This window comes from Rhamphochromis longiceps, linkage group LG20, assembly GCF_057381845.1.
Source record: "Rhamphochromis longiceps isolate RC_006_pf linkage group LG20, R_longiceps_female_GT1.1, whole genome shotgun sequence".
Classification (NCBI taxonomy): domain Eukaryota; kingdom Metazoa; phylum Chordata; class Actinopteri; order Cichliformes; family Cichlidae; genus Rhamphochromis; species Rhamphochromis longiceps.
The window spans coordinates 25,877,435-26,002,200 of NC_140576.1; the positions used below are offsets into that span (position 1 = coordinate 25,877,435).

At 41.5% G+C, this 124,766-nt stretch overlaps 5 protein-coding genes across 10 annotated transcripts; 3 read left to right on the top strand and 2 right to left on the bottom strand.

The window, feature by feature from the left end:
- Positions 1 to 7,161: 7,161 nt before the first annotated feature.
- Positions 7,162 to 15,088, bottom strand: LOC146645435 (protein Wnt-7a). Its single transcript, XM_085392813.1, has 4 exons — positions 14,573 to 15,088; positions 13,746 to 13,972; positions 10,971 to 11,242; positions 7,162 to 9,099 (listed from the first exon to the last, which is right to left on the bottom strand). Exons 1-4 carry the CDS (start codon positions 14,641 to 14,643, stop codon positions 8,617 to 8,619), a joined length of 1,053 nt encoding a protein of 350 aa, XP_085248939.1. The 5' UTR covers positions 14,644 to 15,088; the 3' UTR covers positions 7,162 to 8,616.
- A 454-nt stretch (positions 15,089 to 15,542) lies between these two features.
- Positions 15,543 to 20,482, top strand: fbxw12 (F-box and WD repeat domain containing 12). The gene is made up of 10 exons (XM_085392812.1): positions 15,543 to 15,805; positions 15,887 to 15,924; positions 16,031 to 16,197; positions 17,320 to 17,444; positions 17,870 to 18,076; positions 18,162 to 18,326; positions 18,495 to 18,705; positions 19,192 to 19,373; positions 19,513 to 19,643; positions 19,787 to 20,482. The coding sequence occupies exons 1-10, from the start codon at positions 15,707 to 15,709 to the stop codon at positions 19,884 to 19,886; spliced, it is 1,425 nt and encodes a 474-aa protein (XP_085248938.1). The 5' UTR covers positions 15,543 to 15,706; the 3' UTR covers positions 19,887 to 20,482.
- On the bottom strand, positions 20,336 to 24,341 carry ptpdc1b (protein tyrosine phosphatase domain containing 1b). The gene is made up of 10 exons (XM_085392811.1): positions 24,061 to 24,341; positions 23,609 to 23,704; positions 23,008 to 23,173; positions 22,781 to 22,861; positions 22,549 to 22,667; positions 22,335 to 22,472; positions 21,230 to 22,233; positions 20,783 to 20,965; positions 20,577 to 20,687; positions 20,336 to 20,467 (listed from the first exon to the last, which is right to left on the bottom strand). Exons 2-10 carry the CDS (start codon positions 23,652 to 23,654, stop codon positions 20,336 to 20,338), a joined length of 1,980 nt encoding a protein of 659 aa, XP_085248937.1. The 5' UTR covers positions 23,655 to 23,704; positions 24,061 to 24,341.
- A 3,250-nt stretch (positions 24,342 to 27,591) lies between these two features.
- On the top strand, positions 27,592 to 67,448 carry LOC146645438 (protein bicaudal D homolog 2-like). 5 transcript variants are annotated; one of them, XM_085392886.1, is made up of 12 exons: positions 27,592 to 28,127; positions 43,893 to 44,105; positions 51,780 to 51,932; positions 52,772 to 52,986; positions 53,069 to 53,315; positions 55,050 to 55,307; positions 55,449 to 55,652; positions 55,781 to 56,329; positions 56,806 to 56,957; positions 61,442 to 61,694; positions 63,351 to 63,419; positions 65,132 to 67,448. In XM_085392886.1, the coding sequence occupies exons 1-11, from the start codon at positions 27,888 to 27,890 to the stop codon at positions 63,396 to 63,398; spliced, it is 2,532 nt and encodes an 843-aa protein (XP_085249012.1). In that variant the 5' UTR covers positions 27,592 to 27,887; the 3' UTR covers positions 63,399 to 63,419; positions 65,132 to 67,448. The 5 variants fall into 5 exon arrangements, 4 of the variants coding, with proteins under 4 accessions (XP_085249012.1, XP_085249011.1, XP_085249013.1 ...); XR_014908990.1 differs by having other exon boundaries at positions 61,442 to 63,419; XM_085392885.1 differs by having other exon boundaries at positions 63,351 to 67,448.
- Positions 67,449 to 72,088: 4,640 nt separating this feature from the next.
- fgd (faciogenital dysplasia) lies at positions 72,089 to 124,356 on the top strand. 2 transcript variants are annotated; one of them, XM_085393660.1, is made up of 19 exons: positions 72,089 to 72,441; positions 105,309 to 105,479; positions 106,910 to 107,111; positions 107,380 to 107,992; positions 110,924 to 111,013; positions 112,941 to 113,077; positions 113,879 to 114,035; positions 114,237 to 114,375; positions 116,115 to 116,173; positions 116,679 to 116,825; positions 116,923 to 117,015; positions 117,123 to 117,202; positions 118,385 to 118,415; positions 119,023 to 119,124; positions 119,602 to 119,655; positions 120,396 to 120,497; positions 120,622 to 120,747; positions 121,563 to 121,703; positions 122,790 to 124,356. In XM_085393660.1, the coding sequence occupies exons 1-19, from the start codon at positions 72,420 to 72,422 to the stop codon at positions 123,033 to 123,035; spliced, it is 2,712 nt and encodes a 903-aa protein (XP_085249786.1). In that variant the 5' UTR covers positions 72,089 to 72,419; the 3' UTR covers positions 123,036 to 124,356. The 2 variants fall into 2 exon arrangements, with proteins under 2 accessions (XP_085249786.1, XP_085249787.1); XM_085393661.1 differs by having other exon boundaries at positions 120,399 to 120,497.
- Positions 124,357 to 124,766: the final 410 nt, after the last annotated feature.

Below are 124,766 nucleotides of genomic sequence, written 5' to 3' on the forward strand. Positions count from 1 at the left end.
CTAATTACAGAAAACCTGCATGACTGGCTTTGAGGCAGCTTGTGAAAAGAGGGACGTAGTCTTTTCTTACACTGCACATACATCTAACCTGCAATCTTTAGCAAAGGTTTATTTCACTTTCAGTCACCGGTTCATGTTTGTTGCCACTTCTTTTGGTGGTTGAAATACGTTGACCTCAAATATCACTCACCTTCCCAAACGCTTCTCCTGTATAGAGCCTTAAAGCTAAACAGTTGATCCAGGAATTAACTAATAATCCAGCAAGCAGTTTAACCTAAGCACTTTGTTTTCTATATCTAAAACACCTTGTCTAGTCCCCATCTAAATCCTGCATGTCTTTCAGACTTACTGTTCATGCATGAGTTCACAATAGTGGTATTTTTCCATCATTGAAGCACACAAATATATCATCCTATGACCCAAGAGTGACAACTACAGTCTGCTTCAGAGGGGGACAGTACTAGAAAGGAATTTCCCCCCGGGACAGATCAGAACAGACTCGGTGAACTGACGCTGTCTTTGCGGGTGTGCAGCAAGTCTGCAGCAGCACTGGAAGAGGCAGCTCTGAGGTAATGTTTGTCTGCCTCTCTTGAAGATAAACCTGTCATTTGTGCACTGACAAACCTGACACATCCTTATCTTTTGCTTTTTATTTCTTCTTGGGAAAATGGAACCTAACTTGATGAGATTAGGTTGGTTTCATCTACTGGGTCAAAGAACATGTCCTGGCCGTGGAGCTCATAAAAAACATCTCCTCTTACTTAAATAATGGTAATTTAATAACTTAAATGGACAAAAAATGTGCTTTTATTACATACATTACAACTTAGAACATCTTGTTCAGATATATGATATGAGACATATTATCCTCTAACGTTAAGACTATCAAAATAGCTTCTGCAATTTTTATGTATAACTCCATCAAGAGCTGCTCTTCTCTGCCTTACGTGTAGCTGTTTTAGCTTGTTTGTTCCCCTGGGTTGTCTGTACATTGCCTTTAATAGTTTTTATGCTTCGCAGCACAACTGAGAAACATTTTATTTGCTGTTCGGACCTGTCTGGACCTCACTGTCCCAGTGGCTGATCATAAATTTACAACTAGCAGCATTCAGCTTTACTGCTGCAGCACAGTGGGTTGACATCATATTATCCTATGTAGCCCATGCCACCAGTGAGGACTCTATTGCAGATGCCACTGAGCCACTGGTGGAGTACACACTAGACAGGTTGCCAGCCAATCACTGGGCCAACACAGAAACACAGACAAACACAACTCTCACATTAATTAAGCATCTAACCAACATGCAGGCTGGAGCAGGCACGGAGGGAATATACAAATTCCACACAGAAAGATCCTGGCCAACCAGCAGGTCTGAACTCAGAGCCACTGCATTACAGTGATATCCTTTCATAATCACTTTAATGTTATCAGTGGGACAGTTTTGCTGTGGTTAGCAGCACTGGTCCTGGGTTTAAGGTCCTAGGCCTTTCTCTCTGGAGTTTGCATGTTCTCTTTTTAGGCCTGCACGTGTTCTCTCACAGTCCAAAGACATGCTTTTTAATGGTGATTGCTGAACTGGTGAATAGTTGTCTGTCCTTAATTGTGATCCTGCAGTAGACTGGCGATCTATGCAGGTTGTACCTGATTTCTTTGCTCTATGACATCCCTGTGAATCTCTTTTTCAGATCATTGTTTTAGTTTTACAAAATAGAGCCTTAAGGTTTTGTGTCATACTGCATAGAATAGCTTTATATCACTAAATTAAACTGTTGAAGCAAAATGAATAAATAAAAAATAAATAAATGTCTGGTGACTATTACATTTAAATTCATCAGCTTACTGCTCCAATAAGGTCCATAATATGGGAGGGGCTTTGAAGCAGCTGCTAGTTAGTTTGCCATCTAAAAAAGTGGTGTTGTCAGTGTTTACTGCTTGTTTTTGCTGCCCCCAAGTGCCTAATAAAATCTGTTATTGTGGTCCATTTTGGCATTTAGCCATTACTTCATGGCAGTTTTAACTCTTCAGTTTAAAAAGCAAGAAATTTTAAATAATAATAATAAGATACAAATATTACAAATAAAGTAATTTTGACCCTGTATAATAGGTTAAGTTTTTGTGTTGTTGTTGTACATGTAAACATCATATGACACCAATTAACATTTTTTCTGTTGACTCTCATCTTGAATTTTCAAAATGATCAAAGAAAACTTGTGCACTTTTCTTTTTCAGCACCTCCTAAGATCAGCCTGCATTTCACATCATTTTTAAATAACAACATTTTTCCAAATGCATCCTGATTCTCAGAGTCTGCTCTGGATCTGGAGAGAAAACATCATCTCAAGCACCATGAAGGACTACTTCCACCGCTTTGTTCAGACGTCTCACTTTGTCACCAGACACCTAGCCTTTTGAAAAGCAGTGATTTATGATGGAACTGATCGCTGCGGCATCTGTGCCAGCTGACAATGCTTTTGTTCCCTCTTCAGGAGTCACAAGTGACATCAGATCATAGTCCAGATCCTGCTTTTATTCTTCCCCTTGTGGCAACTGTAGGAGATTTTAAAAAAAGGAGGAGACTCTACACAGAGCAGTTCTATCTCTGCATGTCTTACTAATATCAATGTCAGTGCATGACAAGGTCGTTTCTTTGCCTGCAAAAGAGCAAAAAGTCTAAAGACTTCCTGCCAAGAACCCTTCAGGGTGTCATTGTCTAGCACAGTATCATGACTCACTGTCCATCAGGCTTTCATTCGGGATTTAACTAGGCCAGGAGGAGACACTCGCTAATGAATGAAGCATCCAAGAAATGCCATTTGTACTGCTTGACCTCAGTACTGCAACAACAACAAGACCTAATATAACATTACAATAACCATAAATCAATGCACTGCAGGTATAAAGCCTCTTTAAAGTCATTAAAGGAGGGTGAAAGTGAGATTCGCTCCCCTTCGTTGCTCTCTTTATCCCCTGTCCCTTTTGTTCTATTCTTTATCTCATTACCATCACTGAAGCTGACCTCGGAGCATCCATCCCTGCCCTGCAGACAAACCTCTAACCCTGCGCTGAACTGTAGGATCATCCACCACTGTCACTGAGAAACCTCCACAACTCTGGGGTCATTTGGTTCACATTACCCCCGTTTTTCAATGAAAATTTTGGATTTGGACTGTAATCATGAATGTCCCGGCATTGTAATGGAAAATGTGATGAATGAACAAACTGACCTGAGATACCACCTGTCAGACATCAGGCCTTTACCTTGTTTACAGCCAACACTGGCTATTATTTACAGGGAGCCACACAGACATAAAACTCTCATACAAGTGGTTATTACAGTTCATGGCACTGTGTGCACAGTTAACCACATGCTATGGCCAGCTAGGGTCCTGTAGACACAGAGGTGGGACTCGAAAGGTTGGAGCAATGTTGAAAAATACCTTTCAAAGACTTCTCTGGAGCATGCATGTCAATCCAGCGGCGGGTAATGAAATAAAGATAACATGATTGAAAGGGTCTGTGGCACTGACTTCAAAACACTTTTGTCACCAGCATTGAGGGATACATATCAAAAGAAGTACTTTCAGGTATCTCTTTACCTCTTTTGGGTTGAAGGTGAGGGAGTTTCCATTTCTTGGCAAAGCATGAGTGGAGAGAGGGAGAAGATTAATGATATAATAGCTCTGACCACACGGTTTAGTTATTTAAACTGGCAGCATCAGCTCAAATTGTTTCATGGCTTTCTGCAATGATACATTTAGGAGCGTGTCTGGACAGGTTGCAATATGCTAGAGGAGAGAATTCATTGCAACTCTCTCTGAACTCAGCCAAGAGAGAGGAGCTTGGAAGCTATGACACCATTGCTAAAGTACACGCAGGATGTTTACGTCCCAGCAGCTTGTTTGCACACCTTTCTTTTCTTGTGACAGAAATTTTGAATTGAAATGTCAGGATCTAATTAAATGATTGCCTCGCTCCGTTACAAATTGATTTAAAAGCCGAGGACAAATGTTTCCTCAGATGTGACTACAGGTGAGCTGCACTGTGAAACCAAGAAGAGAGAATTCAGTCAAAGTGAGGAGATAGCGTCTTCTCTTTGGAAGGGCAAAGAAAGGCTGTCAGGTGCTACCAGACTGGCTGACTGTCATGACGCTGGATGATGATCCGTGATATTTCCTAAGCGTCTCTGAGTCTTACGGGGTTGTAGTGAGTTTGGTGTTTTTGTTCAAAACAACCCAGGTCAGGATGCTTGAGACGTGGGAGGATTACTGTAAGCTCAGCTCAGGTGATGTCTTCTGTTGGGGGGGGGCAGGCATGAGGGTCCTCTATAGCCCTGTTCCAAACCACTCCAAAACCAGGGGAAAAGTATCATATGGGGTTCTCAGATCATTTGGAGACACACCATTACACACCTTCAAAGACAGCTTTTGACATACTCCCTCAAAATTCTTATTACCCCGCGTCTCAGATGCACTTCTGTTCCATGATTAAATATTTCAAAAGCTTTGAAGGGCAGGTTAAGCGGGCTGGTATGTTCATTCATATCATTGTAAATGGGTGTCTCAAAATCCCCCAGGAGAGCTTAACCAGCCTGTATTCTTACCTTAATGCCACCGACAATACCCTGAAGCTATTTGAACACTGTGTTTACTTGTACAATCAGATAGACCATGGGAAGTCAGATAGACCCTGCGAGGGCCAGGATCTCTCTTGTGGGGAGTGGATTGTCGGCTATCTCGAGCTTCCATCTCAGAGTCTCAAACAGAGTTAAGAGAGTGCACGAGTGAGCTCGGCAACCATGCAGTATCTCTGGAATCACATAAAGACAACCTTGTGCTCTGCAATTTAGTGTGCAGCGCTCAGGTGCTTGTGCATGTCTCAACCAGAGGAAAAACAAAAGTATGACTGACATAATCATGTGTCAGAAGATTTATGGTCAGAGAGAGCAGAGGGGAGAGAAAAACTGGGAAGCGCATTTTCTTTCCCCACCTCCTCCTCCACCTTCAAATTATTGTCTTTAGTGCCGTCCACTTGTTTGAGTGAAATGTTGGAAACTGTTGAAACAGAATTGACTCTCTGAGCCGCGAGTTAATGAAAGCCTTGATTGAACTGCTCTTTATCTGTGAAATTGAATAATTTCCTTATTCATTGGTGGTATATTTTCACTAGTCATGCATCTTCTTTGTTTAGTGCGTAACCTGCTACAGACACGAAGACATACAGACAATCTAATCACTTTGTAAGCTGTGGGTTTGGGTTCATTATGCGAATTGGAGCAAAATCCTCAATTCAAGCGCCAGTTTCAACACATTTCTGTATCATCAAACAGATTTAAATTTTAGCCATAAATCTGATCACTGCTGTAGTCAAGCTTGATCTAATGATAAAACATAGAGCAGGATGGGTCTTGCTTAGATATATTTTAAAGGCTCGTTGCTGGCTTTGACGCTAATTGCTGGCTGGAGCTCAGTGCCGTGCTGCCCTGATCTATCGGGTCATGGGAGCAGATAGGGAAGCTGTGGCAGACCGCCAGCAATAACAAAGGGAGTGAGCCAGACTACTAACCATAAATCTGCAGCTACCACCAATTTCCAGCTCCCGCAGGTGATGGGTGAGCGTGTGTGTTTGTGTGTCTATGTGTGCGTGTTTATAAACAAAACTCCAAAGGGTAACACTACCCCACTTCAGAGCAACATGGATATTACACCTCTGAATATCTTGGCATGGGCCCGGTCCTGTTTATGGAGAAACACGGCTAAGAGTATAATTAGCAATTCAGTGATCCTGCAGGGTGTCTGACTTATCAAAGAAGGTGGTATTTTGTTCTTGTGACTCAACGAGTCTGAAGTGACTGTGGCCTCTGTGTGGTGGGGTTTTGCACCTGACTGGAAAACACTGCAGGTGGATTACCTGGAACAGTAGCTAAACTACACTGTTTGTTTTTAAAAAGGCGTGTTTTGATGTAAATAATAGCATCAAAGGCTTCACGGTGTAAATCTTCAAAATCCGCATTAGCAGAACCAAAGGGCACCTTGTAACTTTAGAGCGCCACATTCAAAGTATCCACACAAAGCTGGGATTTTTGCCCCTGTCATTCATGTTCGATCGCTCCAAGTGAAAGTAAATGGGGGACGCGTATAAAAAGGTCTCGGAGACGCAACTGTTTTGTTCCTGAGATAGTGGGATGTGCGTCTTGCACACAAAACCCCTAGTTTAGTTTTAACCAGAGCCTTCTGAGCAGCTGCCTTTTCTTATGCGTGAGTCTTTTGTATCAATATTATGAAAGCTGAAAGCCTTTGTCAGACAGAGACAAGCCCCTGTTATTATCCCTTCACGCCCTTTTCCCTTTATTCTAGGTAGATTATCACTGGCAATGACACATGATATGGCTAATCTACTGTAAATTAAACCTGAATTCTCATGTGTCTCCGTTTTTTTTTTTTTTCACAAAGGAGGTAGGGGAAAGAAAAAAAAGTTTTTTCACAGAGAACATGCCCATTTGGACAGTCTCTAATTTACAGCACCGCTGAAAATTTTGTCATTCAGTCCTTGGAGGGTACTGGGAGCAGGTTTTCCATCAACACCTTCGGGGCCACCTCCTCACTCCACTTCCAGGCCAATAAGAGTGGAATCTGGAACGACTGTGGGCTTTTGCATCGTTAACATTTCCCTGACACGCTGGCCGGCCTCTCTTGGAGACTACCCTGCATTTTCTCTGCAGCGCTGGAGTTGTTGTAGCAACTGGTGGCCCAGAAGTGAATGAAGCAGATGTGCGAGTCATCTATCACCTGACAGCTCCCACTCCCCCGACTGAGCAAGTCATCACTGTGACAGTCCGCCCAAGCAGTCTCATCAATTACCCCTGTACCCTACCATTAGCGGACAAACACTTTTCTTCTGAGGCACATTCAGCTCCTTCCCAGTGTGCGAGATGGGCCCTCAATTGAGCCTGAATAACTTTCCCCTCTCAAAGAACATCTCTGTTTCTGCTGAGCATCGCACACATTGTGCTAATCCTTGATTTATCGCCATGGTAACTGCGTGATATTAACAAACATATTTATTTTGTGATAATTATGTCAAACTGTTATGTTTATCTGGATGAAGTAAAAGCACTACCAGTTAAGGGATTCTTTTTTTTATGAGCAATTAAAGTAATTAGAGCCATAAATGTTCAACGGCTTCACTGCATCACTTTTTATGGCAACAATATGACAGCTAGGCTTCCTTTTCTTTAATTTACAGTTACTGATAAATTCACTAAGACATGCTGACTCATTCTGAGACATATCACAACTGTTCAAGTGTGTTTTATCCACATAAAGCTATTTCAGAACATTTCTTTATGGCATAATCGATAAAAAACCGATGTGTGAACAAGAAATAAGGGAACTCGTGTCTTGTAAGTGTTATTCTTTTCCTGTATTCCATCAGTAGTAGTCATGAAATGCAGTAAACACAGACATTTGAACACTTATAAACAGTCTCTATCTCTTACAATATACAACTATGGCAGCGACAACAGGGGCCAACTTACATATATCAGCTTCTTTTTTTCACGGGGGTATTAAAACAGACGTCGGGGTCAGAATGCGACCTTGAATATGCAAAATATATAAATAAAACATTCATATAAAAATAGGCTTTTACAAAATATACTCTATTAACCAATGCTTACCAAACATGGAAAGTGTGCCTGTGGTTTTTGTTTGTTTGTTTGTTTGTTTTTGATCAATGATTCCAGTTAAGCTAAATCAGCTTGAAGTGAGGTGGAGGTGCCGCTGAAGACGGTCAGTACAGCATACAAGTGCAGCCTTCTACCTCACGTTTCTAGACTAGCAGCAAACAGAGGGAAGACGAACTCATGAGAAGGTCAGAAGGTCAATTTGAGCAGCCTACAGCATTTTCATCTGGAACAACATTAGTCTACAGCAATACGGATTATTCCAGACAGATTCAATTCCAGTGTCTTAACCATGAACAAGGTTGGATTTCTTTATTAAACTCATGACATTTAGTTTTTGTTTTTTGTGTCCATATCGGACAAAATCAGTAGTTCTTTATAGAATAAATTAATATTAATTACTTTTCATTCTCTAAATACAAGTATGTTAAATATTCCAAATTGCTGCTTAATTTCATCTGTGCACAGGTGGCATTGGAACGACAGCAGTGTGTGCTGCCTGGCATAACGTCCACCATAATTTATCTGCATTGGCAAAGTCCAAGCAGTCAGCATGTCGGTACACGTCCATGTAGCTTAAAGTCTTGACATTTAATTTTAGAGACTCCCTTTGTGGTCACCCACTCGCATATGTCGGGCTACATTTTTTTTCCCCCTTTAACAGTGGTTGTCACAATGCTTTGCCACTACATCCCAACGAGCAGTCCAAGAAGAGGGGTGAAGAGCTTTTGTGCAAAAGAATCATGGTGCCTCATTTTTAGCTTACTGTATATGCAGTACAGTAGTTCCTCATGATGTGTGTAAAGACTGTAAAAGCAGCCTCTTTTTTTCTTGTAAAGGTTGTCCGTTAAAACACAAAAAACAAGACCGCTCACATGCATACATCTCACACACGCACGCACAGACTCACACACACACCATCCAATAAATATTCTCATTTGCATGTGTACACCTCTGTCCTCTCGCTGCATGTGTTGCATTTCACATAGCAGCACCACAGGAACTTGCAGTTGCACTGCCAGACCCGGGAGTACTGGTGTGTGTTGTATCCCCGACCGCAGCACATCAAGTCGCAGCCGCTGATGTGTTGCATCATTGTCTTGTTACACACCCTTCCCTGTGTCCCCAGGCTCCCCGTGACGGGGTCCGCCTCACAGTAGTTAGGAGACTTGTCTATGTACACCAGCTCTGTATCCGTTGGCTTTCGGTAAGAGTACGGCTTCTTGATCTTGAGGAATTTAGGGCGCTTGTTGCGGCTGGCTTTGACTGGTTCCACGTGTACAGCGTGGGCATATTTCTCCTTGAGAATGTAGCCAAGCTCGCGGAACTTGGGAAGTGTAGTCCAGCAGGTTTTGGTTGTGCAGGAGCCCGAGACACCATGACACTTGCATTCCAGTCGCATGTTCTTCTCCAGCACCTAGACACAGAAAAGCAGCTTAGTAAGGTAGTAAACACACTCCAGTGATGACTATTTTACAATCAGTTCCTGTACTATAATGATGACTTCACTGGTCATATTAAAATCAATCAGAATTTGTGTGTAATTAAAATTGAAACTATGCTTGCATATCCTTACATAAAACTGTTTCAATCCATACTTCAACTTCAGTGAAAAACGTGCAGCTTATTAAACAATGTGACTGACAAATACAGTACGGCTAGGGATTAAATACAGGCCCACCACATAACAGTGTGGTACCATATACACAGAAGCCAAAATAATGTATCAGATTTCAGGCTCTGTGTGTGTAGTTACCACACACACCACACAAATGTCAAGAGCGACTCAACAAGGCGCCGAGTGACTGGGATTACGACTAAAGCCTCAACTGATGACATTAAGAAGTGCCATTGACTAAACTACAGTTTTCTTTAGCAACAAGGTCAATTGCAGTTTCCGTTTTTTTCTGAAATGCTAGGTGTTTGGTATGCGATACGGTCTCCTAAAGCCATTCGTGAGAAATTTACGTGTCTGTGTTCTTGACAAGTAAACTGTAAGGAGTAAAAACCCAAATACAGACGTGTGAACAAGGACCAAAAAGAACAAGTTTTCCCTGAGCAAACCACTTCATAAAAACATTGGCTTCACTCCCTAATCCATCACTTGTCCTGTGACCAACACTTGTGACAGCCATTGTGTGGACGTCTTCGACCAGGGAGCTGTGAACGCTGCTCCTGCTCAGTGTCACTGCTTTTGATTAGCATAAGTAAAGGAAAACAGAGAGTCTATTTATTTGCAGAAAGAATAGGAAATAAGTGAGACGGCTCAAAGTTTGAATCCACGAGTAGTCCTTTTCGTTGGGAGGCAGTTTAGCTGTCCAGAAAAGCCAATCTGAATTCACCGCCCTGAAATGGGTGCAGAAAATTATCTGCTTGGTACTATTGTGTTAGGAGGCTTTTCAGCCTCTGCGTTCAATGTGTCGGTTGTGGGAATCAGGCTCTTTTGGCAGAGTCAGAGAGGGAGAGAGGATATGGGTTAACTTGGGCAAAGCCTTAGCTGTTGGACACATTATTCCACTCAGTTTCCAACTTCTAGACCTACTGGAGTCTCTTTGTCATTCTGCAGCGTTATGCAACCATCCACACAAAAACACAGGCACAGAAAAAAGATTAAAATTAACATCTAATTAAAACTAACTCTAACAAAAACTGTCTAAAATCTAGTTTTCAATATAATATTGTTGGCTTCTATTATGTTTTCATGTTGTGATCATTTATGTTTTGCTTAATTTGTTTGCTTGGGGTTGTTTTTGCATTTTATTGTGAATAAAAATATAATAAACTCTGAGAATTGACGTAAGCAGTGAATTTAACCTGTGCATTAGAAAGTACGCCTCCATAGAAGCAAATATTACCCAATGACAAGCAGCCCCAATCGCTAAACTGTAAACAGCCCCGAGCTGCATGTGCATGCACATTGCACCTGATGTGTGTTTGTGCGAACAGAGAAATTGTGGGTGGGGATTGTCATAAAGGTAACTGTATACTGTCCCAGTGGTGCAAAACATGAGGGGGACTGGGCTAATGCCTTTTTGTACTGTGTCAATCTGTTTTCAGTTCAGAGATCTGGGCTGTAATCAAACCCTGCCACTTAGACAGCTAAAAGCAATCTTTTATTCCACTCCTTGTTTAAGCTTGGTCCCACTGCTCAGTGCTTTGACTCACTCCTATCAAAGCATTACCAGCTTTAGACTACTTAAGATGAATTCACCATTATATTTAAGTATGGAAAAAAGGATGTGGAGATCGGAGCAGGACTTTTTCAAAGTCCTCTTGCTAATTACCTACCTTGCGTCCCACCTCGTTATTATGGAGGTTCATGAGTGTCCTTGCATTCTGTTTGACCTCCCGTGCGTCAATAAATACTTTGGAGAAGCCTAAGCCGTAGCTGATATCTGCTGAGCAGCCTCCCCACTTCCATCCTTGGTCTTTACTGTAGAAACCCTGCTTCTCCTTGTCACAGCTACAGTCACTCAGGTTACCCTGTGTACAGGCGGCTGTGATTGCATGGGCCACCCCTGCTGCGATGATGGCGTAGGTGAATGCAGCCTCTCTACTGCCTAGGGGAGCGGGGAAAAAAAGGTGATGAATACTATGATAATGATGTGTAATAATAAAATGTAGGCACACATTTAGATTTAATTAAGAGGGGAAGATTATAGTGTTTCTCCTTTACTATAAAAGAAATACCACAGAATGTAAGAGGTTGTTTAAATAGGAAAAAGAGGTCAATTATTAACAATATGTGTGCTTACATTACAGTCTTACTAACATATCGCTCAAGGGCTACAGTGTTTCGAAACCTGACCCGGAAACTGTCGTGCCCGTGAACCAAAATGTCTGCAGGCGTACCGTCAACAAAGCCGTATGAATAAGAGAGTTGTCGGCAAGGAAGGGCTATTGATCCACTTAGAAGCTGTCACATTCTGTGTAAACTCATAAGGCAGTCACATCAGAATCTTCATTCTGCCGTTATCTAGTTCCAGGCCCAGCTGACAAATCATTTACACACGCGAAAATATCGACAAATAACTAAAGGTTAATCTGAAACGGCTCAGACAGGAGTCAAAAGACAGAACCTGAAGCAAAGCTCCCAAGTCGAACGAGCTGAGAGACAGTCTAATATCGCTTTTAAATGTCTTATTTGAAACCTCAAGTGTAATGTAAACAAAGCAATTCAATGTTGAAATGTTCCCAATATGTATGTTAGCATTCTCAAACAAAATCAGCAAGTATGATGTTTTAGTTTCAGATCTATGATTCATTATAATGCAAACAGGAAACCCCTAAGTGTATCATCCATCATATCTATGTGTAAATAAACTCTTCTTGTTACTATTTGCTCATAACAAACATCATACCTTCTTTATGCTTCCTCCAGCCACCAAGTTCACTACGTAAAGCTGCCGTGTTTTTGATAAACAACTTGGATGTGAGCCCTTGCCATTGAAAAAAAAACCTCATATTGAGGCATCAATTATTTGGACGTTTTTATAGACTTGATGGGCTCAGAGCCAAAAAAAAAGGTGTGTCGGGGTAGTCAGTTCTGGGTGCACCGTTGTTAATTTTTCCCCTCCACTTCTGAGTGCATGGGTTTACCACAAGAGATGGTATGAATACTTCATAACCTTGTAATGACAGAAGGAAGATCTTTAAAAGAAAGTAGAAAAAAAATCAAAAACCTGTACGTGTTGAACTAGGAGTGCCAGTTTACTCACACTTCAGCCTCTCACTATGCAGTCTCTTTGTATGTTCCTCATCTCAGACTAGTGCAACTACAAAGTTCAAGTGCAAACATAGCCGAGGTCTAAACTGTCTCAAATCTAGTGCACGTTGCGTCAACATTGTGTCAGTCACCCTGCTCATTCATTTCCAATTGTTGCTTCCAGAACAATAGCAAGCTACACAGCTCCACTCAGCCCAGGGATCAACAATGGTTTTCATTTACAACCATTCATCTTCTAAGCTAAATCTGATCAGTGAAACCAATCTATTTGGTACGGCTGTCCAAGCAATAGAGTTAAACTCCTCTTTTGGACACACAGACCAAAACTCTGGATTGGCTAAAAGCGCTCATTCAAAAGGGGACAGACTGTCAAGTGCATTGTTTTCATTTTAGAAGCATGAAGAGATAAACTTTTCTTTCCAAAGCAGCAGCCTCCAACAGCTGGCCCAAGCTACTAACCATTGTGCATAGGGCTATTTGTGATTTTTAAATTGTATTATCTTTAGCTGGGGATGGAACAAAAACATATTTCATGTTTTTTAATGCTAGGTAAAAAGTTTGACAAAGCCACCTCTGTTGTTCTAAGCCTTCCACTACCTGTAGCCATAAAGGCATCATAAGATAAAATGCCTTTAGTCTTGAGCAAACACTTTCCTTTCCACTATCTAATAATCTTTAATCCATTTTAGCAAACAAGCCACAAAACTTCAAAGATAATTGAGCATCCCCTGGAGGGAGTTCATCCCTCTTTACAGGAAACTTTATTCCAGCTGCAGGAACTCGATTTGGATTTATTTGTTTCTCTTATTTAGTACTTTCATGTCTTGCTTTCCTCTTGGCTATTCCTCACTGTAACTTATACCCGTGGTAAGACCGACATCCTTACAGTGAGAGCCACCCATCACTAGAAGGATAAAGACCAGTGGAAATGTGCCTCTAGAGACTCTAGGGGCTGAAAAGAAAAGCTGCCAACAGTGGCAAGAGTTTTGTTACCATGCTGGACTCAGATACCTCGGAGAGCCCTACTCATTGAAACGTGGGGCGCAAGACTAACCCAGATGTGAATGACTCCTGATAGTATAAATCCAACAATGTATTAATGAAAAACAGATGATTTTTCATATTTATGATGTGCAGGTGCTTGACTGGTGACAGTGAACACACACACACATATGTGATGCATGTCAATTTTTGGAGGTAAATCATAAAAAGAGCCAAATGCAAAGGCTGTTTTACGCACAATGCGCAAAGGTGGTTAATACACTGTGTTTGCTGTTGGGAGGAAAACTAAAGTTTCAGAGAGAAGGCTAAGCAAACGTTAACAGACAGCAACATACCCACTTTCAACTCTTTTCCGAAGACAGTCCTTTCTCCAAGCGCAGAGCAGTTCCAGCGCCCGTTTTTGAACTGAAACTGACACTCGTTGATGCCCATTTGGGCTCCCTCTCCGATGACGATAATGGCATCGGGGCGACTCTGGCAGATAATCCGTTGTCTTGGGGCCAAACCCGGGATCTTGTTACAGATTATACTCGCACCTAGGGCCACCACCGATGAGAAACCACTGTAAACGGAAGATGGATATGACTGAGAAAGCAGCCATCAGCTTCTTAGCTTTGTTAGCTTAATTTTATTTTACATAACAGTCTAAAAACAGATGCACCCCGAGTTCCTGTTTGGTGTTATAAATTGGTGTAATACTCCAAGCATTTAACACGTCCGTGTGGATTAAATATGCTTTTACTATGTAATTCCAAATCAAGAGGAGATGGAATCAACATAATTGTTTGTTTTTCTTTACAATAGATTCTATCATATGTGCGAGCTCAGGTGCACCGCAAGAGTATTTCTGAAACTTACCTACAGTAGCATACAGTTTCATATCATTTGAACTATTATGAATGTATGCGTTTTATGATCATTAAGGCATAATAAAGAAAGCGTGATTCACTTATAAGAGCAACTGCCATGTAAGTCCACGCTCCTCGCTGGCTTTATTTATTCAACTGCGTGCTTCTACCTGCTTTTGAGGAAATACGGGGCTCAGGAGTGGTTTCTGAAGGACCGACAGCATTTAAAAATCCGCCAGTCCTCAGCTTTTAAAGTCTTTTGTGTTGTGACTGACTTACGGCAACTGATGAGAACTCAAATGAACGCTGCTCACCCGATTTTCAAGTAAACAATTCCCAGGCAAAGTAAAACTCTTAAAATCCAGCGTCGTGTTCTCCGACTCATTTCGGCCCAGCTCTCAGTTTCATGCAACGATTCGTGGAGCTGATTAATCACTCGGTTCCCTTACGCTCCGGTCGATCACGACTCAGGTAACTCCAGAGGAAGTCCAAAGTGACGAAAAGCATAAAAAAAGAGCAGCAGATGTTTCGGTACTTTTATAAATCACCGACTAGGGTATCATCCAAAAATCCCATTACGTGGCCCCTATCGCCGGGCCCTCTTGTCATTGCGAGGGTGTCACAGGTAACTCTTGGGGTGAGCAAGTGCGATTATCTGTGTCTCACAGTTCCTCTACTACCCGCAGGTCTTGGATATTTATCTGCTTCATCTATCTGGGGCGTGTTCATAGGAGCCATGGGGCCCTGCTGAAGAATCCCGCCAGGGCTGAATCTCAACAGAAACACTCACACACACACGCTTTCAAGCCTGCACACTCCTCTCTTCTTCATTCACCTTGGCTGATTAGGGTTCACCTAAAGGGCGATATTAATAACTCAACGCGTTAACTCATTTTAAAGCCTTCTACTTTTATTTTGCCCAGGTTAACATTTTTGGATCACTGCATTTAACTATGTTTATGTCACACTTTCCAAAAAGAAGAGGAGCAAAGTAAAAAGAAGAATATTTAACGATCCTGATTAAAGCCAAGATCAGATTTTTAAACCGATTAGAGAATCTGATTGAAGAGTAGCCCACTCTCTCAACTCTTTTTGACAACCCCCGGTTAAATTACGCCTTTATTGAATTTTGTATGTGGATTTATGTTGTTGTTTTTTTAAACCCAAAAGTAGAATTCGCCGGTCTCTTGTCCACGCACAATGCGTCTGGTGCGCGCAACCTGTTGTGCGTCTCCGTCCCAGACTCTGTGGATCGCCTGTCTTTGATGATGGCGACATCTGGTGGTGCAGCGAGGACACTGCGGGTTAAAGCGAACTCTCCCTCCTTGTCCCTGGATTCCTTCCGTAGCTTACCCGTTTGCTGTCGCACTTTCTCTGTAACTTACTGAGGAGAAAAAATAAAGACAGTCTCTGCGGGAATATCTGTTTAACGCCGTATCGATGCCACCATGGACTCCTGTGAACCGCAGCTAATCGATGACTGCCTGATTCAAATTTTTACATTTCTTACCCAGGAAGATTTAATTAATGTTTCAAGTGTGTGTAAGGTAAGGAGTGTCCACCATGCGGAAGTAGCGCCAAAATAACAAAAATCGTGACTTGTGTCTGATTGCAAATCTGTATTTCAGGATTGGCATGAAGCTGCAGAGACTCCTTGGTTATGGAGGTGATTTGTTTGCCAGTTTTATAACATAAAGCGTGATATTAAAAGTCGATGGGCGTGGAAATCGTGATAACGCGCATGTAAACATTGGACTGTGTGCTCTCCTCAGGAGGATGTGTCTGCAGCGCTGGGGTTTCTGTAACCTCGCAGTCTTGGGGAGTGAACAGGCGAATCACTCCTGGAAGAGATACTTCCTGCGACGATCCCACTTGGAGAAGAACATGACGAAAGGTCGCACAGGAGGCTATACCTGCAAAAGCCTCAGGGGGCACACAGGTGTGGTCTGTATGTGTGTGCGCGTCACTGGAGTCTCCTTTACATCATTGTTAGTATAGTTAACTAGAACTAAACTAAAAGAAGGAGGGCAAAATATTTTAGCTAACAACAATTTTTTTTAAAAAAGAAAGAAAGTGGAGTAAATGAATAAATATCAGGAATCAACTTTAAACACTGAAAAATGAAATTAAGCTGAAAAGGAAATAAATAAACGTAAAATAATCTTGTATTAATCTTGACTGCTGAGGAAAATGTCCGTGCCTTTTACATGCTCAATGCAATAAAAATAGAAACAAACTCTGAGTATAGTGACAGCCAGGATTGTCAATCACTTCAAACTTACCAATCTCAGCCTGGAAAGGATCAAACTCTTACAGTTGGAGTACAACTATAAAGATTATACAGTGCAGTATCTCATATATGAGAACCTTGGTGTAAAAGGGAGAAAGTGTCATTAATGGATGGGGTAAGAAGTAATTACAGATAATCCAGTAACCACCACAGCTGGAAAAGCTCCCTTGTAGCGCTCAGTCCTGCATCAGAGCAGCGAGCCCGCGGATGATGCTGAGGATTTTCCTCTCAGACACCTCCGCCACAGGCTCAAGTTCCACCCCCAGAAGATGACCAGCCTTCCTGGTCATCTGGATCAGTTTGCTGGCACAGCTGCTTTCACCCCGCTGCCCCGGCATACTGCTGCATTAAAAAAAAGTAAACGTAACAACATACTTGCCACCATGGAGTGACAGAATATACACAACTCTGCAGATTGTGAGAATGTTATTAAAACATACAGTTTATAATTATCTTTATTTGTCAACAAAATAGGCACAAAGAAGTCGACAGTTAATCACACATTTGTGACGTAAAACCCGTTATGAGCTTATTATTAAATCTACCCCTAAAGACAAAAATACTCAAACTTTGTTTATTTTAAAAAAAAATTAAACTGCGAAACGCAAATTAGCAACTGATTTGTAGAAACTAACTTAACTCAAACTAAAAATAAAACCAAAATTAAAATAAGTTAAAAAAAATAGCAAAACAAAAATGTGACAATTCAGGCTTGCATGCCGTTCTTTATGTCTATTTTCTTTGTCTGTGGTCTGTTTTCCTTTCCATCAGGCCAGGTTGTGGGGTTTGTTTACCTAAAGGCAATTTCAAGCCAGCTTCCAGATTTCTGGAGCCACAACGCCACAGTCTGCAGTGCTTCTTCTGATGGGACGGTCCGAGCATGGAACATCCAAAACGTCAGTGCTAGAAGTATCTGCACCATTGCAAAGTAGTGTCTTATTTTTATCTGCTTAACATAAATTGTGCATTCAGCTAGATAAATATCGCCTTTGCTTTAAACTTCTGACTTAAATTGAATTTCTGACAGGAAACATATCAAATCTGAACATTATGTGTCAAATCCTGGTCTTTTCTGTCCGTACTGAAGCTTGGAGGATACATTTCTAATAAGTCATGAGGTTTTTTTGTTTGTTTTTTAGATCTTCAGTGCCACAAAGTTAACGCAGAAATACTACACGTGCTGTACTGTTCTGTAACAGTATATATCTTTATTGCTGAGCCAAAATCTCTCCGACGGTTCTCCTGTATTGTTTGAAAGTCTTCTGGGAGAAATGTTTGTCACTTAGGCAGTAACACACAGTTGCACCCTTTTTTTTCTCAGGGTGAGCCCCTGTGGTGTAGTCCTGTACAGAGTCCTCTGATGAAGATTTTAAGTGATGAACAGCATGAAGTTGTGATCACAGCAGATTCTCAGGGCCTGATTAAGACCTGGCAAGGCCAAACTGGCCAGGAGTTGGCCTCCTTTTCTACTTCCTCATCACACTGTACACTGCTACAGTACAACATAGACAATGATTGGTTTCTAACCGTAAGTAACCACAGCATTTCTAAGTTTCTTATTAGAAAATGAAATACAATCATTTTAAAGTAAGATTTATTATATTGCCTTCCAGGTTGGAACTGGTCAGGGATCTGTGTGTACACTAGCAGGTCCTTCGTTGACTAAAAAGTCCAGTATTATAGTGTATGACACCTTTAGTGTCAACATACTCCTCGCTTCACCTGACAAGAAATGGATCACAGCTGGAACTACGGAGAATAACGATTTTTTTCCAAAGGTATTTGTTTATATTGTCTTCAGCGGCTCTGCTGTACGCTGATTATTTTACCACATTACCTCTGTATAAGTGACTCATGTAGAAAATATATGTTGCACAGTTGGAGTAGTCAAAAGCATTTATAGATATAGAGTTCTGCATTTTGTGTTTTGTTTTTTTTTCTGCTAGGTGTTTTACACTGAGAGTTTGACCTCTCCGTCGGAGGATGAAGAGCCCCTTTGCCAGTCTGTGCCAGTCATTGGGTGCCGGGCTGCTGTCTTCATACCCACCCAGCCTGCCAGACTGGCTGTCCTTCACCACAACGACCTCGAACACAAAAATGATATAACCATCTTTGATATCATCATGAAAAAGACTAAGTACAAATCCGAGATCATAGGTGAGGACTCAGATATGTGCACACTAACTAGTAAAAGTCAGACTTTAAAACACAAAAAGGAAAACTCTTTACAGCCACTGCAGGTACTTGAACATATGCAGTTTGATGTATTTGTCGTTTTGAGTTTTGCTTACTTCCTCGAATAATAAAAATTCCATGATTTCAACACATATATAAGATAAGTAAATTAGAATAAAGTGTTAAAGAAAACTGTGTATCTACGTTTGTTTCTGAACACAATATTGGTGAGTGATGTTTCAGGGACAAAAAAGCCCGACATGCCAAGTACAGCACTCACTGCAACTTTGAAATACCAGAAAGCAGCGCACCCACAGATCTGTTTTAAAGGCGGTTTTTCAACTGGAAAAAATGATGTACCAGTCTTATTGCTGTAATTTTAGATCCACATGTTAAGCCTAGACTTTCTTATATTTTCTTAAATATTTGCCTTGTACAAGTGTAATCTGAGTCTCCTTTACATTTTAGTCCAGCAGGTCGAGTCTTTCCCCTTGACACTGAATGCCTTGTCCTCAAACATCCTCCTAGCAGCCAAGGATAGCAACTGCATAGTGCTGGCAGCTGGTGAACAACTATGGGTTTACTCACTGAAAGGAGTCATGCTTGCTAGCTTTAAAGAACATACTCTGCCAATCTCTTCCATATGTGTGGTAGGCTGTTTCCTCATTTGGAATTCAGAGACATTCCCATTAGCTGCTGAAATTCTTGATTTACATAATACCATTTTTGTGAAAAGTTCACAATATTAGTGCCTGTAAATGATCGGTTTATGTTGTTTTCATGTTGCAGGACAGTTTTCGTGTTGTAACAGCATCCAAGGACCTTTCCTTACGAGTGCTAACCTGGAAAAATGACAGAGACTATGGGTTGACACTGGAGAGCCGATACCACTTACTGGGAGGCTCTCACACAATGTCCAGGTACTGTAAGCTGTGGTCTTTTAGTATCCCTTCTGTATCAACACTATCCATGCCATTTTATCATCAATAATTACTGAAAACAAGCATGTCTTTGACATTATGACCTGAGTATCACATAATATTTACACCATACTCTGTTCCAGAGGGTTTACTCACGTCGCCTGTGACTACTCCAGCATTGTGGCATCGGTTGAAGGGAATGATGGAAAAGATGTCCTAAAAGCTTATTCCTTCAATGCCTGAGCATCACAGCCTCACAAAAGTGCCTGCATTTAGTTTGCACCACTCACTAGAGGGATCAACATTTCTTTTTTTGTTATATGCATTTTCTTTGGTAGCACTATGCTTATAATATAAATGAAAGTAATACAGTTAAGGATCCCTGTGGTACTTATGAGAAAGGCATCAGTAGTATTGTGTTGTGAGAAGTCTGTATAAGTGTAAGATTTGTGTTTGAGCGCTACGCTTTTAGAGCTGAGGTATGTGTTGAATGTGACCAGGCTTACGGCCCAGCATACTTAAAGAATACAGTATTCTCATCAGCTGTTTTTCACTATGTTATTTGGAATCTACTGAGGCAGGTTAACATATAAATGTTTATATTACACATTAAACAACTTTGACACAAGGCACAAAAGCATCCTTGTCTTTCCACAGTGTCAGTGCACCAAACATAGATTAGTGGCTATATATTATGTTACAGGGAAGGGAGACGTGGGCGTCTCATCTGCTTCTACTGCAGATCTCATGTCCTCAAGAATACACCTTAAGACTCTGATCATGGACTCGTACACTTTGCTGCTGTCCTCTGAATTAATATCCACCTGTTAAAACACAAACGTGATTCTTGAGTTGTCAGAACAAACTAGAAGCCGTACATGAACTGAATTATTCAATTGATCACAAGTGATTCAGTGTGTTGGTTTTTGTTACCCAGGTGAAAGCCTTGATAGTACGATTCAGGAATGTATTTTCAATCTCCTCTGGTATTTTCAGCATGTGAGCCATGCAATCCAATATGCATGTTAATGTTTCTTTAGGGGCCTAAGAGAAGATGACAAAGAGGATTACACTAAACACTTTGGAGCAATTTAATGTGATACTGCTTTTGTATTAAATCTTAAACTGCACACACTGACCTGATCGAGTGTGTTTAGGATCGTTTGAGCATCCGTCTCGTCGGGGTCCAGGGCTTTGGCATCCTGAATAGAGATGACTGGCTCTTTAAGCTGCTCTAGCCACGCCCACATGAGTCCAGTGAGGATGAAGGGATCTCGCTCCATGCACAGCCTTTCCCATGCACCTCCTTGATTTAGCTCTGCCTGCATACGTGAATACACGTGTTTCTGTATTAATCCATTTCAAGATTGAGTGGGTTTCTGTTATTCTATCATTATTATTACTATTTTGTCACACAGGAAAAAACTATACATGGCAAAGACAAAAATGCTTTGGGAGTGGCTTTGAACAACACTCCATGCAGATGTGGCTGTGAACTGCATACAGACAAAGCATTGTGGAACTAAGCTACATGCATGCTTTCTTTTTCTGCTATCACCACTCTAATACTAATGTGAGTTAAATACCTGCCAAGTCAAAACTTTTCTGTTGTGTTCCTCATGCCCATCGACAAAAAGGTCCACTGCCAGAGCTTGTGCCACAAGCAATCTCCTGGAATCCAGGGACAACTCTGACTGCAGGGTGATAAATGGCACCTCTGATTGTTCCTCTTTACCTTGAGATTTCACCCCATTCATTCCTAGCTCTTCCCTCTGCTCAGCCTTCCATCTGGACAATATGCTACCCTTTTTGGTAGGTTCATTGTTTCCTACTGACTCGCTACGTTGGATTGTTTTCCTCTTCACTTTCTTCAGCAGAATGGCTCCATCTTTTTGGTTTTCCTCATTCTTAACGCACCAAAGTGAGCCTGTTGAGTTGTGGGAGGTATCGGATGTGTTGCTACTACAACCATGAGACTGGGAAGCGGGGAACTCAGATAGGCAAATGAACATTTCAATATTGCTCTGTGACAGGGAGGTCAGAGGATGCGTGAGAAGGTTCAGCTCTGACCCCAACCGTCTCAAGTCGGACTCACTGTAGCTCAGACTTTTACGATGGTAGAAGATGGGGGGCTCGTTAAAATGTCTTGGTAAAGTGGGTGAACCTGGTAAGCGGGGTTCCTTTATATCAATATCCATCTTCTCGATAATGCTGAGACACATTTCAATGTCATGGATATCAGGGGCCTCCAGAATATCTTCCTCAATCACCTGTCGATTCTCTGCAATGTCCAGCAGCAGCCTAGACACTAACTTAACAATCTTTGGCAGGTGCCTCAACTCCTTCCTCTCATAGCCATGCAGCATATGTCTCTGACGGTTCAGGTACTGGGACAGAGTAACTGGATTGGATCGAGGCTCAGCACAGGAAAACACACTCCTTAAGGGGTTAAGGAATTGAACAAATTGTCTGACACAACGCAGCTGACCTCGGGTTTGGATGGAATTAGGGCGTTTGGCACGTACATATAAAATAGCCTGGTTGGCTGTCATTCTAGTAGCATAGGCCAAAAAACATGCTATCAGAACACCTGGAGGGTCAGAAAAGACATTTTGTTAGCTCTGTGTAGTGTGCAGATGAAAGATTTTACCATTTCAAACAGATTTTATAGGAAACTACACGCAAAGCTACCTGTTCTGCCGAGACCAGCGTGACAGTGGATCGCTATTTTTCCCTCTTGCAGCGCAAAGGCCATGACCTTCACCATGTCCAGCACAGTGCTGAGGCTGGCCACGCCATAGTCACTCCAACCAAAATTATAGAAATAAACTGAAATTGCAAAATGTTTTTGGTTAAATTTACTGAACTCTACACTGCTGAATCAGGAATTTCATAAAGCACTTACTGTTATTTTCCATGAAGACCTCAGGGAGGTATGAAAACCCACTCTGTAGCTCCAGTGGATTGCCACAGCTAGCATGTTCACCAGGGATCTGCAAGTTGATCACTGTTTTAATACCATTCCTTCACATACACACACACACACACACAGAGATAGAGAACACTTCATTAGTCTTATTTTATCTGAACATTCTCAGATAGACGTTGAAAACTGCTGACCGCAAAGTTTCATATACCTTCTGAACTGATCAATAATGTTATACTTCTCAATGATTTCTGTTGAAGGTCTGGACATGGCAAGAAGGTGATCAGTAATCCTACAACAACAGTGGAGAGTATGTTACATAGCAGCCACCTTTCTCAGTTTACCTAACAGGACTTCAAAGAGACATTAAAATTGAAAACATCAAACTCAAACAGAGAATTCTGGTAAATTAACTACTGAAGCACAAAGATTGCCTACCAGGATGAGTAGAGGCCCCTAATGGCCTGTTGGTCATCACTCCAATAACTTGGATTGTCATACTTGCAGGCTTGACCTCCACAACCGATTGAGCACTGCATATGCCCAGGGACAACATAACGTATGGCTTCTCCTACCATTGTGTACTTTGATCTGGGGGCTCTGACTGCAGTTATTATAGAAAAATAAAAGGGAAAATAATAAAAAATATATAATATCACACATTCATTTCTTTTAAGCTTCCTTTGCTTAAATCTGTTCTCTAAATGTAAATCAGAGTTATTTGATTAGAGATTTGATTAGCGATAGTGTCAAAATCCTTTAAGAAGTCTCAAATACACAACTGTTGCACAGCACAGAGATTGTCAAATGTAGGCTGTACTGTAACACCTAAATAGTTAAGATCATCAGTGCTCACTTATAAGTGTTTAATCCTTGTTTGGCATTGCAAGTTATCAGCGCGTTGCAGTAAAAATAGCTACTGTTCTGGCATGACTTTGATGTGGCTTTATTGGTGAAGTAAAAATACAACTGTAGCTCATCAGTTAATAACATTTTAGTTATTAAACTGAAGGGTTTGCAGCATTTGTACTATACTTACTGTATTCCATCAGAAATCCACCTCTTGTCTTTGCATGGGATGCCATATGAACAGTCACTTAGGCTGACGGTCATAGCAGAGCCTTGATCATGGATTCTAGAAAAATGTATCTCATAAATAACTGGATGTCAAAACTCATAATCATGTATGACTGATACTGAGAGAACAAAATATTTTTAGATGTAACATGTTACAGAGAACTGTTTTCAGCAACAGTCAAAGATCAACATCATAAGTCACTTGCAGTCAAATGTAAAGCATATTAAACAGTTTCAAAGGATTTACCATCAGCCATTGTTAGCTTTTTCTCCCCCTTTTACCTCATCATATTACAGAATTTATTCTTACCCCTTAAAACCAGCATGCAGAAGAACCAAATGTCAAACAGCTTCAATCAATCGAACAATGAAAACTAAGTAAATAAAAAGAAAAATATTAAATCAGTTATTTACCTTCAGCAGTTGACTCACGAACAAATAGTGCCACCATTTCTGACATCAACCTCAACAGCTCTGACTGGCATCTTTCCATCTTTCCATCCCCGGCTCTGCGTAAAGTCAATCCTGTGGCCTTACTTTATTTGATTCGTCGCAGATTATCTCCTGTGGGGGCAATACAAGTTCCCCTCGATCCTGTGTGCTCCTTTGTGAGAATCTATCTATCCCACCAGACCGGGAATAAATAAATATGTGATATGTTTTGAAAAGAAGCAGAGATTGTGTCCCAACTAGTTACGTGTACAAGATCCTTAGCCTGAATGTAAGGATATTCTTGACTCCTCCCAGATTAGACTACTAATCTTATCAGGAACGGGTATAAAAGAGAGCCTCTACTCCTCAACAGAACACTAGCCACATTTGCATTGCCTTCTAATGATCTAATGCAAATTTTGCTTTTTAGTACACACATAATATTCTCGTAACACCTGACCAAACTGGATTGCACTATGTAGACTATGCATTTTATTAACTATAAGAACATTTTTAGATGTGAACAGACATAAAGAGATTTCTAATATCAGTACACTTAAGCTTCCAAACTCTGCTGTGACAAATAGTAGGATCATAGTGGCATAGCAAGTTGGTAAAATCTTATTGGCTTATCTTGCTAAAGCTGGTTAGCTTCAGGTTAGAGAGGAGAGATCAGTTTATTGTGTGGAGCTTTTCAAGAGACTGCAAAGGCAACAATCTCAATTTAATGTAAAATGCTGCTGTTCATATCACAGTCAAATGTGACTAAAACATTATTGACTTGATTATATCTAAACTAAAATTGTTTATTGTGTGAAGTGGGTTTTAAAATTTTCAGCATATATTAATGCACCACTGTCATTCAAATGGCTGCATCAGTGTGCATAAACACTCTATTTTCACAAGGTTTTATATTACTTTTTACTATTTTCTTTGTGTTTATGTGAGTAAATAAACAATACGAGTAATGAGTAATATTTTAAATAACATCTAAAAATGCATTTTTAAATTTTCTGTTACTCCAATACACCAAATCCACCTGTGCGGTCTTGAGCATGTGACAGTGGAAAAAGGAGAAAGGTGTTTCAAATTCATGACATCAAATGTCAATAAGGCGAAATCCGGGTGAGTTTGATTATCAATGCATAATCCCAGTAATACAGTCAAGTGTAAAGAAAAATATTAGAAGCTGTCACATAAATGTATTGAACTTTTCACCTCCAGGAGTAAATTATTATCAGTCAGGTTGCTTTTTTGTTTTGTTTTTTAAATCTAGCAATGATACTGTTCCAACTTAATGAAATCACTGTTTCTGGTCACAAGTGACAAAACAAGTGACTGCACGACACAAGACATGTCTTGTGATCCCTTCAAACAAGCATGTGATGCTTAGATTTAATCTACACACTCTTATCTCCAACCATAAACATAACAGGTCCTTTTCAGTCAATTCTGAAAAAGTTAATTTAACAGAGTGCACTTCAGTCAGAAACCAGCTCTGCCACAAGTATTAAAGACTGGATTTACAATAAGCTTACAAATCTGGTTTATAGGTGAAGAAGAATACTGGGGATGGAAGAAACAGTCACAGTAAAAATGAAATAACTTACCATAAAATCCTCCATTACATGCAGTTTTCTTGTATTCACATAGTTTTTTGAGAAAACATAGATAATGTATTTATGTACAGTGCCTCTGTGTATTTAAGGTGATAACTAACATTAATACATTCACATAAAGAGACGTTATTATGCTTTTCCTTATTTTCCATCATATATACAATCATGTGGGGAAAAAAAAGGTTGTTGCAGAACTCTGTGCAGTTCTGTGAAAAACCAAGACTACCGCACAATTAAATAACTTGTGGGTCACCTTCAGCAGCAATAACATCAACTAAACATTTTATACATGACCTTATCACCTTATCACCATATCATCTCACATCTTTGCAAAGGAATTTTGACCTACTCTTCTTAATAACATTGCTTTGGTTCATGGAGGTGCAGGTATTCATTTATGAGCAGCTCTGTTGAGGTGCTGCCACAACATTTTAATCATGTTGAGGTCTGCACTTTGACTGGGTCATTGCAACACATTGATTTTTTAAAATGTTTTCCGCCCTTGTGTTGTAGATTTGCTTCTGTGCTCGTACATTGTCCTGTAGCACGACCCGCTTTCAGATAAGCTTTAGCTGTCAAACACATGGCCTCACATTTGACAGCATAGTCAATGACTGCAAGGTGTCTGGGTCCCGTGGCTGAAAAACAAGACCAAATCATCACCACTCCACTACTGTGCTGACAGTTAGTATGAGGTATTTCTGCTGGTATGGTGTGTTTGGTTTTCAGCAAATGTGGGGCTGGGCATCAAGATCTCTTCTTTCTGAAAGGAGGACTTCTTTCAGAAGTCTTCTGGCTTTCTCTGAAGCATCTGTGCAAACCTAAGCAATGCTGCCATGTTAGAGAGCAAAAACCTTTTCCTGGTAACACTTCCAAAAATGCAATACATCCTGTCTTTTTCCAGTTGCATTTTCATGAACTTTAACTATACTAACTTCTGAGGGTTTTTTCTGCTCTTAAGTCTGTATCAGGTCATAGGAGTTAAACCCTCCTACTGTACAAAGCCTTTTGTTTTATGCAAATTTGCTCTAGGGATGCACTTTGCTCAGTGGCAATAGATATTTTTCACGGACAGACAAAACAAAGATCAAACTGTCAAACATCAATGGAAAAAGTTACATTTATGAAGCAAGTAGTAAAATAGCTAGTTTTGTTTTAGTGTACATGGCACGTTCTTTGTATGGAAGAGAATAATTTCTTTCCAGAATTCTAAGAAAAAAAAATTCTGGAAAAGAAAAAAAAAGGGATGTGCCCACTTTTTCCTCTTCCGTAGCTTTGCCAAAAGAGTCAGCATCCTATACCGTTTATTCGAATACTCAGTTTTTCCTACAGATGGCAGCAGATATACATGTGTCCGCCGCTACAGGTCAGCAGTTAGCCCGCCTGTTCGTTGTATTTCTATGACAACAAACGGTTTGGATGAAGATTTCCGTGCTCCACATAAGCAAACTAAAAGGCATTATGGGAAACGAGTTCTTTTGTGGGATTGCCAGGCCAGTTTGCTGGCTTCACCTTCTACAAGTACTAGATTTCCCGACAGGCAGTAGGAGCGGGTGGGCGTTTTCCCAGCTGATAGCGTAGGTGCATCTCATTAAACCAAACGGACCATTCAGCTGTTTTGAACAAGCGTGACAAACTAGCGGAAGAGAAGAAATATGATCTTCAAAATAAAGCACAAAAACGCGCATATTATGTGACAGCATCAATCATTTTCTATATGTTTTATACACTCTAAAATATGTCTGTCCTTTCTTCTTTTTTTATTACGCACACAAGGCAAAACAAATCAGCTATCACACATGGTAGGGAAGTTATTTTTCTTCGCCAGTGCTTTATTTTGAAAGTAAGAACCGGATTTGCATACACTTTCTCTCGCCTTTGCAATTGGTATTCCTGCTCCCCGCACTGTCGCTCCGACAAGCCGGGAGAACGGAGAAGAAAACACAGGAGCGCAACGATGGAGCGTCTGTAAGCAGTAACAGCGGACTCCGCTGACGAAGATAACTGAACGGAGTCATCTACATGACCAAAGAAACAAGACCGGCAACAAGAAACGCAAACGTAACAATCATGCAATTTAAATACAGAAGAATTTGAGCAACCGCTCCTTCTTCAAGGTTACACCGCTTGAAGACGCCCTGACATCATCCTGTCGCAGATCAGCTTGGTTGATCTTCACCGGTGGCGATCATGTCCGTGGAAGAGCAGGGATACCCCGACGCTGTGCTGTTGATGGAGGCCGGCCCGGAGTGGTTGCGAGCCGAGATCGGGCGTCTCTCCCGGGAGCTGAGTGAGACCACGAATGAGAAGATCCAGGCGGCAGAATACGGGCTGGCGGTACTGGAAGAGAAGCAGCAGCTCAAGCAGCAGTACGAAGACCTGGAGATTGAGTACGAGGCCGTCCGACAGGAGCTCGATCAGCTAAAAGAGGTAGGCAGTGTATTAAAACAAATGAAATAAAATCACAGAATATGTAAAGATTAGAATGTCATCCAGGATTAATAGGCCCCTAACATAAACTCTAAAACTATAAAAAATTCTATTCAAGAGTACATATTAAGAGCACATTGTCATTTTCATTGGATGTGCAAACTCGCCACTATAATATTCAATATAGGGGCTTACGGTGATTTAATGTGTCATTAGGCCAGGCATCTGCCTCTTCCTACAAGGTCAAAACTGTAAGCAGAGGAAGGGATGCTTTCTGTTCCCCACCCCCTCCATACACAGCACAGGGTATTCCCCATTTGACTGCCACTTTTATTTATTTATGCTGCAGCTCTTAGGCCCCTTCTTCAAGACATTCATGTCTGGCTCAAAGCTAGAATAAGTCCAGTGTGTTTCCACATACGTTTATCTAATCAGTGCTTATCACGAGCAGATTTCCCAAGTGTACAATTAAGATTTTTAGTTCAGCAATACTTGTTGAGTTGTGTTAAGTACCAGACATAAAAGCAGTGCATTGTTTTAGAAATAACACTGAGATCCACAGATTGCTTGTTAAAGTTTTCTGTGTAGTCAGGCGAGTCCTGCAAACAAGAATATCTTGTTAAGCAGGGAAAAGGCGGGAGTACGTTTGAATTTTGAACCTTCCCGCTTAACAGAGGGATGAACAAATTTCAGAGGAAGCCAGATGAGTTGTGACCCTTTGGGGGAATGGAAAGAATGTTGAGTGCAATGGTTCAAGCTGGTCTTGAGAGTCAGATAAAGGGTGTGACTGTTTTTCTGAACAGTGGTCCTACTTATTCCCTAACGTCATATCACAGCGTGTCCATTTTTCTTCGCTGGAGTAGCAGTTTGTCACTGCGTTGTGATTTTAGATGGAGAGAAGTATGACTTCAGAGCAGTTTGGCGCAAAAGTCCCTCCAGCTGCTGTGTACCTCTCATTCTTCTTTCTCTGCCCACTCATGGTAAAAAAAAAAAAGTTTCCGGCACTGAGGCAGGCTTATTCATAGTTGCTCACATCCTCCTTTAATATGGATTCTTCTTGTGTCCCCCTCCACTAAGCAAAACAACTAAAATGTGTGAGAGTGTCCTTCGTGATAAACCCTTTAGTGCCTTGCCAGATCTCTGCTCATTGCTTCCTTTGCATTTGGAGACACATGCAGAGATGTTTTCCAGCTCTCTGCTTCTCCCTCTTGTTTCTGCCTGTCTTCCTGTGGCCCACTCTCTTGTGGTTGTTAAAATAGAGAGGAGGAGGTCTTTGGGCTGTCTCAGCAACTGCTGCTTGGATTTTCCCATGCATTTTTTTTTTTTTTTTGCCAAGAGAGGATCACTTTGTCAGAATGGACTGACAGCTAAAAGCGCTGAATAGAAGAAAATGGATTAAAAGAGTAGCCATGGCAACAAACTAGAAGTGATTTAAAAATAAGTAGAAACATTTTTCTTACTTTTTTCTGCTATGCCTGTTGGAAAGAAAGGCATCGGTTGGGCTTGTACATTATCGTTGGTCTTCTTTCTCTTTCAAAATGGAGCACAAACATTCATCTATATGGGCAGTAAATGAGATGCGATGAAAACTGCCACAGTGTCGAGTTATGCTGGTTGCAGATCGCTGATCAGATGTTAACCTTTGAAAGATGATACCCAACTCCCAACCTAGTGTCTGGATATGAAGGGCAGAAGAGATGCTATCACAGGAGAAATACAAGCCCATTCTACACTAGGTAGTGGGTAACAAGCACAAGATATGGGGTAAAATGAAAAGCTTATGTCAGTCTCCACTTTAAGGACAACGTTATAATTCAGGATATTGTCTTGTAGGAAAAATATCATATGATTCAGTTGCTTTTGTCGCTCTCGTTGATAGAACTTTCTTTTAGGTCAGACGGACCAGTGTGGTTTTCCAACAACCGGGACCAAAGCACACATCTTTGGTCAGGTATAAATGCCACGTTCTCTTTGGTGCACAGCTGCTATTTGCACTAAAGGCGGCAATGTTTGGATTGTTAGTCTCTTTTCTCCGACTCGGATTGTCTGGCATATTTAGACGGTTGCTTAACACAGGATTCTGTTCAGTTACCCCAAACCTCCTTTTGCTTGTTGGCAAGCACAACCTGAATACAAAAGAAAACAATTGAGATTTATTCTTAGCAACTGAAATGCCTTCATAACACTGCGTTGCCTTCTCAAGGACAAAAAAATGCAGTGAGAAATCATCATGAGTGTAGGCAAATTTCCCCTGTCACACAGCCAGTCCTGAACCCCTCAACAGCACACACACACACACACACACACACACACACACACACACACACACACACACATTCCTCTTGAGGCAGGAAGATGGAGGAATCCCGTGCACTGCTGTTGCTTAGTAACTGCCCAGCTCTTTGCCTTAATTTGCCTTAACAGCCGTGCCGATTCCTCAGCAGGTTCTGCTTTTTGCGTACGTTTGTGGATGACTGCTGAGAGATAAGCTTGGAGCTAGCTAGAATAGTACACAGGACAAGGACTAGAAGCCGGCATGCATTGGTTAATTTTATTAATACAATCTTCCTGATGTTTTCTGCATCATTTCTATGTTTATTGGCGAGTATATCATGTGTACACCTGGGACTCTTAGCTCATCTGCTTTCCTGTTTTCTCACTGCACTCCAGCTACAAAATGATCCTGCCTGATGCAGTGATTCATCTTCTGGTGCATTATAATGAATGTGAGTCAGTTGGCCCAATGCCCTGTGCTGCCTCTGGGAGACCTTGACTATCATATTGCTCAGACTTTATCTTTTTCATACATTTCTTTTTGGTTAAGCTACTTTTCTTCTAATTTTTTTTGGGGGGGACACAGTATGTTGTATCTAAACCAGTCAACAGCTGATTTGTATCTAACAAGCAGCCTGGCTACTAATAAAGATATGAGTGTGGACTTTGACCAAGTTATCACTTATTGCACAGGTTCAGTCACAAGGTGAAGTAGTTAATGATAGTATACCAACTGGAGCAGTGTAAAAGCACAAGATGACTGACTCTACTGTTGTTCATATACTTATTTTAAGCTACTCACAGATTACATCATATGTCACACCTCCAGTCTGAGTAATGTACAGCTTCCTTTGTACAGTTTGTGAATGTGTGGAGAACTAGAGAGGTTTTGTATGCCCTTCTGGCTTTTTTGCACTTTATAAATGTATATACATTTTCAGGTGTAAAACTGATCTGCTTGCAGTTTTAATGTGTTTTTCAGCTCAAAAATACTGAACCCACCCTTATATGCTCCGAGGCCCCTTGCATGGAAAAATTTTAATAGTATGAAGGTCAAATTTTTCATGGAGTCACTAAATACACTAAAGTTATTGTACAAAAAAAGGGGGAAAACAGCTGATTGTGAGGGTGAACAGATCAGTTTGATCTCATTTCGTCATTCAATTGCACAGACGCCCTGTTCCTATCCTCCTAGTATACCAGCAGCATTGGAATTCAACCACACAATCAGAAAACTGAATTTTGTCAAGGTCGGTCGAACCCGGGTTCTCTGTGCTCGGCTGTTTGCTCTTTTGTGTGTTTCAGCTCACTGGGGTTAACTGGTCTTGAGTTTCACAGATGAAGAGAGACGGTTAAATGGCAGCAGGACACAGCGTATGACAAAGGAGCGATAGAGAGAGGCGTCCCATTGTAGTTACATTTGAAAGGATCGGTCAGTTTTGTCCCTTTTGAAATGGCAAAACCACTAAAGAATATATACCAATGTTCCTAGACAAAGCTATGTGGTGTGACTCTAAGCCCCGTGTTGTTAAATGGGTTGGATACGGATTGGACGTCAGTAGAAAATACGAGGTGGACACAGATCCATCTGGTGCCTTGTATGAAGAGTCGTAAATAAAGTCGCTCTCATTTGTAGTGCCAATGCAGGCTATGTTTCATCACCAGCTGCTTGTCTCTCACTTTTAGAATCTTTCTTTTTTTCTCTTCACACATTTCCTCCAACCATTCCTTTTGTTTCTCACTCTCTAAGCTTGAATATTTTCAATGGGCTTTCAATCTGTGTTATTTTGGACCTAATATGTGGCCTTTCAGTACTGTTTGGGGGTTTCTGATCTGCCCTTTTAGCCATAATTTCTTTTGCCCAATGGCAAGACTGCAGTTAAGGGGTAATCTTTTCTAAATGGCACTAAATAAAGTCCCAAATCCCCTTCCCTCTGGGCATAAGAGGATGAATCCCAGCCGCTATGCGCAGGGCTTACGGCAGTCTGGGAGTCTGCCAGGACCAACAAAACTCAGCAGCTTCCACTGTCGGGCACAGGTAGGTGCTTTTTGGGTTAATGCTTCGCAGAGGCTGTCAGGTCTTCTTGGGGAGCTGCCCTGTTCTCCTTTGTGTAGTTCATCAGCTGCGTCTGGTCCATAAGCCTACTCTAATGGCTGCCAAGCTGAGCAGTCTGTCCTCTGGGTGCCGTCGAGCCTGGCAATCTGTTCCCTGAGTCTCAGTTTTTCTAAAGGAGTGCAAAGTATTGTAACCACCACCTACACAATAAATTTACAAAGGAATTTCCACTATATCTTTTATGTTTCAAGACAAGAAAGGCCCACTAATGTATACTAATGTTACTTTCTGCTTTGCAGGAAGATAGCCATATTATATCGCCAATATAATAAAAGAATAATTTCCCCTAGTTTTAGATAAAATGATCCTCTAATCACGAATGATTTTAAAAGCTTTTGGCCCTAACTCTTCTGAACAAAATACAATCAGCTGCCGTCCACAGTTCGCACACAGGCCACATTTACAGCAGCAGTGGATGGCTGTTCTCGGCCTCAGTGAGTAAACTGTTTAGAATGTTTTTGGCCTGGACGTTTAAAGAAAGGTCTGTTTGTGCTGTGTGCTTAAATGCAGCAAATTGAGGATTTCAAAAGCCCTGATCAGGCAAGGGCTGATGTAGAAAACATGCGTATGTGTTAGCAGTTTCTTGACTGTTTACACGGCTGAAGTTCCTCACTTTGACTTTCTGTTTTTTTGGCTACAGTAAACATGTTGAAGTTATAAAGTAATCTAAAATAGAATAAATAGTTTAACCTGAGAATAGTTTAAAACAGTAAAGTTAACATTTCTCTATATTTGCCATACTTAAACCTTAATATGCAATTCATCATAATCATAATCATAGTCATGCTTATGATGAAACTAAAAGTATATATTTTCAAATGTGGATTTTTGGAGAGCTCTTCTGTGCATTCAAACAAGTCAGAAGTGCATATAGAGAAGCTGTATGGCAACCCGGCACAGTCATGATTCTGCCAGTGTAATCCAATTACTGGAGACTAGGGCCAGATCAGGCAGGAGCCCAGGCTAAATGCAGAAGATGAGGTCATTGTGACTGTATGCATCTGACAATACAACATAGTTCACTCAGGCAAAAGGTCTCCAGTTTTCCGTCTCCTGAACTACATACTGACTTTAAACAATTCCAATTGTCAACAAAGAGCACTGTGTGCATACACGTGACTAAGCTAGATGTCTGTGTGTATGTGCACAAGAAACACAATAGATGCTTATTCCTTCACTCCTACATGCCTTCTTGTCTGTGCTCTATAGCTTCATTGTGTCTCTCGGATCGCATTTACATTTTCAGCAGCTAAATAAAAGAAAACCACCCCAGTTAGCAGTTACTGCACTCGTTTGTTTGGTTTTCATAAATATGGTTTTAAGGATAACGTTTCCTGTCAGTAAAACCTTGCTGTTTAAACTGTTAAAATTCAAGACAGAGTCCTTCTGAAAGATATATTAGTTAGCTTTAGAGCTATCAATTGTTGAACATGCTTTTAAAGGTATGACTAATGTCATATTTATTTATACCGAGGTTATGCTGTTTTATATAAACAGATGAATCAGAATGTGGGTAGTGCAAAGATTTGATTTTATATTACAAACCTTGCCTGTGTCATTCCTATAAACGGGCCCATAGATTGACTCGTGGATCAGATTGCCCTCAAATCTTATCTACTCTGTTAAAGGTTCCAGTCGACACGATTGGCACCCTCATATGAAACACGTTAACGCTTTCCAAAGCTTGTTTATGGCTTTGTGTTTTGATAATAAATCTTGGGTGCAGGTTTGCTGTAAATCATAAGGCACAAGCGAAGCTTTCCTTTATCCAATCTCTTCTTCCTTCTATTGAAATGAAGTCATAACTCACCCCCGTGCCCCCCCAGCTCCACATCCTGTTTACTTGCGAGGAGTCTTTTTATAGTGGATAGGAAGCATATGAAATATGGCTGTCCATCAGAGCGGATACCTCTTAGTGTATGAGAGGAAGTGGACAATTCAGGTCACTTCTGCCACACCTGTCTGACAAGAAAAAAAATTAAAATGTTAAAGAATTGTTTTATTTGCTTTTTGTCTTCTTTATCAAGAGAAATATGCCTGTACTGGTGTGTTAACATCAGCGCTCATTATGGAGCATTTCCTCTCAGCAGGATCAGGGTATTACCACAGCAACATAGAGAGGAATTGAAATTTAATAGCCTTTTGAGTTGGCGATCTTTATTTGCTTCTGTAGATCAAAAGCGGTGTTTTTTAACAGTAATTTACAATTCCACTCGTACTGGAAGTATTTAACTTTTATCGGGCCAAGGCCAAATTTTCACATTTACAGCAGCAATTATAACCTCATTCAAATACAGCAAACAAGATGAGATTTGAAATCGCTGATGTCCTTTTAAGGACTCCTTAACAAAAAAGATGTTGACATAAAGGTGGTTGTGCACACTTCTTGCTTAGTAACCTGAATGAAGAGCAGGAGCAAACTTGGAATAGCTACAAGTAGACGGGGGGGCTTTATACCCCAATCTCACTCCAAGATATTCACCTTCTTGCATACACATCTGTAGGGTATGCCCCACCCATATCCTCCCGCTTAAGAGGAGTTTGTTTACAGCTCCTTGTCTGCAGATTGTCCCAGGACACACTATTTTGAAGCAGCCGAAGACGAGATCAGGGATGAGATCTAGACAGATAGAGATCTTTGTTTGCATGGGTACTGTCACGCCTCTCTGGTTCCTCAGAAATTCTGCATTGTCTGCTCATCTCAGTTATTCCCTGACTGGCAGCGTAGTGCTTCCTATCTCACTTAAATTAAGTAAACCAGAGGGCAGATTGTGAAAAGCATCTTTGCTTTTTATTAGGCCATCTATTCAAACATTAGCAAACCCAATTTCAAAGGGTCGTCCCTTCACCCTGGGCGTCCTTTTAACTTTAGCACCAGGGAACAGCAGCATGTCTGCATTCTCCCCACACGCCATAATCACTTCCGTCAACTTCCTCCCTTCCTTCATTCCCCCAGTAGTAAATAGGCTAGTGGGTCTGGTCCTCCTGTTCCAGTGTGCCATACCCAAGTCTCCTGGTGCCCACACTTTGAAACCCTCAGGCGTAGTTGGCCAGGGGAGGGAGTGGATAGAAGAAGGGAGGGGAAATAAGAAGACGGAGCTGTGTAGTGGGGCAGGGGGCTGGCTGTACGATAATGACAACATTAGAGCTTGGGTTTGGAGAGATGAAAGAGAGGAGGGTTTTTAATTGGATATGTGCCAGTCTCTCAGCAGTCCTGCAGTCTTGAGAAATGGGGATTGAAGACATGAGAGGGAAATGCACGGGCTTCCTGAGGGAACAGTTCACTCTTTTAGTTGGAATAGGAGTTTCTCTATCAGCTAGCTTAATGAGTTAAAAGCGCTGGGACTAATTGGCTGTTATTTTTGTATAAAACATGGTTTATTGCAGTATCTTAGTGATAGAATTGTAGGCTCTTTTTTTCCAGCATTTGTTCAACGTTCAGGGGCTTTGTCTTATCTGGTTTTCAGTTTTATTTGAATTCTCTTTGTCAGAGAGGTTTAAGTGTTGAAGAACTAAGGTTTGCTGTGTATGGGGGGAAAATAAAAGAAGGCATTCTTGTCACTGTAAAAAAACAAGGCATTGTATGTAATCTAGTCTTCATTTGCTCACAGATATGATCTTTTATATGCTCAGTGTTAGCATACTGAGACGCACTTTATTCTTTTCAAACTGATATGACCTCAAAAAGAAGACTTTACGCTCTCACTCAAGGTTTGGCCTCACTGGTAGAGAGAATCCGTGCACTCACAATCATTTAAAGGATTTAATTACTGCAACTGGGGAAGGGAGGTCATTAGTTTCTGTCTGGCCAGGAGCAGGGCCAGAATCCCCCAAGAGACAGTCCTCTGGGTTTGGGATGGCCAGTGGAGAGATATGAGAAGGTGAGATAGGACAACACATTGAAGAGAGAAGGAGATAATTTTATCCTTTTTCATGAATAGAGTGGTGGTGACAGAGTTGATTAGGAATGATTAATCATTGTATGCAAAGGACAATGTTAGAGGCGTCTTAGAATGAGAATATGTGGAAAAGGGCAAATCAAGTTTCTGCAGTCCTTCCCCCATTATGTCAATACTTCAACCTGATTGATTAGACATGTCTCAGCACTAATGTAGCCTAGGATGATGCAAGTAAATGCATTAGGGTTTCATATAGCATTACTTTAATAAATGGTTATTGGTAATGGTAAAGCTTTTTCGACAGCAAATGCACAAACGAGTAGATTCGACATTTTCTTCACCCTCCCCCTTGTTTCTCTAAGCCTGACCTTGGATCCTTGCAGACAGCATGCTCAGATTCGGGTGTCTGAGTTCACAAATTCATGCGTATATCTGTGTTTGTGTGCGTGGCCTCAGCTGCAGCCCCAGCTGCTCCCCTTGTCCCTGAACATTGGTATCAAGAGGCTGTTCATTTTTGGAAATCATATGTGAGGTTCCACAGGGACCAATGTCTCAGAGCCCCCAAAAGAAGACTCGGACTGATTGAGTGTTCATTGCTTACTGTTGATGAAGACTTGGAATTGAGTCATTTGTCATCTGTGACAGTACCTTACTGGAAGAGAAGGATATAAATGCGCTTCATTTATTTATGCTCACAAATGCTGCTGCCTGTAAGAAACTAGCATCCATAAAGCTTTTTTTTTTTTAATTTTTTTTTTTTTTAGTACTGTCAGAAATATCATTATCGCAAATTTAGCACACATCTGTAGGGTTGATTCGAATCAACATCAGACCAGGATGTTCTTTGCGCAGACAAAACTGGAGAGGCATGCGTGTCGACTGTTGCCAGAGAAAGAGGGAGGAGAGCAAGCTGTGCCGGGCTGAGCTCTAAAACAGCCATCTGTGTCAGTGGCACCCCTCGCGTTGCCTTTACTGACCTGCCTCTCACTCTGTCACTGTAATTGGCATAGTAACCATAACAACAGCTCTCCCCTCTGGGGTGTGGGCACGTGGACGAGGGAGATCTCATCAAGAATGAGTATCGGGGAGTAAAGGGAACCAGCAGGCACAGATAATGTTGGCTTTGCATTGCAAATGATCAGTGCTGTGAATGCTGAGAGCTGGTGCTCGTATAGGGCATTGCAGTGATATGAACAGGGATAAAAAAACAAAAATCCAGAATCCAGCTCAGGCGCTAATATGGTGGTGCAGTGTATCTATAAGAGCCTATTGAGTCTCTGCTCTCCCTTGAGGCTTTTTCTTTATCTTCCAGTCTGCAGTAGATTTAGTTGGTAGACAATAGAGCCAATATACAATGCCTTCTTGTTTTTAATTGACTGCTAAGAATAAATGATAAAGACAAAAGCAGAGTTTAAATCTTGCGCTTAACACATCGTATCACACAAGACGGAGCAGAAAATTTTTCATTGTGGAGTACAAAACAAAACTAGTGACCTACACGTTAGACATTTCAGGAAAGATCCAACTCCATTTCTCTAAATGACCGCCATGAAAATTCTCATTTCTCATCAGTTAGTACCTGTTTGTATTATGTGTACTCTTTTTTTTTAGTATACTGACTGAGAGCTAAAGTAAGCTGCACTTTGATGGAGGTTCTTTAGCTTGCTGCCGAGGGCATAATGACTATTTTTACTCTCTAATAACACAGGAACCAGGCAGTAACACCTATAGTGTTGAGCCTTCAGGCTAACACAGACAGCGTAATGGCAACGCAAACCTGGTTTTGCTCTTTTTTTGCAGGTGTTTCACTTCATAAAGAAGGTATTTTATGGGAAGTCCAGTCTTCGTAGACGTTTGAGGAATATAAATTAACGTGTTTGAAGATGAAGACTGACTTCACACAGAATCTCTAATGCTTCCTTCGGATTGGTAGCCAATGTGAAGGCAGAATAAAACATGAAATGTAGTTTTCCCCAGCCGGATATGATGAAAGCTCTAACAAGCAATTAGTCATTATAACATAAAATAAGCTGGTAGAATTTCTGTAGCTACTTAGTATAACTAAGCCCCTGCTGCCCAGTTATGCTATTCTGATATTTCTTTATCAATGAGGATGACTTGATCAGTCAGCTGTGTAAAGGGCCTCATGAGTCTGATTAGTACATTTCTCTTACACAGAGGCCTGTGTGTTTGTGCTTTAATTGCATGTGTCTACCTACTCCCAGTGGCTCCATCCCCTTTGGCGTTCTCTTTTTCCCCCCTCTCTCTCCTACCCTGCAACACAATAGATCCACAATCTGGCACAGCTTTGTGGTTGCTTTTAAGAGGTGCACGCCCTTCTAGTCCCATGACGGTAGAACATGCTGCTTCTCTTCTTGAGGCGAAATCATTTCACTTTTCATGACAATTTGCATTTCATCAAGTCACATGCAGGTGTGTTTCTTTGACCTCTGCTGTCTGATGATCTCTCTGGAATTTTCCTTTCCCATTAGCATACAGTGCATTGCCTCTGTCCTTTGAAAACATGAGCCGTCTGCCGTTTCGGTAGATTTCCTATAAGGCCTGGAGCGTTCGCCTGTTCAACCTCTATCTCAGTTGGGAGAACATGCTTCAACATGGCTTGAGTATCAGGTGGTGCGTTATGGCTGGCTGCAAGGAGCACTGGCAAAATTGGAAATGAGATGCGTGCGTATGTGTGTTGAGGCTGTGAAATTGTCCAGACCTGTGTGTGAATAATAGCCCAACAGCTCTGTGCTATGCAGCAAATCAATGTGGCTCTGTGCCAGGCAACAGCAAATATCTCTGCCTCCCTCGTTTGCGTTTCTCTCACTGTTTTTTTTTCCCCTCCTCCTGCTCCTTCTGCTTGGCACTTTTAATGCTTTGCATACATATAACTGTTCAACATGAAAATGCCAACTACATATTCAAGACCCCCTGTTACATTATTGCTTATTTGGTTGTAGAAAATTGGTTTTTTCAACGTTCAAATTTACAGAGAGAGAGCTGATTTTGGGGGGAAGAACTGTCAGGATAGCAGGAAGGAGATTAACTCTTCCCACTGCAAGAAAGTAGTGCAGAGTTAATCATAACCTCCGTGGATTTTTGTCAAAAGATGAAAGTGAATTTGTCTTTTCATTTCCCTCCGACTCCCACTGAAGAGTAAAGTCTGAAGTAAATAATTAGCTACTCTGTCATTCATTATAGCAGCTGTCACTGGTTTTGGTGTTATGTTCACTGATTAGCAAAAATGTACTCTGTAAATTTAGTGAATGCTTACAAAAAAACAAAAGCATGCACTACTGCCTGACATGATTTGCATTGCTTTCAGTACCTTACTGTACATGCGGTTGCAGAAATAACACAGAGCTATTATGTCCCACACAAATAGGTGAAATGTAGAGTAGTGTATCGGCCTGCTAGGTCACGCAAACAGTACGTGTTGCAGAGACACTTTGTTTCACCAGTGGGTCTCTTGACTTTAACACAATGCTCCATCGCATGAACGGCTGAGAGCCGACAGCTAAATATAGAATCTCCACACACCTTGAAGCTATCTATCTTTTTCGAGTCTCTCGCTGTGCAGTGGCCTGTGAATGGAGATGGAGAGACGGACAGGAAGGTGGGGGGGGGAGCATGCCTGTTTGTCGTTATAAACTGCAACTCCACGTGAGCTGTGATTCACGAGGCCAGAGAATCCATTTGGTGTATTTTTTTTTTCTTCTCCTGCCTCTCCTCTCTTCCTCTGCATTCGCTTGCAATGACAATGCTAACAGTGACTAGCCTTCAGTGTTGCTGAAACACTGCTTTGGTATCTAGGGTCAACTCCAGCACAGAATGAGTAACTAAACTGATCCAGATGACACAGTGTGATATTGTTTAATGTTTTCCACTGGCCCCCAAAGCCCCAAAATACAGCTAAAGAAACAAGAAGTCTCATTGTCTGGAGCTGCTTTGTTGTGCCTAATCGGGCACAATTTAGCAAGATTTTGAGATTGTTCATCAACGGCTAGAAAATACTATTGTTAAATGTTTTCTGAAACTTCAGTTAGAGCAAAGGTTGAGTTGGATTTCTCATTCGGTTAAATGCAATTGCACAATGGAAGGTGTTTCATTGTGGCTGGAAAATAAAATGAGCTGTTTGAGTCTTCTTAGTTTTATCCCATCTCTATTTTGTCTGCCTTTCTTCCTGCAGTGGGCTTTGCTTTCCCAGAATGCAAGACCCCAGGAGGCTAAAGTAAAACCTTAACAATGAGATGTTTTGAGCTGGACCAGAGATACAAGTGTCAAACCCAAATCCGTCCTTGGTTTTCTAATTGGGTTTTGTTACTAAGTCTTCAAAAAGAGTTCCTGTCCTTGCAAATCCATCCCTGTGCTTTGGAGCCTATTGTTCTTAATCTCCTTTCCAGAGGGTCTCCAGTAACTGTATCTTTGTAGATCACGTTGTTCTTACTTGATGCCACAGAAACTGTTTTCTTCGCCAGTGGGAAGGGAACTGAAAATAGAATTTTAGATGTGTACTTCTGCTCCACAGGGCCTCTGAGACCGGCTGTATCGATCTGTTTGTTACCTGATGGAGACCCAAAGCCCATCTCCCTTGTGCTCTTGACTCACTGGATTAGAGAAGCCCATGCAGCGGGATTCTGGCTGAGAAAACCAGAATGAACTATGTAACCTATATTCTTCCTTTACCACATAAGGCGTTGAAGATTACTAAGTAGCTGTCATGTTCAGAAGCAAGTGTTTAGCGAATCCTGAGCAGAGATCAAAAAGCAGAGAGGTGTGATTTGATCTTTGAGTCTTGATTTGTCTCAGCTTCTAATCATTGTCACTAAAGGCTGCATCCTTGGTCAGATTGGAGGACAAGGCAGTGATCTCGCCATGTTCAAACATGTTTAAACAGCCTTTGTTAAACCTAAGACTTTTTTATCAGAGGACAATCTGCCATAGCAACATTTGTTTTGGAGAAAGATAAGTTTGCAGATGACTGTTTTAGTTTAACCCATAAATGCAAACATCTCAGAGAAACCAGTAATTTGATATAAGCTTTGTCTAAGACTAGAAACATGGCAGCTTGCTTCCTTCTTCAGTAGTCTGCCTTCTTCATGTGCCCACGCATCTGTCTTCATTAATCTTATGACTTGGGTTGTTAGATCCTGTTAGGGTGAGAGAAATGTAAGAGGAAGTAATCAGACAACACTGTCATCTGAGGGGGGAAAAACCAAAAATCAGATGTGACTGGACTAATTTTGTCAGTTCCTCAATCACATGAAGCTTTATCATCAACAGTGATCATGCACTATGATGTACTAAGATCTCTAAAAGCCAGCCTAGGGTATGACCAGCCCATAATGTATGCTGTCATCTGGGTTTTGTGGTGGGATAAATCTTTTGAATTATTAGCTCTTCCTTTAGCTGTAGTCATCTGTGAGGAAATCCAGTCCACACAGCTCACTAATAAAGACCTGTCTTTGATTAGCTTTTAAGAGATTAATAATCCACATTCGCATGTCCAGTGTTAATAAAACTGCAACATATGGCAAGCTAAAGATGAATTATAAACTGGGTGGGCAGCTCACTGTGAGATAATAGGCTTGGTCACGTGCAGCCCCAATTTGCCCTCCTTTAAAGTAGCCTAAACCCACGCTTGGGGAGCGGAGATTAAAGGCCTTGGGTCACTGGGTTTTTGACTAGGGGCTCTGCGTGTTTGAAGGGCAGGCCTCGTAGATTAGATTGATTGGAGTCTTATTCAATAAAACCTGTGCATCAAGATTATAATGATGGGATTCTCCTGATTACTGATTGGGTTAATCCTGTCTTTTCTAATAACTTTCTAATAAAATACAGCCTCCTGCTGATTGATGATTTGATTTGGAGAAAGGTGGCAGATGGGGGAGTTATGCAGACACGTATTTAAGTGATACTTTTATCTAGAGCTGCAAATAAAAGGCGAACAACTATGAACACTGGTTATATGTGGTTCAGTCAGAGTAGTATTTTTCTTGTTCTCACAGTGCATTTTCTGTTCAGAGCACTTCTAGGCTAAATGCAAATAGTCAGTCAATGTGTGGGTTATGTTTTTTCCCTACTAACTCATCTTGCTGAAGGACCAATGAGCTTACACTATGGCGACCGTAATCTGTCCCTGCACAGTTCACAGGAATTGCGGCGACTCCTACAATATCGGTGGGATTGTAGTGAAATGTAGGGAAAATTAGGATATTTACATTTGTTAGCCAGTAACAGAGATGCTTCTAAATGAAACACTGTCAATTATTTCTTGCCAAGTTGTGCTTCAGTCATCATCTTTCCTGAAATGTAAAAGCTATGCTAGCTAAACTGCTAAAGCAATGATGTCATGCTCCACTGTAACCCATTAAACTAGTTTTTCAGTCACATATACCTCTTAAATCCTGGAAGTAGGTCAGTTTGACTAATACAAATTTCCTGATTTGCCTCTATCTAAAGGAATTACTAGGATTAATACGATACACAGTCACACAGAGAAAATCCTGCAGCAGCTAGTCACGTGCAGTATAGGCAGTCAGAGAGAGGAGAGATTGCGCTGCAGCTGCAAACAAGGTCAGATTCAGTGCCTCAGGTGATTTCAGATTACCGCCTACACTCGAGCTGTGAGGCAAGATGAGAATCAGAATGCCCATCCGATCACCAGCGGGTACAGGATTGAAAATGAAATCTGTAATCATGAGGTGATTATTTTGAGAAGTGAAAGTGTAGCCTAACCTAGATTCAGCTGCAGTAAAGGTCGCCGTGTCACTATGTGTTTGTGGCTTCTGCCTTGGAGGTTATAGCAAATTAGGGACAATATAGCACTTATATTAATGAAGCAGTCTGTTTCATATTGCACAAACTGCTATTCACAACCTTTAAGCAGACTGCCTCTGATAGAATGTAGAGGCTTTAGCTCGTAAGTTCTCCATAGTTGTTTAATCTTCATAAGTTCATCCCTTTCATGCAGTCTGCAAAATCAAATAATATCTGTTGACCTTTCTTTACTCTGTTATGATCTCCTAAGGTATTAAGAGCATTAGAATACAGGATCTCGTGATCACCCAGACACTAGTGCATTTGCTCTACTTTTCCTGTTTGGTTTTTCCATCTGTGGAGTCACTGCAGAGTACATGCAGGCCAATATCCTGCAGCTAACAGAGGAGAGAGGGGGAGGAAATGGGGGGAAGACAGGATCACGCAGCCCAGATGGAGCCTGACTGATTATCTCTACAGAGCAACTGCAGTATTTTTGGGGAGGTTTTTGAGCCTCAGCTAAACCACAGTAGAAGAGATCATTGTCGCTCTGGAGAGGTTGAATCACAAATAAACTTATGTCAGTCACAAACCTGATAGATGAAAATGAAAATGGCAAGTGATGCTTCATACACAAATCTCTAAATATTCTTAACAACCCCATGACACTATAGTTTAAACCAGCAACTCTCTCCTCTTTCACTGTATCTCCAGGCCTTTGGACAAGCCTACTCCAACCACAGGAAGGTGGCGGCAGATGGAGAGAGCCGAGAAGAGTCTCTGATCCAGGAGTCGGCCTGTAAGGAAGCCTACTATGAGCAGAGAGTCCTGGAACTGCAGAACGAGCTCCGGCAGACACGCAACATCCTCACCAACACCCAGTCTGAGAACGAACGCCTTAATGCCATCAGTCAAGATTTGAGAGAGGTAAAGGGAGAACCAAAATCCCACCACTGTTCTGTTTCTATTTTCTAAATAATTTTGAAATTGATTTGTTGTTTGATCAGATGTCCCTAATCGTCACTTCAGTATTGCAGTAACTTGCAGAAACAGTATTGCTCTAACCTGCTTTTTAGAACAGCTATTTAGAACATTGAGGGTGTCTGTTGATCATTTATCACCTGATGCATTTTATCTTTCTGCAAAAGCTGCAGAAAACAAACAGATATTCTTATTTATCCCTATCCTGGTATTATTTTTCTCCAGAGTAATCATTGTGCTTTTCATTTTTGCATTAGTTTCAGTTGGTTGTTGAGACTTGTGATGTACACCTACAGTACCTTTATTTGATTGACATTGCTGTCCAATCCTCTGTTATGCAGGGTGTAATTGCAGAGTCTGCTTTTTGACATGCCAAGACAAGATTAAACGTTCTCTAATGACTAGAAACACCTTGCCTTTAAGCCTAATGTGTTGTCCTTTGCACCTAATGCAGTCCAGGGTGGAGTTGTTTTTTTACAGGAAAATACTGAGACCATGGGAAATATGCTGTGTTACAAAAGGATTTTGTAACACAGCATAGTTATTTGGACTGCTGCCTTAACTCATTAGAAACATCACTCGTTATAAAAACCCCACCTTAGACAAGTCCTTTTCTGATAACCAGAAGCACAAGGAAGTTGTTTCTCAAAACTGAGCACACCCTTTGGACATTCCTGTACTTTATCATACATATAATTATGGAAACCTTTGTATGTGTCCCAATTTGGACAATGTCTCCCACTTTTACTGTTTCAATTTACATATACTCACTGCTAATTTGCCCTCATTAGAAGAGACAATTGCACAGCACATAGTGTATGTAGCTCATGTTATTTGCCAATGGTCATGTATGTCCAATGTTGTGTGACTCAGTTGGTGAGGAGGTTAAAATTACAAGAGTGGACTATATATTTAAATCATGCTGCGCTTTAGGGAAGGACTTTTGACACAAAGACGGGAGACATAAAAGTAAAAAAACAGTAACAGAGGCTGGCAGGAAGGCAGGGGGAAGCTTTCACCATTCGAGCTCCTCGCTCCCTTGACGGGCAAATCAAGGCAGGAATACTAAAGAGGGAATCTTAAGTCACAAGTTGTTTGAAGAGTTTGGCTTCGTGTCAAAGAAAGAAGCGGAGTAATGCTAATGCTAATTGCATGCTGATTTGAAAGGGGAATTTATTTGCACTCACAGCTCTAGGTTGGGTGCTTCACATGTCAGAGAGCACTTTCTGCACACTCTAATTTATTCGGAGTGCATTGGTTCCAAAAATACTTTTCATTTTGAAAGTTAAAAGATCAGTGTTAGCTCTATCGCTGGTTCTATCCCACTCACCCAAATGACACCTTGGGATAGGATTCAGGAGGTGGATCGATAGATGTATGAAAGATTAGTGTTGCTATACCCGTTCCATACATATATCTCCACTCCAGCGCTGTTCAACACTCAACAATAGGCCTATATTCTGCAGTGTGATATTAAGGGTGTCTGGTTTTGTTTCTGTCTGTTCTGATAGCTAATGGCACCTAATCTTGTTGTGTTTGTGCACAGCAGATTTAGCTGAGTCTGCTGTTTTGCAGGTCAAGTTGGTAATTGGGAGGGTGAAGGACTCCCCTCCTGAGTCCCAAGACTTTGGTAGACATCTGCTTGACACAGATGTCAGCAGTGTTTCTTCCTCAGATTAGTGAAAGACTTAAAAATGGCATGTCCCGCACAACGACTTAAGTTCCAGAAAGCTCTAAATTCCACTATAATTAGGTCAGCTGCTGCTCAGCTCTGCATCTACACTGGTATAATTCGAACGTTATTGAAGACAGATGTGCCCCACTAGAAATGTTTTTGTAACAGAGGAGGAGTTCCCCTTTATAAAACCTTGCACCAGCTTCCATTCATTCATCAGTTTCCAGCTTAAACATAATTACTGATAACATGCCTCTTAAATCTTTAGTTGAATCTTTGAGAGAAAAGCAAATACAGCCTTTGCTGCATGTCGCATGTACAGCTGTAACTGGTGTTGCACTGGTGGTCTCCTTGGCCTTTCTGCAGGTGCCATTCCCTTTATAAACACTCTGTTGCATAGCAATGGGCCCCGGACAGTTCTAATTGGTTGGATAAAAGGGTCTAGAGTGTAAATCACACCATGTATGGGAGATAATGATGCCCTTCCAACTGTACGTTGGTGGGTGCTAGGAGTGTGTCTGGCAGGCAAATAGAGGCAGCCTGGGCACTGAGGCTGGCATTGTGAGTGGACTGACATGACTGAAAGAGGCCTTTGTCTCTTGGATTTCAAATTAGCCCCAAAGCGTAGGCTGGGAGAGGAGGAGGAGAGCCCTTGGAGATGATAAGAATGGTATGAGAGAAAGACAAGGGGGCCTAAAATCCGTTAGAGAACGAGAGACGCTTAATGGGACTAAATCCAAGGAAAATTGAGGACTGTCCTGCTTTTCCCAGACTGCATGGCTAATCAAATTGAGAAAGGAGTGTGACTGAATGACTCAATTTTTCTTTCTTTTTTTCATGGAATGCAGCTGACAGTTGGGTTGTAGGCCTTTGTGTTTGTTTTAAAGTGAAGTTTATGTATTTTCTTTTATTTTTTTAGTCCTGCAATTCTACAAGGTTCCTCTGAAGAGCTGTTTTATTTGGAGTGGAATTAAGATCACTTAAAGAATTACAAAATGCATGAGAATCACAATTTCAACTATAAGAAAAGCATCACAGTACATGAATGTGGAAGCATCACTCATTATAAATGGATTTTGCCTCTCTGTAGAACAGTTCATTTATAGCCATTTTAGTTGCTGGTTTTCAGCCCGTTTACATGCCACGCATTTAAGCCTACCAGGCACTCTTCCGTGCCAAAGACTCAAATGTTAGCCCAAAGCACTGATAAGACACATTTCAGTGCTACACTGCAGTCTACAGGATTATATCCACACAAAGAGCCAGTACCATTGTGGGGAGGCGCACTCTAATAGGCATGACTTCATTAAATTCAATCTCGTGTCATGAGAGGAATGTGCCTCCGACGATGCCTCACAGAATGGGAACCTCCGTTGCATGCCTTTCAGGAAATTATCAAGCAAAGATGAAGAAAAAAGGGTGAAAATGTTACCAGTGTAATTCACTCTATTCGCTCTTTTGTCTTGTAGAGTGTTTCCAGCACAGCATAATTGTGCTTTCAGTGATTGCTTATAGTACACAGTTTCTTTTGCATGAGTCAGGATGTTGTGTTGACACACTTGCTTGTGCTTTCACTTCAGGTCTATTGTTGTCCTTTGATATAGTAGTGATCTACATCCTAGTCAAACCCTCCAGATATTATGTGGGTTAATTAGAGAAACAACATTATCACTTTAGCTAGCTGCTTCTCTTCTAGACTCAGGCTTTCTGAGGGAACATCTGATGCATCTGGGTACTTTCACATTTTGTTGGTAAGTAAGATTACGACAAAAAATGGCAGATAAATTTGCCTGAATCTTTTTGTCAAGTTATGGCATAAAGCTTTGAACATGCATTCTTCGTTTAAGGTTTAATTCCAAGCACCAATCAGGGTTTTCATGGTAGATTAATGGATGTTAATAAATCAACAACAAACCCATTGGCCTACACGTTCACTTAAACTAATGGGTGTAAACACATTTGTTCACTCTTCTGCACTCTCATCCAAATGACCTCAAAAACACTAATTCACTGTACACCCTGTGGGCTTTTCCACAGTGTCGCATTGTGCTAAGTACCACCAGCCACTCATTCACCAGGTTCCATTCACATTTTAGCTTTTCACAGTCTGAGTGAAAAGTGTGACCTTGGCTGTGTTTTTGCTCCCTAGTGGAGTCTGGGTAAGATGAAGAGAATGACAATTGGTTGCAGCAGGAAGGAGGATAAAAGCAGTTTTACTTTCACCCACATTCTTGGTGTCGACAGCAGTAGGATGCCCTTAGGCTTTATTTTTCCTTTGCTGTGTTTGAAGTTATACTGGGGGGGTTGAGTTCATCTGTGATTTATTCTTCGTCTCTTCTTAAGAGATGGCTTTGGCTGCAAGTTTAGTTAGACTAAACATGAGCTGACGTGACCTTGAGTTACTTTAGAGACTGCAGGGCATTTAAAGTTTTTATTATTTTCTTTTTATAATCACTGAACTTGTCCGATCTTGGTTTTATCTGATAGAAAGATATGATAGGGCTAAAGTTTATCACACTGCCTCTTACAGCATTCTGGGATGCAAGAGCAGAGGTGAGGGTTGGAAAATGAAAGCAGCAGTTTTAGTGCAAAATGCAGATCAGTGGTGTCAGAAAAAGAAGCTGAGAAAGGGGGTAAAAAAAATAAAATATTATTAAGCTGATGTGCACTTTGCTTCAGGTCATCTGGGAGCTTCTCTGCACTTTGTGTATGTTTGTGGGGGAAAAAATGAATATGTGCAAAGTGAGGATATAGAGTGAAATTGAGGTCAGTGGAGTGAGTGTGTTAAGAGAAGGAGCAGAAAGAGGATAAAAATATATTCATAGTAGGCCTGCTTGTGCTGTAATATAAATAATACAGCTCTGTGACATCTGGGAGTCTAGGCAACGCTTTCAGGGAAGCAAACCCCGGGTAAGAGACTAGTAAAAATGGATTTTGTTTTTCAGAAATGCAAGCTGGATTCTCTGGTGTTATTAAGAACACAGCAGGGCCTTTAACAAAGCATTAAAACATTCCTAATCTACACTTGTGTTAATCTGGAAACTTTGCGTCTGTGGCTTACTGGCTGATGGAACCATTTCTCATATAAATAGAGGTTAGAGTGGCTAAAACACATTTGGAAATTGCTCCGAGCTCTGGGAGATTTAAGTGGGCTCAGCCTTTCTATGCTGTCAAAAGCAGTTTACTGGTGACAAGAAAGCTCGAGATTTGAAATGGAGAGAGTTTAGACTGTCTAGCTGGAAGATGCTCTACGTCTCTGTGTCTCTCTCTCTCGCTCCTGACTGTATGACCTTGAATGTTCACAACTCTGCTGTGTGTAGTCTGTGCACATGCACACACTACCCCATCTCTGTTTTAAATATCTAATATATCGTGCCTTTGCTATAATGATGCAGCGTGGCTGAACAACCTGGTGTTTTTGCTGCCACCCACTTTGCATAAAGTGGCACATTTGTCTCTGTGTGTGTGTGTGTTTGGGGGGGCGTACGCGGCTGTTGTTTAAGGCAGCTGTCCAGACGTCACCTGTAGTGACAACAGTTACAAACCACACTTAAGCCTGTGATCGCGGCGCCTTGTCACCGCTCTCCTTTGGCGGCACCACAAATTGCCTTCACAATGTCGCACCTCACAGCCACACACACCCACATTATTGTGAATTATCAAAAACATCCCCCGGGGAGCCTCATTTCTCTCTCCCAGTTAAATGTTATTTGTTCTTTGTAGCAGGAACACATGTGGCCACCACAGCCTTTACTTACATTTTCTGTCACACAGCCAGGCTGTTGCCCTGTTCTCAGTCTTTGGGGGGCTCAGTGTAGCAGAGGATGTAGAAGCAAGGTGAAAGGTTAAGACCCTGCCATGCATTTAAATCAGAATGGAGTGGGATCTTAATCAGGTTCAGCGGCAGCTTGTATTCATTTGGACCAAACAGCACTGACCCTCCAGCTGAGGCACATAACCCTGACAAGAAAGTGACCTGAAAGCCAGCTGACACAGCTCGTCTGAGCCTTAATGAAACACTCGAATCTTTTAATCTAATATTATTTTGAATTTCTCCAAAGCTCTTTTTATTTTTGCTTTAATTTAGCTCTCGTTCAGAAGTCAGAACCACTCTGCAGAAGCTTAGTGGTAGGACAGAGCTCATGCATTATTTAGCAATGCACCGACATCAGGGCTTTTGCACAGCAAACACCCACACTCATTAGACATGCCCAAAACCCTGTTGAATTTTAATGCACCTTCGAACGTCAGCTTTAGCCCAGGTCTGCAAAAAGTGATTAATTATTACAGAGACAGAGGACAGGGTGTGTGTACTCGTCATCATTGGGGATTTAGTAACTTCTTTGTTATTTTTTTTTTAGTAAGCAAGTAAATTCTATTTCCAAAAAGAGTCACAAGAAATAGTCTCCTGAGACATAATATTGAGATAGGTTTTTTTTTTTTTTTTTTTTTAGAAGGATGAATTATTGTTTACTTTTAAAACAGTTTCATTATGTAATAAAGATATTGTACTCAGTTATGAGTGATGTGTGACTCCTGTAGGTCATTTCTCTCTGAAGGTTTCTGTGCATATTGGACTAAAAGGTGTTATTACCTCACTCTGCTTCCATTACAAATCTCACTGATGTGAATTCAGTTTTGACATGATGCCGATATGAGAAATTCTGCAAATAGAAAACCTCCCAGGAGTGACTCCTTTTATCCTGAAAGGATCTGAGAGCAAGGATTGTGATTTGGACACATGACGACTGCATGAGAGGAAGGGGCCACCTGGCTAGGGATTGGGAGGCTAATTGTCCCTCTGTTGTTAGGTTATCGCTGCCAAGGGAAGGACACGCATTACATATATACCAGCACGCAAACACACATGCAAATCCAAAACGTAGAGGCTGCTATTCTTGTCTTTCTGAGAAACAAATGTAAATATACGCAGATTCTTCTCCTGTTCAGGTGTGTGTGGATTGAACCTTTGCCACCCAGTACTTGCATACATGCTCACTTAGTTGAAAAGGCACAGCGCCCAACAGCTGTTAGCGAGTGTCCACTTACTTCACCTGAGAACTGTGATGTTTCTCACCTAAGTCCAGGTTACTTGTGCTTTGGAATGAATCAGCAGCAATAATAAAAAAGCATTAGACAAGCTAGTAAGGACATGGGTGGCTCAGCAGGGCTGACCGGATCCTTATGGCTTTTAGTTTGTTGGCGTGGGGGAAGGACATGCCGTTTACCTCTCTAACCCTTTATATAATTAATGGTGCCTTTTCTACACAGAAAGAGGGCTCAAACTGCATTTGGAAAACATCATGCTATCATGCAATAATTGCTAAGCAATCACACTATTGACATAATGACTCTTTGCATGTTTATTCTTTTTTCTTTTGTACCAGCATTTTGCTTTACTGGGACACAACTTAGCATATATCAGTATATCAGACAATTTTGCAATGAAATGTAGATAACCATTGCCATTTCTTGTTCTGGAAATGGTCCTTCTGTAGTTCCGTACAGGGAATCAACCCTAATGAGACTCCTCTTTAGAAAATTAGACCACTACAGAGCTTTCTAGCCACTGAAAGGCTGTCACCAGGAGAGATAAGTAGGCTTCAGTCTCTTTGGTGCCATCAGAACTGGCAGGCAAGCACACTTGTGGCCCGCTGCCCAGATAGACACCTGGCACCTCCCTCTCGAACACAAAGAGACGCGCGCGCGCACACACACACACACACACACACACACACACACACACACACACACACACACACACACTTAGTTTGACCAGATGGGCGCTCTTAAAGTGTTAAAGAGCCCACGTGACACAAAAGGTTAAACTAAAGCAACAATATCCAGTCACTTGGCATCTCTCACACTTGGCCCAAGAAGATTGAAATAGTGGTCATTGACAGCTCTTCTTCTTCTCTCTCTGCCTATCTCCTCTGGCTTTACAGAGCAGCCAGATGGTGGAGCTCCAGAGGAATCAGCTGCGCGATGACATCAAGGAGTACAAGTTCAGGGAGTCTCGTCTGCTGCAGGATTACACCGAACTGGAGGAAGAGAACATCTCACTGCAGAAGCAGGTCTCCATGCTCAAGCAAAGTCAGGTGAGAAGAGAGCAACACTGCAGCTGTTCATGTCACAAGCCTGAATCATTTAAATTGTGTTACAGGTGGAATTATATTAGCAAAATGAAAAGGGATGGGTATGAGAGCAAAAATAAACTAAATGTGCCTTCACTGCTATCATGAAGCTCACTCTTTGGCATATTTAAATGAACTAAAAATATTTTTCCATTATATTGCAGATGCTTTAAAAGATTAGCCTTAATTACACTGGTGGCTTCAGGCATACCACCTACTTTGTCAACATACATTAACTGTATGCTGGATTTTAGTAGCCCTCTTACATACAAGCTCAAAAACTTTGCGCTTTAACATTCAGATTTAAGTGTGATATTAAAATCATCCTCAGCTTCTTCTTGTTTTCCCATAATGTCTTGCTGTGGGAGCATTTGAAAGACTCAGCAGCTATATCAGAGAGTCTATCATGGTACAAAACACTTCCTGGGTTTATTCAAATGCCATGAAAGCTAAAAAAAATCCTCTTTTTACATAAAGCGCAGCTATATTTACAGCATGGATATTTCCACTTGATGATGCTGTTTATGCCTGAGCTCTTGATCCTCTTCTTAACCCCTTGGATAGTGTTATATATTCATTAGACATGGCATGAATTATACAGATATTACTGCTGTTTAGGGAATGAAAAGGATTCCCAAATCAAATTCCCTTTAAAATCTAAATTAAAAGGAGAATCAGATGGATGTGTTCTTACCTAACATTATCTTGAGCAATTTTACAGCTTAAGGGCTCATTTTAATTGGAGCTGCTAATATGCATTCTGTGATTCTGAAACTCGTGATAGTGGTTTCCTGTCCTCCCAGGTGGAGTTTGAGGGTTTGAAGCATGAGATCCGTCGCCTAGAGGAGGACACTCAGTTCCTTAACAGCCAGCTAGAGGATGCCATCCGTCTAAAGGAGATTGCTGAACGTCAACTGAGTGAGGCTCTGGAGACCATCAAGACGGAGCGTGAGCTGAAGGCGTCCCTGCGGAAAGAGCTTTCCCACTACATGAACATTGGTGACACTCTGTACAACAGGTAAATGGAACAGAAACCAGGTTCTCATACACTTCACAAGAGAAGCTCTTAATAACATACAGTTTCCACATTGTTTCTTCAGTCCTCTCAGCATTTCTCTGGATGGTCTCAAGTTCAGCGACGATGCTGCAACTGAACCTAACAACGACGAGGCTCTCCACGGATATGAGAATGGCTTCATCAAACTGGCCAATGCCATCACTGACGACAACCGGATCCCCATGCCTAAGAAAGAAGAGCTTTTCCGTCCTGTTCCCAGCCTTGTTGATGACCTGCTCAGCGAACTTAACATCTCAGAGATCCAGAAGCTCAAACAGCAGCTGATGCAGGTTTGTGTTTTTGCATGAGAGCTTGTGTTTTCTGCTCACGATACAATATACGGTGGTCTGTTTTCATAGCAATGCTTTCTCAGCTTATTTCTCTTATTGGGTGTGAATCATTTTTATGCTGTTACACACTGAATTATTACCAGGAAACGCTAGAACGAAAGACATGCAATTCCTGTTTAGTGGCTCATGTAAGTGGTTTTTTAGACTTTGAACTATGACTGTTCACAGTTGCCAGTTTATTAGCATCACTTAGATCAAAGTAATCTGATAGTTCAGCAATACTGGAAGTTATAATGTTCAACTTTTGAAATTCAGTTTGATTGGGTTGTTTTGTTTTTGTTTGGTTTTTTTTTACAAATAATCCTATTTTGTTCACTCTATTTATGTTTGTTGGCAAAATAGCAAAAGTTGAATATGTCTGTATAAAATGCAATTAATTCCCAAACACTCATAAACATCTTTAAATGGTTTTACATTTTTACAAGTTACAAGTTAAAAATTGTCACATTTACACTAGAATTTATTGGAGGGCTGTGGGGATGGACTCCTTCAGTGTTAACTGGGTGTAGCTGACCTGAAATCTCAGTGTATATTTGGTTGAACGGAAGGTGATCTTACAGCGGAGCGTTGTATCGTGCCCCAGTCTGCTGCAGGGATCTAAATCTCCTTACAGCAAAGTTAATCCAGGGAGACGCGCACACATATCCTGCTCCGTGTGACCCCAAGGCGGCGGGTGGTGGCACCGGAGGACCTGCCATCTGCTTGATCATCACTCCATGAGTCCAAGGCCACAACTGATTGGGCACCATGATTTGATGCCTAAGTCTTTTTTTTTTTCTCCCTTCATCAAACATAAATATGGTTGCTGGATTAATGTGGGAACTTGAAGCCACCACAGTGCTGTTTATTGTAATAGACAGACTGTCAGACTGTGACAAAATCCCATGTTTGATATGACCCAACAACATATTATTCAGCCCACTAAGACCTTCTGACACATCACTCCACAGATTCCTGGCAGCAATCAGAGCAGAGGAAACAAAAAACATTCCTTCTCATTTAGTCAAACTCTGCTGCTCCTGTGTCTTAACTCATACTATTCTTATTCCTTTAGAGATAAATCCCAAACGTCCACTCATTGGAAGTTAACTTATTAGTCCTTGGCAATTCAGCATTTAGGACAGATTCTGCAGGATAAGGATGGCCACTGCTATGCTGACTGCCCATAAACACTATTTCAAGCATTGGTGTCTCATAAAAGTTTTTAATGTGACCACTGATGTAAATAAAGGAGTGCTCTTGAGCACAACAAGCCGATCTGGTAAAGCATGCAGTCACTTCTAGAAATGAATCTTCACGAGCTATTGTGAAATAATAAATTATGCATGCAGATGAGCATGATACTTTAATATTATTTACAGAGCAGATTCCGAAATAGCTCAGTGCTTGCAAAAGCACAACTTTGTGTGCGTCTTTGTGTAAGATGACACACCCAGGCTGTCTGCCAGCACTGAGCTGAACTGAGTCCAGCAGACTGTCAAGGTCATCCTGATTCTGATGTCAGACCTAGCGAGCGATATTCCTCTCATACATACATGATAGACAATCCAGATATATAACATGATTTAAAGACACGAGTCCTTCATCAGATTAGCAAGTTAACAAAAACTGCAAAAGTGCATGTGTTACAGGGCGAGGTCCTTTTGCTAATTGTGTCTCTGCATTTCTACACAGATGGAGCGTGAGAAGGTCAACCTGATGTCCACTCTGCAGGACTCCCAGAAACAGCTAGAGCAGGCGAACGGTGCTCTGTCAGAGCATCAGGAGAAGGTCAACCGCCTCACAGAGAACCTCAATGCCATCCGCAAGCTCCAAGCCAGCAAGGAGCGCCAGTCTGCTTTGGATAATGAGAAAGAACGCGATAGCCACGAAGATGTAGACTATTATGAGGTTGACATCAACGGACCTGAGATCCTGGAGTGCAAGTACAAGGTAAATGGCACGTGGTCGTTGTAGGCAGCGCAAAATGTCAAATTAAATTTGAAACCTGCAGGAAAACGAAATAGGGTCAAGTCCGAAAAATGTCGTGCATTTGGGTTTCATTTACACTCGCATGTGATCTTGCTTCTCTAGGTTGCGGTGTCAGAGGCAGGAGAGCTGAAGGAGGAACTGAAGACCCTGAAAGCAGAATACCAGGCCTGTCAGTCACGTTACGAAGAGGAGCGCACTCGTCTGGCAACCGATGTGACAACACTTAAAGAGAACCTGACAACTCTGGAGAAGACCAGCCATGCAGAGAGAGAAGAGAAAGCCAAGCTTGAGAAAGAGCTGCGCAAGGTGAGGTGTTTCTCTAGACATGTTTATTTTTGATGTTTTTATATATGCCTTATTTTTAAAAAAGCTTTTTCATTTTTTGTAGTGAAATAATGCAGGGTTTTTTGGGTTTTTTTTTGGTGTGTTCTCAGTTGAGTGACGTGGCAGGCGAGTCTCAGGGTAGTCTGAGTGTGGCACAGGATGAGCTGGTCACCTTCAGTGAAGAACTGGCCACCCTCTACAACCATGTCTGCATGTGCAACAACGAAACCCCCAACCGCGTTATGCTCGACTTCTACAAAGAGGGTAAGGGTGGTCGTAGCAGCCCGGAAGGCCGCGGCCGCCGCTCTCCCATCCTGCTCACCAAGGGCCTCTTCCCTGAGCCCAGTAAGACCGACCTGAGCGATGGAGCACCTTCCCCGATCTCTTCCCTGCCTTCTCCTGTGTCTGACCACCGACGCGAGCCCATGAACATCTACAATCTGGTTGCCATCATCAGAGACCAGATTAAGCACCTGCAGCTGGCAGTGGACCGCACCACCGAGCTGTCACGCCAGAGGGTTGCTTCTCTGGAGCTGGGCACTGTGGCCGACAAGGACAAGGAAGCCTGCATGGAGGAGATCCTCAAACTGAAATCCCTGCTCAGCACCAAGAGGGAACAGATTGCCACCCTGCGCACTGTCCTCAAGGCCAACAAGCAGGTAGGTTGATCTGTTTGAGCGTCTGTAAACAAAGTACTCTCAATACAAACATTTGTCATTGTCCACAAAAGTTAGAAATAGAGGTAGGGGGAATTATTTTGGGTGTGTTCAGCTGCTGAAGCAAATTCTTTACAGTCTAGATCTATAACAAACACTGGTTGAGAGAGCGGCTGTATGGTGACAGCTGCCTCGAGTATTTGTGTGGTTAGATTCAGAGAACAGCTTTACAAAGCAAAAAGAACCATAACCCAGAGGCGGAGTGTGTATGCAGTTGTTTGGTAGCCATTTGAAGTATGCATGTGGCTACACAGTGTGCATTAGAACACAGATGTGAAAATAACTCATAAACCGCACAGCTAGGGTTTTTAAAATGAACATTAGCAGCTGAAATCATGCGCCATAATAAAAGAATTAGCAAGCATACCCCAACTTCTTCCAGGTGCTTTGACCCTTTTGTTCTTTCTGCCAACTCACAGACAGCTGAAGTGGCTCTGGCCAACCTGAAGAGCAAGTATGAGAATGAAAAGGCAATGGTGACCGAGACCATGATGAAACTGAGGAATGAGCTCAAAGCTTTGAAAGAGGACGCTGCCACCTTTTCCTCTCTCCGGGCTATGTTTGCCACACGGTAAGAATCGTGCCAGCACCTGCATGATGGTCAAGAAAATATGTTTTATCTACATCCTGCCATCAAAAGCACAAAAGTCTTTATCTGACATAACATTGTAACCTGGTAAATTCTTTACTTATTTGATATCTCCAGAGGAGGTTGTGACAGTAGCAAGTCGTGGCATGAATTCCATACTGTGCTGCTATGCTACAGCTGTAACACAGACACGTGTCATTCTTATTAATGCCGCACATGCAGCACACAAAGGTCATACACAATATAACCAGGTAGCATGAAGATAAGATTATGGTCATAACGTAATCCATGTTTACCATATGTTGGCTTTATTTTTAATATTGAAACATGACATATTTAAGTACACTATTGTGTTGTTCATTCATAGCCAGAAATCCCTTCTATTTGTACAGATTCAGACTATAAATAACAGAAGGTGCCTAATGTGGATAACCATTGTTTGTGACCGGTGACTTGGTGTGTGTGTCTGTCAGATGGGTCAACACGCATGTTAATCTTTTCTGATTCCAAAGAGAAGCCGGTCAAAGGTTCTGCGCATAATCCCTCCTCAGATTGGGATGGATTACACATTCACCCCTCAACACGTAGTACACTAAGGACTCATGAGCTGCTTGCTTGTTTATTTTTGGGTGTGCACATGTGCATGTGTGAACAATATTTTTGTGCTTTGATGTGCTTTTTTGATAGCTAATTTCATTTAAAACAATGATGCCCGCTCTTCCTGTAAATATTAGCTATATTCCAGAAAGCACTGCAGAGATGCTGAGGCAGTCTGTCCTTCATTTAAAGCTGTATTACATTCCACAGCAAAGTTCAAGCTGTGCAGAGGGGAAAGAGAAGGGTAGGGAGAGGCGAGTTTTTACAATGAAGAGTATAATTGCTGCAGGGAGTGTGTGTGGGCAGCTCAGCACCCCTCGTCTTACCCATGCAGAAATTCAATACAGATCGCTGAAGTGCAGTAGCTGAAGTAATTCCATATACCTGCAGTGCCCAATCAATTAGTAACAGTTCTAAAACTCATCCGGCTGCAAATATAGGCGTGTCACCACAGGCTTTTTTGTATATACTGCAGAGCTAAATTGCTGCAGGATGTATTATATAGTTGTGTCATGTGTCAGAGGAGAGCAGCTGAAGTGTAAGATCATATTTGCATGTTTTTTTTCTTTGAGTTTGTTTTGCCGGAGAGGGTTAAGATGTTTTTGAGCACATCACAGCTTCCTGTTTACTTCCTGTTTCAGTCCATGTGTTTTTATTCCTCCGTATGCCCAGAGCAGCTCCACCGACTATGTTGTTGGGCTTTCTGCTCCAGCACCACACCACTATGTATGATTTACATTCACTGTTTATGGGACTCATGTATTGGTATGTAAATTGTGTCTTATATGACACAGAGTTAGGTCAGGGGACTCTTTTGAGAGGCAGGGGGACTCGCCGGAATGAAGTTTCCCACACTCCCCCCCTCTTTGTATCCCCTGTTCCCCCTCCATCCTTCCTCACAGCCAAACACCCGGTTCTCTTGTCATGTGGAAAAGAAAGAGAGGAAGGACCAGGCCTTTAGTTACAACCCACTACAGGAGTCTAGTTTGATAGTTTTTTTTTTTTCTTCCACTTTTCAAGATAATCACTGCTCACACAAAGTCTGCAAAGGAGGATTTCTGAGATGTGTACTCGTGGATTCAAATGATGTATAGTCTTTGACAAAAGGGGAAGAGAGATGAAGTGGAAGTGAAAGAATATGTGGGGCTTTTTATGGTCTTATTGTTCAGGGAATTGGCACATAATATACTCATAGGACTAAAAGACACACCAGACTTATTATTAACATTTTTGTTTTTAAAACCAATTTAACAAAACAATATTTGTTTTAACAGAAATAGCAAATAGGATGGAGTAATTCTATTTAGTTTATTTCACGAAAGCAACACAGGAATGTTTATCACGCGTGTATATGGGCTTCACTGTCCCCTCCTGTATGTGTGCCTCTCTGGCTGCAGTATCTGGTGTCATGTTAACAGTAAGCTTCTGCCTCCGACATTCCTAAGACAAGCCTCGACATGCTTGTGCCTTCTGCTCTCGCTGATTAACTGTCCGAACATTTACACAAATCACGTTTTCTTGTAAAATGTACACCTTCAGTTATCTGGCTATTCTGGTGTTGGTTCTATGTTAGTTGTTTTCCCTTTTAACTTTCTTTGTTTTGTTAAAGAAGTACCTCCTCGTGTGTGTGTGTGTGTGTGTGTGTGTGTGTGTGTGTGTGTGTGTGTGTGTGTGTGTGTGTGTGTGTGTGTGTGTGTGTGATCCATACCACCATGACCAATCAAGCTCTAGACGAGACCACAGCTGACCATGTATTGGTTATGAATGTTTTAGTAGTCACAGCCTTTAAATGTCAGCAGCTACTGTAAATCATTACAGCGAGATGTAGATAATGCGCTTGTTTGTCAGAGTGTGAATATTGTGATTCCTAATGCTCAAAAGGCCAGCCGTCGCCTCCTGGCCCCCTTCGGCTATTGTGCTAGAACTCCCGATCACCAGGGCAAAAAGACTCCTATTGTATCCACCCACTGCTTAGAATAGACTCCTCTTTTTTTCCCGGGAAAAATGCCCCCCACCCCTATGCAAGAGTGACTGAACTGTCTGAAGGTGCACCAGCTCGCTTCTTGCTCCCGGGTTGTTCCCAAATCTCATACTGGGTTTAATGAGGTAGCACTGATCCCTATTGTCTGGGTGTGTGTCCCAGAGGGAATCAAGCTGCATACACAAGAGGAGGGGGCCATGGTTTATATTTGTTTGGTGGTCTGGCAAGGCCAGGGTTCACATGGCCCACCACCACGTGCAGCACCACACGCAGCAAAAACATCTGCGCTTCCTGTTTGCAGATGCTCCCTTCAAGACGTTCTTGTTTTTGTTTTTTTTTAAAGAAAAAGCTGATAAATTCTTCACCTACTGAAAGATTATTTGCTTGCTTTGCATTATTTTTATGGAATTTTTTTATTTTATGTTATTTATTTATCGCTTCTGCAGCAGCAGTTCAGTTGCTAAACACTGACTAAAACAGAACAGATCGGTAATGACAGTTACGGCTCGTAGAGAAAAGAGTTTGCAGACTATAGCTTCAGGCTAGGGTGTTAACAAAAAATAAATAATAATTAATTTCAAATAAATGAAAGTGAGTTAGGTGAGGCTGCCCAACAGTTAAATTGTGTCTGAACTTTGGTGCTGTACGGTTGGGCAATTAAGTGCTGCTCACTAACGTATTCAGCCCTTCCCTCCCAATAGGTTTGTCAGTCATTACTGAAGAATGTCACTCGATTTGCTTTGTCAGCAGCACAGAAAACAGGGATGAGCAAGATGAGAGAGAAAGTGACTGATTCGGGCAGATAGAGAGAGACTGTAGCAAGGAAGTGATGAGGCTTGAAAGGCAATGATAAGACCCAGGAGAGGGGATAAAGGAAACAGGAGCACGACAGCAGCAGATGGGGAGTGGCGATATGGACCCCCCACCTTGAAATCCTGTCAGGTGTCCCACTTTTTATACTTGTCCAGCTTTAGACACTCACACACTAACACGTGTGCAAGGACAGCGGGAGACAGGTGATAATGCCGCAGTGCAGCACCCGGTGATGACGAGCGTTAGTAGACAGACTTCATATCTTGTGCTATTTCACACACAGATGGGAGATGCAAGGGAGGCATAGAAGTTATGCTGTCTCATTCAAACTGGAAAATTGGAGATCAGGTGTGAACAGCTACACCTCAGAGCAATAAACCACATTCTTCTCTTCCCCGTCTTAATTTTTCTCCTCTGTCGCTCCCCTCCTGCCTTTTTCTCAGGTGATGCAGAAATAATCTTCCCTTTGACCTGTAGGCTAATGATTTCATCCCTTATGTATGTAATCTGTCTTCAACTGCCACTGTGCATACATTCATATTATCCCAAGGCGCTGCAAGCTGCTCTCAGATGTCTCACCTGTTCATGAATGTAAATCATACCCTCTAGCAGCAGCAGCTATACAAATAAAAAGTATGGGTTTAATTTTCAGTTTATGAAATGACGGGAAGTGCGGTGAGAGTTTGTTACTATATCTGGCAAATTAGCTGCAGAATGTTTTAAGTGGAGCTGAAAATGTGTTCGTTGGGGGGACTTTGTTGAAGAGGACCAAAATGGCTGGTGAAGTCTTAGGTTAATATTTCAGAAGCTTGGGCAGTCTTGCAGGCCTTCATGTTGTGGCTCATGGGCTCCACCTGCTGGTGGCTAATTTATTACACTAGCAGGAAGTTTATGATGTGTGGGTTTGAATGTGTGTCTGAGTGTTTCTGTCAGTGAATCAAATCTGAGGTGCGGCATGAGGTTCATGTTAAGTAATATCACAAAAATGCCCTCTTGTGATATGTCACAGGAAACCCTCTTAGTCGGTGAACAAATCTGACATTATTTTTTTTTTCTGCCTGTGTTTCTCCTGCAGTTGTGATGAGTATGTTACCCAGCTGGATGAGATGCAGAGACAGCTGGCCGCAGCAGAGGACGAGAAGAAAACCCTTAACTCTCTGCTGCGAATGGCTATCCAGCAGAAGCTCGCCCTGACGCAGCGCCTGGAAGATCTGGAGTTTGATCACGAGCAGACCCGTCGGGGAGGCAACGCAGGCCGTGCTAAAGCACGCAGCAAGGCCGCCGGCACCGCCAGCGCCGCCGCCACCACCACCACCAACAACCCGCATGTAAGTCAGAGTCTCACCTGCTCTGTCTCGGGCCGACCAGAGCACAGCAGTTCTGTGCCCAGCGGCATCCTGGGAGGCCCCGTGGTCTTCTGCAGCGAGAAGTACAAGATCTACTGCGACTGAGGCGGCAGAAACGTCCGCATGGGACTGCTGTGTACAGAGGGGAGGGGGTTCACGGGCCGAAACCCTCCCTGCCTTCGTGTTAAAGAGCCCCACTTGCTCGCTTAGCTCCATGGCCAGCCTGCGCTCCTCTAGGGACTGATGTGTTACTAACCAGCTGCTCGTGTGTGCTACTATAAACGCTTAGGGGAATGCAGTGTATGTACAGTGTGCACTAGACGTTTGGACTGTAGTAGACATATATGGCATGTGGGTTATAAGGCCCTGGTTATATTGGGGGGTTTGTGGATATTATGGGTTGTCTATTCTTTCCGCTGTCATAGTGCTGTACGTATGATGTAAAAGCTGGCAGCTTCTGTGCTTGTTTGTTCTGGCCCCCCGGAGTGGCTTGCCTGGTCACATTAACACATTGCTGAGGTGGAGACGTGTAAAGATGATGTCACTCTGATGCTCTAACAACTAAACTTGACATCCTCTGTTCTTTGGCTTGTCTGTCGGCATTGGTGCTCCTTTCCGAATAAATAAAACGGCCCCTTCTTTCCTCTGCCTCTCCGTCCTGGTCCCCCCAGGACCGAACCGTGCCCGGCAGCCCACTTTCTAATGTTTACAACCAGAAAAAGGAACTAGAATATGCAAGCTCCCTCTGCTTTTTTGCTAGGGGAGCATAATATGATTTTACACAGAAATACAAAAAAAAAAAATCATAAGTGGGTCAATGAAGTTGTTTGGGCGGAAAAGGAGCACTTGTGACCACAGCTGTTTATTTCAGGTTAATTTTAAAGCTGTGACGCTAGCACACCAATACTATAGGGTCAATAGAATCGCATGGCTTTGCAGCTGAAAATGCTTGAGAGCTTTTTAACTGTTTTTCTGTTGTTAGGTGTGTGGTACCAGACAAAACTCTGTACTACAGGGCTCTACATTGTTTTTTTAATTTTAATAGAAAAGAGGAGTTAATTGGTGTGATACAAGAGGGCTGTCTAATCCCTGTGACCCATTATGTTGCAAAGGATTCATTCAGAGCCATATTACGAGAAAGAAGGTTTGACAAATCGACACATCTAAATTAAGTGCACTTCAGCATAGGTGCCTCAGGTTCCTGCTTCTGTTCAAATGGATATAATGCTTACTGTGAAAAGAGATACAATATAGTTTTAATCAGAGAGGATTTAAAAAAAAAAAACTCTATAGAATAAATCCTTGAAGAGCACAAATCGAAACTGTTCACACATCCGGACAATAAATCTGCAAACAAATCCAACCGACCGCTCGACAAAAGTGCCTGTCGACCCCAAACGCTTGATATTTTTATCTATTTGTTGATGTAAAGCCCTGTCCTTGCGTCTCAGCTGAGCTAATGCTTTTCCTTCTCACTCCCCCCCCCCCAATCCCCTGCCCCCCGCTGTTTGCGAGATTGCTGAGAGCTGTCAAATAATTTCTATGTGGTTATGTGGCTGGAAAAAAAAAAAGTCCTCTCCTAATGTCTCTAATCTGTGTCTCGTTGCTCGGTCGCTACTACGACCTTCTCTCTTGTAGATTGTCAGCAGCTTGCTCCCCCAGCATCACCACTCACCCTTTAACTAGAATGAGGAATATTTTTGTCAGGTAACGTCCTCGCATACGATGTGTTTTCCGAATTTTGCCTGTGTTTATATCTCAGTGTTGCGATGAAGGGCCTTCATTTGTATACAAGGTTTTTAACCATTGAAATGAAGGGCCTCTCTTGTTTGTTTTCTTGGGTTGCTTGGTGTGTGAGGACAAAGCAACGTACTGTTTTAGTATTGACAATAGCTTTAACCCCTTGCAAGCTAGTATTACGCAAATAGGCAAAATTTAAGTGGGGCTTGTGTTTAATAAAATCCATGTACCGCTTGTGGATCATAGACACATTAGCTTTATGATGCTAAAAGCAGGGTTGATGTGAGGAAATCCTGCAAGATTTGTTTAAAAAAAATAGCATTTTCTACTACTAATAAGCTATATATAAAATTCTCTATATTCTTAATAGGATCATGTTCAGGTTATAATCTTGCAGGTTTCTACTACAGTATTCCTTCCTCTTAAATGCATATACAATGGGCATTTATTCCTCTCAACACAGGGAATTATGTCCGCAGTCAACCCTGCTTGAGTGCGCATCCGTAAGCCGCAGCACACAGCATGGAGACGAGGCTATTGTACACTTTCTGAAAAAAGAAAAAAAGCGCAGCCTCCTTAGAGGTCAGTCACTCCTATGTTTGAAGTTCAATCAACTTACAAGTGCGGTATATTCTGTTTCCATCAGTTTGCGCTGAGAAAAAAGGTTTAGGGAGTAGAGGAGGGAGAACTAATCGTGTTGTAAACCAGCTCCTGAGAGAGGAGATAAGAAAGCTAAACGTGCTGGTGAAGAAAGCCAGATGTGTGGCTGGATGGGGAATCTAATCCAGGGGTGCTTTTCGTTACGCATGCTTATCTCCTTGGGAAAGTTTATAATTTAAGGAATTGGAAGATCCTACCATGATACTTAGAGACATGAGAATAGGCTGGCATAGCGAAAAACACCCCGTGATATTTTTTTTTTCTTTATTCTTTTTCTGAGGGATAAACTCCCGCTGATATTTGGAGGAAAAAAAACCTTGAGATTGGTTGCTCGCTCAACCAGAGGACATTGATTCAAATTAGTTAAGCTCCCAACCGTATCCCTTGTATAGGTTATGTGGATTTACTGAGCAGTAGATGATTGCAGGATGTGATTGTGACTAGAATCCCCTCTCCTTAGATAGACTAATCCCCGCTTGGTTCGATCTAGTTTGAAATCAATGTCTGGCTTTTTTGGTGTCATTGCAATATGCCACCTAAAATAAAACAGCAAAGCTCCTCCTACCTCTGCCTGCAGGCTCCTCCCACATCACCTCTAAGTTTTACTTCTCATGATGCATCTTGTTTCTGATTTAAAAGTAAGCCTGCATGTCAAAAGCATAACCCATTTTTCATTTACTTGCATGGCTAATGAGAAAGACCCATCTCCTTTGGTGGTGAGATGTGGCTTCAGCTCTGTCCTATGAATGAAAGTTCATGGTACTCGTGAGTCACTGGCTTCCTAACCGCACCTGCGGGATGATTTGCAGTGAATGCGCTTTCACACCAGAAACGAAATGTCCATACTGGCCGGCTTAAAGTTCCTAACATCGCTTTCTGTTGCTTTGACTAACCAACAGCCGCCATCTTACTTTGTCTGCGTGGACTCCGTTGCTGTGACCTTGTAAACAGTCGCTCTCAAATGACCAAAATCAAGTGCTAATGATGCTCATTATTTGTTTGTTTCTCCACTTTTGCAGTAATTTCAGTAATTCTGCACGGACGACGAAGTACCAACACAAGGTCCATTCTCGCTGCTGATTGAGTTGGGCGAAACGAGTTAGCGCTACTCTAGGCTATTTGGACTTGAAGAAAAATAAAACGGCAAAAACCTAAGTACAAACGTTAAGCACAGGTTTTTAATTTGAATCAATTGTCCTCCCCTTTTCATTTTAAAATTCTGTTATGTTATGCACATTAGGATCACACTTGGTCCAAATTGTGGATGCCTCTGCTGGAAGCCATTTTTGCCTCGCAAGTACAGTGAACTTCTTGGCTTGTAATTGGCCAATCCCTCCGAATCCTCTATTGAGAAGCCAAGGGAGATGTGGTCGTTTCTTAATCAACAAGCTGTTTTTGTTTGGTTTTATCTCTTATTTTTAGTTTATCGTTTTGTTAATCTGTGCACTTTCATTTTATAGGATTATAACATGCTATTATTAACCTATAGGAAAGCATGGTAGTACAATGGTTTGTTGAGTTATCCAATATAGGTTGGAGGACTGTAGTATTGTAAGTCCTCCTCAAATATTTGAATTTAAACAATACGCACTACAGTAAGGCTCCACAAACCACAAATGTACTATGATGACTCTGTCCTCAAGAATTTATCCATCAAATAATCATTTTAAAATCCTTTTGTTACATCGTGTTATGCTGTTGCTTTTATTTTTCATATGTTTGTTCTACTGCCATGTTCTCTACAAAAATCCAGGGTGATCAAATTCTGGGGTTTTTTCATGTATTTATTATTCCTAGGAATAGTTCAAAAATTACGCTATGAAACTTGACAACGCTCTGACTCAAATAGGTAAGTTGTGTCTTGGGAAAAATTTGCGTGACGACGATATGTGCTTTTCCTAGCTTCTTACCGAGGGCGTTCCACTGAAACGGGATCGCTGGCTTTCAGAATTCTTTGCAACTGCGACAATTAAAATTCCAAATTGGAATTGTTTCATTCTCTCTTTGTTTATTGTGCCAAATCTTGGTACACCGTTTAGGTTGAAAATGAGAAAAAGAATCGGAAAGAAGAAGAAAAAAAACTAAGAAAGGTGTAGTTTGGGCCATGGCTCTCGCTGCCGTGCGAGAGCCGGGGTTTTGTTTTTCGGTTCGTTTTAGTTCTTCGTTTCTGACCAGTAGTGCCTTTCATTGTTTCAAGGGAGAATCTTAGACTAGTGTTTTATGTTTCTGTTTTTTATATATAGGTGAGGACTTTGGGTTCAAAATGACTGTGAGCAGCAATAAGCGCAAAGGGAATTTTTCCCCCTTTTCTGCATGAGTGAGGTGATAGTTTTGAAATTAGCTCAATAAAACTCAAGTTGTATTGAATTCTGCAGGTCAGTGATCCCCTCGAGAAATTCAGGGGTATTGAGAAAAGTTTTTTTTTTATTTTATTTTATCAAACATTGGGAACCAAAAGAGATCCCTTTGGCCTCCTGTTATTGAACAAAGTGCTCCAAGCATCTTTAATGTGTTGGGGTAGATCAGTGTACTATTGGAAACATCTATGTATCTCTAGCTTTGTTTGGTGAAGGTAATGTGATATCAATAGTATTGTTAAAAATGTGCAGAGAGCGCATTTTATCTTTACTTTTGTCTAATTTGACTTTTTGTTTGTTTTGTTTTGTTTTTTTTACTCTTGAATCTTTTTTTACATCATCTTTGAGCATGGTGTTTTCAGGAAACAGAAAACAAGATTAGCATCAACAAGCTTGAATAGTGCCATTATAGCCAATGCTTGTTTGTTGAGGCGTTAAAGTTACCAATATGGATAAGAAGCTAACAAAAAAAAGTGCAATTCAGATACTGTTTTACATTAAAAAGAGAAAGTTTTCTGTTTGCTGGAAGCGATAGCATTGTGATACTACAAAAAATAGCTGTGCAAACTTTATATTGTCATATTGTGTTTCAGTATTGATCCATAATGAGAGTTTGATATCTTTATATGAAATAACGACTTCACCTGTATTTATTTGAACTGTCATGCAGTACTGTATTCTTATCAATAATGTGCATTATGATTAGTGGCATATTGATTACAGCTAAACATCATATGCATGTTTCTCAGTCATGGGACCTTTACACAGAGTTGAAAACAAACATGTTAAAACTTTTGTCGGGGTGTTTTTAAAAGAGAGAAAATAAAAAATTAGGGCTTGGGGCGGGGACCAGTTAAGTCTGATGTATTACTGCTGAACTAATCCTATGAAAGTGTTTTGTTTGTTTTCTAGTGGAGATGGTATGTCTGTGTAAGGGTAGTCATACTGGCTAAAATCAATAAATGTGACTTAAGTTCCAGCGTGTTTCAGTGTTGTTATTTATAGCTGCTCCACAGCTGAAGCGGATGAAAGGGTTAACCATTGAAGTATGTGGTCTGCAGCCCTGGAGTCTCCTCATAGCGTTCCCAGTTGGAAGCCAGGGGAAGGGGGAACTTCCCAGCTGTCCAAGCGGCTCCAGGAACCTGATCACATTTCACACAATGCACAAAAACACCTCAACCAAAACCCCCCCTCCTCCCCATCCCTACCCTGTCTGTTCTCTTAAACCTTGCCCCTCCCTCCTCTGCCCCCTCCATTTCCCGTTTCTTTCTCCCCCTCTCCTCCACTGTCCCTCCCTCCTGGAGATATGCCCAAGCACTGATTGGTCCCAGTTTCTTTTTTGACCTTTGGTACACCCAGCATTTCCTGTCGAGGCTCTGGAGGCCGGCTCTCTGCTCAATTAAAACTGCTGTTATTTTCTTGGTGTTGATTTACAAGAGGAAAGTATGAATGTTATTTTATGCCATTTAAACACACATTAATGACAATAAAGGGGAAAAAAATGAGATTTTTATTTATGCAAATGAAACCAAATAAATAGATGGACTAACTGTTATTGATCCATTCACTTTGGAGGTCAAAATGTTGTATGAATGTTTTAAACTTCATCTATAAGCACTCTGAATGTGCAGATTACTCCAAACGAAGAAGTGAAAAAGCACAAGATTGACCCTCTGAATAAGAGGGCTAAAATTCTATACTTTGAAAGCTCAGATGCTCTTAGGTACTTTAAAACCATCTTTTCTGTCCACCCAGATCAAGTTTATTGTCAATATTAAGTCAAGGCTCCCTCTCTTTATTTTGTTTTTCTTCTGGTTTGGTTAATTCTGTATTTCTTCCTTTTAGAATATTCAAATATTTATTTTTATTTATCATTTTAGAAAAACATCCGATTCTCTCTAGAGCTATTCTCACACTCCTGTCATTGTTCATTCTCCTCCTTTAGAGCTATGTGGGCATTTCTCAGATTGCTTCCAAAACATTCCTACTTTCTGATGAAAGTAGTTCATTTAAAGTCTCTGATAGACATTTAATATTTAATCCAAATAAAAGGTCTAGAAAGAGTTACGAGCTTATTTCGCCTTACGAAATTGTGGAATATCATCTTGACACGTTGGATACAGTTTACCAAAAAAAACGCTGGCAATTTAGCAGTAGCATGTTTGCCTTGTGCCCTACACCGTTTGAAAATTAAGACAGCAGAAGCAGAGATACTCTTACTCTTGTCCTTTCCACCACTGCTTTTATCAGAACTAAAGTATGCAGACCCATTTACCTTTTTGGTAAATGTATTAAAAGTAATGTGAGCATTTTTAACAGTAAATTTATAGCACTTACTTACTATATCAGTGTTTTGCTATTATTTATGGGGGGCTGCTATGCATTAATGTGTAGGTTTTGGTATGCAAATTACAATAAATGACTATGTGATATAGCAATTACTTAGTCTTCTTCTTCCTTTGAGGAGCGTGAAGCACTGAAGTTCTGCCTGTGAATAAGTGCACTGGAAATATAAAGAGGCATAAAATATAAATCCTCAAAGTAGACACACCTAGAATTTGTATTTGCATGCAATACTTAGGAAATGTAATCATTTACATTGAGTCAAAATAAAAGTAAAGCATCACTGATCAGTCCACCCTACAGCTTTGTCCCATTGTCAGTCCTATATATAATATATACTGATTTCAGGTTTATATATAATAAACCTGAAATAAGTTATTATTAATGCTTAGTTGTGTCACTAAAAGACAGTGATGTGAATCAGTACACTTAAACCAAGTGCTATCATTTACCATTCATGTCCTGCAGATTTTTCAGCATCAGAGAATTAATGATAGCCAGACGGGAGAAGTCAGCAATGACATCACTCCAGTAACAGTGGAGCTTTTGTTGGTGCCAGTCTTCCATTATCCCCCCCCCCCCCCCCCCCCCCCCCCCCCCCCACTGCCTGAGGAAATATGGGTCACTACATGGCATCAGTCTTGTTCTATTAATACTCAGCTGCTGCGATTATACCCAGGATGAAGAAGGATTCATGCAGCAGAGCAGCTGTTTTCACTACTCAGTTGATGCACTATCTATATTCACCACCTGGGGTCCCCATGCTACAACTGTTGACGTCTTTGTGAGCTGACCGAGTAACTGTAACTCTTCCAGTAACTGTGAGAGCTGCAGGCCTTAAGGGGGAGAGGGCGCGCTTCTTTGCACTTACAAAGAGTCTCCTTTATGAGTGTGCTCCGGGGCTGTCATGTGATGAATCCATGTGGAGCCTGAAGGAGCAGAGAGCTGTGATCAGCTGGTCTGAAAGAGCAACGGCAATCATCAACACCGCACACGCCTCGCGTGGATTCAAACACACACGTTAACACATTTCTAAACAACCCCACCGGAGGAGAAATAACACCAGCGAGAATCTTAAGCAATTTATGACCTGTGGAGTGTGAGCTCATCTTCACGATGAATTCAAAAATTCCTGAGTCCTGACACTGGATGCAGGGTGTGAGCGTCCTCCCTATTGTGACTCATAGATCTGTCTGTAGTATCTCCACGCAGCTGCTGGTGTGGTCTCAAAAAATGCAGCTTCGCCTGTGTCAAACAATGAAGTGTTGATTCAATCGATACCAGGCTTTAATTTGCACCTGAAAAAGAGTGAACAAATGACGACTGGCACCCAATTCTGGAGTGTGATTATCATGTGATTGGGACATTTATACCACGGCACTTTCAGATGAGTGTAAAAAGCTCTGTGGAGCTCGTGTCACACTTATCTATGCTGACTTTCGCACCAAGCTTTCTGCTTGGCTGCTCATCTGCCACTCTGCTTTTCTTCCTCTCTTCATCCTAATTGCCATTTTTCACATCCTCCTCTGTCTCTCACTTCCCCCAGTCTCTCATTTTCCTCTTTCCTCCCTCTCTCTGAATGCAGTTGTTTCACTCTGCTCTGTGGTTTTGAGTGGAGGAGCCCCGGGGAAGCAGAGCACAGGATGTATCCCAGAGGACTGTTTGGTGCTCTATTTTCTATGGACCAGCATGCCCTAGAAAGACAGACAGACAGGCCGAAAGACAGGCAACCCCATGCACCCAGGGGGCACTGGGCCCCCGATCTATTTAAAAACACAAATCCAGTCATCCACAAAACACTTGGCCTTTTAGACTCTGCACTGACATGTTCAGAACTTTTCTCTAAAGCAAAGAAAACGTACAAAGTTACAGTAAAAGAAGAATATTTTGCTGCTCTTGTGTCTTTAAAGTGGAAAGCCGAAAAGTGGAAAATGTGTGACTCAATAGTGTAGTCACAGAGGTCATATACATGTGGGAAGAGAGGAATGAAATATAATGTGTATTCACTGCTTATTAGAGAGGAGCACAGGTCAATGAAGCAGCCTTCTGCCTGGCAAGCAGCCAGACAAAGAGGTGTTATCATTAGAAGCCCTGCTGTTGTCTATGTGGATCTGAGGCTCGTGACAAGTGTGAAGCACCAACAGTGGCCTTAAAAGGGGTTAATGGTGCGTAGCTGAACAGACACAAGTTTCAAATACGTGGGTGGGAGGCTGCACAGAAACACAGAGCGAAGGCTGTGGAAAGTTATTCGCTACAGGATCCTGAAAATTAGGGAAAAATAAAAAAATTAATCAAAATGATCACTGAGAAGCAACACTGATGCGCTAAAAGTGTATGTGTTAAGCACAAAATGAGTCCATACTACTATAATCCCACAATATTAATACATTACTAGCTCGTGCAGTTTCATTTTTTCAGCCTACAGGGGTTGGGCGGTATCCAGGGAGTTAAGATAAATCTCATGGATGTGATATGAGTAAATGTTACCCTTATTTTCTCGCTTCATTACTTACATATTAGACGTGTTTATCTTTTGGCTCGTCTGAAACGTTTAGACATTCAGTACAAGTACAAGAGTAAGAGGTGTTGAAGGAAAAAAGTAGTCAAGCTACATATGTGCTTCATGAGTAAATGTTCTTAGTTATATTTCACTACTGCAGACTGCAGACACCCCCGGTGACCTTTCCTCATCGACTGTATCATGTGGAGGTTTAGAGTTAGGGCATGCTTATAATATCCTTATAATATGAGAGCTTAACTTCTGCAGATCCACGATTTGTTTTCTGCTTCGGTTCCTTGTTTCCTTCAACAAGCATTCACCGAGTCAGCAGATGTTTGATGAGACAGAAAAACCAACTGAACCAATTAAAAGATGAGGAGAAAGCCTGCTCAGTGACATGGAAATGCTGTGCCAGTTAGTATTCATGTTCCAGGAACTATTTCCTAGCTAATAGGCAGATGTGGGGATTTCAGAGCAGAACCATCTACTGAAATAGGCCTCATCCTTTTCATGGCTTCATGTGACAACTCATGCCTCTGTCCCAGGGCATGTGAAATGCACAAGGATAGAGGGTCTACTTTTAAAAACGGACAAAAAAAGAAAGAAAAATGATAAAACAGTGAGCCAAAAAGAAGAAAAAGAAAAAACAAAAAGCTTGATTAGTTTGTAAAAAGATCAAATTATCTTTTTTTTTCCTCCAGTGCTTAGCTTTCACTGCACTCAATGAATGGGGTTGTAGTGCTCGCGCCTCGCACCGGCGGGAACGCGCATTTTCTTTTCTTCCAGCGGCACAGAGGAGAGACTTCTGTCTGTCAGAGGGAGGAGAAAGGACTATGTGGAGGAATATAAACCTCTTGTTCTGCGCAAAACTGATTCGGATAACGTCTCTCGCGTCTGTTAAGAAGCCATGAAGTCACCATAGTGGGTCTGTGTGTATTTTTTTATTTTTATTTTAGTCGGCGAACAGGAAAAGTGAAGCTCTGAAGTGCAGGCGCTCCTCCGAGTTTAGCCCACAGTACGCTGGATCCACGGCTGCTGCTGTTGCTGCCAGTTGCTCCGAGAAAAAGAAGATTTTAACAGAAAGAGGCGAGAAGAAGTTTGTGCAAAATGCAAGGAGTTTCAGCTACCGGTGAGTAAAACGAATAACTGCGAGCCTCCCTCTCTGTGTCTTTATTAACCCTCTGCGGTTTTCAAGAGTTGTTTCCAAATGGCTACGGCTGGTATTGCGCACAGGGTTTGAATACCAGAATGCTTTTGCCAGCTGTCAACAGGGCAGCTGCAGGCCCGCATCAGCCCCACAACAAAACTCAGAGCTTGTTTGCTCGTTTGTCGACTTTATCCGCATAACTGAAAAGAGGTATTTCTGTTGTATGGGAGACTGGAGCTGACAGGGCAGGAATAGTAGCGAACCAGTGCCAAACCTTGAGTGAGGGAGCTGTGACCTCACTGCTGCCCCTGTCTGACGCGCCCCTCTCTCATAAATATCCCACACACGTATGTTTAGTAATGAGTGACCGGAAATCAAACACCGCGTTCTAATAATGATCATAAGAAGAGGACTCATTTATTATCCTGCAGTAGTTTGTGTGTGTTTGGCCATAAGAGCTACACACTTTCTTCCAGGAATGTGATTTAAGAGGAGGGGGGAAGTGTTTGCTATCTGAAAGTGTTGCAAGTGTGTCTGTCTGTGCAGCTATGTGGCTGGATGATAGAGGGACATCTTGGCCTAAGGGGAGTGACAGTGTGTGGTTTCCTCTTTGCAGTGTGGGCAGCCATGTTTTGATGCTGAGATCCTTTGAGAATCTTTCCTGCATTTCTATTTCACCACGATCAGAAGAAGGAGGAGGAGGGGGGGGGGGGGGGGGGGGGATTTGTTTTTCTTTTCTTTCTTTCTTTTGTTCATCACACACCGTGTCCAGATCATTGTTCCTGTGTCATGCATTTTGCTTTGCATGGCCTGGAGATGACAGATCTGGGGCATTAGACTTCATATTCCTATCAAACAACCCCAAAAAGTTTACTGCCAAAGTTCATGCAAATCTCAAGATCTTTCACAGAGGCCTGGGAATGAAGCGCTAGCATGCAGACAAAGAAGAGTATGGGGGAGGGCATATGAGAGAAAGAATGATAGAGATGAAGTGCTGATGGGACGATATGGAGCTGCAGCAGAGGTGAGCTATGCAGACAGAAAAAAAAGAGCGTGTTTGCTGTGAGACTCAGGGGAGGAATCGATCTGCTGTCCTTCTGGCTGACTTTCTTTTTTCCGGCAGTCCAGCAGTGTATCGTTTCTCTCCCACACACATTCACTCCCAAGGCCTTGCTCCCTATTTATTTATTTATTTATTTATTTATTTTGCAGTTCCCTCTTTCTCTCCCACACTGTCCCAGATCAATCTCTGCCCCGCTCTTCCACTTTGTGGCCGCCTTAAACAGCCCCCATCAAAACACACACAGCTCTATTGCTCATCGCAGCTACCATCAGATGAAATACCTCCCCCCTCCCTACTTCCCCAAAATATATTCCTTCCACATGGGAACCCCAACCGGCCTGTGCACTCTCTAATGCTTATTTTTGTGTTTATATGATGGGAGGGTCAAACGGGTTGGAAGCTGCTTGCATCAAATCGTTGGAGAATCTATTAAAATAAACCACATCACAAATAAACTGCGGTTGGATAGATAGTGTGCCTCTCAGTTTGAGGTCTACCTCAGTCCTCAGATTGTTTCCAACTCCATAAACCTTTCTGACAGACTTCAGTCTCCGTCTTACACTCCCTTTGCACCGTGTCTGGTTGAAAAATGTGAGGACGTGTCCCTCACAGATGGAGGACAATAGTGGTTCACGTAGGGCAGCTGGATGCTCCATCTGGCTGTTTAGGTTATTTGTTATTAACAAAAGCTATTGGGCTCGTCTGGGCTAATGTAAACATTTCCCCTCCATGTTAGATAAACAAACAGCAGAGGAGTTATGGTGAACGATGGTGCGATTTATATCTGCCCAGCAAGAAAAAGGGGGAATGGCCATAAGTTATTGTGAGATTGAGCCTAAAACCTCAAAATTAAGCTAAAGCAGCATTTTTTTAGTGATCATATATTGAATGTAAACAGCAAGAGGGTTTTTTAGAACTAGCTGTTGATCTCCAAGGAAGGAGTTTCACTTTCCAGGCATGAATTAAATATCAATATTTACATTTTCCACTTGCTGTACATCTCTTCTACTTTTACAAGTGCTGTCTGAGTTGGGTTGTATGTCGCCTTACGCGCTGATGACATCTGCATCTGTAGCCTTCGTGTTTTCCTGCTGTCTGTCTTTGTGTCTCGTTCTTTTCCAGGTGCACATTGAGCCTATTCCTCCAAATTTGGCAAATTTGGCAAATTTGGCCTCAGTAATGAGACGGTTAGAGTTTGGTGGTCACTGTGACCTCCCATCTGTGCTACTGTTTCGAACATCAAGGGAATTTCATTACATTTGACCACAAATGTTCACTTGAAATAAAACATAAACTGATAGGTGAATATGATTAAAACAAATTTCTAATAGGGAAAATGCATAAATCATAATATGTTGGCCTGATCCCAGGTCCCCCTCTTGGACCCATCTAACACAAACTAAAGTAGGGTTTCCCCTTTCTTTTGGGGGTCAGTGGTTGGTGGTCATCTGCCTCTTCAAACAGAGAGCAGAGGACAATTTGAAGGTCAGGATCACTGTGACAACATCATTTTCTGCAAAAAGAGAGACATGGCCATTAATCAGTGCCATAAGTCAGTTACAGAACGAGAGACGGATGTAAACACCTCATACAAGTTGTCATTTGATCCAAGAATTGATTATAGCTACTTTACAAGGATGCAAACTTTAAGGTTATTTATACTTAATCTATATTGCTCACGGTATAACAGCTCACAAACACAGCAGGAACAGTGAGGAGCTAAATCCGAACATACTGTCAGTTTCTAACACATGTATCTGCAAAAGATGTGACAGGTCTTACGAATTTGGATGGAGTCAGCAGCTACTATCAGTGTACACGGGGTTGTTTATAATGAAGGCAACAACTTGCTGATTAATACTAACCAAAGACAAACTCATAGTATTCCCGTAGGAACCAATCTCAAGCACATCCTCTACATCTCTCTACTCCTCCATGTCTCTTATCTGTGTGTATGTGTGTGTGCATGTGGGGAAGGCAGCATGACTCAGTTTCAGGGCCATGCAGAAGCTTCGGGCTCTTTCCCGGCCTGCCTGAGTGTCACATTGATTTCTCTAATGGTGGTCATGTGTGGGTCCCGCTGTTGCAAAGACTTCAGCTTAAACGACACTCAAGTTTTGCATTTGTGTGTCAGTAGAAAAGAGCCTTCAGAATCCATTGACCCCCTTTTTTTTTTAAATCGGGCACTTTTTTTTGGAAAGCCTTTTTTTCCTACACTACATCACATGAAGGATTACCCATTTAAAGTCGCATCTGCACATGGTGTTTTTTTTTCCCAGTCACACATAGAGATACACTTCTGTATTAAACCATCTGTCCACTCAGAATAAGTAACAGCTTTTTGTGCACTGCTAAATGGTGTGAAAGTGTAGCTTTACACCTGATAAGATAGTTTAGCTGGTTTGCTTGTGTGACTTTGGTAAGCGTGACTAAGCAAGAGCCCATGAAACACTTTTACAAAAGTATCGTGACTTCACAACACAACCTGATTGAATCTAAACAGAACTGCGTGGGATAAGAAACTGGTTTGCTTTGGTATGGTTCATAGTTACTAGTTACAGTGAACAGACTTTCTACTTCTATTGAAGCTCCTGCTTAACAGGTTCTCCCGTCATTTCCGGGCTGGTTGCTTTGAAAGGTGTGTTTTGAATCATGGAACTGTTGTTACGTGAATAAGCATAGTTACAGATACACGAGAAATCATTAGTAAATAAAAAAAAAAAAAAAATCCACAGCTGTCCCAGTTTTATTTATTGTTATATCTTTGCAGTTTTGAATTTGTTGTGTTTACTGGATTATCAGTTTAGTTAAAAACTGACAGTAATACCTACCTAAAAGAAAACAGCAAAAAAACAAACAAACCCCAAAAACCTGGTTATGTAAGAGAAAGCTGTAACGAGCAGTGACACAAAAGACACTCAGGGGTGCAGCTGCTGTGTAACAAATGTTCAAACTGCACCTTGTATAATGTAACTGTGCTTGACAGCTCACCTGTCTGACATGTGGAAAAAGTGTCTGTTAGATCCCGACCAAACCTGTTAGTGATTTATAAATATGTTATTATAATAATGAAGTTGGCTAATGAAAGATGCTGCTATTATGGTGGTAAGTGCATAGTTTTGCAAATTCCCTTTATATGTGGATCTCAGTGTATGATGTTGTAGGTGTTTAATGAAATTCAGTGTCTATAAATAGTAAATGGACTGGTTCTTATGGCACTTTTCTACTCTAATTGATTAAGTGATTGATTGGTGTTTAATATGATTTCTAAATGTCAATCCCAATTTCAACTCATTATTACTGAATTTTATTAATCTAACCTGTCACCGATTCTGCTTTTGCAACCTTTTGGTTTGTGATAGATGCCCAGCTATTAAGAAAAGTAAATGAGGTGAAACGTAGCTTACATGAGAATTATTCACGCCTCTTTTGCTTTGTTGACGCTAAAATGCGCTGATGTTCAGAATTGATTTTGTAGTCTGTTTTGAGAAAGCTTGTGTTTTTCATAAAGGATGGGCTTTGAGGCTTCCTTTGATTTGAAATGATTTGTTTGGGCAGCGAGAGACAAAGAGGCTAAAAGCAGGTGGAATTTGCAACTCTGCATAATGTTTTCTCCATTTTATGGCAAAAATCTGACACATACTCATTCTCAGGCTCATTCTGTCATTTTTAAAGGTAAGAATGAATTTCTCAGGAACGTTAATGTAAAGGTCTGAAAATGGCTTAAAAATCTTCCCTCTTTAACAGAGAGGTAATAGTTCTATAACTAGTACTAATAGTACTATTACTAATTACTATTACTTATGAGATAATTTTGTTTGTGTTTGCATTATTGTATCCACCTACTTTACCGGTGAAAGTAGAATAATTAACAGATGTTGCACTATGGGATCACACTGCTTCCAGAGAGTGTTTAGAGATTAGTGAGAGCGAGCTGCACTTTGATAGTGAGTATAGTCGGAGTATTGAGTCAAAATTCTGTTTGGTATTAGGATGTTTCTGATCAGAGTAGCAGTTCTTCCTGCACAAACTGTTTATACTGGAGGTCTCTTGGCTTAAAGTCTGGCTGACACACACACACAGAAGGCGGAAGTGACCTAGTTTTCCTAAATGGTACCAACTGTTGAGGCCTTCTATAAATGAGTAGAATAACTTGGTGTCACTTGATAAACAAGTGCCATGTTAGATTCTGAGAGACTAAATTAATCTCATGCTGCTAATCTTGATGTGTCAAACTGTATGCAAGCCAGATGCATGTCTGAAAAACTTCTGAGAGTGTGTATGTGTGTGTCTGTGCGGGATTTATTGAGTTTAACTCTGCGCTCGCTCTCAAAGTGGAAGAAAAAAAATTATCTGAAATCAGCAATTTTGCTTTGAGATATGATCCTAGAACAGTAGGCTGACTCACCCAAAATGTCTGTCTCAGTCACAGGAATAGAAGGAATGGAGGTCCATTCCTCCAAAGCCTTTTGTGTCTATCTGTATCTTTGTCTGTTCTCCCGTCTGCTGTCTGTCTGGATTGGACCTACCCTGATGAGGGGGATTTTCCTGGGAAAGTCATATGGAAAGAAAAAAAAAGGCTTAATAGTAAAAGCATGTTCCATTATATTTCTTTCCCTTTGTGTGTGTGGTGTGTGTGGTATGTGTGGTATGTGTGTGTGTACATTTTATGAGTGGAGCTCCTTTTTAGCACACTGAAGGCATTGTGTTTTTCCTCCTCTGATCATCAGAAGAGCAACCTCTATGAAACTGTGGCTTCCTGTACACACTGGGGCGAGGCAGGGTATCTAGAGAGGAGAGAGGCGGGGAGAAAAAGGAGCAGGGAGGGAGAGAAAGAGAGCCAGGTGGAGTTTACCTCTAGGTTAGATGGTGAGCATCAGCATTCGGATACAATTGTTCAGTCGAAGGTGTAAAATGGATATAGCCAATATTCTGTTGTCTACCAATCTAACAACTGAAAACAGCCCTCTTCAAGCAATGTTTGCTAAAATATACGATTCCGGCCTGAACATATAAATTCAGAACCTGTTTGGAGCAGTTGGCTGCTTCTGGTTCTTTCCAAAGCCCAGCCAGTATGTACTGGTCTGCTATAATTAGCCAACTAGGGATATACTTTCCACTTTATTAGGTACACCTGTGCAATTGCTTGTTTATGCAAATTTTGAGCCACGTGGTTACAACTCAGTATGGATGTAGGTATGACCACGACCTGCTGAAGTTCAGCTGAGAGCCAGGGTGGAGAAGATCTCGGTGACTTTGAATATGACGTGGTTGGCAGTGCCAGACAAGCTGGTCTGAGTACTTCAGGGGCTGCTGACCTGCTGGGGTTTTTGACGCACAGAGTACAGTCCAAACAAGAGAAAATAAACAGGGAGCAGCAATTCTCTGGGCAAAGATGCCTTGTTGATGCCACAGGTCAGAGGAAAATGGCGAGACTGATTTGATCTGATAGAAAGGCAAGACAGTAAAGATGCAGAAGAGCATCTATGAGTTTGTGAAATGCATTTCCCACCATTTGTTCTTTTCAATATTATTAAAAAAGATTCAGTCCAAACTCAAACTCATGCAAGAAATCTAAAAACAGTGGAAAAGGTCTAGAGGTGCATGGAAAGATGACCTTGAAGGGAAGGTTTGAGATCATCTAAATTGGATAATTTAAATGTTTAGGTATTTTTTCCCTCCTTAAACAAAATAACAATACAAAATATTGAATACGACCAGCTTTCGGGATTATGTTAAACCTTATTTAAAATGTCCAGTCCAGTTTAGGGATGCACTAGTGATTTTTTTCTCTCTCTCTATTGTATAAGGATTTTCCAGAAACTCACTGAATCCTGTTATTTCCTCCCAGGATTGTATTACTTTATTTGGCCCTTTTTCGTTATGAGCAGGGACTGTTATAAAAACTCTCTGTGGTAGTGCTTTCAAGGACGCTGCTGCTGAGAAGCAAAAATAAGCCAATCAATAACCAAACAAGGACATGTGAGTTTGGTTATTTCTTCTACTACAGGGTTGCTGCTTGTCCTTGAGCCATAACTCTTTGTGTTTGTGCACTGGTTAATGACCATCAGCGTGGGCTCCACGTGTATACGTTTCCCATCTCAAAGCTTCAGATGTTGAAATCTGCACCCCAGTGAAATGACACCAGTGGCTCACTTGAAGGTTGGAAATCAATCTAAAATACAGACGTGCCTTAGAGAATGGTTAGCAAAGCAAATAAGTTGTATATCTTTTGGAAACCCGGCAGTCCTTGATCTTTCAGCTAATTTAATTCCTCAACAATTCCCACCCTCCTTCTAACCCCCCCCCCCCACACACACACACACACACTCATTCACCTGACGTCGCCATAAACCATGTTGTAAATGTCTTCCTAAGTCTTGCTGATTGCAGCCAACAAAGACAGCCTGTGTTCAATTCTCCATGCTCTCTCCCCTGGGTGCCCTCCCACCCTACACCCCCCTCTGCTCTGCCCTTCTGTTGTTATTAACCATTGTCTCTCTCCCTTTCCTCTTCCTTCCTTTAAGCCTGTGTATTTTTGGTCCTTTAGAACGAGCTCAAGATTCTGCAACTAAGAGCAGACGCTTATTTGACTTGTTTAAAAATTTTTTTATTCTAACACCTTCTTTTTAACACTGCAGACACACACACAGCCTCAAGGCCTGTCAGTCAGCAGAAAAAAAGTCAACTTTTTCTGCCTCTGTTCTCTTCAACTGTCTTCCGCACTACCAGTCTTAGACTGTCACAGAGTAGCTCCTTTTTGGATGCCACGGCTGTTTGAACAGGGCTCTTATTTAGTCCAGTATAAGGCGATACCAAGTGTGAAAGTACTGTACTGTCTGGAGCCTTTCTGTATTGGATGTATGCATTTTAAGGGTCGTGACCCCAGCTGCTATGACAGTGTTTCTGTCTGTTAGGAGAAGAGATGCTGCTTTCACTCAAACAGCTTTGTGTGATGATTTGTTATGACTGCAGACGTGTCTGCCCCAGCGAAACCCGGCTGCCTTCAAAGCCCTCCTGTCACTCGAAATATCACCAAAGAAATGAAACTAAGCAGGAAAAGCTGCTTTTTCTTCGTAACTTCTTTTTTAAGATCGAATTTTAAAATGTCGCAAATTTGACGTTGTATTGTTGCCACACTGAGTGCACAACTGCTGTGGTACCACTAGGTGGCACTGTTAGGTTACTCCTGGCGACCTCCAGAGCTGATTAAGAAGAGAGCATTTCCTAACCATACTCTACAGCCTAGATTTAAACAAATAAACAACGAATTTTTTTTCATAATGTCTGAATTTTTGCTTGTTATGTGATAATTTTATTTCTTAAATGTATTTTTAAGAGAAAAAAAAATTATTCTGTGGGGAGAAAAAAAGAGCAAAAAGCAGGTCCTGTCTTTCTGGATTCATTCTGCATCATGGCTATAACCCTAAATACCTCAGCAGAGTTATGAAGACTTCCCTTCAGTGACAAGACAAACAGGAAGACCTACAGCAGATCATGTGGCTGTGACAGAGCACATATGTAATCATCACTGAGTCAGTCAGTCTTATAAGAAAAGACTGAATACCGAGACAGGCTAAGTACTGTTGTAAGATCTTCAAGGTATTTAAAACAACCTGCCTGCCAAGTCGCTATGGAAAATGATCATAAGCCAGAAGGGCTGGAATCTACTGGGCCACACCATATTGTATTTGTTCTCATTTCTAATACTTACAGTCTTAGGGAACATATGCTAAAAATAAATATATGTCTAATATTTGGAGATTCAGGTCATGAACATAAAAGCAGTGGCAGTGCTGTCTACGGGTTCTACACAGATCTGAAGCTCTAGTGACGGAGCTGCTCTCGTTCTGGGTGACCTCGAGGTGCTTCGCACTGAAGGTCACCCTGGCAACAGCCGGCTGATTCTCGGCTGTCTCCTCTCCTTTCTTCTATCGTAGTCTGCCCTGCCCGTCGGCCATTTATCTTGCTGTAGTGCTTTGCTTCTGTAATGACTTTGTGAAACAAGATATCACTGTGATATTGGAGCAATATCCGTGCTCCGCCTTGCCGCTTTAATGGCTGCAGTTCGAAATGACTTGCATTTTTCGACAGTAGTTCTGAATTTTCACATCCTTGCGGTAGGATGCATCACCTTGGCCCTGCCTTTGTTTTGAAAACATCACCCGGGGATTTGAACTGATGAGTTTACGAGCACTTAACTGTACTGCCCTCTCCCAGCATGCCTCACCCAGCCTCAGCTCTCATCACAGGACAGTCATAACACCCTGCACCTAATGAGGAGATGAGAGCCACATCCACACAGATGGTTCCTGTTCCTGTGGCCTGCTGTGGATAATCTTTGTCAAACAGTTATTTCAGGTTTTGCCATTTCTTTTCGTTTTGTTTTGGGGACTTTTTTTTGGGGGGGGGGGGGGGGGGGGGGGTGTTGCATCCCCAATTCACTAACAAGCTCTTCACTAGATTTACAGCGATCCTGAAAGGTCAAAATGCAATAAAACAACAAGCCGCCTCAGGCTGCTCAGCATCTGTGTTTTTGCGTATGCATGTCTGCATGTGTGCGCACATCTGCGAGCAAGCGTGCCTGTCAACTGATTCCCTGAAAAGCGTGTTCTCTGTAGGCTGCTTTAGGTGCCCGAAGCAAAGTTGTTGTAATTAATTTCTTCCAAAAGGACCCTTGAAATATGAGTTGTGTGTACTCTGGATTGTTAAACTGTCGTCTACCACGGTGCTGCTGTTCAACAGTGAATGATGAGTCTCATTAAGCTAGGAGCGCCACACACATGCTGGTCTTCTGCAGCGTGACCCCGCTGATATGTCTTCTTGCATTCAGCCGGTGAAAAAAAAAGCGAAACAGCTAGACGCGCATCATCTTCGGCTAATCTGTTTGCCAGCTGGGAGACTGTGCCAGCAATACACTTATTGGGAAAGCTCTCATAACCACAACAAGCTTCAACCCTATTACAATAAGTAGCTTGTGGGCTCGGTTCTCTGAATGACACTCAGAGAAGGATTGCATCATTCTTGTCTCTAATCCAGTAGAAGAAATGTGACTGAGTGAGTGCTACTCTCAGTTTCAGTGTTTGAGATAGCTGAGGTATAAATATGTTGACTCATTCACAACCAGAATTTGCAGATGCTTTGCATTCTGCAGGTCACTCGCTCCTGTTGGTGATCGTAGTATTAAAGTTAGCAATCTCCAGATATTTGGTTCTCACGTAAATAACTGCTTCATATTTTGGGTCACAAACATGCAAAGAGGCAGTTGAACTGTAAGATTCTAAATGACAGAACTGATGAGCAGATTTGACATATTATCTTCCAGGTGAGACTGTAACGATAAACACATCAAGAGTTAAATGGTGTTGGTTCAGTGAAGCATGGATCATTTTTCACATCGCCCTTTTGGCTGTGCTTTACTTGCACGTGCACAATCCATCATGTCATACAGCTACTGGTGACAAATGCCCTTGTCTTAATGCATGCTAGAGACTTTCTCATTTGACATAAATACATACACGCACACACATAATGCAGATCTTGAAAATGGAGCTCATAATTTTGCAGTTTTATGCCTGGCAACAAGGTTGTTTGTGACGTTGCTCTGCATGTTTGTTGTGCTGGTGAAGCTAGTTGCACCACATCATCATCCTCCCTCTAGTTGTCTGACCTCACATACCCCATGTTTTCATTTCATTTTGTGCCAACTTTTTTCCTTATTTGAACTATTTATTTTGACTCTTTCTGTTTCTCTTTCTATCTCTGCTGCACTGTAATCTCTACTGAGCCGTGCATAATCACAGGCCATCTGGGCGCTGTAGGGAGAGATGAGCCTGCAGCTCGTCAGATGACCAAACCCATCATGGGTGGATAGAAACTTGCGTGTGCACTGCATCCTAATATACACACATGCACACAATCACACCTTTTAATAGTTACAAACCATCACAGGGCTGTACGCTTTCATCACACCTTTTAAGACCATAATCAAGGACATGCACCCTGAACAACGAACTGCATTGTTGCACAATGGAAGTAACTGCCGTGGTATTTGGAAACAAATCACACGTCTTTCAGCACTGTTTATTGATCTTACATGGCCAGAATGTTATGAATGTTTGTTGAAGTTGATTACCGGTAAGCTTTAAAGCATCTCTCCTTTCTTGTTTTTAAAATGTAGGGGTTTTTTTAAAGACATTTTTCAGATGTTTATTTTTAGATGCATTGACAATTGTTGGGAGGCTTTGTTTGCACTTACAGCAACATAATGATGTCTTCATCACAGGCCCAACACACAACCCTGTGTTATATACATAAATTATGTAAATATAGGCACTAATAAAGTGACAAATCCCGTTAATCCAATGTTGCCATGATACAGATTTTAAAATGTCATCAAACAGTTGGTGAATCTCTATCTTCTTGCAGTATTATCTGTATTAAAACCTGATGGATTTGTCGATAATACCAGCTGATATTATCACACAGCAGTTACCTCTGCATATTTGATTTGGCAGTTTTTTATGCAAGATGTCCTTCCTGATGCAGCTCTTGGGGTCAGGCAAATGTATAAACCACTACACAATGAAGTCCCATCAGAAATAACATTTATAATGACCAAGGAATGAAAATGAAAAAGGTAAAGCAAATAAAGGAGAAACACCCTTCAACCATGCTGAGTGTTGATGTTGCGTAGTTTGTCCACCAGAGGAGACTCAGCAATTTGGTGAGAACAGTTGGATAATTGTAAATAAGTAATTAAATAATAAAACAGAATGAATATTAGGGAAATTGGCTCATGTTTCCTGAGTATCGACTGATATACTGGAGTCACCAAATATCACCTAATATCGACATTAGTCTTAACAATCCTATATTGGTCTGCCTTAATTTTTATTAATATATTTTGTATTATTACATAACCTGTTACAACAAAACATTTTAAGTGCAACAATATTGTTTAATAAAAGCTGGTGCTAAATCATAGATTTATTTCTCTACTTTTTTGTTTTAGACTTCATTTCCAGTTTAGCATAAACATTCCCTACAGGTTTTTTTTTCTATTTTCATTCATTTTGGGAATGTAGTATCTTAACTATTCGCCTTTTTCTTTTTCTTCGTTCTTTGCTGTGCACCCACAACTGCTAACATGCCCTAAGGCCAGGCACCCTCAGACATCATGGGACCAGCGTAGAAAAATACTTTCTAGAGCTCCCCACCTCCATCTGCTGCAGTCTTAATAGAATGTAACAGCTGTTCTAGTGCATCGTCTTTCTGTCTGTGGTGGTGGGGGGTTAACATAGATACATGGATTATGCTGGGCTCCAGCCTCTTTGTAATTCAGATAAGACCTCTCCACTCCTGGAGATAAGTTTAAATATTAATAATGAATTAATAGATTCTCCTCTGGGTGAAATATTAATGAGCTCTTCTTTAAAGAGAGCCTTTGACTCCTAAGAGAGGAGGGATGACATTGCGCTTGTTAGAGTAATTTAAAACATCTCTTTGATTTTTTTTTGTTGCTGCTTGAGGATGTTTAAGGACTTAAGGCCAAGGTGAATTTCAGGGTCAGTATTTGATCTAACAGATATTTGGAAATGCCCATTCAAGTAGCTTTTGAACAAGGCTAAGTGACGTATACCAACAAAATCTGACACATGAGCTCAACTGTCTGTACTCATAACTAGAATCTGAAAGCTCTAATTGATCCTTCTATTGAATCTTTGTGAGTGCAGTTCCCCTTTGAGAAAGCTGATCCGGAGGCTTACCGCATCAAGGTGAATGTGTATCAGTAACAGCGGAAGACTAACGCTGTGTCCTTCCTCAACCTCTATCTTCTGCTGAGATTTCTCTAGTTGTTGTGTCTTCCTGGCACTGCAGGACCTTCAGGGACGTGAGAATGTGAAAGATTTCAATTTTCTCAGCTCAAACTCTCACACCTGTGTGTGTGTTTTTTAATAGTTTGCTAGTGGTGAGGGGTAGATTTATTCATATACATATGTGCTTGTGTTGTTTTTCTATGTGAGGACTGTTTGGAAAAATCCTGGAGTCGGGTCAACATGCTGTGGAACGTGAATTGCCTCCATGACAACACTACAGTGTCCTCCCTCCTGCTACCATCTGCAGGGTGCAATCAAGTGTGCCATGATGGCAACAGCTCACTGATTGATCTGAACTATTTAAAATATGCTGATTTATATATGTAGATTTGTGTACCGAGTCCTCTCTGACTCTAACTGGGCCAAGTCCTCAGTGTGCGCGTTGTCGTCAGTGCTAGAAAGAATGGGGAAAATCAGTGTGTGTTTTTTGCAGACTAAATTCAGCGCAGTCCTTTGAAAGTACGTTGACAGAACTTTGGCAGGCCGTCAAACAGCTTTGATACTTTGTTTTGCTTATTGTTGACTGCATTCTTGTGGATGTCTTGTAGAAATCAGCAGGTGGGGAACTGCAGGAGTGTACACAACATACTCAAATTTCTGTATGTCCACAGACGATAGCATTGGTAGCTAGATTTGGCAGCGTTAAACTGTTATTTTACAGTTTACCTACAATTTTTCAGTCCAGTATGTTTCAGTGTTCCTTAATAGGAGATCTTTTCTTGTCTATCTTTTTAAATCATGGCAAGCTATCTTCCTTGTGACAATTCCTCTATTCTTTGAGGTGCACGGATATAGGAATACCGCCTTGTCTGACATTAAACAACTACAAAATAAATGCCTACCAGATGCGTCACTGGAAATTATTTTAATTATGTAAAATAACTGAAAAAAAACCAATCACATCAATACTAAATTAATGAGGAAAAAATACTCTGCATTTACTGTATACAACTTAATTCCCATTTACATTTTCTTACAGCCCAGAAGAAAAACATACATGTGATTTGTAGGGCTCGTCTCCCTCGCTGGTCTTCATGTTTTTCCTATTAAATCACAAAAAACATCCTTATGTTCCTTTGAATATACTCAGTTGAGTGATATTTTCCAGTAAGACACTGATGGAGTGGAGTGTGTGTTAGGCTATTGGTCATCCTGTTGGACAGATGTGTGTGGCAGATGCTATGTTTAGGTCAGTAGAGCGAAGAAGATTTAGACTAGCGCTAGTTGTCAATATTCCAGTGGTTTTTAATGTGTGACAGAGACTAAATAATCACACAAAGGTTCCTCTTTGTGGACAGATGGAAAAAGATTGTTGTTGTAATTAGTGAATGTAATAAAGGGTGACAGAAGGGAAGAAAAGCTGTGCCAGCTTGCTGTATCACTATCCTATGCAAGGGAATTCATCTCTATCTAAATGAGGTTATTCCAGCCTATAAAATGAAAATCAGTCGTCTCTTTGCTCCTTTTTTAAAAGCAGGTTCTGGTCTGAGCTGTGAATTCAGCCTTCGATTAATGAGAAAATCGCAGCAAGATGGCGAGAGGTTCAACATTCCTCCCTAACACACAGCTCACATTCCTGTCTTTGGTGTAAAGAGGGGGCATGAGCACCATGCCTCATTAGATAACCCACAAAGGCAAGGCTCTATTCTAATTTGAAATGGGTTTTTCCCCTTTTCGGATTGCCCTGCAGGGTGGCTGCAGCACTGATTCCCCGTCTGCTCTTTCCCTCCTGTGAAAAGATTTCACCTCGTCAGGTCTGCTGGGTTGAGCAGCGGATGTTAATGCCACGGAGAGCATTACCTCTTCCAGCGTCCAGCGTGATGCATAATTCACTATGCTGAGAATTTCACCCAGTTCAGCTAGAGGTGGCCTAGAATAAGCTGCTAGAGGTGAGTCGGTTTGCAAAGGAGTATGCCTTTACTGCCCGTTCACCATGAATACAAGAGGATCAATCGGGACCTATTTTAACCCACTCTGAGCCACTCTCAACTCCCCTCCAGTTTGTAAAACCCTTCGTTTTCTGAATTTAAATCAAACTCAGACACCCATCCCCCTTTTCACATTCACCATCTCTTCCGCTCTTCTCGTCACACTCTGCTCTAAAGCCCTGTTATCGTTTTAAATCGAGGGTTTTCCAACAGTGTTTCCATGGTTATCGGTGGCATTTGTCTGTGGGTTCACAGCCGGTGTCGGGCAATGTCACCCCGTCTTTCAGGCTGATGTCAACTATTGAGTGTGTAGAGGGGGAACACGGAGAGACACGGAGGAAGGGGGTGGTTGTAATTATATGTGCATATGAAGAGGGTTCGAGCAGCTTGGGCGCGTCATCCTGGCAGCTTTTGTGATCCACATGTCTGTGGGGGGAAGTCACGCAGGGACACGGATGTACTCCCCGGAGACTTGTGGTTAAAGCAGCTCCCCGAGAGATACAAATGATCAGAAATACAGATGATGTTTGTTTTGGGGTTTGTTTTTTTTGCAATAGTGCTGAAGGTGTCAGTTCATAACAGTATTTATATAATGGATAATTTGAGGTTGTCAGATGTGAGTGAAAATCCAAAATATTTACATGGGAAAAAACATTGTAGAACAGTTCGAGCAACAGTTTGAGTAATTTAAACAAGAATAGAAATCCACAAATCTAAATATTTTCTACCTTTCTGTGTTTAATATCATTAAAATTTCAATAACTCTGCATTTGGGCTCTTTGCAGGATAAATCAAGCAATTAAAAGAACATTTTTATGAGTGTTTTGTGATCATTTTCTAATGTCATTAGCAAAAAAAATGTGTTTGTTGCCACACCCCTTCGTGTTTCCAGCAAATATCTGAAGAATATCCTCCCTTCACCTTCCCTTCACTTGAGCTCACTTATATCTTCACACACTCATTGAACTACTACAGGCACACCCACTAATACTTACACACACTTCCCCCATCTTTCATTCGGCTGCTTCTTTTCCTCTCTCCCTCCTCCACTCTACCCACTCTCACTTAACTCTCCCCTCCCTCTCCATCTCCCCGTTTTTCCCCCCCTTCCTCCAGCCCTCCTCCTCCTAACCAACCCGGGCCGTCATTAGTTTCCATGGTGACAGTTAGGGAGGTATTATTGCGTGTTGAGAAGTGCTCCTGGCTTCCTTTCAGATCGGTGGCGGCGGAGGCATTGTTTAGCCCACTGCTGTGAATGGTGTGGGGATCAGGATGGGGAGAGCGTAGGACAGGAGGAACGCATCTCTTTCCTTTTTTTTTTTTTTGGGGTGGGTGGAAGGGGGGGGGTCCACTGACACTCTCTGCGTTTGTAGTCTGTGGAGGGAGGAGGAGGAGAAATAGGAGGAGGAGCAGGGAGGGAAGTAGAGGAGGAGAGAGAGGGATGAGTAAGAGAGGCAGCGTGGTGGTTGGAGAGAGTCGATGAGGGAGCAGGAGTAGTAGCAGCAGCACGTTCACACCGTCTCCCTGAGAGCGCCGTGAAAACATCCAGACTTCTCTCTGCTGCAGATCGGACTCTGCTTTTTACTGTTCATATGTTTGTCACACAGCAGGAGCGACAGAGATTTCAGACAGAGAGCGAAAACTGAGCAAACATCGGAGGTAGATGGCAAACTGAGTTTAGCCGGTGAGTTACTGATGTCGCTTCGTCATGTGTATATCTTTGTGGGAGCAAACATTAATTCATGAGCTCACTTGTTCAGCATTTAGTTTACATTTTTGTTTTAGTTTGTTTGTGTAGCAGGTGCTGCCTCTGCTGCTGCTGCTGCTTCACAAAATTAATGTGTTTTCCTCCCAACCAAAACTCAGTCTGGGTTATGTTTGGGTGCATGGGCTTCTAGCTGTCTGATGAATGTGGGCTAATTCTCGCTGCCCTCTGAAATATACATGCAAGACTGCATGTTTTATTGAGTACGTACATTGGGGGCGATTTTCTGCTGCCTTGCTTCTTGGATACCCTGCAGTGCTTTTTCAGAGAGCAAGGCAGTATATGTGTGTTTTTCAGTTCGAGTTTGTTTGGTTTTCTCTTTCATCCAAACTGCAGTGGGTAATTAGGAGTGAGAGATGAGCCCCCCGGCTTCTCAAACAAGTGATATGAGGTGAATAATGTAATGAGCGACAAACGCTGCCAACTTCATATTACTGTCCTTTTTAATCACTTTCACTGAAATGACTTTTCAGCTGAAAATTTGGCAAGTTCCAGTTAATACAAGCTCGCTGAAGGAGTGGATAAAGTGACACAGTGATGACCACTACTAGCTCAGTGATGTCATTACATGGCATCATGACAATAATTTCCCAGATGATTAAAGCTTAACAGATTGCCCAGACAGCACCTTGTGTATGATGTCTGTTATTTTCCACTGATATGTTTCTGTTTGTATTCATTTTCTTTCTTTTTTTGCGCAACTATATAATTAAGCTTACTGGGGAGGTGTCTTGTGGAAAGGGGAGTCTGAGTGTTTCTATGACGACTGGTAGCAGCTGTGTGAGCTGAGGCTGAGTGTGTGGCAGACATTGTGGCATTGCCTAGAGACTGCCGCACTCAGTCTAATCAACGACCCCTTGACCCAGATCAATGGGATGATGCTGAGCCAAGCAGCCATGTAGTCTGCCTGGCATGTATGTATTGTAGTACAGTGTTGCACAGCTGCTTACATTTCCTGGCTCACCACAGGCTTGAGTGGTGTCAGAGTGGTCTGATCCGCTTAGATTGGTGGTGGTATTAGTCCAAAAAACAGGCTTTTCATTCATCAATGCAATCATGGTGATTAGATGTATTCAAGTGTAAGTAAGACAAGTAGAATCTCAGCTTTGGTAGGTACTGGAATCCTGAAGTGGGTAATTTTGCATATTAGGTTGGCAAAATAGCAATGAAAGCCAATTTTAACAGTACATATTTATAGAAGTATATTTAGAATTCTTTTAGTTTTACGCTTGAACTTCTAAAATGAGCAGACAAGTGAGGAAATGATCAAAGGATGAGGGTTCACTCCCTGTAATTCATGTTGCTGTCAGTAGAGAAACAAGAAACTGAAAGGCTCTGAAAGTTGTCGGAGATGGGGATGGAGACTTTGACTTGGTTGGGTTTAGACCCCAGTCACAGAGGTCTAGAGTTGGTGGAGGTTGTTGGCGATCGCTAGGTGAAATTAGGCTCAAAGAGGTATATGGTGCTGTAGTGAGGAGCGCTTTGCAATTGCTTTGGTCACTAGCAGATTACCACGGTTGCCCGCTGTTTCTACAAATATGCTGATTTGCTTGGCACACTTGGCAACCATTTAAAAACACTTGTAACCAGTTATTTTTACCTAGCAACCGGTCGTTGCCAGGTGGCTTCTGTACTGGCCTGTGTGACTGGGTTTAAACCAAACTGAGTGTTGTGTAAATAGGTCTGTAGTGTGCTATTTTCTGCTGTGTGCTACATTTCAGAAAAACTAAAAACTATCCTGACCTGATTCTCTGAAAGTTATCCAAACTTCATGTGTGAAAGCAGCTATATTTTCTTTCCAGGTTAATGTCTCTATGTCATTCTCTGCGCTTTCAAAGTAACACAGTCTCACTGCAAAAGCTGCCGATGCTTTACTAAAACCAACGCATACCTCTTTTATTTGCTTGAGGATTGGTCAAAGGTAAAAACTAGCCAAATCTGCTCCTCTGTGACATTGACGCAATAAAAACATACAGGTTGCGTACAGGAGCTGTGAGCACCATAAGCTGATATTTATGGTTAGGCTGACATGTAGAAACTGCTCAAGGCCAACGCACAAAGACACACACAGTGTGTCCTTGTGTGAAAGGCAAAATTTCAGAACCCCTGGGCAGTGGAAAAAGTCGTGAGTCATGTTTCACCCATTTTCCTGTGTCTGGTTAGGTTTACTTCTAGAAATAAGCCAAAGGAAAGGTTTTCAGCCCACAGTGTCCACAAGTATTTAATACAGGGGTGGGTCTGTAACTGTGAGGGCAGCCATTCTGTGGAAGTCATTAGATTTGATCTCTGTATCTCTGCATCTGTACACCTGTTGGAAATTCTTCCCTGTCCCGGAGTGAAGCTAATGTGAAGCAAATTTGATTATGTAATCTGTGTCATGTCGATGTAAACTGATAAAGATGAGGCCCTGCCTTATTTATCCCAGAGCTGGGAAATCCAGCATCATACTTGTGGTTTTTCCTCCATTTATTGGTCAAATCAAGAGGAAGGAAGCGCCTTATATTGGTCAGAGATGCTGGAGAACTTGTGGTGACACTGACCAGACCACACGCAAACAGAAAAACACACACACACACACACAAATGCCATGCTCAACAGTCAGCCTAATTAATGTACTTCATCACCCTAGTAATTATACCCACAACTTCCTCTTATTCTGGGGCACCTAGGGTCTAGATGGTGATGGTATTTCCTGTGTTGGTAATGTATAATTATATGAATCAGCCTCAAGCGATCAGATAAGGGTGGATCAGTGTACTGCTGTCAGTGTCATGAAGGCATCTAAATAAAGCTCAGTTCCTGTGTGATATTTCACTTTGAGTTTAAAAGTTTGTTTACATTCTTAAGGTTGGAAGTAAGGAGACACAAGCGTTTTACTTTCTAGTATCATGTGTGTCCTTGCTCCTTCGCGTGCATATGCCTGTGTGCGTTTGTGTTTTACTTCTCCATTTGGTCGGGGCAGTCACTCGGAAAGTGTTAGGCGCTCTCTTGTCTCTACTGAAGCGCGTGTGTTGTTTTTGTACAAGACATTGGCATCACACAGGAAGGAAGAGAAAGAAACTGCATACAAGCACACATTAACAAGCAACATTCTAACCTAGTTAAACTCAATTATGAGAAATATTTGCATCTTTTACTCTGACCTCCTTCAGGAGAAAAGGCCACTTGCCTCTAACTGTGGCCTGCTGGTATTTCAAAAAGCTCAAAAGGCTTCAGTGTTAAATTGTCTTTGTAGTTGTCTCCTACTGCTGTGGAAAGGATGAGATGGCTTCCAGAGGCCAGTAACGAGATATTTAATGATTTTCTCCTGCAAGGCATAGTGTGAGTGTATGTAAGGTACACATACACATTTGCTTGCATAGATGTTTGTTAGCAGACAGCTTTTTAAAATATTTTTATGGGATTTGGTGAATCCCTTCTTGCCATATTAACTTCGGAGGGGGTTGTTAATGTCTCCTCATAAAATGCAGAGTCAGTACCTGTGCACTCATGGTTGCAGTAAGTGTGGGAGCTACCATAAATGGTAATTTTCAAGACAGTGAGCTTTTCTTTTTGATCTTCCATTTTTGTATGTCATTTGGCTTGACTCATGTTTCTCACCAGATAAAGTGAGTGAAATGTGGAAATGATTATTTTGATCTTATATTAAAAATTTAGATCAACATTGTTTTTTATTTAAAAGGGTTGTTTTATACATCTCTGCTTAATCTTTGATGTTGGCCAGTCAATCACAGGAAGCTGCAGAAACAGCAGCCCGCTAATTGGGCCGTCTTCGATGATTCCTTGCCTCACTCCTCAGACACCCCATGACAGAAAAACTAAAGCATTTAGCAGACGTGACGGATGAAAGGTGGGCTAGAGCTACCTGCTGCACGCAGTGGTGATTCTCTGCAGCTCTTTCTATACAGATTTAACAAAGGCTCTGATTTATCCAGCCGTCATGGGATATACAATATGACAGCTATCAGGGGTAGATCATTTCAAGTGTGTGGAGCTCTTATGGATTGTAGTTTGTTGTTTCCTGTCAGCACAGAGATACTTAATGTTAAAGAGAACATATAACAAGTGGAAGCTGATGGTGGAAATGTCTACAGAGATTATATTTGAGTAATGAAGCTGAACAATAACTAAGTTGATTTTTGATGTTGTAGAGAGATTTTATAGGCTAAAGAGTTAATGGGTTAATCAGGAAATAATGAGTACATTTAAGCTTATAAAATCATTTGCTGTAGCCTTAATTGGATTTGCATTTTGTATACATAAAGGTCATGAAGCGATCCTTTGATGTCTTGTGTGCTCATGACTTGCATGTTAAGCACGACGCAGACTGTAAGGACTGCAGATTGTATTGCCAAAGGAGACAGTCTGTTATCTGTAAATCAATATAGGCTCAGAGGGTCAGTTGGATTATAGCAAAAATCTTGGTAAACGATTTACAAGAGCTTTGAAAAGTGTGCGCATGCAGCGGCAGGCCAGCATCTCTGTTTGGGTTTAAGCAGCTCAGTGTACAAGAAGCTGGTCCTAGTGGTCCTCCTGTCTCCTGTGTGGGTAAATGAATGCGGATCAGAGCACTGTAGTGCTGTGCTGTAAGTTAAAAATTCTGGAGCCATTACAGAGGAAACAGGAGCCTTTATTGGTCTGTCTAGTGTACACCTGGTTTCTATAACAGGCCTCTCCCTGTACAGCCATTTCTGTGTGAACTCGTTTGCTTGTGGCTCTTGGCGTGTCTTGGCTTCTCGCTCCCATGTCTTAGCTTTTTCTGCCCTTGACAAACTTCAGCTTGTTTTCATTTTTTTTAAATTTCCATGCAAGGTTTCTCACACAAAAAATGTTAATTTAGGCTTCTTTCTCATTGGCATTTAAAAGTATTCTCAGTTTTCACATTTGAGTGAGTAAGAAATTGCAGCCAGCTAGTGTGAGGCACTGTGTTCGAGGTTCGGGCAGACTGACAGGAGCTGCTTGCCTCGGATCCTTCTTGCTCCAGAGATCCCGTTGCTGACGCTGCCTTTCAGGAGCCAAGTGACATTTTGAAAATGATTCTTACGTCAAAGAAGATGTGTCAGGGTTGAATGTGCGGTGACCTTTCTGTCTCTGTGTGTGTATGTTGGGAAGAGTCCAGTGTGCACAGAAGAACAGCACACAGGGAGGGGATAAGGCTTACACCCAGCTCCACGCCCGCATCCTTTCTTTTTCATCAACCCAGCCCTTAGACCAACCAGGAATGAATCAGAATGGGTAACAGGTTGACCTGTACTGGGCAAGGATGTCCCGCTCTGGGACTCTTCATGTGTCAGCAGCCTGATAGACACTCCTCTCCGCATGCTGACATCCATCCTGCCTGGAACAGATGCAGGGTGGTGTTGTGGCCACCCTTCCACCTCACCCACTAGTGCAGCATCACTTTGACAACAGAGGCTGTAACAGGGGGCAAAAAAGCAGTAATATGATTGTGGCCCAGTGTGTAAAATGTAAATACATGTGTTGGAAAGATTTGAAAGGAACGATGGTTACATTTTGGCACAATGTTGCGAACCAGATGAAATAAATTTACAGAATTACCAGAATGTTTTTACACCACTTGGCATCTAATCATTAGTTATTATTAATCTCTGGCAACAGTGTGTTTTGTCTTGTCTTCTCCCCATCACCCCCATCCGACTGCTACCTGAGGTTTTTTCCTGTTAGAAGAGAGTTTTTCCTTCCCACTATCACCAAGTGCTTCTCCAAAGTGGGTTGTTTGATGGTTGTAGTTTTCTCTGTATTTTATTTTGGGTCAACCTTAAAATTTAAAGTGCCTTGAGGTGATGGCTGGCTAAATACCTTCAGACAGTGTTTGCTTAATCACATCATCCGTGGTTTGTTCAGTAGTTAAAATAGCCAATGGGGAATAACGGACGCATTTAGGTACACAAAAATAGTGGACCCCTGTTCACTCTAATTTCCTGCTTTTACTTGTTTTTTCCATCACACACGTGCATAATATGATACGTGCTGGAAAAGCTGGTTTCGGTAAACCAGCTCTGCATGCGCCACTTCCTTCTGTTGTTTTGTTGGGCCTGGCTTTTCCAAAGGTGTAATTCTGTGGAAATGTGAGGTGTGAGTGTTGCATTTTATTTGGGAAAGGCAACGTTTTGGTCGGCTGTGTTTTTGGTTGGCCCTGATGGTGTTTCTGTGGCTGCAGTGGAAAGCTTTGCAGCCTGCTGTAAAACCTTAGCAGATCAGAGTTTAATGGTAACAGTGTTAACATGAGTTAAGTGTTAGACTAATTTTGTGGTGCGTACTGCAGATGGGTTTCTATAAAGTTAAGTGACTGGGCAGAACAGCCTGCATGTTTTGACGTGTACGTTTGCACATTTGTTGGTGTGAATGCAAACGGTGGATACTTTTCCTTGCTGCAAGTGACACTGTGCTCAACATTTATTGACGTGCAGTCAATCATTTCAACGATCGTGCTGTCAGCTGTTGAAGCAGTTTGTGACTGGTCCTGTCCAACACAATGATTGGTTAATCCCACGTATCAATGTCTGGTCAAATAATCAATGATTTGATGCTTCAGAGACCTTTAATCAGAATGAGGGGCGATCGAGCTTTGATCCAGAAGATTAACATGAGCAATACTCGAGACAGTGTGGCCTTAGTAAAATAGGGAATCATTGAATTTGAAAATGCTTTCTCCGACTGTAGGTGCTGGTGACTCAAGGAGCAGACCTATGTGTAAAGACTTACCCATCCCCCACGGCACTGGAAATAGTATTTTTCTTTTCTCTTGAAATTTTCTCTACCAGTAAATATGCGTCGAATATACTTAAACTGGGAGGAAAAGATGGGCTTTCCTGTGAAACCTTGCTTGTACTGTTGTGAAGACAGTCCAGCCTGGTTTTTGTTTTTCACAGTGAAAGCCCCCATTGAGAGCTGCTACAGTAGGTTTCAGTGAGGCTCCAGTAGTTTCTGGGACAGTTAGGCAGTCATCTCCACAGGCAGGTTTGTAAACCCCCTTGTTCTCCTGTGTGTGTGTTGCCCTAATTGCCAATCTGTAGCTGTTTTCTTTGCAGCAATGCTCTGGGCTACAGTAGCACACTGCATCCAGTCAGACAGAGGCTTGTTTCTCTGCACCCTGCCTCATAAAAGTCTGTGTAGAGTGTTTGCCGTAGCATGGAGTAGCTGTGAAATGGAGAGGCCGGCGTGCAACCGTCCTGTCAAATCACATGTTTGATGAAAAATTTTAACCATCCCTTTGTCACGTCCTCACATCATTGTGCTACTTACTGTAAAGTCTGAGTGCTCTCCAGTGACTATCACGTATCGGTACAGATGACTGCTGATTGTACTGGCCTTGAGTCACACTGTTCAAAAAAGGTCAGTGTGTCATATCTCACCCTCAGCATTTCTTCAGACTGGCTCTCAAGGACACAACAGGAAATGAAGGATGCTGTTAGACTCAGGCACATGTTTATACATAATAATATGACTACTGGAGCTCTGGCTCGTGTTTTACTTTCTTTCTGCTTGCAACTGTAGACGACAGAATACCTTCCAATTGAAAAAGAAATTAACACTTTATTAAAACTGTGCATCTACTAAAAGCACAAGTAGTTTACTGTGACCATCTTGCGATATTATTAGCCATAATAAAGGCAACTGTTGGGATAGCAGTTGCCTCTTCTTTTATTTCTCAGGGTACACGGAAGCACGATTGATTTAGTTTGGGATGCCACTTCGATATTAAGTCTTCAGTCTTTGTTTATGTTTAGCTTTTTCCACTTGGTGACAGTGTATAATTACAGGAACTGGAAACAGATGGGCCTGTTTTCTTAGTATATTTACATCTCTGAGTGCTCTGTGCATGCTGCACAGAATGTATAAATAAAGGATTTACCCTCCATATTTGAAAAGTGAAACCAAGTGCAAATAATCTGCACTCCTTCTAATGCCCAGCAGGGGGCAACTCTACTGGTGGCAAAAACAAGATCATCAGATAGCATAGAAGTCCTGAAGGAAATATATGTACTTCATAGTTGATGTGTTATAATGGTGAACACTGCACTGATTCGTTTAGGGTCTCAATTGCCAGTTTCAGGTTTTAGTTTTTTTTTTTTTTTTTTTTTAAAAAAGCATGATGAGAGGCATATATCTCTCTCTCTCTCTCTCTCTCTCTCTCTCTATTTATATATATCTATATATATATCTATATCTATATCTATATTAGTGCTGTCAATAGATTAAAAAAAATTAACTAACTAATCTCACAATTTTCTGTTATTAATTGCGATTAATCTCAATTACTTTATTAATAGCCTGGCTCCAATTACATTTTTTTATTCTTTATATTTTAAGTAATTATCGTTGTTCACCAAAGTCCAGTGGTCTCCGGTGAGAGCGACATTCCTTACTTGCACAAGCTTGCTGGACTGCTGAGCCCTCTGGTCCCCATACAAAGTGTGCAGTCTCGACACAATGGTTCCTCTCGAGGGCAGATTGTAACACTCATCTCCTGATGCAGCACGAATGACTTCTCTCAGTCCATCATCTTCTACTATGCTAACTGGTCGGCAGTTTTTAGCTATCCAAACAACCAAGGAATTGGTTACCTTTTCTCTCACATTTTTTGTTATTCGTCCACAAGCACCATACTCCTGAAGCGTAGACTGGCGAGGTCCCGTAGAGGTGGATTCAGTTGGGTGTTTTGCTCTCAGGTGATACGCCAGTGATGAACTGCTTCTGTGGTACTTGAATTCAGCGTTGCAAATTGTGCATCTTACTCTCGTTTTGTCCAACAAGCCATCAGGCAACTTCTTAAAGAGAAACTTTCCACCCAAAAGTCCGCCCTCGTCCATGCTTGCGTGTGTTAGCTAGTGTTAGCTAGATAGTAGCATGGTGTCACTTCTTCTTCTTCTTCTAATCATTTCTGTCAGGCCAAACGCCAGCATAGCACACTGTTGCCCCCTCCTCCAGAGGTGCTCATGAATTTAAAGGTCTTAGATTACAGGAAATTAATAAAAAAAACAAAATCAGCGTTAAATTTTTTTAATGCATTAAACATTTCGCGTTGATCTTAACAATTAACGCGATAATTTTGACAGCACTAATCTATATCTATATATATCTACCGGTATATAGATATATATAGATATATATTAGGGCTGCCACAAACGATTATTTTGATAGTCGACTAGTCACCGATTATTTTTGCGATTAGTCGACTAATCAGATCATCATCCATTAGATGTAAAACTACAGCTTATTGCACCAGCAGCATCTGCTCTTATATAACTATCATTAGCTTACAGCTTTAAGTGTTTAAGGTCTGTGCTAACTAAAAATAAAGACAAGATGATAGTTTATTAAATTTTAATGAAATTTGCAGATTGTTTCGGTGAAGTTTAATAAACTCCTTGCTATCTAAAATATAACAGGACACTGGAGTATATTCTGGAGCATCTCACACTTCTGATAATCAGCTGTCTGCTTGACGTTTATTCAGCTGTGTAAAAACTATAACTTTAATCTCAGACAAACTGATTTACTCAGGAACAAATAAAATACTAAAAAAAAAAAAGCCAAACAATAACATTTTAAGTTATCTAAGTGACTCATATATATATTTAACCTGAGTAGCGAAAGACGGCAGTGGGTTTGAAAACGATTTGCGGGGAGTCCGGTGTTCTCACGGCGCTAGTGAGCCTAGCCCCCGGCTCGCTAACGAGCTAGTGGGTAACAGATGTCTCCGAAAACGTCGGAGCGCTTTTGAAAATATGTGGTGTCCTGATAAACTGAGCAGATATTTGAGGTTTACACAGCTACATTCTCGCCTGAAAATATGTTAAACGTTTATTTTGTGACCCAGAAAGAATAATAAGAGTAACATTAAAACTAACTAGCTGCCGCCATTGTTGGAAACTGCGCTGGGCCGCGCTATGAATTCTGGGACACAGCTACTTCTTCTTCTTCTTCTTCGGGGTTTAACGGTAGCTGACATCCTTGTACATGCAATGCTGCCATCTTCTGTTTCAGTCCGTTATTACACTCTTAAATCCTGCCACTTATTCCTGCGTCTTTTGTGATCGTACAAAGTTTCAAACGACGCGTCGACTATTAAATCAGTCGTCGACGATTTTGATAGTCGACGTAATCGTGACTAGTCGACAAATCGTGGCAGCCCTAATATATATAGATATAGATATCTATATAGATATATATTTCCCCCTGCTTTGGTTTAAGAGACATCAAATTGTCTCTCAAGACATCAAATCAAGTCCAGTGGCTATGTTCATAGTGGAAGTGAGGCTTGCTCACCCAGGATGAGGGTGACCCAGGTCATCTACTAGCTAGGGGTTAGTGGTTCAATCCCTGGCCATTCTACTCTGCATGCCAACTTGTCCTTCGGGTAGACACTGGACCTCATTCATTGGAGTGTGAATCTTAGAAAGATAGCACTCGGGCAAAGAAGATTTATTGTATGAAAGTGCCTTGAGTGGTCAACTAGAAAAGCACAATATAGGAACCAATTCATTACTGCTTTGTGAGTTTTACTCTTAGATTATGAGGCTATGACTTTAACACCTTCTAGCAATCCGTTGCCTGCTGAACCTTTTTCTAACCTCTCAGCCTCTCTGCCTTCTCATCCCAGAAAATCACAATCTGTGGGAGCTGCTGAAATCTTCCCACTTAGTGTGGGAGACATGCCATTGTGCCTGCTATGCCCACTGACCTAATTCAGCTCAGTGCCTAATAAGATAAGATAACCTTTATTAGTCCCACACGTGGGAAATTTGTTAATGCCATACCAGTGAAACTTGGGGTGCCGCTAATTGTTAAACAATAAATATTTTCTACAGTAGGTTAAAAAAACTGATGGGTTGACAAAGAAAATGTGATTGTTTCTCATTACAGAGCATGATGAGGAGAAGATGAATATAGATTTTTAAGCTGTAGCCAGATGCTGCTGTATATGATTGGATAGCTGTTGATCCTTGTGTACTTTTGTGTGTGTATGACTGCGTGCATGTGGAGATGTGTGTGGGTTAATAAAGCCTGTGTGATTGTCAGAGACTGAGATCTGCCCTACTGTCGATCCCAGGGCAGCTGCTGTTATACTCACACCAGTATTTTCTCTCTCTGCTTTTTTTTTAAATTTCCTGGTTTGTACATTTGGGTTTTTATCCTTTTATAGTGTCGTTTCAACCAGTTTCTTATATCTAGAAAAGTAAATACTTTTTTTATAGTTATTTATAGCTTTAATTTTCTTTTTTGAACATGTCACCTTCTTTATTTCAGTCCCTCTGTGTCCCAGCTGCAACATGTATTTAAATTCTGTCTTCATCTATACATTTCTATCTATCTTTGTTTCTTTTTTTTTTAATGATTAAGTTGATTTCTGAAAAGTAGATCAAGGTCATAGCACATATTGGTATGGCAGAGGGAGAAATGAGACAAAGCAAAATTCCTTTGTTTTCTTAGCCTTGCTATTTTTCTACAAGACAATGTGTTCCTGTCCAAGCCAAGAATTTAAGTGGCTCTGTGGCTCAAAGTTCATTATAAATCTAAGAGTCGTTTAATGAGAGCTTGCTGCTCTCTGGCTGAGTCGTTCAGGGTAACACGGTGGAAATAAAACCAGTATTATTCTGAATGAGACAGTGAAAGAAAGTTATACAGACACAGACAGAAGGAAAGGAAGAGAGTGGGTATAATGAAGGCAGAAAAGCTAAGAAATGTGATGGTGACATAGGAAATAATGAGGTACACCACCCAAACTGGATGTCTTGCCACGTCTTGGTGGGGAACTGGGCGGGTGGTTGGTTGAAGTTATCAGAGTGGCGCTGTCAGCTCTTCCTTACCCAGGGTTGCTTTGTGGACAGGAGAGCTGATTGAGTAGCTGTCTGAGTGGGGAGACTCTGCTGACTGTGAGCGATCCATCTCTGGGATGATGGGTAATAAATGACTCTGTGGGGGTCGCCTCGGGGCTGAAGGTGATTGACAGGGTAGCTACGTCTGTGCATTTTCCTTGTGCGTGTTTGTGTATATTTTGAACCTGAGTGTCTTGGGGTCTGGGGAAAATGGAGAGAGGAGAGAGTTCTGAGTTATTTTCTCGGAACTTTGAATTAGCACGGTGAAAATTTGAGATGTCTATCTCGAAGGTTTGATTTATGGAGAGTAAAGAAAATGTTTTGCTCTGTTTTTTGTTTTCAGTGGTGGAAACAAGCTTCTGTACTAATCTCAGTATCCCTGGTGAAAATGAGCACATCTAGCACATTATACTACGGTTTGTGCTCACACCCAACTAGGGAGACAGAGACACAGCTTGAAAGGTACAAGTCCAACTCAAAATCATTAAATTTTGCTGCCATGCAACTTTTAAAATGCTCAGAGCATCGCATCATCAGTTGTTGATAACAAAGCAAATAGCAAAATGTAGTGTCCCTCAGCTAAACCATCTTTGCCCCACTGTTTCTCACTTTGCATACTAACTCATTCTACTGATGTGGCCTAGTCTGATTAGATATGTAATTTTATTTTATCTTTTTAAGTCTGAAAATTAGAACTTAGAGAAAGTTTGGAAGTTTAAGGCTTCAGCCGTACAGGCCTAATGACCTGTCGGCTACCCCGTGGCAACCACTGGATGTTGGATAAAAATGTTTGTCCACAGACAATTTGCTGAGTGGTTGCTGGAGTTTGCTAGCAGTTGCTAGGTAAAAAAAGGTCACAAAGAGGCTGCTACAATCCTCCTGATTGTTTTAGTTGCTAGCATATTGTTACAGTGGCTGTAGTTTACACAGAAGATCCCAGCTTATCTGCAAACACCCCCCGACTGCTTGTAAGGTGGTAGTTAAACTGAAAATTGTGACAAAAACTAGAAATGTCGCATGTACAGCGATGATTAACATCTATGTTTTTTTTATTAATTTATTTTAAATCCCAATTTTCTGTTACTTTCTTATACATTATGTTCATTTCATCATCCACCTGAGAATACAATGTTACGGTCTCCATTTGAATTTGTTTCATGTGCTACGGTCAACCTACATCTCCTGTATGTAACTTAACAGTCACCAGATTTGTATCCATGTTATTCGGTATTGAAAAGAAATATGTCTGCAGCATTGAGCATTAAAAGCAAATATTGAAAGCTTGCATTGATTCTTGACCTTGTTTACTTAACGTTGTAAACACACCTTAAGACTCATAATTTGATTAATTGTCATACAACAGAGACAATCTAACTACACAAAAGGCAAAAGCAATCAAACAAAGACTGATACACATTGCTGTGACGTGCTAATACAAGAAATACATTCCTTAGGTTTTTCTCTCATGATAGCATCACAATCCCGGACGCTTACATGCTTCCTGCTGATTAAAATCAAAGTGTCAGTATACGTACCTAAAGGTATCCGAATATTTCTGTGTATAAGGTACACGGCAACCATTAACTTTGTGTAGTTGTATACTGTGAAGCAGTATTTTGAAGTTACAACTCAAAGTCCTCACAGTCCTAAGCTGAGATTGCATTACATCACAACCATGAAAGAACAGGTAAGATTTACAGTGACTAATTGTTGGTTTTGCTGGGACAGGTTGCCATGTTAACGCACAGCCTTCAGGGTGTAGCAGTAATAATGTTCTCATATAATTTCTTTCTAATCGTGCTGTTCATTTATTCTTCAGTTACTGTGTGGGGAGCAAAGGAAATTAATGAGCTCATTATTCTCCTTTGTGTTTTTACAAAGCTCTCACTAAATTAGATAGATACATTATTAATATTGTCTCTTGAGTCCAAATCAATTAGGTGACTGCCTCAAAAAGGCGATTTTGTTGATTATCTAACTCTAACCCTTGTCTTTTGAGTTGTGCGCTGTGGGCAAAGTTTCCTGTGTTGTGGGCAAACTGTAAGATTATATGCTGAGATTCTGGGATTCCACAGTGACACATAATCATGTCATTTTGGCCCCGGGAGGAGCTGTTAGTATCAGGTTTGTCAGGTGAGCAAACAGGTGCAGGTCCTCTAACACCACTGGGAAAGGACAGGTGACTGTGCGTGTTTTGGTATAATGCAGGTTTGGGCTTTTAAAGGGCTGGTTAGGGTGTGTATGTCTGTGTTTGTTGGCCACAAAGAGTAGTCTCAGTTGCGTGCGCGCACACACACACACGGCACTCCGGAAAACTGGGAGGGCAGGATTTATTTTGGTTTAAACACTGCTGTGTGGATGACTTTTACATTCAGTTGCTCTTTGGACTTTGGATATCTGACACGGAAAGATAGGACGCAAGGTAATGTATTTATGGCACTCTTGGCTGTTTGTGTGTTCCTTTATATTCTAAGTATTTGTTTTAGTAATGGCTCGAACACCGTTGTGTGATATAATTAGACTGAATGAATTTGCTTACATATTTTCCTGTGTACTCATGCGAGGTTTGTGAGATTTTAATTAAGGAAAAAAAACGTGAGTGTCAGCTCCTTACTCGCTCTGCTGTGTTGTCAAGTTTCTTTCGGTGTTAAGCAGTTTGACATGAGGGCCAGGTTTGGCTCTCAGGTAACCATAGCTACACTGAGTTTCCATAGGCACTGGCCCTTATGCCTCTGTCTTGCACTGTTGTTTATTTTTCCCAGCAAAGACCACAGCCAGTCTTGGGTCAAAGTGTTCTTCATCAGGCAGTTATTTGGCTGAAGGACTTTTCCTCTGACTCAGCCCGCAAGTCATCTCTGATTTAGAGATGGCATTAGCTGAAACCACTGTGAAGGGCCTGCAGTTTTTCTTTTGCCAGGGACCGGATGCAAAGATAGTCTAACTAAATTCAAAATCTACCTACTGTAGGCACTGATCCGCAGTCCTCAGTGTGGAAAACGTGTTCTCCATCTATTGTACGGAGCTGAGGGAGCTGTTTGCTTTGTTCCCCCTGCCCTGCTCTTATTCCACTGGTGCAAAGATGGTGGGAACACCTGCAGTGTGCCACATGAGGCAGACAGCATAACAGGACTCATTACTGACAGAATTTTTTTCCTTCCACTGCCTGAAGCGCAGCTGAAAAACACCAAATTAGATGTGCCAAGGCTCTTGTGGGGGCTCGGTGCAATTTTAGGCTGTAATCCAGTCGAGCAAAAGTTGGTGTGACTTGATCGAATCCATGAGCCTGAAGGAACAGAGCTGTGTGGCCGTAGTATGCATAGCTATTATCATAATCTACTCTGGGGCTGCACTTTTTGTCCCCCTTCCGATAATAGGGCTGTTGTGGTATGTTCAAATGAAACCTCGTAGAGTGCATATGGTACAGACAAATGCACGCTCGCAAACAATAGCAGTGCAAACACTCTGTTTCTTCTCTCTTGACTGGACTTCAAAGAGTTGGCATTCATAGCATATCTTTGTCAAAATGTAATGGAAATATGTGTGTATGTGTGATAACATTACCACCTCGTCCTTTAAAGATTTTTTGCATCGTGTATTTTGCATTTTGAAGTTTTAAAGGCAAATTGATGATCCCGATGGATTTGTGAAAGTGTAAAGGAAACATTTTGCTCTTCACATCTAACAAAAGGCCAAAAGCGACCTGACAGTTAACAGTTAACTATATGTAAATGTAAAAATACATGCCTATATAGCTAAAGCCACACAGAGCACCACAGAACTCAAACCATGTCGATGTGGCACCCAAATACATTGCTCTTGTGGCTTAAAAATGCACTGTTGCACAAAAACCTGCAGCTGAAGTAACCATAGTGCTAAACACGCACAGGGCCCAGCTATTTTAGAAATATTTGTGACTTTTTTTTTTAAATATAAAACTTTAGATGAAATCCTTCCATTTTTGATTTGATTGACTTTGTTGAGATAAACAAAAACTGATAACATTGAGGGTCTTGGAAGTCACTTAGCTGCTTTAAAAAGTGCACAATTTATGTCCAGTCAGCATCTACAGAAAATTAGATTTATCCAGTCAGTTACAGGTCTGAGAGTGTGAAGAGAAACCAATTTGCAGGCTCTGCAGCTCTCTGCTGCCTTAGGCCTTGTATTAGGATTGATGCTGCAGAGTTTCTTTTGGCCCCAATGCTATCTGTCCGAGGGCGACGCCGTGGAGCACACCAAGCGCAAGGTCATTCACCCGCAGTAGTCACCACGCACCACTGCATCGCTGTCGCAGGATTATTCCTTGTGTTTAGATGTGTGTTATTATATTGATCAATACCTAAGATTGTCTTTCTTCTTTTCCTCTATATATAGATCTCCCTGCCTCCCCTCTGCAGTACCAGTGTGGATCAGTGGACTACCTGTGTTCTCCAAGGCTCATAAAGAAAGGTCCGACCCCCAGACCATGTCACGACAAGCCTCCAATCAAACCGCGGCCTCAGCCCCCCACCTCGCCCAGAACACTAACCGCTCAGAAACCTCAAGGTAAAAATCCAGTGACACACCACAGCCCCTTGAAGGCCAGTTTTGACATCGGTGCTGTCATTATAATTGAAAGGTGCTGCAAGGTTGGACCCCTGCTATCGAGCCGTGATTTATTCTGCTCTGACAAAACACTTTTCTATAACATGGGACGCGTCAGCTGCCTGACCTCACTCTGCCACTCACTGTGCTCAGTAGGTCACCTCTGCAAGAGCTGCTGCTGCTGCTGTAAAGCAGGGCAGTGTCTCCCAAGTGTTTGTGATCGGGCACCATTTGAAGAATGCTAAATATGAACATCCAACGGGAGGGAGAATTGAATTGAAAGGGAAGTCGTAATTCTGTCAGTTTTTGAGCAGAGAAGAATCTAAAACTGGACGTAGATCTCTCTGGCCTAAAAGCTTTGGTGGTGCAGAACATGCTGAATCACTTAACTGATGAATTATATGGCAGAAGCAAGTAGCACTTTCCCTTTTTTCTTTTTTCGCCCTTTTTTATTGGATTGCTCTTTACAAACGTTGTGAGTTTTTTTGCAGCTACAGTGAACAACATTAATAATAATAGTTTAAATAAATGGATCAGTTAAACTATTAATTAAAAAATTAGTTTGCAAACATTCATTAATTTACAGTTTAAACTGTTTGTCCAACTGTTTGTTGGTGATGCTGTATCCTCTGTTTCCCACTCATACATAAAATGCTTACTCCTTACTTTTATTTAACATACTCAATATTGGCTGAAAAAGAAGTATATAAAGTAAAGTTGTTGCCTTTCTGATGAACTGATGAAACTGAAACATCTTTATATGTTATCATCCTCAGGAGACAGCTCACCGCACATAAACACATGCACTGTTACTACTGCATAAAGAAAAGTCTGCTCCTTTCTAATCAGCAGTGGCCCACACAGATGGAGGAAGTGCTGAAATTAACAACTGTAACATATCAGCACATTTCCTGGTTTCTGACAAAAATGCTTCCTAAAATGAAATGTATGAAAAAAAATTCAGATATGTCAGTAAAGTTGGCCTATAATGTAAGTGTTTATTAAGTGTAGCATATATTTTTAAGAGAGCACTGTCATTTTTGCACTTGCTTTTTTTTCCTTCTTCTTTTCTCTTCTTTCTTGAGCCACAATGGCTTACGCACATGCTCTCAGCATCCTGTTCAGAAATAAGGAAGTTGCAGATCGCTGACGCTCAGAGTTGATTTCGTCCTGCCCCACTGCGCTGCTACGTTTCTGTCTCGTCTGACTTTTTTTTTTTGTATTTTCTGTGTTTTATCTCAAGTTTTTACTAAGTGAACCAGCGACACAGCTATGGAGGTTTTCTCCCTTGGATTTATTCCTGTTACCTGATTGCTTTTGTTCTTGTCTGGAGCCTCATGCTTCTCTTTTGCTCTGCTTTTCTTGTTTTGTCTGGACTCGCGCATCTGTAGTGCCCCCTAAACCTGCGCACCTGCTCGCCCTTGGGCAAGACAAGAAACCTAAGAGGATCCCACCGGCACCCTCCAGGCCTCTGCCAGCACCCCCTCTTCCACCTAAACCAAAGCCTACGCTAACCCCTCCTGGCCAGGGAGCACAGCCGCAGAGAGAGGCACAGAAAGTTGGGCTGCTGATTGAGAGGTTTGAAAATTCAAGGTAAGCTGAGAAATGTAGACTGTTGGCTTTAGACTGAGACCGGTTAGTTTGGCAGATTTATCGTTTGTCTTCTAAAAGAAGTTTCAGGTTAGCCTTTTTTTTTTTTTTGTAGCAGTTTAAGATGTGGGCTGGTTTTTCAGTGAGACGTAGATACAAGGAAACAAGAAATTAAAGTTTTGCTGTGCAGCCCCAAGTATTGATCCTTGATGTAATACACATCTGTAAAGGTGATGTGATACTAAGTTTTTCTTTGTTTTTATTTTTCCAGGGTCCCCATCCTTGGGGTGCTTCCACGCTCACAGCTGCAGCTGTGTCTGAGAATGGACAGTGCACCAGATATCACTTCCTGCAGCCAGGACACCACGGCAAAGGTTGCAGGAGACTCCTTCCCTGTGGATAAACCTGCGCTTGGCAACTTTGAACGGACTGACGACGAGACTGATCTCTCGCGTCTGGCTTCCATGCGCATCGACGGCACCGGTGATCCTGTGATGGATAGCTGTGCAGTGAATGACATCACACAGAACGATGGCTGCCTCAATGACGTGGGGCGGGATGAAGGTTCATCCCACAAACTTCTGGACAATCCGGACTCCTCAGAGCAGAACGGGAAGATTCCCAACCGGGACAGTGGCATTGACAGCCCGTCGTGCACCGTGGAAGGGGAGGTGTTCCCTAATGAGGATGTCATTGACGAGGAGGATAATTACGACAGCGTCACTGAGACAGAGAGTGTGTCCTGCTGCGTTACACTGGACAACAAGCGAGACTCAACGCAGGATGAGGACAGTGACTTAGATGAGGGGAGCAGTGGGGAGATACACTCTCTGACAGACACACAGATCGGGTATCTCACAGATACACACTCGGAGGCGCAGAAAGTGAGTACCTCCCTCGCTCACCATCAGCAGGTCATAAACACACGTACCAAAGACCGTAACTTTAAGTCTGAATACAGACACCGGCTCGCTACAGCCTCCACCGTTCAGTTCAGGTGATGTGTGGTAATTTTGAGGAATTCTGATAGCTTGTTGAAATCGAAGCACACGTCCCACGAGTTTAAAAGCTTCATCTCAGCCTGCCGTTCGTGTAATGGAAAAAAGTAGCGTGTGTCTATAATTATCTGAGCCTCGGTGAACACTTTCAAAGAATACTTCTGCATGAAACGTTAGATGCTATTACAGCCTCAGTTTGCCAGTCACAAATGACTTGAGCTGTAGCTAAAAGGGACTCTTGTGTTACATATTTAAAAAAAGCTGAATAGCTGCCCAAGAGCAGTAACAAAAGCATGTTTTGATTGCCAGATCAAAGACTGCACAGACAGAGTGTTCCTACAGTTGATCTAAAATTTCAGCTTTCTCCTCTTCTTCACTTGTGTCCCAGTACAGTATCGATTGTAAACAACACAGGTACCTCAGATAGTTCTCATACCCTTCCTTGTGGTCTAAATGTGTGGTCAGTGCTTCCTGTTCTATCCAGCAGCTTGTGAAAGTATCATAGTACAACAGTATCACAGACATGAAATATACTAATATTGGAAAAGAAGAAGTGATCGTGAAGGTGATGACAGACGAAGCTGTCCAATGACTCCTACTCGGGCTAAGTCCAGAAATGTTAGACATTAGGAACCGATAGGAGTGTTTTAAGACAGTAGATTTATGTGGCATTGCACTCATGAATGTCAGCAGTAGTTGTTCCCCTCAGCTGTTGTCAGTACTGTAAAACATGAACTTTCTGCCCACACCCGCAGCCTTTTGGGGAAAAGGTATCTGTGCTCTTCAGCGCTTCCTGATCCCAGCATCGCTGTGCAGAGGAAGGGTGTGTTGATCTATGTGTGTGCATGTGTGGTTGTTAGCCTTTCTGTGTCTACATGAATGTGTCTTAACAGCACAGCTGACATGCTGATGGCTCTATAATGACAACCTTTTGACAGAGGATGTGGTTTTTTTTAGTGATGTGAGGTGCAAGAGTGACTGAAAACAAGTTCTGCTGACTTTGTGTGCCCTCTTCTTTGCACACAATGAAAACTGAGTTTCACTTTTGTTCACATAGTAATATTTGGCATTGTTAGATTTCCTTACAAAGCATAATCTCTGGTGAGTTTTCCCCTGCCATCTGTGCCAGGGTAAGAGTACAGAGGAGTGACATATTAATGGAAAAACCCAAGCTGAATTATCTTAGTGAGATCTTAGGTCATCAAAACAACTTCAGTGCACACTGGTATTGATTCTCCATGTCTCTGGAGCTCAGCTGGAAGGATGGAGCTGCTCTGATGGTGACTGTGAAGGACATACCACATGTGCAACATCATTTTTATACTAACCGATTCAGTATTCCTTCCTGCTTTATGAGTAGGAGTATTTTCATCCATCAGCGAGAACAAAGCTTTAAGATCCCTTTACTGCAGGGTCAAGGTTTCAGGTTTTTTTGCACAGTCACAATCTGGGAGGCAAAAAACGACTCCCCATAGCACAAATTCTATAATTTTTACATCAAGACTTGGTTAAGCTCAGGTTTGGGTTCGGCTTAAATGAATGTGATGCTGCTTGTTTTAATTTGAAGACAGCTATTGCAAAACCCGCATTGTCGCAATAGGCTAAGTGTTTTGTGACCTCAGTGTGTGTTGAACCAGTGATACAAGGATGAACTACTGCAGTGTTTTTATGTCATTTCATCTCATCAAGTCAAAGCTCTTCAATTTCACCGCAGCAGCTATTAGCACATCTCATAATTTACTGCTGTTGAACTAAACCAGTGACTAAAATAACACATTCTGAATGTCAGTTTACAGTAATCTGCTGCAGACGCTGCTGATAGTTGCCTCAGCCACAAGCATAAATATTTTGGGCTTTTACAGAAGTCCAAGATCCCCTTCAGACACTTCTGTTTTTCCTACAAGCATTGCTGCTACTTCTCATCAAGCCAGCCATGAGCTCTATCTGTTGATGCTTCAAAGGCTGTAGGGGTGCTGCAACAGCTCCAGCAGGAACTGGGTGTGAGGTGGGTTACACCCTCACCAGTCATCACAGGGGTGACACATGGTGAGACAAACACGGGGTTTGAGTTTCCGTATCGCCTAGTAGTGTTTTGAACGTTGGGACGTAAGCGGCAGTGATGTGACAAAATAATCGTGTATGTACATGTCGCGAATTGATACTAAAGGTGAGCACAAAGGATGTTTCTCCCTTTACCACATGGATGTGAAAATGGAATCCTAGTGTCACACTCACGTGAGGTTAAACTTTAAATGAAGAAGTAACACAGATATTTGAATTTTAAGGAACTCAATAATTGGTCTCTCTCTGCCACACAGTTTGGTTATAAAGCCGATGCACGTGTTTGTGTGCTAAAAAGAGAGCAGCTATCCCATGTTAGTGGTTTCATACAAAAAGCACAGTGAATAACTGCGGGGTAAAAAAGGGTAAGAATGAATAAATAAATACAACTATATATTACGAATGTTGTTTAGTGTTTACAGAAAGTGTAACATAAAGGTTATTCAGGTAGGAAGTAGTAACAGTGGTTACTTTAACACTGAATAAAAATGCTTCTCTGGCAGTAGCTGTGCAGTGTAACCTGTTGGGTGGCTGTGGTGAATTATATCACATTATATTGCAAAGATCAATATAGATAATGATCTTTGAACGTATGTTTTTGTCACATTATTATTTATAACTTAAAGCACAAGGTGTCAGCTTTCTTTCACCTCTGACTACTGTCTGAAAACTTCTCAAATATGGTGGAGTTGGCGTGTATGTTTGTCTTCTTTTGCCTTAGATGTAATCTTTTGCTGCTTTTCTGTTTCCCCTCAGTGCTCAGAAGCTCAGAAACTCCTGAATATTGCCAAAGAGCTTCTCCAAACTGAAGAGGCCTACGTGAAACGACTCAATCTCCTCGACCAGGTAATGCTTTCCTTTCGTATGTGTCTCTTTATCTGTTACTGGCTTTGTGCGAGGTTTTTCTTGTATCCGGTTCAATTTTCTGTTGCCTAGTAGTGCTAGTGTTGCTAGCGATTGAGATTACAGCTAATCTGGATTAATGCTGGGATTGAGATCCACTATACACCAACCCTCTGCTGGCTTGATTACTTAGAGCGCTCTAAGTGCTATCTTGTAAGATGTAATGCACCTCTGTTTGTGTGCATGTGGACTATATTTATGAATGTCCAACATAAAGAGTGCTTCGTCACCGCAAGCCTGAGTGTGCATCGTGTGTGTGTTTGTTAAAGGAGGCACGTAGGTTGTCGTGTGTTGCAAACCACGCAGTGATCTATATTTCTGTCTAAATTCTGTGAACAGAGCGTGTGTTTCCTGACCCTTGGCTCTATTTATGACTAGACAGCTATTTTTTGATATAGCTGTCTACCCTTGGTCGTTTAAAAAAATCATATTTTGTATCTACCAGTGAATATAGTTTGTGTTCTTTCAGAGAAAACATTTAGAACTTCAGAAGAGACTTTTGATAAATCGCGCTGTTAAAAAAAAAAAAAAGATGTGAACTCAGTGATCTTACTTACTTACTTGACTTCTGCCCAGCTTCTAATTTTACAAGGTTATTTTCTAGATTAATCTATTGGACAATCTCCTCTATAAAATAAGCCTTTGTGCCAGTTTGCACTGGCCAATCTAAAACCCAGAGATGTTCTATATTAACGTAACTTAAAATAATGAAGTGAAAGGACCTCAGGAACACAAAATACTTGGCTGATGTTCAGTCGCAAACCAGTCATTGCGGCTCTTAATTTTTATCACCCAGTTAGACCTCACACTCTTGGCTTCTTTGTGTATCTGCAGTTTTTTCTCTACCTGCAGCGTGGTGTCGCATCTATGATGAGTGCTCACTGCCAGTGGTTAAGTCGCCTTCCTCTTTGTTGAGCTCATGTGGTAGAGTTGACGATCTCTGCCCTATCACAGAGCAGCTATGGTTTATTTGTTACTGAAGGCAGAACGCTTTTATGGTTAACTTCCTGTTTTTGTCTTACAACTTTCACATGAAACTTGTTTCCGTGGATACATCAGTGCATACCGGTTACTGCGATTGTCAAGGAAGCAAAACTGGATGCAGTGATTTGGACTTTATTACAAGCGTCATGGCGAATGATGTGCTCGATTATTAAGCTGAACCTGCACATAAAGAATCTGTCGCTGATGCTCCCCCAGTGAAATCAGTCGATCTGTAATAGTGCTTAATTGGACAGAAACATTTTTAAGCCAACAGTATTGATAGTCAATTATTGATTCGTCAGTCATTGAGTGTCACATTTCCACAAAGTTTAAAAACACACAAGAGAATAAGCGCAATATAGATATCCTGAGATTTTGCATGCAGTTGCCTGCTGGCACTCCCACATCAACTTCACTTCTCAAACCTGGAAGTTTACAGCGCGTGTCTATGTACAACCAACAGTCAACCTCCCCAACCTTTGAATACTACATTCCTCATCATGCATTCTATGACATCATTCATTAGACCTTTTGTTCCTTATTTCTTCTTCTTCCTTCCTTCCTTCTACATACTAAACATTTAAATACCCACAAACCCACCGCATTAATAGCCGTTTACCTTGGCCTACTAAATCATCTTCAGCGAGTTGGTGCTCCAGGCGTGAAAAAGCATCAGTAAAGTTTAGATTATATAGTGTAGTTTATCTGGTTTTTAGCAGATCTGCAGAAAAGTAATCTTAGCTTGATGTCATTCACACTTAGATATACATATGACAACACGGACATTTTTCTGCCTGAGCTTACATACCTGTTACTTAAACAGAGCCGAGCTGAGTCGAGTTGTGTTCTTAGCGTGAGTTTTTATATACAAATATCTTCTCTGCAGGTATTTTGCACAAAGCTCACCGAGGCTGGAATCCCTCAGGACGTCATTACTGGGATCTTCTCCAACATCTCTTCTATCTACTGCTTTCACGATAAGTTCCTGCTCCCTGAGCTCAAGACACGGATTACTGATGAATGGTGAGGACTAAACACTCGGCATTTCGGTGGCTTTCCTTAAGTATCGGTGTGAAGAGATGAGCCGTTGGGGGTCATTATTGTCAGGTTTTCAGCGGTGTCTGATTTTAGCTTGTGTGTATTTATGCGTCTCATAAAGACTTACAGGTTGAGGGTATTTTTTTTCTCCTTTTTTCCCACAATAAGCAGGAAATCTGCTTCCAGTCTGTGATATTATGCCAACATCAGCCACCCTTGGTAGATAATGACTCCTCTGGAGACCTGTCACATAATGGCTCCCCTCACATTAACTCATTAAAATTTATTGGCTGAAATAAACTTGAAAAAAACAAACAAAACAAAGGACATCAAGTCAGAAAAGTGCACCTTAGGAAGAAAATTCATAAGGAGGATTAATTTCTGTAATGCCCCAATAAAATTCTTGAGATTACTCTCATTAGTTATGAGCCTTTGTTTGTGTCTCTTTATGAGTGATGTAATTGCCCCCAGTATTATAGTATTTATGCTTGTGCAGCCTCTCTTGGTTCTAACATGGATCTGTGAAATGAATCTGCTAAAGCAACCCTTTAATTACCTCCTCCCTGCTTTAGTAGGAAACTGTGTGATCTTTTTCCCAATAGGCTTTGGGAATTTTCCCTCAAAGCTGCAACTTGATGTATTTGCATCTGTAGAGCTGTCTATACATTTGCATGAAGAAGTAACTAATCTGCATTTAATTAAAACACTGCAACAATCTTTTGATATAAACCTTGGCGTGGAAATTTGTTTTGGAATCATCCGTTTGTTTGCATGTTCTTGCTTTAGGGAAAACAAACCACGCATCGGAGACATCCTCCAGAAACTGGCTCCATTCATGAAGATGTATGGAGAGTATGTGAAGAATTTTGACCGGGCCATGGACTTGGTCAACACCTGGACGCAGCGATCGTCACAATTTAAGAGTGTCGTTCAGAATATACAGGTTTCTCTCTGCTCCTTTTTTTTCTGTTTTTACATTTTTTCAACAGCATGTATTGGAAAAGAACATCCAATCACACATATCTAAAGATTATTTGGGTTTTATATAGTTTTGTCAGGAATTTTGGGAGTTTTAGCCAAAATTTAACAAGTCTTCTTTCTGAATTAATCAGTTAAAGTTTTGTTTTTTTGTTTCAACCAACAGAAACAGGATGTGTGTGGGAATCTGACGTTGCAGCACCACATGTTAGAGCCAGTCCAAAGGATTCCTCGCTATGAGCTCTTGCTCAAAGACTACCTGAAGAAGTTGCCCGATGATGCTCTCGACAGAAAAGATGCTGAAAGTGAGTTGCCGGGGTTCAGGGGGTTGGGAAGCTCATCATGTAACCGGAAGGTTACCGGTTCGATCCCCTGCTCTGTCTGTCTTGGTCGTTGTGTCCCTGGCAGCCTCGCTTCTGTCAGTCTGCTCCAGGGCAGCTGTGGCTACAACTGTAGCTGCCTCCATCAGTGTGTGAGAGTGAATGAATAGTGGAATTGTAAAGTGCTTTGAGGGTCTCGAAAAGCGCTGTATAAATGCAAACCATTATTATTGCTGCTGACTCGCACGTTTACGCTTCACGACTGATAAACTCCAGGTCACAGAGAAATCCACCCAGCTGTGTCTTTGCTTTCCTCAGTAATCTAAAGCTTCATGTAAAACACATTTTAAAGATGCGCTTGTTGTATGAAATACGCCACCCATTGATGAGTATTCAGCTCAAGGCAGACACAGTTTAACTTTACTCAGAAATATGGATTCAGAACAGAAGAATAAATAAATAACACAAGAAAGTACCATTCAGCTAAAGCCCATGAAATCATTAAAGGTCACTAGGGAAAAAAACGAAAAGAACATGAGCAGATTAAACAAAAAAAGTGCAGATAAAGCAAAAATATGTCCTGTCCAGTTCATACAGCAGTGAACACTTGGGAGTTATTCGACTCCATAACTGTACAAGGACAGGAGGGAAGGTGAGAGGAACTGGCCAGTATCTGTTTTCACAGCAAATGTCTTCTTTTCCCTCGACTGTCGACTGCACAAACTGCAAAACCACTCGACTGATCAAAAGGAGCCAAAATTCACTTCACCTTGTGGTAAATGTGAAAACAAGCTGTTTGAGACCACGGGCGCTCTGAAGACATCCCTCTGTGTTTTTCTAGTTTTACTCTGCGCAGCTAAAACCCACTTATGGCGCAGAATGAATATCTTAGTGTTATCACAGTTTTAGAATTACGAAGTGTTGCACTTAATTTCCGTCATATTGAACACTATTGCGTTACATATGTAGGGTTAGATTAGGATAAAACTATGGAGGGGGTTTTTTGCTATAATTTATCAACACTGTGATGATTTGTACACTTTAAGTGTTTGATGGTCTTCTGAGATGATCGGTATACGTGTATAACAAAAAAAAGTCCTTGTACAAAATAACCAGATCTTATATGATGACAATCATTAGAATAACTAGTTAAATGAATGTGTTATGAAGCTAAAGGTAGGACATAGGCCTCCTACGTCTCTGCATAGATGTTAGTATGATACCACAATACTTCACAAAGGTCAGAGTGCTCCTCATGCTGTTTCAACTACAGCCTGGCAGAAACCGATTACATATATTACATTATCTCATGTCCTCCTACATCCCTGTATCCATTTACCTAATCCCTAACGTCACCACACGGCGTTGTTTGGAGTCTGTGGAAAGGTTTCTCTCATCCTCTCCAGCTGAACAGCAATTTATCACAGTTGTTTTGGCCTCATTTCCCCCGCCTGTGTGTCTCTTCTGTTTATGTAGGTTATGATTAAGATGGCTGACTCAGGTACTCGCAGGCATTAGTACTAGACTCTTGACTGGCTGGAAGCCAGCCTAGAACACACTGTGTGGTTAATGTTAAGAGTATGTGTTTTTTTAAGGTGGTAGTACTGGAACAGCCGCGCAATTGTGTTTGTTAGAGATTTATATCAGTTTCTCTGATAGTCTTAGCATATTAATAAGATGATTTGTTTTTATTAATTCTTGTTACTCACGTATGTGTATTACAGAAGCACTGGAGCTCATTTCTACCGCAGCTAACCACTCCAATGCAGCAATCAGGAAAATGGTAAGGCTTTGCTCGATGCTCTGAGTCATTCTTTTATTTTTATGTTTTTGCTATCTTCTCTTCTATGCATCAACTCTTTCCAGTACTCTACCACTTGGCTGATTAGGAACTAGATAATGTGTTGCCCAATAAGAGAGTAGCTGATGTGGTACAGTCAGTCAGCAGCATTGCATTGGTACAGACAGGAAGCTGCTGTTTCCTGCCTTCTTGTTCATAGCTCGCGGAAGTCTGACTGACTTTTTTAACACCCAACCTCCTCGTATTTTTCCTCTGTCTTGTCGTGATGTCTTTCATGTTCTTTAAACAGCTCAAGCAGACACATGCATCTGTGAATCAATAAAGAATTGTAATATATACTTTCCACCTTGCTGAAAAAGAATGAGTAAGAACTGTATGTGATAACAATATATTACCCTTTAAATGTTTGTGCTGAGCTCCATCTATCCTCTCGCTGTCGAGTATCTTCTCAGCTTTTCTGCTTCCTCCTGTTGCTCTGTGTTTTTAGGAAAAGATGCACAAACTGTTGGAGGTTTATGAGAGGCTTGGAGGAGAGGAGGACATAGTTAACCCAGCCAATGAGCTCATAAAAGAAGGACATATCAAGAAGATGTCAGCCAAAAACGGGACAGCGCAAGACCGATACCTCTATTTGGTGAGATCCCTGTTAAGTTTGACAAATATCAAATAAAGGAAGATTTTTATTTGATCTGTCCTCTTCATCAACTTCATTATTTCTGTCTCTGATCTAGTTCAACAATATGGTGCTATACTGTGTGCCTAAACTCCGACTTATGGGGCAGAAGTTCAGTGTCAGAGAGAGGATTGACATTGCTGGCATGGAGGTATAATGTTGCTTTTCAGCCTATTCTCTAGCTTTTGTTTTTTTCTCCCGTGACTGTTCACTTGTTGCACCAACTGCAAGTGGCATTCTTCTGCTTTTTGACCCCAGGTGCAGGAGAATGTGAAGCAGAACCTTCCTCACACGTTTGCCATCATCGGTAAGCGACGTTCGCTGGAGCTGCAAGCCAGGTAAATATATGCGAAACAGCCTCAGAGCCACATAATATTAAACAAAAATGAAGATGTTATTCTGTAAATAAAGCACTTCATATGGTTTTAGAATGCAAAACTGTGTTATTATTACTTACATGAGTAACAAGTCTCAAAAATATAATCTTTCAACCAATCAAAATCAATAGCTGCTGATGTTAAAGGAAAAATCCAGTGTTTTTAGCCTAGGCACCATTTTCTCCTCTATTGGGATTTAAATTGTTAATAAATACAAAAAAGTCTGGAACGGATCAAATGTTAAACAAGAATGTTACAACCATCAACCGCAAAATGGATCAAATGTAATCCCATCGCAGTTGTCCATTTCAGAATGGTACACTGTGATTTTGTTGTTACTCAGTCATAATTTCACTTAAGCAGAATTACTTAAACCAATAATGTCATCCACTCTGTCTGCAGCAGTTCTTGTCCGACTTCAAAGTGCACTTTTATCGATGTATGATTTCTTCTCCTATTTGATTAATAGTCATCCTGATCAAAATGGTTTTTATGGCCCAAAAAGGTTTTTATTATCATCCATATGTAGCAAAAAAGCCACAACATAAGCACGCCACTGTCCCCAGAGGTTTGTTTCTGAAAACCTTGCAGGGATTGTATTGCAATTGGATAACCAGAAACTAGCTTGCAGTTACCTTGCCTTTTGATAACTGATCTTTTTATAGGCTAAACTAGACTTTTGAGACATATACATGTTAAATACACATCTTTCTCTGCTGGGATCATTTGCATACTGTTTTAGTCACTTATCTAACCCTATCAGTGGGTTAGGCTTACATACCAGCATTTACCTTTAACACTTTTCTTTGATTTTGAAGAAAAACAACAGACTTAGCTGGTTAGCTTGTGGCCAGCTAACTCTGACTGCTAACTTATCATTAGCCTTAATGTGACTGTAACTAAAATTATTTGTATTTTTCTTTACAAGTATTTAAATTAGCCAGTGAACAAAACTCTTTTGGGAACTTAGCTTATTATTATTTAATGCCCTATTTACTTGTTATTTTCTCATGTTTCCACTCTTTGGGGCTCTGTGTGCACAATGAATTGCGCTTATTTGGGAATATTTATTCAGTCATTGTGATGGCCTGAATTTTCTAGTCGGGTGAAATCATCGAATCATATTTTGCTTTAACTTTACAGGACGGCTGAGGAGAAGGAAGACTGGATTCAGGTAAATTTCACCCACTTGAAGTAGAACACTTGCATGCATATGAAACTGTCTGTGCCTCTCATGTACCTGCAGCATTTTTGGTCTGTGCCTTTGGTCGTTGTGTTTTATTAAAGAAGAATTAGAAGAGATTTCCTCTACAAACTCATGCAGTGTTTGGGAATTATGTTCTCTAATAAAGCCCCTCATTATTGCTGATTTAGCCTATTACAGCAGAGTAAAGCTGATTAATACATCTTGCAGGCTGTAACAGGGAATGGGCAACTGGAGAAACTGCAGAGGGTTTTTTTTCAGTATGTGAAGATTAAGGAGGGGCTTTGGTACCACTCCAAAAGTTTACAGACAGTGGAAAGCAAAAAGAAGCAAAGGTTTTCGCACACTACTAGCCAACTAGTTATCTTGAGACTCCAGCATTAGGACCGTGATACTTTTTAAGCTCTGATGTCATTGCCGCTGTCACTTGTTTGAAGCACAGTCAGGGTAGTCAGCATACCACACATGCTTTCTTTGTTCTTCAGTTAGGCAGGAGAAAGAAAGACGGCTTTCCTCCTTCCCTCTTTCAACTCATAATTATTCCTCCTCTTTCCTGTAAATCTCTTCTGACTCTCAGGTTATCCAGGCCACGATTGAACGACACAAACAAAACAGCAAGACGTTCAAAGCCTTCAACAGCTCCTTCTCCCGGGAAGACGACCATGTGCCGGAGTCACCGGTCAGTCTCACTCCGCCTTCATCAGGCACTTCATTGATCAGTCAGTCGGTCATCCTTGGCAATGAATCATGGGAGACTAGTGGTACACCAAACAAGCTTGTCATAGTCTGGCCTTTGTCTGCCTGAATAGCTCTCCTTCTATGGATGTGGTAGTATCATACAGACAATACGCTCACTTAACCTTCCTGTCATGTTCGGGTACATACAGCTCTCGCCATTTCCGCGTGTAGAGTCTGCAAGTCTCCTCTCACAGAGATCTCTCATGACCTAATAGGGAAAGCCCAACTCAAAGTATATACAAAACTATCATAGATGTGCTTTGACCCACTTTGAGTTGGCCTTAGCTGGACCCAAGCCAAATGTAGTGACACGAGCCAGAGGACCAGATTCAGAAGGTCCAGACTGACACCTAGTGGTAGAGATGGCTGACTGCAAGGTTAAACTACTGTTGCTCACTGTGCATGTCCTCCTCCTCAGGGTTTCTGGTCGAACACATCCATCGACTCTGATGGCGAAAGACTACAAGAAAGGGTAAGATGCTCTTACAGAAAAGTAACACAGTCCTGATCCCTCTATGAGCTCCTGAGTGTGCTGCATAGCTCATTCCTGTAAGAAGCCAGAGAGAGAGAAAAGTAGTTGCCTCTTATTCAGGACATTGTCGATGGTTGTCTAGTGAATGCAAAAGGGAGTGAGACTGACTTTGGGCAGACTCCAAGAGGATGAGTCAAACAAAGTCAAACACTAGTTCCAGTGAACAATGTTTTTTTGTAGTTTTTAGAGTAAAACTACATTTCCAAAAAGGCAACAAGCGTCTCTGAGCTTTAGTAAATTCATGTTTACTAAAAGGGAAAATTAGTCGAAGAATGTCCTTAAAGAAATGCTGCTAGATATAACAATAGTCTCGTTAGCTGTGTTTGTTTTTCAAAGTGTTTTTTGTTATGCTAAAGCATACATTACAGTTAGGCTGAGCAAATGTGATGATGCTAATCTCAAAAATCAAAAGTTTTTCTGTTATCTATACAAACAGGGAGAGATTTATTTTACTCCTCATCCCACATATGTAGTATCTATAACAACAATCTGTGTGGATATTTTCGTGTGTCTGAGTGGGTGTATGCCCCCTATCTTTGTTAATAGAAGGGAGAAAAGGGAGACAGAAAGCCAAACAAACACGGGATGTAGCAGGACAAGCTGTCAGACATTCCTTTTGCTTCGCCTGTGCTGAAACTGAGCAGGCTGAAGGCCTTTACACACAATCCTTTTTTTTCCAGAAGAGTTCCAAGAAAAAGGAGAAGGAGAAGCAGACATGTAAAGGCTGCAGCGAGAGCTTCAATTTCACCAAACGCAAACATCACTGCAAGTCCTGCGGAGCGGTGAGCACAGATGGAACGAGACAAATTTGGGCGTTGTTTTTGGTGGGATGGAGAGAAAAGTGGTGGAACAAGTGGAAATTTTAGACAAATAACTGTCTGCTGTTCGCTCTCTGTCCTTCTGCAGGCCATCTGTGCAAAGTGTTCAAAGATGGACAACAAAACGAGCCGAGTGTGTCCTGAATGTTTCGAAGCCAGCCTCAGCATAGAGAACCTTGGTACTGGTGAACACAGAAGAAAAACTGCACCTGAGGTTAGAACAAAAAAATACAGACACACACATAATGAATAATAGTTTTTTGCTGCATTTGCTCATGCCAATAGGTTATTGCTCAGTGTTGGCAGGAGCGACACTGTGCTGCTGGCAACAAAGAGTAGAAAGCGCTGCAGTGCCTTTTTACTCCTGTACTGTTGTCTTTAAGTTACTGTGCTGTATGCACACACCGCTACACACGTTGCACACGTACATGTGCAAAGACATTCACACTGAAAGATCAGCTAATCCCTTTTTGATGACTAATATGATAATGAGATCTCGGCTTAAGGCGAATCTGTCGTCTCTGCTGACTCCGCAGTCTGGCGGCTTCAGGTGTCTGTATCCCTGTCCCACTGTCCGTCTGTGGATAGATGTACAGTCGGATGGAGTATTTGCACCTTAAAGCTGACAGGACATTAACCACTTATAGCGATGACGAAACTGTGAAACAGTATTGTGATTCAGGTTCATTCCCTCTCGTGTCTCTGTTGAAGGATCCCAGTGGGGAATCATCTGTAGTGAGATTAGTCACCACATGAGGGAGCTGTAGGCTGTACAAAGGTTAGACAAGGGGCAGCAGAAGCTTTAACACCTGTCCCTGTACAAATCTCACTGTGTCCTACATTGCTGTTACATAAGGATGAACAGTAGAAGAACTGCACTGTCATTCCTCATCAGATTAAGTGTCCAAAATATAATAAATACGTCTTTTACACGTGTTTTTTAAAGCGCATCTTTTTCTGTTTAGTTCAATAATTAGCTCAGTAGTAAAATGAGGAAGTCCTTGATGATTGGTCTCGTGTGTGTTTCAGAGACAGGTTTCTCTAACGGCAGAGAACTGCCTGTTGTGTGGCCACCTCCAAGTACAGGAGAAAGGGAAGAGCTGGATGAAAATGTGGGTTGCTGTGACCAAGGCTGAGCCACTGGTGCTGTACTTACAAAGCAGTGGACAGGTAGGAGTTGGATACATTCAACATGCTTTGAATTATAAAAAAATATTTGATTAACTTTTCTTTTTCCCCTCGTTAGAAATAATTTTGCACATTTTTCATAGATAGGCATCGTATAAATAGAGGACAGTAAATTGCAAAAGTTCATCTACATAGACACATAACCTGAGTGCTTTAGTCACGTCCTATATATCTGCTAATCCTCCTGCTACGCCCATCTGGCTATATATCCTGTCTCCTTCCTCGGATTGGAGCGGGACATCTGCAGAGTGTAGCACCAGGATATATCACTGACTGTGTGCAAGTCAAATCTGTCCAATCCTGCATGTGCCAGGCTGTCCCTGTCACTGTCTGTGCTGTGTAGATTTGGGCCAGGGGATTTGGTTATCCTGAATCTGACCTCAGGTATAACTGCTGTCAGATGTGCAAGTGGGTGTTAGTTGGCGCTGAGCAGATGAAGTCTCTCAGCTCTCAGAGTTGCTGCAGTTCCTTGAAATCTTGGCTGTGGGTGGAGCAATAAATCTCCTTATAACATCCCAATGAGATGTGTAAAACAAGTGGTGTACATGACTGCTTTGAAAAAGATTACCCAAGCATTCTATCTCTGTACACATCATCCATGTCCATATATTTATATATTGTTTAAAAATAATTAACTGAGAGAATTCAGTTCAGATGTTAAATTTTTTTTTTTAAGTTTAAGGATTTGCTGTAAAATGTTATTTTTTTGTCATTCATAATGGCAGAGAAGGAGTCAGCCTGTTAAAGCCTTCCAGGGTTTCATTTCCAAGACTAATATCCCAATCTGACCGCAGAAAGCGGCCATTCCAAAGATTAGGATTAATAGGAGTTGGATGAGCATTTCCTGATTATACAGAAAGAAAAAGGGGGAAGGGAGAGAGGAGGGCTGGGTTTACTGTACATGCCTGTTGGAAAATTTTACAGCTGAAGAGACAAGCTGTCATTTTCATTATTTCTAGTATGGTTCGCTTACCTCAAAGGAAGGCTTGCCCAAGAGAAACCAACTTTGAAATACAATTTTTCTCTGACTGACATGTTTTATATTCATTTTTTACGATTTTTTTGCAGGACTCAAAGGGGTCGCGGCCAGTACCTCTCCCTGGGTTTGAGGTGAGCCCAGCACCTTCTGCAGCTGCTGAGAAAACGGAGGTCAAACACATAATCCGGCTCAGCAACACTCAGCAAACTTTGCTCTTAAGTGCCCAAGATGAAGAACTTCAGGCCAAGTGGGTGGACTTCCTCTCCAAAGCTGCCCGTGGAGAAGCTTCCGCTGAGGCATCGACGAGCCTGACTGAACACAGGAAGAGCCAGTAGTGGACACGTTGGAGACACGGGACTCCCCAACTCTCCTCCCTCCCTCTCCTGTGTATAGAGCACACATTACTTGAAATCACTTTACCTTGGCACTTTTTTATTTTTCCTTATTTTTTTTCTTTATAAAGACCACTGAGTCCTTTGCCACTTCAAACTTATCTTTCTTACCACACAGCTACTTTTTTTCCCCTCTCTCCATCCTTATGTATTTCCCAAACACGCACCCACACACAAGTAAGGACTATCCTACCAAGCAACCAATGCCACTGGTTAGTACATTTTATTTCTCAGTGTTTTTAACAGCTTTGAAGAACCTTGATTTGTAATATAGCTGAAAAAAACATGTTTTTTTTTAAAGATGAAGTTCCTTGTATATCATTCAATAGTGTTGTGAAGCATTAACATTTATACCTCTGTCTTTCCATTTGTTCGGACGTGTGTGTGTGTGTATGTATGTATGTATGTATGCGTGTCTTTGAGCGTGAGTCCCTTCCAGTGTTTATTAAGTATTGAATGTTAGTGTAAGGACCCATGTCACCTCTCTATTGTCTCCAGCAGTGGTGGGTTATTGGGTATTGTACAATATGTATACTATAGTGTGATGTAAGGAAAAAAAAGAAAAAAATAGACATTTTAACTTAAAAGGCACAGAAATGTGTACATTTGTGGCTGGCCACCTGATGCTCCCACTGTCTTACAGACCCTTTCGTCTCTTATGCATTGGTAAAATTCCCTCTCCGTCATTATCGTGGGACTCTGTGACCTTTAATCTCAGCCTGAGTGACCACATTTCACTTCTCTTATCTTCGTGACTCGTCTAGATGAAAGAGTAGTTACAGGGCTTCAGTTCTGACACTGTGCTGCAGGTTCAGTGTCTCAATAACTCCACTTGTACACGTACTAAATAAACCCTTTATGTGTAGGTCTCTCTTTCTCAACACTGCAACCATTTGCCTGCTTCTCTCCCTTTTTGGTGATGTGATGAAAACCAAGTACTGTACTGTAAAACTGTTTCTTCTGCCTTGTCCCCCGTACCCCGCTCCTATCAGCACCAGCCTTTAAGCAAAAGTAGCAAAAAAAAAAAAGAAAAGAAAAGAAAAGCAACATCGGATCTCTTTCTGCATGTAAACTCACTCATATTTATGTACCTTGCTATGAAATCTTGCCCTTGCCCCTCTTTTTATGCTCCAGAATTTGTTCTTGTAGTACTGTAAGTAAGCAGAGTCAGCATTGAGTGTTTTAAAAACATGGTTTGTGCACAGTGGAAAAGCATCATCAATAAACAGACGTGGTTAATTCAGTACCACACTGTCCAGTAAGATATTAATGTCCTGAGTATTGTGTTATTTCTTTTTTAAAAAGGGGGGAGAAAAAAAACATATATGAAAAACATATGTTTACAAATGTTACCAATAACACACGAATATCACACAAAATACTGCTAGCACATACACTTTCTGGCCACTTTATTATGTACTCTGTTTAAGTGGTTGTTAACACAAATGTCTATCAGCCAATTACATGTGAGCAACTCAATGCACTGATTTAAGTAGAAATGGTCTAGATAATCTGCTGAAGTTCAACCTGGTTTAATCTGATTTTGAACGTGGTGTGATTGCTGGTCCCAGATGGGCTGGTCAATGTAGGAACTGCTGATCTCCTGGGATCTTTGTTTTTCTACAAAACTGTCTCTAAGGTTTACAGAGAATGGTCCAAAACAAAAGAGACAAT

Excerpts from the sequence above, each read along its gene's own strand:
- LOC146645435 (XM_085392813.1), bottom strand. The coding sequence starts at position 14,643 with ATGAGTCGGAGAACACGACGCTGGATTTTAAGAGTTTTACTTTGCCTG. Across the intron at positions 13,973-14,572 it reads ATTGTTTACTTGAAAATCGG|TGGTTTCTCATCGGTGGTGG; the intron begins GTGAGCAGCGTT and ends TTCCGTTTACAG. Across the intron at positions 11,243-13,745 it reads CGGAAAAGAGTTGAAAGTGG|GCAGTAGAGAGGCTGCATTC; the intron begins GTATGTTGCTGT and ends CCGCTCCCCTAG.
- fbxw12 (XM_085392812.1), top strand. The coding sequence starts at position 15,707 with ATGGACTCCTGTGAACCGCAGCTAATCGATGACTGCCTGATTCAAATT. Across the intron at positions 16,198-17,319 it reads AAGCCTCAGGGGGCACACAG|GCCAGGTTGTGGGGTTTGTT; the intron begins GTGTGGTCTGTA and ends CCTTTCCATCAG. Across the intron at positions 19,374-19,512 it reads CAATCTCTTCCATATGTGTG|GACAGTTTTCGTGTTGTAAC; the intron begins GTAGGCTGTTTC and ends TTCATGTTGCAG.
- ptpdc1b (XM_085392811.1), bottom strand. The coding sequence starts at position 23,654 with ATGGCATCCCATGCAAAGACAAGAGGTGGATTTCTGATGGAATACA. Across the intron at positions 22,668-22,780 it reads ATTATTGATCAGTTCAGAAG|GAATGGTATTAAAACAGTGA; the intron begins GTATATGAAACT and ends GTGTATGTGAAG. Across the intron at positions 20,468-20,576 it reads CTATCAAGGCTTTCACCTGG|GTGGATATTAATTCAGAGGA; the intron begins GTAACAAAAACC and ends GTGTTTTAACAG.
- LOC146645438 (XM_085392884.1), top strand. The coding sequence starts at position 27,888 with ATGTCCGTGGAAGAGCAGGGATACCCCGACGCTGTGCTGTTGATGGAG. Across the intron at positions 53,316-55,049 it reads TCAAACAGCAGCTGATGCAG|ATGGAGCGTGAGAAGGTCAA; the intron begins GTTTGTGTTTTT and ends ATTTCTACACAG. Across the intron at positions 55,653-55,780 it reads TTGAGAAAGAGCTGCGCAAG|TTGAGTGACGTGGCAGGCGA; the intron begins GTGAGGTGTTTC and ends GTGTGTTCTCAG.
- fgd (XM_085393660.1), top strand. The coding sequence starts at position 72,420 with ATGCAAGGAGTTTCAGCTACCG. Across the intron at positions 107,112-107,379 it reads GAGAGGTTTGAAAATTCAAG|GGTCCCCATCCTTGGGGTGC; the intron begins GTAAGCTGAGAA and ends TTATTTTTCCAG. Across the intron at positions 107,993-110,923 it reads CACACTCGGAGGCGCAGAAA|TGCTCAGAAGCTCAGAAACT; the intron begins GTGAGTACCTCC and ends GTTTCCCCTCAG.